This window comes from Microtus pennsylvanicus, chromosome 1 (assembly GCF_037038515.1).
Source record: "Microtus pennsylvanicus isolate mMicPen1 chromosome 1, mMicPen1.hap1, whole genome shotgun sequence".
NCBI classification, from domain to species: Eukaryota; Metazoa; Chordata; class Mammalia; order Rodentia; family Cricetidae; genus Microtus; species Microtus pennsylvanicus.
In genome coordinates, this window is record NC_134579.1 from 102,091,658 (window position 1) to 102,195,921 (window position 104,264).

A 104,264-nucleotide genomic window follows, 5' to 3' on the forward strand; every position below is an offset into this window, starting at 1 on the left:
TATCTGTGAATTGGGTTTTTTGTTTGTTTGGTTGGTTTTTGTTTTGTTTTGTTTTTATTTTAAGACTTAGACTCACTATGTAGACTTGGCTCACCTGGTACATGGTATAGAGACCAGGCTGACTTTGAACTCATGGAGATCGGCCTGCCTGCGTCTCTGGAGTGCTGAAATTAAGGGCGTCCACCACTGTGTCCAACTATAATGGATCACTTTTCTGTGCATTGGTGTTTTACCTGCATGTCTGTCTGTGTGAGGGTGTAAGATCTTGGAATTATAAACAGTTGTGAGCTGCCATGTGGGTGCTGGGAATTGAACCTGGGTTCTCTGGAAGAGCAGTCAGTGCTCTTAACCACTGAGCCATCTCTCTAGCTCCCTAGAATGGGTTGCTTTTAATCCCAACACTGGGAGTTGAGGAGCAGGGGCAAGTAGATTGTTATGAATTTGAAGCCAGCTTGGTCTGTATAACAAGATCCAGCTCAGGCATAGTTGCGTGGTGAGACACTATCTCAAAAAATAAAGCCGGGTGGTGGTGGCACACACCTTTAATCCCAGCACTTGGGAGGCAGAGCCAGATGGAGCTCTGAGTTCGAGGCCAGCCTGGTCTACAGAGCTAGTTCCAGGACAGGCTCCAAAGCCACAGATAAACCCTGTCTTGAAAAATCAAAAAAAAAAAAAAAAAGAAAGAAAAGAAAGAAAGAAAAGAAAAGAAAAGAGAGAAAGAGAGTGTTCCAGGACAGCCAGGGCTATTGAACAGAGAAACCCTGTCTCACACAAACAAACAAATCAAACACAACCAAAGTAATAATAATCAACTAATTAAGTAATAAACAAATAACACAACATCACAGAATGAGCCGGACAAGATGGTTCACATCTGAATCTCAGCACTTGGAAAATGGAGGCCGGAGGTCAAGGTCATCTTTGGGTACGTATCTAGTTCAAACCAAACTTGGGCACACGGGTCCTTACTCCAAATAATAAATAAACAAACAAGACTGGCCTTTCGCTGGTCTCTAGCTTCCCTCTTACTGTGTGAGACCTCTGCACCAGACTGCCTCTAACCCAAAGCTCCTGGGTGGGGCCTGAGTGCTGGATCAACAGAGATGGCTCAGTGGGTAAGGGTGGCCAGAGTTTGGTTCCCCAGGGCCCACGCGGGGGAAGAAGAGAGTCTTCTACAAGTTATCTTTTGACCTGCACACATGCCCTCCCACAGACACACACCAATAAATAAATAAATACATTTCTCTGCATAGGGTTTGTGTGTAGAGACTTATCCAGCAAGCACAAGGTTCTGAGCTGCGTCCTGGCTAACTCCGAGGACCCAGTTCCAGGTATGTCTGATACAACAACAGAGAAGAGACCAGCGTACTGCTCACCTGCGCTGGAGTGCTGAGCTAGAGGAGGGGACTTGACCGTTGTCATCCTGCACGTGAGATCTTGTAGCTCACACTGCACCGGGCACCATAGCAGAGACCTTGAATCCTAGCACTGGGGAAGATGAAGCAGGAGTAAGTCTGGGGCCAGCCTGGGCTACAGAGTGAGTTTGAGACTAGCCTGGACTACATAGCTAGCCCACCTCAAAGGAAGCAGGCCTGTAGAGATGGCTCAGGGGTCAGGGATAAAATTCTGGTCATCTGGCTTGGTGACCCAGGGAACCATCTCATTGGCCTAAGTTCGCCCTTTCTTTCCTTTCATTATTACAGGGTGCACATGTCTGTACCTGTCTGTGTGTGCATGCCTGTTATTACAGGGAATGTAGTGTGTGTGATGTGTATGTTTGGTGTGTGTGTGGTGTGTTATGTGTGTAGTGTGTGTGTGGTGTGTGTAGTGTGTGCGTGTGTTCATGAGTGAGGGTCAAAGGACCACCTGAGGGAATATTTTTCCTTTCCCTGTGTGGGCTTCAGGACTCGAACTTAGGCTGTTGTGAGGCTGGACAGCAAGCCCCATCACCCACTGGGCCATCTTTCTGGCCACTCCACCTACTTTTCAGACTGGGTCTCTTAATGAACTTGGCTCACTCATGATCTGCCTGTCTCGGTCTCCCCAGGTCTGGACAACCAGACACGCCATCTTTCCAATGGGTGCTGGGAACCTGACTAACTCAGGTCCTCGGGCTTATTCAGCAAGCACTTCACCCCCTGAGCCATCTCGCCAGCCCCCAAGAGCCCTTTCCTGTCCCCTCCAGCGTTGCAGAGGGTGAGGTGTTTGCAGCAGGAGGGACGCAGCTGGGTGGGGGCCTTGGTTAGCTACCGGGAGCCCAGAGGGCTTCATGGAAGAGGTGGCTCTCACTCGCTGGCTGGCCGAGCAGCCTGGTGCAGCGCCGTGATGCACGGCCGCCTGCTGACACCGCGCCGGGTGCTCGCTCCGTGGCCCCGCGGGGTCTCCGTGTGCCTACGATTCCAGCGCGTCAGCAGAAAGGCCGCGTGGCGCCAGCGTGGGGCGGCGGGACCGCGGGCTGGAGCGTGGCTGGCGGTGCGCGGGTTCGGATCCGCCCGCATTTGTGTTGGCAGCTGCCCGGGGCGCCCAGCCCGAGCAATGAAAGGGGCCTCTGTCTGTGTTCTCCTTACCCTCCTCACTTCACTCTGTTTAACAGGGTTTGGATGCTTTTTTCCTCCTCCTTCCCAACATACACGTGCGTGCGTGCGTGTGTGGAGTATGTGTTTGAAGAAGAAGGGAAAAAAAACAAAACCACTCACAGTGAAGGTTATATCCTGGCCCGGGCACAGGAAATGAAAACCCCGGGGCAGAGGAGGAGACAAACGCCTCCTTCCTGGGCAGGGTAGCTGCTGCCTCTCAGCTCTGGGGAGAAGTGAAGAGACCTTTCCCCATTACCCCACTACCACTACCCCAGGAGAAACGGGCTGCCAACCCAAGGACATGGCAAGGTGGGTGCTGCCTCGTGGCCAGAGGGGCCCTGCTAGTAGGCTAGGGGTTGAGACAAGGTGGGTCCCTGTAATCACTGACCAGCCAGCCTAGCTGATTAGTGAGTTCCAGGTTCAGTGAGGAAGATGGTCTCAAAATCTAAGGTGGAGGGACCAGTAAGGTGGCTTAGTGGGTGAAAGCGTCTGGGGCCAAGTGTGACTACCGGAGTTCGATCCTGAGACCCATGTGAAGGAAGCAGAGACCACCCAGGCCTCCTGTTCCACCTGAGGAGACCACACTGTGCAAGGACACCCTGTATAGTCTTAAAACAGTGTGGGCAATGGGCCGGGGAGCCGTGGACAAATATAAGGGTTTGTGTTCATCGCCAGGACCCAACACTCGCGAGACAGAGGCAGAAGGAACAGACTTTAAGGCTAGCCTGGGCTACACAAGACCCTGTCTTTTAAAAAAATTAAAAAGACTGGAGATGGGGGGCTGGAGAGATGGCTCAGTGGTTAAGAGCATTGCCTGCTCTTCCAAAGGTCATGAGTTCAATTCCCAGCAACCACATGGTGGCTCACAACCATCTGTAATGAGATTTAGTGCCCTCTTCTGGCCTGCAGACACACACAGACAGAATATTGTATACATAATAAATAAATGCTCAGCTGATAGGAAGCCCTGGGTTCGAGTCCCGGCACTACATGACACTGGGCTGGGTTTGTGCACACCTGTCACCTCACCACTCAGGAAGTAGAGGAAGGAGGATCAGACATTCCTGGTCATCCTTGGATACATAGTGACGTTGAGACTAGCTGGGGGCTACATGAGACTCTGGAGAAAGAGCTAGAGAGACAGACAGACTGCAGAGACAGATATCAAGACCAGAAGAAAATTAATCACATTGTGTGTGTGTGCACTGAGTCTGGAGGCCAGAGGTCAGTATCAGCGTCTTCCTCCATTCTTCTCTGCCTTGTTTTTAGTTATTTTTAAATTATATTCATTTGTATCTGGGGGGGGTCAGCTTGCACTTCTCTCCTTCCCCCACCTGGGTCCCAGGATCGAACTCCGGTTGTCACACTTGGGAGCAGACGCTTTCACCCACTAATCCAACCTGCCAGTCCCTCTAGCTTGGATTTTGAGACCGTCTTTCTCTTGGAACCTGGAACTCACTAACTAGCTAGGGCAGCTGGTCAGCGAGTTCCAGATAGAACCTACCTCACCTCACAGTGTTGAGCTCACAGAGAGAAGCTGCAGGAGCTGAAGACTCAAAGAGTTCAAGGTCGCTCTCCACTACCTAGCCAGTTTAAGGCCAGCCTGGTCTACACGAGACCCCCTTTCAAGACCGCCAGACGAACAGTGGATCCTTTGTCTTTCAAGTCAGAGGAAGATGCAGGAACCCAGTATCCCCACTCCCTCCTGGGGAAAAGCTTTCCCAGCCGGAGCCCATGCTAGCCAGGGAGAGGGGCTGCAGTGTTCTTGGCTGTGGAATTTCCATCCAGTCCTGCATGAGAAGCGGGGAATGGATCTTAGCTCAAAAACCACAGGCTCTCGCTGTACTTCCCACGTGTCCATAGACTCTCTAGAATAAATGTTTATTCATCTTTTTATATGCCTTTCGGAACCGTTCCAAAGGGGACTGCGGTGAGCAGCATCCCTCCCCCCGCCCCGTCTGTACCCCAGAAGACCAGAAAGACTCGCTCCTCTGCTGCCAAGAGGAGGGAAGTTCTGCTGACATCATGGATCCGGGCCTGGAATTCCCAAAATGGAGCCAGAAATAGCCAGAAGGGCAGCGGTGGAGGTGGGATGCAAACCTGTGATCCCGGCACTCCAGAGGCTGAGGCAGGAAGAGAGCAAACTCAAGGATAACCTGGGCTACACAGACAGTTCTAGACCAGCCCGAGTATAGAGGGAGAGGCTGGGAAAGACAGAGGGGAAGTGCGGGAGGGAGGAAGGGAGAGGGGAGGTGGCTCAGCGGGGAAAGGTTCCTGCCACCTCAGTTCCATACACTGGGCGCATGCGCAACAGTAGGAACCGTTAAGTTGGGAGCTTAGGCCCCAGCCCCTTGCATCTATCCTAGCCCCCTGACCCTGAGGGTTAGCACTCTGGACTCCAAATCCCAGCAAGCCAGGTCCTGACCCCTCCCTGGGGGTGGAGGGGGGGCTCAGGACCACTCCCACAGAGGCAGTTCAAGGCTAGCCTGGTCTACATAATTAGTTTTGGGCTTGGCAGAATTACAAAGTGAGATACTGTCTCAAAACAGGACAAAAATCGAATGGAGAGGGAGGAAGGGGGAAAGAGGGAGGAGGAGGAGGAGAAGGAGAGAGAGAGAGAGATCTAGGGAGATGGCTCAGTAAAGCACTTCCCTTGCAGGCCTGAGAACCTGAGTTCTAAACCCCAGAATTCACCTAAGAGACAGGCATGGTGGTGCACACCCAGGATCCCAGCCATGGCAGGGAGAGGTGGATCCCTGCAAGCTGCTGAGTCAGCTAGCCAGGCTGATGTGGCAAAGTTGCAGGCCAATAAGAGACTGTATCCAACAAAAGGGGAACAGACAGTATCTGAAGAGAGACACAGACAGTGGTGTCCCAACCTACACGTCATATCATGCTCTCCCATGCACATGCATGCACACACACATACCTGCACAAGCTTGTGAGCATACACACAGAGAAAGAAAGAGAAATGAAGAGAAGGATGAGGGAGAGAGGGAGGAAGGAGGGAGGAGGGAGGGAGAAAGAAAGAAAGAAAGAAAGAAAGGGGAAGGGAAGGAAAGGGAAAGGAAGGGAAGGGAAGAAGGGAAGGAAGGAAGAAGAGATTCAAGTCTTGCTACAACAGGGATTGCAGGCCCCACCCATGGGGCCCAGCCTGAGAAATCAGATTCTAACGCGGTCCCAGGGAAGTCCCTGCTGCAGACCAGGAGCACGTGGCAAATGGCCTCTTCAGTCCAGCCTGCGGTGGTGGAGGGCAATAGCAAAGTAATGGTGTTAACTCCCTAAGACAACCACGAGGTATTAAAAATCAGAATAACCCTTGGAACTGAAGCAGCTTCACTATTATTGATGTATCCTGTGGGGGTTGATATTGATTACTAACTCCACAGAATGCAGAATCGCTGAGGAGGCCCGTCTCTAGACACACCTGTAAGGGAACATTTAGATGCCACAGCCTGTGAGATCACAGTTAGGTTAGTGGGGAGACCCGCCCTAAAGGAGGGCTGCACAGTCCCCTGGTCTTGGTCCTGGGCTGTGTATAAGTGAGAAATCTAGCTGAGTATTCATTTTTTAAAATTATTTTAAATTTATTTTCTTTTATGTATATGAGTGTTTAACCTGAATGTATGTTTGTGCCTGGTATCCTCAGAGGTCAGAAAACGGTGTCAGGCCAGGTGGTGGTGGCACACGGCTTTAATCCCAACATTTGGGAGGCAGAGACAGGTGGATCTCTATGAGTTCTAGGACAGCCTGGACTACTTAGAGCGAGTTCCAGGACAGGCTCCAAAGCTACACAGAGAAACCCTGTCTCAAAAAAAAATTAAATAAAATTAAATTAAAAAATAAAAATAAAAAAGAAGAGGGTGTTGGATCCCCTGGAACTGGAGTTATGGATGGTTGTGAGCTACCGTGGGTGCTGGGAACTGAACCCTGAACTGAGATACCCCACAAGAGCAGTAAGTATGTTTAACCACTGAGATGTCTGTCCAGACACATCCCAGCCTTTTTCCCCCCTGTATGTATCTCTGTATAAGGGTGTCGGGTTCCTTGGAACTTGTGTTACAGACAGTGTGAGCTTCTGTGTCAGTGCTGGGAATTGAACCTGTGTCCTTTGAAGAGCAGCCAGTGTTCTTAACCCCTGAGTCATCTCTCCACCAGCCTTTTTGGTTTTTTTTGGTTTTTTTAATGTGTTTTATGATCAAACTCAGAAATCTTCATTCTTTTTTTTTTAATTTTAGTTTATTTTTGAGATAGGGTCTTTCTGTGTAGCCCTGACTGTCCTGGAATTCACTGTGTAGACCAGGCTGGCATCGAACTCACAGAAATCCACCAGCCTCTGGCTCCCAAGTGCTGGGATTGAGCACCAGCCTTAGAGATCTTTATTCTTGAAAGGAAAACATTTAATTAGCCTGTGTATCTCCCCATCCCATACTGCGTGCACACGCATGTGTGTATGTGGGGGCGGTGTGAGAGAAAGAGAGAGAGAAACTAGAATTTTTGGCCCTCCTGGCTTCACCCCTGCAGCGCTGGGATTACAAGCATAGTCTACCATACCTGGTTTCTGTTTGTCTTAAACAATGTGTCTAACTTTTAAAAACCCTGTAAGAGGCCAGCAGCGGTGGTGCACTTAGGTTTTGAGACAGGGTCTCTCACTGAAGCTGAATCGCATCAGTCAATCATAACTGCCTGGTTTGCGACAAGTTCCTGAGATCCACCCGTCTCTGCTCCTCCCTGGGGTGCACACTGGACTTTACAGGAGAGCTGGGGATCGAACTCATGCTTACATGGTGAGTACTTGGTTGACTGATTCTCCCTGATTCCTAGAATCTCTGCTTTGTTTATTGGTTTGTGTGTTTGTTTTTGTTTTTCAAGACAGGGTTTCTCTGTGTACCTCTGGCTGTCCTAGAACTAGCTCTTGTAGGTCAGGCTGGCCTTGAACTCACAGAGATCCACCAGTCTCTGCCTCCCAAGTGTTGGAATTAAAGATGCATGTGTCACCACGCCCAGCTGAATTTCTGCTTTTAGTATATATATAAGTATATATATATATATAATTAATATACATAATATATTATATGATGTTACTTAAAAGTGTCGTATATGAATAAAAAACTAAAAAGGAAAGGAAACGTCTGGTCCTGGCTTTCAGCACCAGATGAAAGAGGAAGAGAAATGAAAAGGAAAGAACATGATCACTCTACGCAAGATGGAGGAGGAAGGTTATTGTGGATGTGTGGGAAAGCGTAGCCAGAGACAGGGACATCTGTGAGAATCCAGACTGAGCTGGGCCACGTGAGGAGACAAGAGAGGACAAGGAAGAAGGGAGGAGAGGGGATCCAGGTCAGCAGCCAAGAGGCCCAGGTACAAGGAGGACAGGTAACCAAAATGGTAGGATTATATAGGGAAGATCTGGGCTGGAAGGTCCAGGGTAGGGGGCGGGGCATGCCAGCCAGAAGGACTGAGGGATGCAGGGAAGAGCCGGCAGCCTGTGGCCACTTTGATATGTTGCATACGTACCTCAGCTCTCTGTGGTCTGGAACCTAACAGTGTGGACCGGGAACACTCTTGTCTTACCCTCACCCAGCCAGGGCATATATAGGACACAAGAAAGCATCCCAGGTTGGAGCTGGACACCAGCAGGCTGTCAACTGGATTGGAATTCATCAGACTTGGGAGAGAACGAGCTCCCTGAGATCTCCCAGGACTCGGCGTAGCCAGAACCATTGCTCAAGTCTAACTGGATGAATTAAGTACCCGAAGGCGCTGGCAGAACTTCTGCGCCAGGGGCACAGTGAGGCTGTGCCTGGCAGAGGCTGAAGCCCAGGGAAGGTGGAGGGAGGGCAGGGCACCGTGCCATCTCTGGCTTGAGCTCAACTGCATCCCGAACATCACAGCGGGGAGACACTGTGACCAGGCCGGTGGCAAAGCGGAGCCTGAACACAAGAATGAAATTGCAGCTTTTTTTTTCCCATTTTGACTCAGACCATGTGGATTTTTATCAAAAAGACCCTGACTGAGACCCCTCTACGCGAGTTGGGGGTGTGTGTGTGACAGAGCCAGGTGTGGCGGTGCAGGCGTAACCCAGCCCTAGCGGCTCAGAGTCAGTCTGGGTTACACAATGAGAGCCTGTGTTAAAAAGCAAATGAACAGAACAGTGCAAACAAAACCAAAACAACAACAACAACAACAAAGTAACAAGGAAGCTTGGGGTATGGCAGAGTCCGTGCCTGCCTGCACGGAGCCCTGGGGTTCAGGCCGAGCTGGGCACAAACTGGGCGTGGTGGCACAAGCCTGTAATCCCAGCATGTAGGAGGTGGAGGCCAGAGGACCAGAAGTTCTACGTCATCCTTGGCTATGTAGTGAGTTGGAGGGCAGCCTGGGCTACGTGAGATTCTGTCTCAAAAAAATGCATACATTAATAAACAAAGAAGAGCCTGCTGTTGGAGGCCCCAGGTCTCTCCCGGTGACTCCTCCCAGATGTGACCCAGGCCTCGCAACAAGGCCCCTCTCCTGACCCCCAAGAGAGGACTGGAACAGCTGGGACTAGGGTAGGGTGTGATCATGCCCCAAATAGGTCACTTTTCCAGTGGGTCATTCTTTTCCATAGTAGCTGACCCACAGACAGCTGGAAAACTGGCTGCCTCAAGCGGGAGGGACCTCAGGACGGGGTGGGGGGGTGGGGGGGTGGAGAGGTGGCCTTGACCCTGTCCTGCACATCGGTTGGTGGGGTAGCGGGAGGTTTGGTTATGAGGCAGGGACAGTGCCTCAAAGATCCGCAGGGAGAAGACTACAAATATAACTTGGGAAGATGGATTAAGTACTCAGACACACACACACACACACACACACACACACACACACGCAGTCCCCAACCCTATCCCTACCTGTGTATCAATCACTTCTGCCCAACACTTGAGTTCCCTCATTCAGGTCTCAGGTGCACAGGGAAGTCAGGCACTGTGGGTGTGGCCTCTAATCCCAGCATTCCAGAGACTGAGGTAGGATGATGGAGAAACTAAAGCCAGCCTGGGTTAGAGAGAGAGACCTTATCTTAGAAGCCGGGGAGTGCTTGCCCAGCATGCCTGAAAGCCTGGGGTTCGTCCCCCTCACCTCATAAACGGGTGTGATGACACACACATGAAACACGCGTGACCCCCATGCTCAGAGAGTAGAAGCAGGAGGATCGGAAGTTCAGTGTGACCCCTCGTGAGTTTGAGAACAGCCTGGGCTCTTTAAGACAGTCTTATTTTTATTTTACTTACTTATTTTAGTTTTTTGTTTTGTTTTTCTTTTTTTAATTGCTTTTATTGAGCTATAATTTATATATTTATCTCCACTCCCCTCTCTTCCTCCCCCACTTGTTTTGTTTTTCGAGACAGGGTTTCTCTGTGTAGCCCTGAAAGTCGCTCTGTAGTAGACCAGGCTGGCCTCAAACTCACAAAGGTCCACCTGTCTCTGCCTCCTGAGTGCTGGGATTAAAGGAGCATGCCGCCCCCACCTGGCTCAAGATCCAATTTTAATTTTTTTTAATTTATTTATTATGTACACAGTCTTCTTTTTGCATGCCTGCATGCCAGAAGAGAGCACCAGATCTCATTACAGATGGTTGTGAGCCACCATGTGGGTGCTGGGAATTGAACTCAGGACCCCTGGAAGAGCAGCCCCTGTTCTCAACTTCTGAGCCATCTCTCCAGTTCCAAGACCCAGTTTTTTTTTTATTATGTATACAATATTCTGTCTGTGTATATGTCTGCAGGCCAGAAGAGGGCACCAGTCCTCATTACAGATGGTTGTGAGCCACCATGTGATTGCTGGGAATTGAACTCAGGACCTTTGGAAGAGCAGGCAATGCTCTTAACCTCTGAGCCCATCTCTCCAGCCCCCAAGACCCAGTTTTAAAAACAAACAAAAAGTAGCCTAGCATGGCATGAAGTCCTTAGGTCGAATCCCAGCCCCACCATCCATTTCCCCAGATTAAACCAAACGCTGTCCTGGCCACACCCCCAGAGAGTCCATGTTGTAAGGGTCCTGAGGACCTAGAGGTGTCCATCGTAAATCGTCCCCAGATGACCCTGCAACGAAACTCAGGTTCCTCCCCAGGAACTAAGGGATTTCTCACCTGAATCTTGATTTGGATTCTGCCAAGATCCCTTTCTCTTCTGCCTCAGTTTCCCCAGTTGTCAGAAGATAAAGGCCTCACATGCACCGGGGTACATTATTTAGGGTTCTTTAGCATCTGCCAGCCCTATTGTCCCTATTGTCCCCTTGCTGTCACGCTTCCTTCAAGGGACAGAATAGGACAATGGCCGTTTGGAAAGATTCAGCCCGGGGTAGGAGTCGCAGACCAGGCAGGCCACCTGGCTCTGACCTTCCCTCAGTCAGAAGGATTTGTGCTCCCATTTGTCCCTCTCCGAGCAGGCAGGAGCCAGCCCAAATTACCAGTCTCTTAGCCAGCTTCCACTAGCCCCACCTTCCTCAAGTGAGCCTTCCAGCCCTGTTGGGGGGCACTCCTGTGTTGGGAGATGGACGGAGTCAGCAAGCTGGTGCCAGGAGAGGAACGGAAACCTGGCCCTGACTGTCAAAGCAGGCGTGACCGGGGCTGAGTCTGGGGGGTGGCAGGCTGGCTAGGCCGACTCCATCCCAAGAGCAGGCCCGCCTAAGCAGCCTGCCACAGGCTATTTTTACTCACGCTAGGAAACAGCGTGATTTATGTGCGGCCTGGTCCCCTTCAAGGCCAGATTATAAATACACCCAGCCCCACACTCCCGTTCACTTGAAGAGAAAGCCCAGGCCCTGTCCCGTATGGCCTGGTTCCCACCTCAAATGTTCACCTCGGTCCCTCAGGCTTTAGTATAAGTGTGTTTATCAGCCAAGGCCAGGAAACCCCGTTGCTGGGGGGTGGGGGTGGGGACAGGAGTAAACTCTGCTCACAGAGGGGTTAGTGACAGGCTTTGGATTGGGATGTACAGACTAGTTAGGACAACCGAAGGGATCCAGGAGCCAGAAAGGAGGTAGGAATGGTCTACTGAGCCAGAATTGAGTCTTTTTCAAACTCCTCCCAGAAACTCTCTCAAGGGGTTGGTTTTTGGACCCCGGAATTGGTTTTACCCAGACCCTGTTCCTTCCTTTAGTCTGACCTTAGGCACCCTTCATCTGCCAGCTGTGGTGGCTCAGGCTCGTCCTATTTGTTCCTCTGATCCTAGGGGCTGGCAAGATGGCTCGGAGGGTTAGTACACTTGCCACCAAGCCTGATGACCTGAGTTCAGTCCCCAGAACCTACACGATGGACGGACAGAAACAACCCAGTGCTTAGAGTTACCCTCTGACCTCTGCACCCATCTCACGTGACTGCCTCCACAAACACAAAATAAACAGAGGTGACAGAAAGAATTTAAAAACTTAAAATTCACCTTCTCCTCTATAGTTCCTTCTGAAAATGGACATTAAGATGCCTCCTGGAGGAGGCGGCCTGGAGAAATGCCACAGCTGGTAAAGGCGCACGCCGCTGAGCCTAAAGACCGGGGTTTAATCACAAAAGCCCCATGGTAGAAGGAGAGAACTGACTCCTCCCACTTTGTCCTTTGACCTCCACACATGTGGAGATGGCCGTTCCACCCCTGCATGAGCACATAAAATAAATGAATAGAATACTATTTTTTTTTAAGCTGTATTTCTTGTGGGTTGATATGCGTGACATTTAGGGAGGTCTGGATTGAACGAGGATGTTTCCAGGGCCAGCGGTTCCTTTTGATCCTTCCTTCCAGAAGTGGAGACAGTTGCCCTCACATCTCTCCGCTTCCCTGCTTTGCCCCCAGGAAGGCAGTCCCGGCTGTTTGTCCTCAGTTTAAGGGCTGTTGTGCAACTTTACTTTAACTAGGCAAAGATGTGCTACATTTGTTTCTGCCGCAGAATGTTACTATGTAGAGGTTTGTTACATTGTTTATGCTGTATTTGTTTAGTATTTGTTTAAGGACTTAAGGATGTGTGTTTACTTATGTAAAGACATATTGCATCTGTTGCTCCTTGCCTGCCTAAGGCACCTGACTGGCCTAATAAAGAGCTGAACTGCCAATGGCTAGGCAGAGAAAGGCTAGGTGGGGCTGGCGGGCAGCGAGACTAAGTAGGAGAGAACAGAGGAAGAAGAAGAGAGGAGGGAATGAGGGACAAAAAGCTAGGCAGCAGCAGCCAGTCAGACTCAGGAAGTAGTGAAAGGAAGATATACAGAAGGAAAGAAAAGTAAAAAACCCTGAGGCAAAATGTACATAGAGAGAAACAGGTTAATTTAAGTTAAAAGAGCTAGCCAGAAGTGAGCCTGGGGTAGGCAGAGCATTTAAAACTAATAAGAAGTCTCCGTGTCGTGATTTGGGAGCTGGTTAGTGACCCAAAAGAAGAAGCCTGGTACGAAGGGCCACTGGAAAGACAGGTCATTTTATCCCTACTTGGTGTGAAGATGTGCCTATTCAAGCCCTAGTGGTCATGAATTAGTTCTTCGGGGCTGGGGAGATGATTCCGTCCATAAGATGTTTTCCTGTGCAAGTACAAGGACTGGAAAGTCTCCAGAATCCATGTTAAATGCTGGGTTGTGGGGACCGAGAAGGTGGCTTAGTAAGTAAGAGCATATCCTTTGCAGGTATGAGGACCCAAGTTCAAATCCCCTAGTACTCACATAAGAAGCTGGGCATAACCACACGTGCCCAGAGAGAGACAGATCCTGAGAGCTCATTGGCCAGCCAACCCATCCGAAACGGTGAGCTCCTGGCTCAGTGAGTGACACCCTACGACCTCCCACCCACCCCCACTCTCCCGCCCCACCCTACCCCCATCTAAGGCAATAAGACTAAGAAGGATAGGACAGAGAAGGTTGTGGACTGACCCTGATCCAGCCTCCATGTGGCACACCATGGACACCGGCACCCGCACGCTCACAGGCATCCATCACTAAATATATAATGAAAAAAAAAAAGCAGAAACTGGACATGCTGCAGAAGCCTGGGGACCAGAGTTTGGTCCCCAGGGCCCACAGAAAGGTGGAAGGGGAAAATCAACTTTACAAAGTTGTCCTCAGACCTCCACACACATGCTGCGGTACACTTGCCTACAACCCCACACACAATAACAAATTCAAAACAAACCAAAGCCTTGCAACTGGCGGATGGCACATGCCTGTCACCCCAGCGCTACAGAGGCTGCCGTGAGATTGAGAATTTGAAGCCAGCTTAGATGACACAGCAAGGCCCTGTCTTAAAGGCTAGGGTGTGGTTTGTCTAATAAGGAACCTCAATAGAGAAAATGCCCCCATCAGATGGGCCTCTAGGTAGGTCTGTGAATTTTCTTGATTGATGGTTGATGTAGGAGGGCACTGTGGGTGGCACCACCTGGGCAGGAGGTTCTGGTTGCTAAACAAAGCAGGCTGAGCTGGGTGGTAGTAGCACTCAGGAGGCAGAGGGAGGTGGATCTCTGAGTTCGAGGCCAACCTGGAAAGGAAAAAAAAAAGCAGACTGAAGGGCTGGAGAGACAGCTCAGCGGTTTAGAGCACTGGCTGCTCTTGCCAAAGACCAGAGTTTGAATCCCAGCACTCAGAGTGGCTCACAGTTTCCTGCTCTAGAGGATCTGATGCCCTCTTCTGACCTCAACAGGTATGCGCACATGATGAACAGACATTCATGCAAGACAGAAAAAAATTAGAAAAAGAAAGAAAGCAGACTCAGCAAGTCATGGGATGGACTGTAAATTGCAAGCCAAGTAAGCCCTTTCTTCCCCAAGTTGCTTCTGGGCATGGTCTTTATCCCAGAAATAGAAAGCAAACTGAGATTGGGGTGGTGGTGGCTCACACCTTTAATTCTAGCACTCAGGAGGCAAGGGCAGGCAGACCTCTATGAGTTCCAGGCCAGCCTGGTCTACAGATTCACTTCAGGACAGGCTTCAAAGCTTCAGAGAAATCCTGTCTCAAAAAACCAAACCAAAAAGAAAAAAGAAAGAAAGAAAGCTGAGACAGATCCCCAGCACCAATCAAACTTTTGAACACATAAATTCTCAAAGAAGACTTCCTCAAACCTCTGTTCTGTCATCTACACACACTGAGACCTCCCTGCCACAGGGGGGCATGAACCACTTCTGTGTACAGAGTTCAGTACTAAATAAGCACTTTGCAAACACTGGCAGAGAGAAGAAAGATTGGAGAGCATGGAGGGGTGAAGGCGAATACGAAATGTTGGTGCAGAGGAGCCTGTTTCTGAGTGTGGAGGTAGCCACAGGCGGGCTGGAGCAGATGAGTGGGTGGGAGATGGGCAATGGGAGAACGGTGGTGACCAAGAGAAAGGCTGGTAAACAGTGATCTATGGAAAGATGATAGGTGGATGATGGTCTACAGAAGATTGATGGATGGGTGATGGACTGTGGGAGGGAGGATGATGGAGGATGGACTGTGGGAGGATGGAGGATGGACTGTGGGAGGATGGAGGATGGACTGTGGGAGGATGGAGGATGGACTGTGGGAGGATGGAGGATGGACTGTGGGAGGATGGAGGATGGACTGTGGGAGGATGGAGGATGGACTGTGGGAGGATGGAGGATGGACTGTGGGAGGATGGAGGATGGACTGTGGGAGGATGGAGGATGGACTGTGGGAGGATGGAGGATGGACTGTGGGAGGATGGAGGATGGACTGTGGGAGGATGGAGGATGGGCTGTGGGAGGATGGTCTGTGGGAGGATGGAGGATGGCCTGTGGGAGGATGATGATGGTCTGTGGGAGGATGGAGGATGGACTATGGGAGGATGGTCTGTGGGAGGATGGAGGATGGACTGTGGGAGGATGGAGGATGGACTGTGGGAGGATGGACTATGGGAGGATGGTCTGTGGGAGGATGGAGGATGGCCTGTGGGAGGATGATGATGGTCTATGGGAGGATGGTGGGTGGATGAACAATGGTGGGTGTGTCATCTCTATGGGAGAAGCATATGGTGATCAGGGAACTAAAAAGTGGAGGAAAGACAAGTATGGGGGTGTTTTGTCTGCACGTGTATTCTCCATCTTCCTCTCATACTCACAGGCCATGGCAGGCCCAGCTGGGACGTGGAGTGCAGAGAGGACTGGGCAGAGCTGAGGTGAGGACCCTGAGCCTGAGTCCTGGTGGGAGCTGAGGGACCTCTCCTCATTTACTATTATTGTAGTTATTGTTGTTTTATTTGACACAGAGCCTCATGTGGTCCAGGCTTGCCTCAAACTTCCTATTAGCCAAGAATGACTTTGAATTCTCAATCCTCTGCTTCCATCCCCAAGCGGCTAGGATTATAGGTGTGTTTTACTATGTCCAGTTTATGTAGTGATGGGATTTGAACCCAGGGCTTTGTGCATACTAGGCAAGCACTCTACCAAGTGAGCTACAGGCCCAGCTCTCTCTCCCTTTTATCTTTTTTTCTCTTTCTTTTGGTCAGTCTTTCTGTATGGCTCAGGCTGACCTTGAACTATCCGCCCTTCTTTCTCAAATGCTGGGTGACAGGTACCTGCCACCATGCAGGTTCCTCCTCTCATTTTGGGCAGGACAAGAAATCAAGTCCCACTTGGGCGTTTCTTATGAAAAAGTGTAGGGTCTCCCACTCCCAAACCCACGGAGCCTGCTGAGTGCCTGCATTATGTAACCAACCACTCTAAAGGAGGAAATGCCCCCACTTGGAAGCCATGGAAACCGAAGCCAGAGGACAGCAAGCAACTGATCCACGTCAGAGCTGGGGACCAGGTGTTGAGGCTCTCCAGGAAGTGTCCCATGGGAGGAACCCATGCCCAAAGCTGGATGGCAGTCATTTCCTTCCTGAAATCAACGCCAAGCAGGCCCAGCAACCCAGGGCTTACCATGCACCCCAGATCCCCTTTCCGGAACACTCGTCAGCTGGGTTAGCCCCCTGCCCAGGCCCAGGCTTCCTCTTTAGGGGTAGCACCTGGAAGGGGGCAGGGTAGGGTGCCCAGGACAAAGCACCCAAACCTTCAAGAAGATCTTGTCTTCCCAGAGGTCAAAAACATCTCAGAGAGTAAAGGCCCAGCCGGTGGGGTGCCTGGGAAGGAAAACCCGAACACCCCTTTCTCCACCCCAGGCCTCAACTTCTCTGTATTTGTTTATTTACCTTGGAAAAGGCCCCAAGGCCTAGGCAGGAAATCGGCCAATTCCAACAGGCTGAGCTGGGGAACAAGGAGCCACATTGTGTTCCCTGACTGGGTTCCCCACCCTGGGCCAGCCACAGAAGCCCTGGGACAGGAGGCAGCATGGGGGCCCAGGCAGGAAGGAGGCGTGGCCCCGAGCTCTGAGCCAGCCCTGTGAAAGGGCTTCTGTGTGGGGTGGGACGGAGGGCTGCGGCTTATGGTGCCATTTGGGATAGACCGAGGCTGAGGAAGGGGCAAGGAAAGATGAAGGGATCAGGCTAAGGCACTCTAGGACTGACCGGTGACCCCAGGGTGGAAGGAAGAAGCCTCCAGAGGCGGCTAACTGGACGCTTATCATGCTAACCTAGGTCCAGCCTACTCTCTAGCCGGGGTCACACCCATCGCTGGTAGTTAGTCCTATCCATCCTCTTCGGCGGCCAGAGGTCAACACTGTGGTCATAACTAGCCAGGATCCTCGGAGAGGTCCATGTGGAGAGGCTGGGAGAAAACTGATCTACCCAAACTCTAGAATCTTCTTTCCTGACCAGCCAGTGTTCGTGAGCTGTTCATCCTTGCCTGCATGCATGCATTCATTCGGTATTCGGTATGCTCATCTGTTTACCTGTGTGCACATCTGTCTTTTTTTTGGTTTTTCGAGACCGGGTTTCTCTGTAGCTTTGGAGCCTGTCCTGGAACTAGCTCTGTAGACCAGGCTGGTCTCGAACTCACAGAGATCCGCCTACCTCTGTCTCCCAAGTGTTGGGATTAAAGGCGTGCACCACCACAGCCCAGCTCATCTTAATTAGTTAATTAATTAATCAATTTTTAAGACAGGGTTTCTTGGTTTCTCTGTGTAGCTCTGGCTGTCCTGGAACTTGCTCTGTAGACCAGGCTGGCCTTGAACTCATCCACCTGCCTCTGCCTCCCAAGTACTGAGATTTAAAACGTGCAACCACTGTCCGGCTCTGATAATGTCATTTTTTAAAAAATTAATATAACTTATTTATTTTATTTTATGTTCATTGGTGTTTTGCCTGCACATTTGTCTGTTCGAGGGAGTCAAGTTCCCTGGAGTTACAGGCAGCAGTGAGCTGCCACGTGGAAGCTGGGAATTGAACCCGGGTTCTCCCGGTAGCAGCCAATGAGTGCTCTTAACCACTGAGCCCTCTCTCCAGCCCTGGTAATGTCATCTTTACTTCAAAAGGTCAACAAAAAATGGAAGCTGGTGAATCAGATGATCTGGGTTTGGTTCCCAGCACCCATATGATAGTTCACAACTATCTGTAACTTCAGCTCTGGGGGATGCAATCCTCTTCCAACCTGATGGTCACCAGGCACACATGTGGTACACACACGTACACACAGGTAACATACTCATACACACTGTGGTGGTTTGAAAAAAAAATGACCCCCAAAGGAATTGGCACTATTAGGATGTGTGGCCTTGTTGGAGTAGGTGTAATATTGTTGGAGGAAGTGTGTCACTGTGGGGGTGGGCTTTGAGGTCTTATATATGCTCAAGCCACACCCAGCGTCACAGTTTGCTTCCTGTTGCCTGCACAAGAGGTAGGATGCTCAGCTCCTTCTCTAGCACCGTGTCAGCGGGCATGCTACCATGTCCCACCATGATAATGGACTGAATCTCTGAAACTGTAAGTCACCCCAATTAAATGTTTTCCTTTATAAAAGTTGCTGTGGTCAGCCGGGCTGCGGTGGCACACACCTTAATCCCAGCACTCAGGAAGACAGAAGCAGGTAGAACCCTGTGAGTTCAAGGCCAGCCTGGTCAATAGAGCAAGTTCCAGGACAGCCAGAGCACAGAGAAACTCTGTCTTAAAAAACAAAAAAACAAAAAAACCAAAGAAAAAAGAAAGAAAGAAAGAAAGAAAGAAAGAAAGAAAGAAAGAAAAGGAGTTGCCATGGTCATGGTATCTCTTCACAGCAATAGAAACCCTAGCTAAGACACACTTAAAATAAAGTAAGCCTAACTTTTTTGTTTGTTTGTTTGTATTTCGAGACAGGGTAGACCAGGCAGGTCTCGAACTCACAGAGATCCGCCTGCCTCTGCCTCCCGAGTGCTGGGATTTTTTTAAATATTTATTTATTATGTATACAGTATACAATATTCTGTCTGTGTGTATGTCTGCAGACCAGAAGAGGGCAGCAGACCTCATTACAGATGGTTATGAGCCACCATGTGGTTGCTGGGAATTGAACTCAGGACCTTTGGAAGAGCAGGCCATCTCTTAACCACTGAGCCATCTCTCCAGCCCGCGAGTGCTGGGATTAAAGGCGTGCGCCACCACCGCCCGGCTAAGCCTGACTTTTTTAAGTTATACGAAATGACCGTTTTCTATGTATGGCCATGCAGCGTCCACAACACTGGCCCCAAGGATCCCTTTCTTCCACTCCGCATCTGGATCCTCAAGCCCCAGTCTACAGGGAAATTAAGCTGTCTTGGACTCGCAGGGACTGAGGGTGGAGGAGGGGGCTCTCTGCTCCTAAGGCAGTGACCAGGGAGGACTAGTAATGAATGAGGAGCCAGGCCTGGTGGCGCCTGCCTGTGATCCCCGCACTAGGGGTCCCTCACTGGAACCGCCTGGTCTCAAGGTCAGCCTGGGCTGTAAAGTAAAGGCCAGTCTCAAAACACCAAACAAATGAATGAACTGGGCTTGGGACCGCGCTCAGTTACCTTTCTAGTTTTCCCAAAGCCCTGAGCCTGAATCCCTTTAGACAGAAACTGGGTGTGGAGATGCATGCCCATAATCCAGCCTCCAGGAGATACAGGAGATAGAGGCAGGAGGATCAACAGTTCAAGTCATCCTTGGGAGCATGGTAAGTTCCAGCCTGGGCTACATGATACCCTGTCTCAAAGGAAAAAAAAAAAGACAAGCTGGATGACCAGCAACGGGTACGAAGCCAGAGCAAGCGACCCACCTCTCAGGAAGGACCCTGACGCACTTCTAGGGGTTTCCAAAATGCTTTAAAATCGCAAGGAGGAAATATCATTTGAATTAATGCTTTTGATAAAAAATTTGTTACTTTTTTATACTTTTTTTTTTTTTTTTAGTTTTTAGTTTTTTGAGACAGGGTTTCTCTGTAGCTTTGGAGCCTGTCCTGGAACTAGCTCTGTAGACCAGGCTGGCCTCGAACTCACAGAGATCCTCCTGCCTCTGCCTCCTGAGTGCTGGGATTAAAGGCGCGCACCACTACCACCCGGCTTTGTTATACATTTGTGTGTGTGTGTGTGTTTGCTGACAAATGTGCGCTTGTGTGCTCAGACAAGTCCTGTGTGTGCTGTGGGGGCTGGGGGAGGCTGAGCGCCACCACTGCCTGGCGGTCTCCAAGTTGTAAGGATTTGTTGATGCTTTGAAATTAACATTGATTTATGGGGGAGTGGAGCATGCCACATCACACGTATGAAGTCATTGATTTATGGGGGGTGGAGCATGCCACATCACACGTATGAAGTCATTGATTTATGGGGGAGTGGAGCATGCCACATCACACGTATGAAGTCATTGATTTATGGGGGGTGGAGCATGCCACAACACATGTATGAAGTCATTGATTTATTTGGGGGTGTGGAACACGCAACAGCACATGTATGAAGTCATTGATTTATTTGGAGGTGTGGAACATGCCACAGCACATGTATAAAGTCATCGATTTATTTGGGGGTGTGGAACACGCAACAGCACATGTATGAAGTCATTGATTTATTTGGGGGTGTGGAACACGCAACAGCACATGTATGAACTCATTGATTTATTTGGGGGTGTGGAACACGCAATAGCACATGTATGAACTCATTGATTTATTTGGGGGTGTGGAACACGCAACAGCACATGTATGAAGTCATTGATTTATTTGGGGGTGTGGAACACGCAACAGCACATGTATGAAGTCATTGATTTATTTGGGGGTATGGAACATGCCACAGCACATGTATGAAGTCATTGATTTATTTGGGGGTGTGGAACACGCAATAGCACATGTATGAAGTCAGAGGACAACTTGTGAGAGTCGGTTCTCTCCTTCCAGGATGTGGGCTCCAGTGATTGGATTCAAGTTGTCGGACTTCTAAGCAAGCACCTTTATCCACTGAGCCATTTCGTCAGCCCATCTCCACCACGTTTGGAGACAGGGTTTCTCTGTGAGCCTGAGGCTCATCCTTGTGGCTTCCTGGTCTTCAGAGTCTTAGTGATGGTCTCCACCCCAAGAAGCTGGCTAGGGCTGGAGGCACGTGCAGCCATACCTGACTCTTTTGTGGGTGCTGGGGATTTGAAATTAGGTCCTCCTTGCACATCAAGTGCTCTTACCCACTGAGCCATCTCTCCAGCCTCCAGAATACTCATCTTTTACCAATAGTCTCTTTCCTATTTTTTCCTGTTTATATTTCTTTATATATGTATTATTGGCAGAAAGGAGACACACACACGCCTGAGCATGTATTTAGAGGTCAGGGGACTGCTTGCAGGGAGCTGATTCTCTTTCCACCACCACATGAGTCTCAGTGACTGAAGCCAGCTCATCAGGCTTGGTGGCAAGCCCTCCTCTCCACTGAGTTTTCTGTCATCTCTTTTCACGCCCTTACGCATGCTAGAAACCATTATACACAAGAAAGCATTCCTCCATCCCAGCGTTCGGAGACTGAGGATGCAGGATCCCAGTGAGTTCAAGGCCAGCCATAGCTAAGTGCAGAGAGACCCTATCTCAAAGAAACAAACGAATTACCATCACTAACACTCTTGCCAATGAGCTATACTCCAGCTCTTGGGTTAAATTTCGTTTTGTTTTGTTTTGTTTTTAATTATATATGTGCGGAGAGGTAGGTGCAGTCCAGGGATGGTGCCCTCAGAGTTCAGAGGCGTTGGATCCCCCTGGTGCTGGCACTGTGGATGGGTGGGAGCCGCCTGGCATGGGTGCTAGAACTGAAGGACCTCTGAACCACACCCCACGCCTTCCTGGAATCTAGACAAGTACTGAACAGGTACTACTGAGCGACATCACCAGTCCCCAAACCCTATTCTGAGACAAGGCCTGACTATGTTGCCCTAGCTGGCCTGCCACTCACTGTGTAGACCAGGCTAGCCTCCAACTCAGACATGGACCTGCTTCTGCCCCCAGGTGCTCAGGTGAAAAGCATGTGCCACCATGTCAGGCTGGTCCCTTTTATTTATTATTTTCAGACAATGATACTGAGGAAATCGGGGTTCCTTCTAGGGGTTCTTAGACTCATTAATAAAAGGATTTAAGAGCGGACTCAGATGGAAGCTTAAAGAAAAAGCCCAGGGCTGGAGGTTTGGTTCAGAGGTTAAGAGCACCCAGCACCCACATGGTAATTCATGACAGCTGTAAGTCCAGTTCCAGAGAATCAGACACCTTCTTCTGATGCCAGAAGGCATCGGGTGTGCAGACAGGACACCTACATACATACATGAAGGCAAACATTCAGACAAATAGAGCAAGACAGCAAGGCAGGTGAGCTGCAGATCTGGGCAGCTGCCTTGAGGAGGGACAGAGAGAAGAAAGGGAGAGACTGCCATGTTGTGTGGCTCTAACCAGGAAAGAGATCAGCCACATGGTGGACAAGCAGCCACATGGTGGAGGGGGGCTTTGGAGAGAAGGAAAAAGCTCAGAATGCCAGGAAAGTGCATTTAGGCTCTGGGACCAGCATCTGAAAGAACAGACAGACAAACTAAGAGGAGAAATACCCCTGTCTGAGTCATGGTAGCTCTTAGGGACTCTGTTAGGGGAAGGAATTCTAGGGAGAAGTACACTTTCTCATTAAAGGGCTAATTATTTCTCCTACCTCTTTAGGGTGACTTTGGGGGAATCTGCCTTCCTCAGAAGTGGTCCCTTGGCCAGGCGATTGCCAGTCCAGATGAATCAATTTCTTCTTCTTCTTCTTCTTCTTCTTCTTCTTCTTCTTCTTCTTCTTCTTCTTCTTCTTCTTCTTCTTCTTCTTCTTCTTCTTCTTCTTCTTCTTCTTCTCCTTCTCCTTCTCCTTCTCCTTCTCCTTCTCCTTCTCCTTCTTCTTCTGAAGAGGGGAACATTTTATTGTATGGTTAGCAGATTTGTCTTGCTCACTGACAAATGTAAAACAGAAACAATATTCTATGGTTTCTTTTTCTTTTTTCTTTTTTTTTTTTTTTGATATTCGAGACAGGGTTTCTCCGTAGCTTTTTGGTTCCTGTCCTGGAACTAGCTCTTCTAGACCAGGCTGGCCTCAAGCTCACAGAGATCTGCCTGTCTCTGCCTCCCCAGTGCTGGAATTAAAGGCATGTGCCACCACTGCCCGGCTATTCTATGGTTTCTAAAGAATTTATACAAGGCGGGCAGTGGTGGCGAACGCCTTTAATTCCAGCACTTGGGAGACAGAGGCAGGCAGATCTCTAAGAGTTCAAGGCCAGCCTGCTCTACAAGAGCTAGTTCCAGAACAGGAACCAAAGCTACAAAGAAACCCTGTCTCGGAAAAAAAAAGTAGCAAAATTACAGTTATAAAGTAGCAATGAAAATAATTTTATGGATGGGGTCACCACAATACGAGGAACTGTATTAAAGGGTCACAGCGTTAGAAAGGTTAAAAACTACTGATCTATCCTGTTTCACCTCTGCCTTCTACGCTCCCTGGGGTTCCAGGCCACACCACCCTGTCTTGATAATCCCATATTTACCACTAGGGTGTGTACAGTTGTCTTACATCTAGCTTCCTCCCAGTTCCTTTCTTTGACAATAAACCCCTGGAAACACACAGGCCCTCACACCGCCCGCTTCCTAAGCCATTACCCACAATCCCATCCTCACTAAAGCTAGTGTCCTTCCTGCCAGTCTCCTCCCACAATTGTACTGACATTGCCATGGGGACCCCACACGAATGACCACCTTTGTTTGTTCATGTACCCCTGCCCTAGAACTCCCTGTGTAGACCAGGCTGGCCTCAAACTCACAGAATCTCCCCGCCTCTACCTCCTGAGTGCTGGGATAAAGGCATGTACCACCACACCTGGCTCTTTTATTTTTCACATTTATTTTTTTATTTTTATTTTTTTTTTTTGGTTTTTCGAGACAGGGTTTCTCTGTGGTTTTGGAGCCTGTCCTGGAACTAGCTCTTGTAGACCAGGCTGGTCTCAAACTCACAGAGATCCGCCTGCCTCTGCCTCCCGAGTGCTGGGATTAAAGGCGTGCGCCACCACCGCCCGGCTTCACATTTATTTATGGGGGGGGGGATACACATGCCTCAACAGGTGAGTGGTGGTCAGAACACTTTCCAGGGTATGTTATATGGATTGAATTTGGGCCTTTAGGCTTGGTAGCAAATGTAATGGTCTGTCCTGTCCCTTTAAGAGACAAGCCCCCTTAATAAATAAATAAATTTAAAATAAAAAAAAAAGAGACAAGCCCCCACCCACTTCCCCCACACACCATTGAGGCAGGCAGCTCTTCCTTCTGCTTCCAGCCTGAGCCCTTCCTTTCTGTCTCTCTCCCAAAGAGGTAGCTGCTGCCACGATTCCTCTCCCCACCCCCCAACTTTCTTTCTGTTTCTCTCTCTGCCTCCTTCTCTGCTCTTCTCCCTTCTCCCCTTCCCCACTAAATAAATATCCAACCTCACTCTGCATGTCCTGCCTGTCCTTCTTTGTCTCTCACGCTACACATGGCCTCTGTGGTCTTGGGACCCTGCAGTTCCTTGGGGAACTGCACCATCCCTGCCTGGGACTGGCTGCCTACCTGGCCTGCTGTGGTCTTCAGGAACAGCGCTGTTATTTACTTAAACCATAACAGCAAGCCCCTTTACCCAATGAGCCATCACACACACACACACACACACACACACACACACACGGGGGCGGGGGGAGCTGGGATTACAGGGACGGTCGACACAGCCACCCCCAGTTCTCCAGCCCCATCTGCCTCCTCTCGTTGCCACCTCCACGGACCAGTACTGGGTGAATCTGGTCCCTAAATCTCCCACTTAGATCCAAACCCCAGCAGCTGCTCAAACTAGATGGGAAAGACTTCAGTTGGGGCTTGGGACAGCAAAGTCCATCCATCCCAGGGGTGAACTCCTGCGGCTGGCCACTCAAAGGGGTGAACTCCTGCGGCTGGACTCTCTGGGAAAGCCAGGAAGTCAAGCCAGGCCCTGGCAAATGTTACTAGGACAAGATGAGGCCCTGGCAAAGGCTGGGTGCCCCTCCCACCAGGCTGATTTCCCACCCTGGGCCATTTGTCACCCCAGAGGAGGGCTGGTCCTGTAGGGAGAGGCTTGCTTGTAGAATACAGGCCTAGAGCACTAGCCACTGCCTCAGGGAGTGTGGGCATCCCTAGGGCAGCCTGAGGCTTCTCTGCCTGGCTTTTTGAGGCCCCTCCGGGCTGGGAAGGGCTGTGGAAGTTGGCAGGGCCTCTTTCCTCCTCGCTAACTCAGCAGCTGAAGCTTTTTTTTTTTTCACCCGCCTGGGCCGCTGCTGAACTGGATAAATAAGCAGGAGCGTCCAACGTCAACGAAACAGGAGCTCGCTCAGGCCTCAGCTGCACAAAGGCCGCTTTGAGCAGAGGCGGGCAGGAGGCGCCCGGGCCGTCGGGGCTCCCCCCGCCCCAGCCCAGCCAGGCTGCACTTGGCCTTCGTGCTTACCCACGCCTTTTCCACTTGGCCTTCGTGCTTACCCACGCCTTTTCCAAGCAACGTCCCTGGGCTCGCTGGGGATCCCGCCTGCCCCCAGTGGAGACTGGTTCTTTCCTCCAGTGTTGGAAGGCGCTCACCCCTTTATAAAACTTTCTTTGGCTCTCTAGTGCCCCAGGGGGGATCCCCCAGTTCTGTCTGGGGACCTCCACTTTACTCCAACAATGCGTCCGCAAAACATGGTGCTTCTCCCCTTCCCCTCCACCTCCTCCCGCTTCTTCTCCCTCCTATCCCCCTTCCTTCACTTTCTCTCTTCCTTCCTTCCTTCCTTCCTTCCTTCCTTCCTTCCTTCCTTCCTCCCTCCCTCCCTCCCTCCCTCCCTCCCTCTCCTCTTTTTCTCTTCTTCCCCGCTTTTCTCTTTCTCTCTCCCATCCCCCATCCTCGTCTTTCTTCTTTTTCGTGTTTTAAGACAGGGAGTCTTGTAGCTCAGGCTGACCTCAAATTCCCTATGTAACTGAGGATGATGTAAATCCATGATCCTCCTGCCTCAGCCTCCCAAGTGCACCCACGCTGCTCATCTTAAACACCCTTCTCTTTTCTTCTCCATGGCTCTCCCTCAGGACTGAGATTCAGCGGCGCGGAGGGTGTCACGTCTATAACTTGGTGTCCTCAACTCTCCTCGCTAGACATTAGCAGGACTAAGGCAGAGAACAATACAGTGAGATGCCCACTACCCACCTCTGGCATGGATGCAATTCACGCAGCATACAACATGCGACACACATATCCACATGGAAACAAAGTACCTTATAAGGCATTATGGGAATTAAATGAGATGCAAGTTAATTCTTTATAAGTGGTGGTTACATTTAAGCTCATCACACCTCATCTCTGCTGTGTAACAGTTAAATTGATACATTGGTCAGTTCTGGCTATTATCAATTTAATTTGCACTATATTTGCATTTTAGCTGCAAGATACTCATTATTCGAACCCATCATGGTACTGACTTCATGAGTTTAATATAGTCATATGCCAGAACTCGATACATAATTCGGGTGCCCTTGGAGGCTGAAGGAGGGTGTGAGATGGCCCTGAAGCTGGACTTACAGGCGGCTGTGAGCAACGTAATGTGGCAACCCAGCTGGAGTCCTCTGAGCAGTGTGCGCTCTCAACCACTGCTACGTCTCTCTAGCCCCGAGTCACACGTATTTTAAGAATATAACTCAACTAAGTGGTGGTGGCGCACACTTTTAATCCCAGTACTCGGGAGGCAGAGGCAGGTGGATCTCTGTGAGTTCAAGGCCAGCCTGGTCTACAGAGCTAGTTCCAGGACAGCCAGGGCTACAGAAAGAAACCCTGTCGAGAGAGAGAGAGAGAGAGAGAGAGAGAGAGAGAGAGAGAGAGGAGAGAGAGAGAGGGAGAGAGAGAGAATTAAGCAGGTGACCCCTTAAGCTCCACATCCTCTGGCTTCCATCTGCGGAGGACTTCGATGACAGACTTGTGCGACTTTACCTGACTTTGCATTTGGCCTCTTATTCACTATCTAACCCAGGCTGGCTTTGAACTCGTGACAATTCTTCTATCCCAGCCTTCTGAATGCTGGGATTGCAAGGATGTGCTGCCACGCCTGGCTTTTATTTGGCTTTGAGATGGGGTCTCACTGTGTAGACCTGGCTCTTCTGGAATCCACTCTGTCACACAGGCTGGCTTCAATTTACATTGCTCTGCCTGCCTCTGCCTCCCGAGTGCTGTGATCAAAGGTGTGTGCCACCACACTCAGCAGGCCCAGTTTTTAAGAAAATGCTTCTTGGGACCAGAGAGGTGGCTCAGCAGCTAAGGGCACACACGGCTCCCGCAGAGGCCCCAGTTTGCTTCCCAGCATCCATGTGCAGCAGCTCACAACCACCTTTAGCTCCAACTCCCGAATGTCTGATGCCGTCTGCTGACCTCTGGGGGCCCAGCACTCACGTACGCCCTACAGGGGCTCGTGCACACACACAGAATGAAAATCTTCAATAAATTATTATTTTTTTAAGAAAGAGAAAGGAGCTGGGCAGTGGTGGCACACGCTTTTAATCCCAGCACTCGGGAGGCAGAGGCAGGTGGATCTCTGTGAGTTCGAGGCCAGCCTGGTCTACAAGAGCTAGTTCCAGGACAGGCTCCAAAACCACAGAGAAACCCTGTCTCGAAAAACCATTAAAAAAAAAAAAAAAAAGAAAGAAAAGAAAAAGATAGGAAGTTCCTTTTTAGGGTTGGCGAGATGGTTCACTGGGTGAATACTGCCAAGCCAATGAGCTGGGTTCTAGTCCCAGAGTCACACGGTGGAGGAAAGAACCAACGCCTGCCAGTTGTCCTCGGACCTCTACACACACATGTAACATCTACACCGCGGCAGGTAAGTGTCCCCGCCCCATAAATAAATACATGGAATAATTTTTTTAAATATTTATTTATTATTTATACAATATTCTGTCTGTGTGTATGGCCAGAAGAGGGCACCAGACCCCATTACAGATGGTTGTGAGCCACCATGTGGTTGCTGGAAATTGAACTCAGGACCTTTGGAAGAGCAGGCAATGCTCTTAAACTCTGAGCCATCTCTCCAGCCCCCTGGAATAAATTTTAAACATATTTTTAGAAGTTTTTTTAGACAGTTTCACCCTGTAGACCAGGCTAGACCCAGATTCACAGGACTCCACTTGCCTCCTCCTCCTAAATGCTGGGATTAAAGTTGTGTGCCATGTTGCTTGGTTAACACTTTTTCTTAAAGTGTGTGTGTTGGAGCCAGGCAATGGTGGCGCATGCTTTTAATCCCAGCACTCGGGAGGCAGAGGCAGGCGGATCGCTGTGAGTTCGAGACCAGCCTGGTCTACAAGAGCTAGTTCCAGGACAGGCTCCAAAGCCACAGAGAAACCCTGTCTCAAAAAAAACAAACAAACAAAAAAAAGTGTGTGTGTTGGGGGGCATGGTGGTGTTTGGTGTGTGAACGTAGCCAGACACGTAGAGGAAAGTGGACTCCCTCTGGTTTGAGGCACGACTTTCTTCTTCTTTGCTGTCTGGTACACCAGGCTAGCTGGCCATTGGGATCACAGATGCTGGCTGCCACACCTGACTTCACATGGCGGCGTCTGGAGACTTGAATTCAGGGCCTCACACTTACACGGCAAGTGTTTTAGCCGTCAAGCTGCCTCCCCCGCCCTCTTTCAGCATTTTTAACGGCCCCTCTCATTCAGACATTCTCTTGACACAATGGACGTTCATAGGCGCCAACTGCAGGCCAGGCGGCAAAGTCTTGCAGGGCATGGCACAGTGCCTTGTTCCTGAAGCTCCCAGGTTTTGTGGGGAAGACCAGGCTCTGGAGCAGCTGGCTGCACTCTGCAGTGGGGTGTGGGGTAGGACTCATCCAGACAGAGGCTCTATCAGAACGGAGGTGGGGTCTGGCCGAGGGGGTATGGGCTTAGCCTTGAAGGGAGGGTGATCCGTGGTTACAATGAGAGAAAGGCCCCTGGGAAGGTTGGCGGCGTGGAGTGGTGAGGGTGGGAATTCAGGACAGAAGGTTGTCCCTTCCCAGAGTGGGCCCCCAGCCAAGGCCCGGAGGAAGGCTGGCATCTTCCAGGGAGGTGGAGCTTTTGGGGGCTCCCAGTGGGGGGGGTGGGCATTGATGGTGACCTCCCTCCATCCCTGTCCTTCTCATCATCTCCCTTTCAGTGGACGCCTGAGGTATTGTTCCTCTTTTGTAAAGAGGGAGATCGGGTAACAAAGCCGGGTGGGTGGGCGGGCAGCCCAAGGGGCCTCTTCTCTTCTCTCCTCAAGCAGCGTCTAACACTGAGGGGTAGGCGGTTCGGCAATGTCCCATACACACACACACACACACACACACACACACACACCCCTCTGGCTTCCCAGGAGCTGACTGTTTCCATAGTGACAGGCAGACCTTACATCCCACTGGCCCCTGGAGTACCCTCCCCACTATGGCTGCCAGAGTTAGGGACCCTAACTCTTTTGCATCCTGGAGCGGGAGGCAGGGACATACAAAATAGGGCTCCCAGGCCAGGCTCTGCCTCCTAACTGGCTTTGAGGAAATGGACAACTGGAGAGAACCCTAGTCATTCAGACAGGTGTTCAGGAGGCAGGGCTAAACCTTGAGATCAGAGATAAATGAGCACTGGCCCCGGTGCTCGGCTGTTGCTGCCTGCAAAAAAAGGAAGGGAAAGATGGACGGGGGCTCATGTGGTGGATGGGGACACCGGACTCCAGAGCTGAGCTCTGTCCGGAAGAGGTGGGGACTGTCCCTAGGAGGTAAGGATAGCTGGAATGAGAGGGGAAAGGCCTTGGGGTGTTTGTGAAATTAAAAAAAAAAACCAACCAAATAAACAAACAACCAGCCTGGGGGTGGTGATGCACACTCAGATCTCTGTGAGTTCGAGGCCAGCCTTGTCTACAAAGTGAGTTCCAGGACAACCAGAGCTGCTACACAGAAAAACCCTCGAAAAACCAGAACAACAACAATAACAACAAATCTTAGAGAATGGAGAAGTAGCTGTAGTCGTGGGGAGGGGCTGGGAAGAAGACTACGAGGGGGGAGGGGCTTTGATTGGAAGGGCACCCCCAGGGATCTTGGGGATTGGAACTCAGTTCCTCACACTTGCTCAGAAACTCCTTGACTGCCTAAGCCGGCTCCCCGTCCCGTTTAGGTCTTCGGCCGTATCTCCTGTATCTCCGGGGATTCCCAGGGCTGAGTTTGCGTACAGGGCTGGCTGCAGCTTCACAAAGCCCCTTCTCTTCTGTCCTTTCAGAGGTAGAGGCGCTGGGTGCATGCCAATGATAGCATATGTTTGTCTTTGTCTCTGCTGAGCTCCGGCTCGGCTCTCAGGGAGCTGAGAGACGGTGGGCAATGGCTGCCCCATTTTCTCACTGTGGCCAGCAGCGCTGTCCCAACTCTTTCCTGAATCCCAGCTCTAAATATAGCGGGAGGGGATTGGTAAAGCTGGAACACTTGGGCATCTGACTTTCCGTGTGTGTGTGTGTGTGTGTGTGTGTGTGTGTGTGTGTGTGTGTGTGTGAAAGAGAGAGCGAGAGACAGACAGGCAGGCAGGCAGGAAAGCAAGACTGCCTGCCAGACCTGCCCTCTAGGGGGCACGTGAATCTGAGTAAGTCCTTTCACCTTCAGACTTGCACAGAGGCCACAGGCTGAGCTGGAGGACCATCACGAGGCTGAAAGCATCACTGAAATGCCTGGCTGAAGGGCAGGAAGCCTGTCACCCCAGCACTCAGGAAGTGGAAACAGGGGGTGAGAAGTTCAAGGTCAGCCTTTGATGTTTAGTGAGTTTGATGCCAGCTTGGACTATGCGAAACAGCCTCAGAAACAAACAAATGCGGAGTCTGAGAGATGGGCCGGGGTTAAGAGCACTGACTGCTCTTCCAGAGGACCTGGGTTCGATTCCCAGCATCCACATGGTGACTCACAATTCCAGTCCTCTTTGGTGGTGCACAGACTTACACACAGGGAAAACACCCGAAAACACAAATTAGAAAATGTAAAAATTAAAAACAAAGCAAAGCTGGGCAGCGATGGCACATGCCTTTAATCCCAGCACTTGGGAGGCAGAGGTAGGCGGATCTCTGTGAGTTCGAGGCCAGCTTGGTCTACAAAGCAGCTCCAGAACAACTAGGGCTACACAGAGAAAACTTGTCTCAAAACAAACAAACAAACAAAGCAAAACAACAACACCGAAACAAACAAAAGGAGGGTTCAGAGAGGTGGTTCAGCAAAAAGGTCATAATGACCTAAGTTCAGTGGGCAGGTCCCACATAGTGGAAGAAGAGAACTGATTCCCCTAAATTGTCCTCATACGCATGCAGTTTTGTGAGTGTGCATGCCTGTGCTTGCATGTCACACACGCGCACGCGCGCAAACACACACACTCATACGGGTGTGCGATTAATGTAATGAAAACCAAACCACCAAAGCTTGGTCTGGGTAAATGGCTTAGTTGGTAGAGTGCTTGTCCAGCATACAGAAGGCTCTCTGGCGGCAGCCCTTAGGAGGCAGGAGGATCAGGAGTTCAAGGTGAGCTTGAGGCAACTGGTTATAGGAGACCCTGTCTCAGAAATAACAAGATCAACAACAAAACATCCTGAGGAGGAGGCAGAGAAGGGCCTTGCCTAGGGCTTGCCTGGGGCTTGGAGACCTTCGGGTGACCCCCTTCCACCTGGGGTGAAAAGGGCGCACGCATGGTTATGTCGCTGCGGACAAAGCAGGGGAAAGGCCCAACCACCTCCAGCGTGGCAGACAGGCGCGGCACCTTTAAAGCCCGGCGGGGGCGTGCCCGGTGAGAATGCCCCGCCCCAGGGCGTGTCTTTCCACTGACCACGCCCTCTAGATTCGGAGCTGTGGCGCCCGTGGCTGAGACCGCGCCGGCTCTGGCTGGAGTTGCGGCAGCGGCGGCGGCAGCGTCTGTTCCTCCAAAGGCGCCGTGCGCTCCGGGACACACGTGGGCGGCCGGGAGATGGCGCGCGGCTCGCGACGTGGCGCGCAGATCCCGGGACGGGGGATGGAGCGGCGCGAGTGAGCCTGAGCCGGGGCGGCCGCGCCGCGGGGCGATGGCCGTGCCACCGCTGCTCCGCGGGGCGCTGCTGCTGTGGCAGCTGCTGACGACGGGCGGCGCGGCGCTGGAGATTGGCCGCTTCGATCCGGAGCGCGGCCGTGGTCCTGCCCCGTGCCAAGCGGTGGAGATCCCCATGTGCCGGGGCATCGGCTACAACTTGACCCGTATGCCCAACCTACTGGGCCACACGTCGCAGGGCGAGGCGGCTGCGCAGCTGGCCGAGTTCGCGCCTCTCGTGCAGTACGGCTGCCACAGCCACCTGCGCTTCTTCCTCTGCTCACTCTACGCCCCCATGTGCACCGACCAGGTCTCCACTCCCATCCCCGCCTGCCGGCCAATGTGCGAGCAGGCTCGCCTGCGCTGCGCCCCCATCATGGAGCAATTCAATTTCGGCTGGCCGGACTCGCTCGACTGCGCCCGGCTTCCCACGCGCAACGACCCGCACGCGCTCTGCATGGAGGCACCGGAGAACGCCACCGCAGGCCCCACAGAACCCCACAAGGGCCTGGGCATGTTACCTGTGGCACCTCGGCCCGCGAGGCCACCGGGAGATTCAGCCCCAGGTCCCGGCAGTGGTGGCACCTGTGACAACCCCGAGAAGTTCCAGTACGTGGAGAAGAGTCGCTCGTGCGCTCCGCGCTGCGGGCCAGGCGTCGAGGTGTTCTGGTCTCGGCGCGACAAGGACTTCGCGCTCGTCTGGATGGCAGTGTGGTCTGCGTTGTGTTTCTTCTCCACAGCCTTCACCGTCTTCACCTTTCTGCTGGAGCCTCATCGATTCCAGTACCCCGAGCGTCCCATTATCTTCCTTTCCATGTGCTACAACGTCTACTCTTTGGCTTTCCTGATCCGAGCGGTGGCAGGTGCACAGAGTGTGGCCTGCGACCAGGAGGCAGGGGCTCTGTATGTGATCCAGGAGGGTCTGGAAAACACAGGATGCACCCTGGTCTTCCTATTGCTCTATTACTTTGGTATGGCCAGCTCACTTTGGTGGGTGGTTTTGACTCTCACCTGGTTCCTAGCTGCAGGCAAAAAATGGGGCCATGAGGCCATTGAGGCCCATGGCAGCTACTTCCACATGGCAGCTTGGGGCTTGCCAGCTCTCAAGACCATCGTGGTCCTGACGCTGCGCAAGGTGGCTGGGGATGAACTGACGGGGCTCTGTTATGTAGCCAGCATGGACCCGGCAGCCCTCACCGGCTTTGTGTTGGTACCCCTCTCTTGCTACCTGGTACTTGGCACCAGTTTCCTCCTGACCGGTTTTGTGGCTCTCTTCCATATACGCAAAATCATGAAGACGGGTGGCACCAACACGGAGAAGCTGGAGAAGTTGATGGTCAAGATCGGAGTTTTCTCTATCCTGTACACAGTGCCGGCCACCTGCGTCATCGTCTGCTACGTTTATGAGCGCCTCAACATGGATTACTGGCACCTTCGGGCCACCGAGCAACCATGCACTGCTGCCACTGTGCCTGGAGGCCGAAGAGACTGCTCGCTGCCAGGGGGCTCGGTGCCCACTGTGGCTGTCTTCATGCTCAAAATCTTCATGTCCTTGGTGGTGGGCATCACCAGTGGAGTTTGGGTATGGAGTTCCAAGACTTTCCAGACATGGCAGAGCCTGTGTTACCGAAAAATGGCAGCTGGCCGAGTCCGAGCCAAAGCCTGCCGGGCCCCAGGGGGCTATGGCCGTGGTACTCACTGCCACTACAAAGCCCCCACGGTGGTCTTGCACATGACTAAGACAGATCCATCTCTGGAGAACCCCACACACCTCTAGGGACATGGGCTTGGCTATGGACTATGGCTGCTCCTTCCTCACCCTCCCCTCCCCCCTTGGGAGACAGCTGAGTAACAGCTGCCCAGCTGTCAAGGTCAGGCGAGGGAGACACTGGGGGCTAAGGACTAGGGTGGAGACCCAGTAAGGCTCATAGGCTCGTTCTCTCACAGGGAGCATGCCTAGTTGAGGCCCCAGAGGGTCCTATAAGAAGGGGCAGACGAGAACAGGGTCCAGTGCGGGGCTTATTTAATGATGTAATTTATTGTGGCGTTTCTCTGGAAGCTGTGGCTGGAATAAACCCTCATGTGGCAGCGCCTTGTCCTATCTGTGCTGGAAAGAGGGAAGACCAGGCAGAAGGGAGAGAAACTTCATAAACAGAGCTGGGGGTGAGAGGCTGTGAGGCTCATGCCATGACCCGTTTTCTGGCTTCCTGTGAAGGAGAGGGAGCCATGGGCATCTGTGCATTATAGGAGAGTGTGTGTGTGTGTGTGTGTGTGTGTGTGTGTGTGTGTGTGTGTGTGTGTTAGGTGTTCTCACGTCTCAAGACTGAGACCCATGCCTTTGAAGTGGAACAAGGACACCTCCTTCATGAATACCTCAGGAATCCCTGGGTGTGACATGGCTCCTCTAGCCCTAGCAGGGTGGTCCAGCCTGTTTGGGGAAACAGGTAAGCTGCTTTTTCACATTTTGCTTTAGAAAACAAAGGAGGTCAGGGCTGTCAAGGTAGCCTGGTGGGTAAAGGTGCTTGCCGCCAAGGCTAAGGACATGAGTTCAATTGCTGGGACTCACGTGGTGGAAGGGAACCAACTCACACAAATTCTCCGTGGCACAACCCCCTTCTAATACACAAAGAAATGTGATGTCTTTAAAAAGCAAGTCCTTCCAAGTCATCCTCTACTGAGTCTGTGAAGACTGCTGGGAGCAGGGAAGCAACTCCATGGTAGGGTGCTTGCCTAGCATGCCTGAAGCCCTGGGTCCCACCGCCAACATGCCTTAAAAGAGGCATGGCTAAGCATGTTTATAATCCAAATACTTGGGAGGTAAAGGCAGGAAGATCAAGAATTCAAGGGCATCCCCCTAGCTATGTAAGATTCTATTTGGAGGAAAAAATAAAATTTAAAGGGAAGGAGCAGGCCAGATGGCTCAGCAGGTAATATTGCTTGCCACCAAGCCTAATTTGAGTTCAATAACTTGAACCCCATTGGTAGGAGAGAACCAGCTACCATGAACCTGAGCCCCCCCCCCTCCATGAGTAGATGTAAAAATAGTTTTCAAAGTATTATTGTTTGGCAAGTAAGAAGCCTTGTCTCAAAGAAAAAAAAAACGCCTTAACAATATCATCAACAACAAAATCCTTCAATAACAGCAACAACAACAAAAATCAATCTTTGGTATTTGGAGCCCTAAGCTATATCTTCCTGTTTTTGGATAGGGGAAGATGGGGCTTGAATATGCAAGCCATCTTGGTAGTAGTCTTGGAGGTAGGGAGCTATTGAGTCAGTGAGAACTCTGTCTCTAGCTCCAGAACACGTAGGAAGATTTGGGGTGCTGACAGCAGCTGTGAGGATGTGCACAGCTGTGCTGGGCCAGTCGGCAGGTCAGGAAAGCACCATGGATACCTGTCTGCTAGACCTGCCCCATCCCTGTACCCTGAGGTATGTATGGTCATCCTGGAGGTCCAGATCAGCTCCATCTGGCTTAAGTCTTTATCATCTCAATGAACTACACCCTGCTTTTGCTGTGAGTGCTCAGTTTGACCTCAGGTTCTTATGCTCCCACAGCACATGCCCACTGTACCATCTTCCCCCATCCCTAGGCAAAGATCTTGATGTCTTCTACACATAGGCAGCCCCTCAAAAAGTTGTGTGTGTTTGAGACAGGGTCTCTTTACATAGCTCTGGCTGTCCTGGAATTTGTAGTTTAGGCTGGCCTCAAATTCAGAGATTTGCCTGCCTCTGCCCATGTGTGCTGGGACTAAGGGCACATTACTTTACCTGGCTAAGGAAGGTTTTAGAAATTGTTTATTAAATATCATATCGTACTTCATGTCTTTATCTTGTTAGCTGAAGTGGGAATAGGGAATATAAAACACCTCAGTTACATGCAGTTACCCGAGAATAGCATGCGTGTGCAACTGGACCATGATAGGAACTTGTTGCACACACTTTAGCTTAGCTTTGCTGGGGGCAAACCCAGGGCTTGAAGCATGCTAGACAGGAGTCACACCTTCAGGCTTTCCTAGGAAATTCTTTATACTGTTTATTGTATATAGAATGTCTCTTCTCTCCATGTCTTTGACCACAAAGCCAGTGGCCTTGCCTTGTATCTCCTGCAAAGGTTCTTGCCTAAGAGCTTTTATAGCCTCTATTGGGAGTGGGAAGGGAGTGGCTTCTCAGGACTTGTTCATGGACCTGTAGGATTTTGGCAGTCGGATACCTGAAAGGGGAAAGGCAGGGGTTGCACTGAGGGAAGCATTTAATGGCAACCAGTGCACCCCTCTACCCTTGCTCGTCTGTGGGTAAGGGAGAGGTTAGGACTTGGCTATCTGTGCAAGAAACAAGACTGGCTTCCAGAGAAACCAGGAGGGAAGATGGGAAGCAGGGATGGGCAGTGAAGGACATGCTGAATTGGTCAGAACTCGGGAGGGGAGTATGCTGGGAGGCCCACGCTCTAGAGGCAGAGCACTGCCTGGAGCTTTCCCTGTTCTATGGTTAAGGCTGTGTTTGGAGCAGGCCGCAGCCTCTCATGGGAGTGGGTGTGAGTGAGGTGTATGCTCCAGGCAAGTGCTATGCCACTGTCACTTTCTGAAACAAGGTCTAAATTTCCTGGGCCAGCTTGAACTTCTGATCTCTGCTCAGCCTCTCTACAGGCATGGCTTTTAGTAGCCACTTAGGTCCCACTAACAGGGCCAGGGCCATTGCTGGAGGATGGCATGGCTCTACATACACATGTGCCTGGAATACCCACCCGAGGAACAAGACTTTGCAGATGTGGACATTAAATACAGTTCTTTCCCAGAGTGGGTGAGCTGGAACTGGTAAGCAGGCGGCGGTATCTGAGGGGGCCATTTTCTCCTTTGTGCTCAGTGCAGGCCAGGCTGGTGGAAGTAACAGTACCAGAACCTGTAAGCAGGACTGATGCGTTCTGACTGCCTCCGTGGGGTGAGAGGCCCAGCAAAACCTTTCAATTTCATAGGCAGGCTACTGCCCAGCAAGGAACTACTCACATCCACTGACTTTAAAATACGAAGCACAAAAACAAGGAGTTGCAGGACAGAACTGCAGGGGCCAAGTGCATGCAAATTCAGCACACTGTTCATGCTCTAAAATAACCTGGCTTTCAGGGCTGCACTGCCCACCACTGCCCGAAGACAGAAAGGAATCACCCAAGCTGTCTCTTCTTTATAAACACAAGTACATAATGTTTATTTGAAATCCAATTTATTACAAGTCTACCTTTAGCCGCAGCCCTTCCTCCTTTAAAACAATTTAAAAAGCCACCATGCAGATGTCACTGCAGTGGAAATACCAGCTTTCTGCTAAAACACCAGTTAGAAGCAGGGAGGTTGAGGTGCCAGGGATCACGGCAACAGTGTTAGTGCTTACCCCAACCTAGCCCACAGAAGAGGGGAGGGAAACCTTCCTCAGCCACTGGACTGGGTTATACACAGAAGTCACAGCCAGGCCTTCCCTCAGCCCAAGTGGTGAACCTCTTGGCCTGGTGGGCTTCCTTATCTTCCTTTAAATAAGGAGAGCTGAGTGGCTCACATTTTCCAAATTCAAAATAGATAGAAAAGAAAAGTTAAACCCTGTCTTGTACTTTTATCAAAATCTGTCATAAAAGGGAAAGCAGACTACAAACTTTTGCCTAAATACAACACGAGGCTAGACTGGCAACGAAGGGCAGAGCTGGCCCTCCCCACCTTCTCCTGCTGCTGACACCGGCTACAGTCCACTCGGAAGGACTAGGTCTGCAGGGTGGGTCCTGGAGGAGTGGGTACCCACAGGAAAGGAGAGCGCCACCAGGGCAGAGAGAGGGCTCAACCCCAGATCCCGCTGCCCTCTCTGAGGAGGGGAGTAAAGCGAACACATATCATAGAAACTGTACTGTACATGTGCCAAAGCAAGATGACAAGTATTTTACAAGATGTTCTTTATACAATATCACTGCAGAAACAAGCAACTTTAGTAACTACAAAAGTCAATTTAAAAAATTAAAACATTTTAACTTCTTCCTGCTTTTTTTGGCTCCCTAGGGGCTTGTCTGGTTTGTGGGTGGGCTGGGCCCCAACACCCCTCTGTCCAGACCCATCAAAGCCAAGATCATAGCATGATTAGAAGCAGGACTCCAGTCTCTACGGGAAGTGCCTTAGTTTGCTTTGTTTTTTATGAGGCGGTGAGGGGTGAGGGTGGGGAAGGGCTGCACAATGGAGAGGGTGCTCAGGAGCAGCTCCAAAAAGTGTCCCTCTACTCTGCCATGATCAACTCAAAGCCCACACTGTCCCAAGATGCTGGTGAACACAGAATTCTGTATGGCACTAGCTGATACTGTCACCTGAGAGGGAGGAGGAAGAGATAGTGCGGACATAAAGAAATAGGACTGTATATAAATATAAATTCAAAAAGATCCACACCTCAACCAGCATGGCCAGATGATGCTCCTTCCTACTGTGGGATACAGTACCCTCTCTGGAGACCTGGGCTTGGCACTGTTGTAAAGGCAGGAGGGGGAAGAGGAGGACGAGGGCAGAGCTCACAGGAGAAGCCATACCCAGGCTTTTCCCAGCTCTCAGAACTCGGGGAGGTCCACTTCTGCTGCTAGTTTTTCTGGGCAGGGTTCACGGGGCCAGTACCATACTCCCTAAGAGCTTGGCTTTGCTTGAAAAGGGCCCCATGGGGAGTTGCAGAAAAAGCCCAAGCTTGGCATGACAGGCATTTCTGGATGCTACAGTCACTTCCCCTTTAAGCCCTCCCAGCTTCTTTCTTGCCTCTCCCACACCCTTTGGTGTTCTCCTCCTATTCCCCCTCTACGGCTGCCTTGCTAGGGCCCTCTTTACTTCTTCTGTCTTCGTCCCCTGGACTGTCCAACAGACTCTGAATCACTGTCCCCTTCATCGTCAGCGAGCCTATCAGGAAACTTCCTGCGTTTCCTGCGGACATAGGGGTGGCCAGGGAGGTGTTTATGCAGCAGAGCCAACAGACACTGCTCTGTCTTCCCCATACAGCTTAGCACGTGGCTGCCACGGCAGTTGTAGAGCTCAGCATTGGTAAACACTTGCTTCATGTCGGTGAGGAACTCTTGCACAGATCGGTAGTTCCCACACGAGCATTTGTTCTGCATGGTCTGGAAGTCCATGGGGTGATCGATCACATCATAGTAGTCCTCAGCCTCGTCTCTGGTCACAGGCTCCCTGTAGGCAAATGACAAACACGCATAGGCTGAAGGGCCACTAAAAACAAAACCAGCCCCAGGATGCTGGCAGCCACGGATCAGCCAACCCAGGGAACAAGATGTGTTCACTGTCTTTTCTTTTTTGTTCTCTGTCCCGTCCCCGTCCTGTCCACCCCCCCTCCCCCGACAGGGTTTCTCTGTAGTTTTGGAGTCTGTCCTGGAACTCGCTCTGTAGATCTAGCCTGGCCTTGAACTCACAGAGATCTGCCTGTCCCTGCCTCCCCAGTGCCGGAATAAAAGTGTGTACCACCATCACCTGGCATGTGTTCACCTTCTAAGGGCTGTCACTCCCCATTCCCTTGCCAAGACATGTCTCAAAAGGAAGGGGCTAGAGCAGCCTGAGTGTGGGCACTCACCGGAAGGGCCAGCTAAAGCGGTACTTCACCAGTTTGTGGAGGATTTCCTCACATTTTTGTAGCTCCAGATTCTGCCTCCTCGAACTACGCTTGTTCTGAAGTACCTAGTACCAGAGGAAGCAGAGTGCCATTCATTCTAAGAGTAGATGAGTAGACAGGACAGAGGAAGAAAAACAAAACAACCCTATCTGCTAAAACAAAAAGGGAAACAGTTTCATCACTTCTTGGGCCTCAAAATTGGGTGATATTCAAGAGGGGTAGTACTCTCAAGTCAGGGATAATGATCAAAGCGGCAGAGGGCAGGCAACAGGTGCTCAGGACAGATAGAGGGTAGCTGGAGAGGGCTACTGCAACTGGACACTAAACCTGTGAGAGATGGATCCAGGGTTATGGGCATAAACAAGCAATTGCAGAAAGCCAGGCAGCAGCTGACCCCAGCAGCTAGCTTTGTGGGCAGGGTATGCTTAGAAAAAAAAGCAGGAGGTATAGCTCCCTTCACCAACATTTCCAGGCTATGAGAGGCTAAAGAGATAAGGGGTGTGGCACCCTTCCAGGCAGTCACAACCAGTTGGGACTCCCAGTAGTAGGAACCTCACACAAGGCACTGGCAACTTTAAGGATTATTCCTCTCCCTAATGGCTTGCTTTAGGTCCTCAAGTCCAAACTGATCTATAACGACAAGCCAGTTCCCGAGGGCTTTCCTCTATTCTTCAAGCTCAAGTGAGTTAGTTCTAAAACTAAACTACAACCATGATATCAGCTGATAACAGAGGGGTGGAGGTGATGTCCTAACAACTGTGGCTGCAGTCTAGCAGTTAGTGGCTCTGGCATTGCTGGCATTCCCACAAGGAGGCCCACCCCTCTGGGCCCACCAGAGACACATGGATACTATTTTAAAGTCCCTAACGAGCTGCAGGCTGCTGCTAACTAGAGGAGACCGTCTGAAGGCTAGGCAGGATGCCGGGCATAGCTGCTCCTGGAGAGCCTGCTGCCTAGTCTGCCCAGAGGCCTATCCATCTGCTGTCTCAACCCCTAACCCAGGGGGAGGGGAAAGGAAGGGAGTTTCCCTTCCACCTGTTGCCTTGTGAATTCCTCATGGTGGACTAGAACATACAGAACACAAAGATTAGAGGCAGGCTAAGTAATTCTTACCAGTTCTTCAACTTCTGTGTCATCCCCAGGTGGGGCCTTTGGCCGTGATCTCTTGGCAGAACGTGACTTCTTACCCGGTGGTCGACCTGGCCTTGCTGCAGGGATAACGCTCTGCTTGCCACGGATGGTCTTTCGGGGTCTCACTGAAATGAAAGATGGGCTCAGAGCAGGACAGAGAGTGGCATGGGTGTGCATGCTAGGGGAGGAAGACAAGACCTGAATGATTAAACAGAAGGCCAGGTCCCAGCACTTCTAGCTTGTCTCCACCTGGCTTAGTTATTCAGTATGTTTTCACATAAGTCAATTGACAAGTAACTCAGCAGGAAAACATGTTTGCTAACATGGCAGTATGGCTCTCCTGCAGCCCAGACTTAGACTTAGCCCCAGAGAATGCATGTACTTGCGTGTAAAAGGGAATTTGCCATTGCTTTGTAATTTCCAACTACCCTACGCCCATTACCCAGTGTTTGCAGCAAAAAGCTTACACTAGGGGCCACAGCATTCTGCAAATCCAAGTCAAGATTTGCTTTCGAATGTTTCTGAAAACCAAGATGGTAGTTGAGACCATTCCCTAAGAGTCCTGCCTGGCATCCTATAAAGAATAAACTTGAAGAGACTTAGACTACTCGTGTCTCTGGTTGATGACAGGTGCTCAGGGGCAGGCGAACCAACATTCCTTGGGATGCCCTTGGGAGCATTCTCTGCGAGGATTAGCTTAAGGCATCTCCTCCACTAAAACATTTTCCACGACCTTCTCTTGCTAATACCTGGGGTGGGGGAGATGACATTTGGGTAGAGAATGTGTTTAGCAAGGCAGCCATGTGGAGACCAATGAATGATGCTTCCCATTCTATTTCTGGACCATGCTTCAGTGGCTATTTTAAGGCTTCAAGCTCCAGACAAGGTTCATGAGGAAGGGGAAGAAGCTGCCACTCAGGTGCTAGGGCTTGAAACTCCACCAGGGAACCAACACTAGTGACCTGAAAGGTCGAGGACAAGGACTCTAAATTATCAAATATTTTCTAGATTCTTTTGGGAGGCAATAGCCCCAGAAAAAACAACTGCCTCCATGGAGTACAGGTGGGACATAATCATAGCATAAAAATAACATACTCAACAAACTGCTGCATTTAGCTTTCTTCAGACAATGTGCATCCATACCCTATGTCATTATGAGGAGTCTCTTCATAACATAGGATGGATGGTCCTGGCATACCTGAAATCATACCTAGTGAACCAACAGTCCACTGTGGTGGCACTTGTCTGTAATTCCACAATGGGGAGGTATTTTCCAGGACAGCTTTAGAAATGTCTTTAATCAGAGTAATTAGAAGACAGATGCTGAGTCAAGCCTGGCCTACACAGTGAGTTCCTGTCTCAAGAAAGAGCCCAAGATGGGGGCTGGAGAGATGGCTCAGTGGTTAAGAGCACTGGCTGCTCTTCCAGAGGTCCTGAGTTCAATTCCCAGCAACCACATGGTGGCTCACAACCATCTGTAATGAGATCTGGTGCCCTCTTCTGGTCTGCAGCATATATGTAGGGAAAACACTGTATACATAATAAATAAATCTTTTTAAAAAAAGAGAAAGAAAGAGCCCAAGATGGGAAAGATCATTCAGTAGTTATCTAGGCTGTAAGGGAAGAAGGACTTGGATGGACATGGAGGCCAGAACAGCCATGAGAAACGAGCACAGAGGACGAACTGATGCTGTAAACATCACCAATGTGGTCTCTTTTGCTGATGACTATCCCAAAGAGCAGACTGGGCCTTCCCAACATCCCTATGACTGAACCACAAGAAAACTAACCTTCTCTTTCCAAAGTAGCAAAACACGAGTCTTGCACACTTCATGGAGCATCTATCAGCATATGTGATGAGAGAAGCAAAGGATCTCTGAAACCAGCCCTGCACCCCTGGCCAAAGACCTCCCCGGCAACTATCAGTGCAGGATGGGGCCAGACCAGCAACCACGGCACAAACATGCTCCCTAAGTTCTACTTAATCTTAGAGCAAGTACTCTGCTGTTGGCTCATGTTCTGGAGACCAACCCACCCTCTCCCTGACAGTTTAGAAGATTTTATTTTTAATTATATGTATGTTGTATATACATATGTGCACATGAGTGAAGGTGCCCAGAGTCCAGGTAAGGGTCCGAGACAGCCTAGAATTGAAGTTACAGGCAGTTGTGACCTGCCCAACATGGATACTGGTCATCTGGAAGAGCAGTATACTTTTAGCTGCTGAGCTACCTCTCCATTATCTGCATACCCGTCTCCCTGACATCTTGAAAACCAATACAGACACACGGCAGCTCAGTCACCCACAGCCCCAAGAGAAGAGGAAGACAGGCAATGCTGAATTTCTCTTGACAGTCAGGCTTCTCTGGTCAATCTGAAAGACCAAGAGCAACTATACCACACCAGACACTTACACCGCAAGCCAGCCACTTCATAATCCTCTTCCTCCTCCTCTTCCTCCTCGTCCTCTTCCTCTTCTTCCTCTTCACCACTCTCATCACCATCACTGTCCTCAGAGGTAGACTCTTCAGTGTAATTCCTGTGAGAAGGAAAGGCCAAACAGAGACACAGTTCTGTTTTATACCTGGGTGGATTAAGAGAACCTGAAACCCCACAGGATCCCTGCCTGCAATATGCCCGTTCATGACCAGATGGAGCTGACAGTGACGAGAGACCCCCTGAGTAAGGCCAGGAGTTTCTAATATGCTTCAGCAGTAAACTTCTGTCTGCTCAGCCTAAAAGGATTTAGGGCACACTAACAGGAAGTGAGGATCAAGAACAAAATACAACTCTACTTCTCTCCACAAACAGTAAAAAAACACCACTGACTCACAATATCACACCTGATAAGGTGTGGTTGGGATCAAACACAGCTCTGCCCTTTCACAACCTCAAATGTCAATGTAGAAAGCAATAGCAGCAAATGGGTATATGTTAGGTGCCTTTGAAGTTGCTGGTCTGGCTGTATTGACAAAAGCCCAGAACAAAGCAGCACCTCTACTTGTAGGGGACCACACTGTTTTGAGACAGAAAGCAGGGCTGCTTATAAGGACTTCTGAAAGAAGCAATGCAATTTCAGCTTAGCCTCAAGCAGGTTATCCAGTGGACAGTGCTAGACAGAGAGGATGCTAGATGCTGGGAAGCACAAGGGACAGCAATAATAATATAGTCTGTAACAAGCACACAAAGAGGAAAACAGAAGCTCAAAAATCTAATGTGTCAAGAGCCTCAAAAATAAGGATGAGGAGTTAAACTTAATTTTAGAACAGTTCTGTCTTCTATATGCGGTTTGAATCTCTACCAGTGAAAGGCCATAGATGGAAGTGGAGGACAGGGCTAAAAGCCACCTTAGAAGCCCAAGTGAGAGGATGGACACATGGGAAGAAAACAGCAGGGAACCACAGAGAATGAGGAGCAGAAGACTGATTCAATGACAGCTGACACTTGGTTGATAATATTTGGCTAATTAAAAAAGGAAGGGAAGTTCATGTCCAAAAAGATCCCAAAGAAAGGAAACTAAGTGTGGAAACGATTTGGCTGTAGACAATCAGCAATGACCAACTATAAAACAGTTCATCCAAGAAGAGAAACATCTGGTCTTGATAGTAAACGCCTTTATTTCCAGCAAATAGAAGATAGAGGCCGACAGATATCCAAGTTCAAGGACATCCAGCACTATACAGAGAAACTCTGTCTTGAAAAACCAAAGCAAAGCGGGGGCAGTGGGGGGTGGGGGTGGGGCAGTGGGGGGGTGGGGTGCAGCGCCTAAAAAGCAGAACCATCAACATTAACCACCCGCACGGTACGCTGCGACTATCACAACTCCAGTGTCAGGGGAGCCAATGTACTCTTCTGACCTTCACAGATAACAGACACACATATTATTTATATAGATACATGCAGGCAAAATACTCATATATAAAAAAAGAAAAATTAAAACACCACATGCAAGCCGGGCGGTGGCGCACGCCTTTAATCCCAGCACTTGGGAGGCAAAAGCAGGCGGATCTTGTGAGTTCGAGACCTGCCTGGTCTACAAGAGCTAGTTCCAGGACAGGCTCCAAAACCACAGAGAAACCCTGTCCCGAAAAAAAACAAAAAACAAAAACAAAAAACAAAAAAAAAAACCCAACCAAACAAAAAAAAACACCACATGCACATTCACTCAATCACACACACAGCACCCCAAACCAAAGTGAGACAACAACATCTAGCAGCTCCTACTGCTGTACCACAACTGATCAAGTTTTGCATCCAACTGAGCTTAAAGTTCCTTAGAAACACTCAGTTTGAGTAACTGAAGCTACTTTACCTATCAACTTATCTGATGGTCTCATATAGTATGGAATGATCTTGAACTCCTAATTCTCCTGCCTCCACCTTCCTAGTATTTGGGATTATAGGCATGTACCACCATGCCTGACTTATGTAGTAGTAGTAGTAGGGATCCAATCCAGGGCCTGTACAAGCTAAGGGAGCATTCTACCAAGTGAGCTATCTCTCCAGCTCGCCACTATTTTGTTTTGTTTTGGTTTTTTTTTTGTTTTTCGAGACAGGGTTTTTCTGTGGTTTTGGAGCCTGTCCTGGAAATAGCTCTTGTAGACCAGGCTGGTCTCAAACTCACCGAGATCCGCCTGCCTCTGCCTCCCGAGTGCTGGGATTAAATGTGTGCACCACCACCGCCCGGCTCTATTTTTTTTAAATATTTATTTATTTATTATGTATACAACATTCTGTCTGTGTGTATGTCTGCAGGCCAGAAGAGGGCACCGGACCTCATTCCAGATGGTTGTGAGCCACCATGTGGTTGCCGGGAATTGAACTCAGGACCTTTGGAAGAGCAGGCAATGCTCTTAACCACTGAGCCATCTCTCCAGCCCATCCACTATTTTTGAAAGAAAAAAAAATTCTCACCTGCCACGGGAATTTCGCCTAGCGGTAGGAGGCTGGCAAGCTGGACACTGCCACTCACCATCTGGTACTTCATAGAGGGCCGGCCTCAGACAAAACAGGTGGAAGGCTTTATTACATTCATCACACAGGATCAGCTTGTCATCTTCACCTGCAAAAACAGAGACCACACAACACCGTTGGCAGAACAACAAACACTGCAGCCGTGCTTCTCTCTTTTCTTAGTAAAGATTTATTTTTATTTATGTTCATGTATGTCTGCCACATGTGTTCAAGAGCTTGTAAAACCAGGAGAGAGCACTGGCTAGGTTCCCTGGAACTGGATTTCCAGTCAACTGCCTAATCTGAGTCCCCCAGAAAAGCAGCAAGCATTTGTGGGGGGTCAGCCATCTCTCCTGCTCCTTTTTCTTTCTTCCAAGATAAGGTTTTATTGTATAGCCCACGATGGCCTGGAAGTGGACATTCTCCTGACTGCCTCCCAAGCGAAGGGATTACGGTTATATAACCATCTAATTCAGCTGCCTCTTTGTTATGTGCACGTGTGTGGAGGCTAGAGGCTGATATTAGTCATATCATTTAATAGCTTTCCACGTTATATACTGAGGCAGGGCTTCTTATGTGAACGCAGGACTGGACACTCGTTCTGTGAAACCTCTAACCTCTTGTCTCCACCAGCCAAGAGCAAGGACAGGCGGGCCATCATGCGCAACCAACATTTATGTGACTGCACCAAAGGACGATGGCCTCATGCTTATGTGCAAGCATTTGGTCAACTCACCTAAGTTTCCAGCCTGCTTTTTCTTCTTTTTTTCTTTAAGGTATTTGTTTTTTGAAAAACTACCAAGAACCAGGGCAGGACAATTAATATTTACTAAGAGATGGCTGGGCTCTCAGGAGACAGAAGCAGATTGATCCTTTTGAGTTCCAAGCTAGCCAGAGTTACATAATGAGATTTTTATCCCAAAGTAAATAAATAAATAAAATAAAACAAACAATTGTTAAATTTTGTGTGTTATTTTAACTAAAAGGCAGCAAAAATCAAGCAATGGTAGGAGACTGCTGTTCTTCTTGGATCCCAAAACTATCCCACACGTTTGAGTGATCTGGTTTCTTCACATCTGAAAGTATACTGTATGAACTTTATATGGTTAACTCCCTTTCCCAACTTTTATCCTATGTCAGCTGTACAACAACTGAGTCTATGGAGTGTTTCACTCTTTGGAAACTGAGCCCTAAGTTAGTTTATAAGGTAGCATTAGCCAAGAAAAAGTAAATCATGTGGACAACCTCAGCATAAAACATTTTCAAATGCTCTGCATTCAGGGCTAAAGCAGGCAATGTGCAAAGCAAAGACTGCCCCCTGCTGGAGGCACCTACCTCACCTCGCAGGTGACTAATGCTCTTAAGATGTCTAAAGGACTATAGATTTTAGATCAATTAATTTGCTCCTGTAGAAACTCTCAAGACTGACACAGCAGCTGCTCTAGTCATACACTGCAGATGTGAACACATGCTGACTCACCAGTGAGACTGCAAAGAGAAAATCTGCCCTACAACACTTACAATGTGTGCATACAAGGAGAGGGGGAAAATAGTGCACCAAAAATTACTTCAGAGGAAAGATTTTGAGCATGGAAAGCCTGATCCCAAACACTCAGATGGGCAACTCTCCTCAATGTATACCTTTTTTCCGACAAACTTTGCACCTAGCGTTTTCTGCAGACATATCCCACTTGATACATGCATCAAGCATCCCAAGTAGAACGTGCATTCTGGAAAAGGTCTGTGCTTCACGGATTGCTGTCTTCCATTTTTCCAGTGCAGAGGCAACCTAAGAAGCAAGTAAAACAGCCTAGAATTATGACCATGACCTCAAAGCAACGAAAGGGCTAGGAATGGGTGAAGACATAATGGAGTTCTGAAGACACCTGTCCTCCTAGATTTTCATTAAAACCATTCATTTATATTATAGCCCCAAACTCAAGGCTTCAAAGGATAAAAAACAAATTTGGCAAAGATCACACCGAGATTAAGTATGGAGTGGAGGCAAGAAGAAACATGTCTCTTCCAGAGAAATCGCTCAAGAATCCTGCATAATCTAGAAATAGTAATAAAAACCAGCATAAGCATCAATGTATAGCCTATAAAACTTTGAGATGGCTCAGCAGGCACCTTACTTTGCTAGAAGTTAAATGCTTACAGTGAGCCTCTGGTTAGGAAGTGGACAGTATCCAGGAAGGACCTTACATGTCAAACCACATCACCAGCCTCTTTGTTCAACACTAGAAAGACAGTTATCCTGACTTGGAAGGGATGCAAGGCTGTACAAGAGTCTTTCACAAAACACCATTCAAAATGGAAAACTTTGCTGCTTTGACAGGACACACCACCAACACAGGACTGTTACATGAAGTATCTATGAGATACCTGCATCAGAAAGACAACCAAATTCATGAGCAAATTCACACTTTTCTGAAGACAGAATTTCTCTGTGTATAGACTTGGCTCTCCTCAAAAGTCATAGAGATACACCTGCCTCTGCCTCCCAAGTGCTAGGATTAAATGTGTATACCACTACAGCCCAGCTGTGAGTTCACATTTAAATATTACATAGTACCTCATAAATTTTGCACAATTATTAGCTATTAATGAACTTTTAGAGTGTTTAAATGATGGCAAGGTGGTTAAGAGTACTTGGTGTTCTTGCAGAGGACCTGAGTTTAGTTCCCAATACCTACATGGTGGTTCACAACAACCTATACCTCCAGTTCAGGTGTTCCAACATCCTCTTCTTACTTCTGTGGACACCAAAAACACATGTGGTACACATACATACATATATGCAGGCAAGCCACTCATATGCATAAAATTAAAAAATCTAAAAAAAATAAATGCCGTGCTTTTTAAGACAGAGAATGCTAGCTGCTCTGATTTGATTACTATCCACACTGTGTACACATACTAAGTTATCATATTACATACTATAAATTTATACCACTAAAATAATAAAGAAAAGTCAAGCCAGGTCTGGTATCTTGCAGGAGGTATGGTCCTTGTGCTCACAGATAAGCACTAGAGAACCTGGAATGTTAAACACACAAGGGTTCTGCTTCTAAGGAAGGGATGTATAACCTGTTACCCTCCCAGAAGGCTGGAAGCAGAAATGTAGTCTAGCCTGGTGATGTTGCAATATCGGTGTGGCTGAAGACCACACCAGATCCATCACTATACCCTTATCCTAAGTTTGTTTTTTTCTCAATCTATAGATCCCAGCTTTATGTAATCATCACCAGTCTCTATAGAGTACTCTGTGCTTTACTGAACACATGTGATCGAGTTCATTATACCTGTAAAGTTCTGACCAAATTGTGCTGTGCTTACATACACCTAAAATAAACTACTCAGTGTCAGACTCCAAAGTCTAAACCAACACTGGTTACTTAGTTGTGTTTAATTGAACTGCCTTCTTGTCTCATTACTCTGCTGGCTGTAGTGGTTGCAGAGACTCCCACAGTGGATTAGATCTGTAACTTCAGCTCTTGGGAGGCGAAGGCAAGAAGATCACTAAGAGTCCAAGGTCAGCCTGAGCTAGAGTGAAACCATGTCTCATAAAAAATAAATAAATAAATAAATAAAACAGAAAATAAAAATTAAAAGACAATAGGGTTGTCAGAACAAACAAACAAAGCCAAAGAAAGCAGGGCATAGTGGCATACATCTGTTATCCCAACACTCAAGAGGCTGAAACAGAAGAATTAAAGCGTTTGAGGCCAGCCTCGGGTATATGACAAGACCTAGTCTCAAAAGAGACAGAGGCAGAAGAAGAAAATGCCAAATAAAACCAAGGATTTTCCTAAAGTATACATTACCTTTCTCAACTTAAGCAAACGACATAGGCATAAGATAAGGACTAGAAAGTGGGCCCAGCCGGGTGGTGGTGGCGCACGCCTTTAATCCCAGCACTCCGGAGGCAGAGGCAGGCGGATCTCTGTGAGTTCGAGACCAGCCTGGTCTACAAGAGCTAGTTCCAGGACAGGCTCCAAAACCACAGAGAAACCCTGTCTCGAAAAACCAAAAAAAAAAAAAAACCAAAAGAAAGTGGGCCCAGAGCACTTCCTGCTCTAAAGGATTCCAGTTCAGTACAGCACTCACATCAGGTAACTGACATCTACCTATAACTCTAGTTCCAGGGTAGCTGATGCCTTCTGGCTGCTGAGAGCACTGCATGCCATTGGCGCATATAAACACAAGCAGGCATACACACATAAATGTAATTTTTTAAAACTTAAAACCTACCCGAGAAACAATCTTACAGAACTAAAGAAACTGGAGCCCAGATGAGAGACTACCATAAACTCATGTACCAGCCCGATACTAGCCAAGGAATCCCTGGCCCTTGCTAAGTGGAAACTTTCAAAGGACAGTGGAAAATTTTGAGCTGTGGCAAAACTGACCTTTGGTGGGAGCTGCAGGACACTGCTAATAGAGAACACAACAGAAGCACTCAGCAGCAGCCTGATTTTTCAAGAAGCTCTCCATTTCTACACTGTCTGGACCCATAAAGGGCTTACATTTTATTTCAGCTCAGGGTTTAGTACACAAAGGGACCTTAATGGGACTTAATTACCTGTTGGTCCTCAGAGGGAAAACAAAACAACCACAGGAAAAATAAATAGCAAGGAAAGATGAGGTTTTTTCCAAGAGTCTTTCCAACAAAGCTGGGTTAAAGGGCAACATGGCTCACAGGTTAAAGGCGACTGAAACCAAGCCTGACACCAGGAATTCTATCCTCAAAACCTACATGATGAAAGAACAGACTCCTTCAAGTTGTCCTCTGACCTCCATACACTAGCAGTGGCACACAAACACACCTTGAGTTAAAAACAAAACCCATGTAGCATTTAACAAAACCGTACCTCATAAATAAGTGCGATGAACTTTAAAGACTGTTTAGAGAGGAAATACTGACTACTCTGATTTGATCACTGTATACACTGCACACAGACTGATTTATCACACTGTACTCCAAATTTATACAACTAAAATAATAAAGAAATTTGATCCAGGTCTGGCGGCTCGGGTCTGTAACCTCAGCACTCGGGAGTCTGAGGCAGGAGCTATCTTAGAGATCGCCTAGGTTATCTGGTTGCTAAAGGTCATTAAAAGGATTGTTCCAGTAAAAACTGACATAAGCAAGAAGTACCACTATGAAGTAAACCAGTCCCTTACCCCAAATGATCCTCTCTGAATCATGTACCTCTTGTGGCCTAAGAAAAGTAAGGAGAAACACAACTGTGTACAAACTCCACAGGTGTTTAAGAAGTAGTAGACTTACTCTTGAATATTTTTGCTTGAAATCACATATGCACACAAGAGGACTTGTTGGATCCTTGGGAACTGGAGTTATAGACTACTGAAGCTAGCTACCATGTGGGTGCTGGAAACAGAACCCAGGTCCATGGAAGAACAATGCTCTCAATTGCCTTGCCAGCTCTGTAGCCCCTGAGAGTAGACTTATTCTTAAACTATCTGGCTGTTGTGATGCTTCCTTGTAATTCCACCACTTGGGAGCTGAGGATACATAAGATCCTAGCTTAAATAAAAATAAATTAGATTAATTAAAAAAAAAAGGAAAGCAAAGAGACCAGGCATGGCAGCAAACACCTTTAATCCTAGCACAGAAAGAGGCAGATGGATCTTTGTGAGTTTAAAGCCAGCCTGGCTAACAAAGTGAGTATCAGGACAGCCAGGGCTACTACACAGAGAAACCCTGTCTCGAACAAAGCAAAACAGAGTTCCAGGTCAGCACAGTGAGACTACTGTCTAAAACAAAAAATCAGAATTGTTCCTGACAGAAAGACAAATTTCACTTCATTCTAAACTTGAGGCCCAGCTCCCATGCCTATTGCTGGGGAGCTCTGATTACCCTGGCACCCCTCACAAGTCATCCTAGGGACCATTCCTTTCCATCAGCACAGAGGGCCCAGACTCATGATGGCTTGGATTCTTTTTTTTTTTTTTCCTTTTGAGGGAGAGTCTCTACCTAGATCTGGCCTTGAACTCAGAGACCTGCCTTCTTCCACCTCCTGAGAGATGGGATTAAAGGGCTGCTATACCACACCAGGTATCTTGAGCTCTGAGAAGGTATGAAAGAGATCTGTTTAGTAGAAACCTTATGGGAACTCCCATATTTCCTGAGTTAGTGATGAAATGATATAAGCACAATACCTCTCTGGTGAAGCTGAGCAAGAACAAGGAACCACAGCAACCAGCTGGCTACACTGTCACTGCAGGAAAGAACTGGGGTTTCACAGTTTACTGTGAAAGGACAAGCAGGTTCAGTGTACTTCCTACCTTACTCTATTTTCATCGTGCAGTCATCTATTAGTGATTTAACTCAAACAGCTATAACCGCCTCCCTACTTGTCATTCCTACAGTAAGTAAGGCCCCTAAAGCAAGGACCCACAACTCAGATCCAGTAACTGAGTACCTTTGCTTCCTCAGCCATTTTTTTCTCTTCATCCACTTCCTCAGACTTTGTAGAATCTTCACTTTGAAGTTTCCTTTTCTTCTGTTTGGGAGCCATAAATCCTTGCAGGAATTTCTTTATGACACTAGCCTGAAGGGCAATGACGCATTCACCAAAATCTTTCAGCTTCTCTAAGGAAATGACCTACAGGAAAGGATTTAAAAATGAGTCTGAGAGGAGGACAAGACAAAAAAAGAAGTCCGTCTATTCTCTAGATGAACAGAAAAAAAAAAAAGAAAGAAGTCTGTCTATAAATTCCCTAACATGAATTATCTGCAAGCCTTAGCTAAAGGACTATGTATCTACCAGTACCCGACTACCTCCACTTCCCAGTGAACGGATCCAGAACAACCAAATCCCACCTCCTCTAAGGAACCCTTCCACTCAGTAATTATTACCACTACATGCAGAACAAACTAGAGGGCCGAGGCATGTGTGAGGCTGTGGGTTTAAACATCGGTACCACAAAATTAAAATCAGAAATAAAACACAGGCAAGGAAAGCAAAGACAGTTTGAGAAGGCTCAAGCTTTCCTTACTTTCTGGCGGAGATCAGGTATTGAGCTTCACTCTTCCATCTCCATTAAATCTTTGTCTATTTGATGGATGAAGAGGCAAGCACTAAATCACTATCATAATTATATTCTTTTTGAAGCTGCAGAGATGGCAAAGCAGTTAACAGTACATACTGTTCTTGCAGAGGACAAGATCCCAGCACCCATGCCAGGAGGTTCACAATCACCAGTTACTCTAGCTCTAGTGGGATACAGTACCTTTACTTCAGGGACAAGAACACATATGCACATATCCAATACATAACGAAGATAAACTTTTTATCTGGAAGTGGTGGTACAAGTCTTTAATCCTAGCACTTGGGAGGCAGAGGAGGCCTATTTCTTAATTTGGAGGACAGGCTGGTCAAAATGTCAAGTTCTTGACCAGCCAGCCAAGGCTACACAGTAACACACTGTCTGAAAAGAAAAGGAGCAAATAAATAAATATTTTAAAAAGTTTTTTTGTTGCAGGGTCTCACTAGGTAATCCTAGCTGGCTTGAACTCACTATTTAGCCAGGCTGGCCTCCAAAAGACCTGCTTGCCTCTGCCTAGCAAGTGCTGGGATTAAAGGCATGTTTGGCTTACATTTTTATAAAGATTTATTTTATTTTTAATTATACATATGTGTCTGCTTGGAGTATGCACAAGAGTGCAATTGCCAACGAGGTCAAAGGTGTCTGATTCTCTAGAGCTGGAGGTACAGGAAGCTGGACATGGGTGCTGGAAAGTGAACATGAGGCTCTACAAGGGCAGTATGTGCTCTTTATCACTGAGCTACCCCATTGGCTCGTAAAATTGTGTGTGTATGTGAATTTCTTTGATACAGGGTTTCTTTCTGTAGCTTTTGGAGCCTGTCCTCGAACTCGCTATGTAGACCAGGCTGGCCTTGAATTCAGAGATCTGCCCACCTCTGCCACCACGGCCTGGACATAAAATTGTATTCTTAAACACTGTGTACTACTATCTTGTCGGTTACACAAGGCATACCAATATAATCAGACATAGTGGTGTATACTTTTACTACTCAGAAAGCAGAGTTAAATTACTGTGTTTGAGGCCAGCCTGATCTTACACAGTGAGTTCTAGTCAGGGCCACATAGTAAACCCTGCCTGATGAAAACAAAAAAAGTTACATAAACTTTTGGTCCCACATATATATAAAACAAATCCAAACAGGTAAGACACCAGCTCAGGAAATGACTCCAAAATGAGCTTCTAAAGCAGCAGCTTTCATGAGTACTTTCTTGCCCTCTTACCCGGGCTTCAAACTCTGATGTTCCCTCCATGTAGCCAAGTCCTCCTTTCTGCAGCCTTGTTGCCACTTCAATAAGATCACTCCGCAGGAAGTTCAAGAGCTCCTGGTTGCCGTCACAAGATTTTAAACCCAAATTTGGCTTCCGAGCCAGATAAATGGAGTGAGTAATTTCTTGGTACCTACAAGAGTTGGAATAAGGAAAAAGGAGAAGTACAGAAACTTTCAGAGGTACTTCTGCATTCCCCAGCAGCTATATAACTGGCACTCAGTTTCTGTGTTATCATATATTGGATATTAATGTTTCACACAAACAGAATCATACAATATGCAGCTTTTTGTGTCTGGCTTCTTTTGCTTAGTACAATGTTTCAGTGCACAGTATAATATTCTGATACCCAGGTGGCAGTACAAACTAGTGCTTCACTCTTAGCTATTTTTTTTTATGTTTATGGGTCTTTTGTCTGTATATGTTCTGCACAACCATCTCTTGTGTTCTACACAACCATCTCTCCAGCTTTCAACCCTTCTCCTGCGTGATATGCTGCTTGGACATGTCACATTTTGTCTTTCTGCAGATAGACATCAGTTATGGTACTTCTAACCTTTGGTCTATCATGAATATTGACAGATCAGTTTTAAACGCTAATTCAGACAGGAAAACATTTTCCCAATACTGTGTAAATAAAATGGCTCACGGCTTGGTGAAAGGCACACACTAGTCAAAGAGCAATTATGCTACCCTGGATCATGTATGACTTAAATGTGTATTTTTCCAAATAAACATGATGCTAAAAAAGATTACAAGTTATGTCAACAGCAGAGTTATAGACTTTATTTTTATGACTTTACTTTAATAGATTATCAGCAAAAAGCCAGCTATAGTTGTACCCCACTCTAGGCAAAAGCTCCTTGAGAACTACACCATCATATACAAGGTAGAGGCAGGAGGGTTAAAAGTTGTCATCTTGACTATAGTGAGTTCAAGGCCAATCTGGATATAAGACCCTCTTTCAAACAAGCATGCAAGTTGAGGCTGGAGAGATGGCTTAGCTGTTAAGAATACTGGTTGCTCTTCTAGAGAACCCCAGTTTTGATTGCCAAACATCTACACAGTAGCTCACAACCATCTTAAACTCCAGTCCCAGGAGATCCCCACCCTCTTCTGGCCTTCCAGGACACTGCACACACATGGTACAGACATACATGCAGACAAAACACTTATATTCACAATATCAATAAATTAAAAAACAAACAAAACACAACAAAGAAAGCATGCAAATAAGCTCAAACCAAAAAACATCTGGTTGGGTATCATGACGCGCACTTTTAGTCCCGGTACTAGAGAGGCAGAGGTAGGCAGATCTCTCTGAGTTGGAAGTCAGTCTGGTCTACATAGGGAACTTATTTCAAAACTACATTGCTCAGATACTGACGTTTACACTTAGAAGATGTGAGCAACAAGAAGAAACCCTTACCTTTTCTCCAGTCTCTCTTTGAGCTGACTTTCTCTTATTCCCTGAGGATGAAGGCAATTTAGCAGTTCATCCAGTTCCTTCTGACTATCACATAAGAACCTGTAGAAGCAAAACAAAAATTACAAGTTGGAAAAACAATTAAAATCAAACAGTATATGTAGTCTCAGGATAACAGTGAGTGTGAAATGCAGAATTTTAGACTGTTTTCAATCTAAGCCTACCATTTACTATTCCCATGAGGCCTAATATTACCTTTATTTTCAGTTATGGGAGGAGCCAAGAACTCCTGATACAATACAGACATCTGTTCCTTTTTTTCTGAGCTAAGGTTTCCCTGTATAGCCATAGCTGTCCTGGAATTTGCTCTGTAGACCAGGCTAGCCTCAAACTCCCTGCCTCTACCTCTTATGTGCTGGGATTAAAAGTGTGTGCCACCACTACCAGAGACAGACTTTATAAAGGCAGTAGAAAACATGCCCCATACAACTTCAAAAAGTAAACTTTATACCTCAGACTAAAAATGCTAAAGATATTGATATTTTATGCAATCAAGCATATTTTATGCAATCAAAAGTAGCAAAGACCTTCTCAAAATCTAGTTCTTTGCCTAAAGCAGAACTGTACAGAGACCAACAGTATTTAAAAATTATTTTCAATTGAGTAAAATTTACTTAATGACTGTATGTGTCTTAAAATTTTATTTATTTATATGCATAAAATGTTCTGCTGGCATGTACATGCCATAAGAGGGCACCAGATCTCATTACAGATGGTTGTGAGTCACCATGTGGTTGCTGGGAATTGAACTCAGAACCTCTGAAAGAGTAGTCAGTGCTCTTAACCTGAGTCATCTCTCCAGCCCCAACTTAATTTTACTTTATACATGGTTTTTAAAGTATAATCAATCACCAAATCAAAATACTTCATATTTATGAACCAAAACAGGATGCTACATAAGATGTGCTGTACAACAGACTTGGTGCATGCCTGTAATCCTAGCATTTGGGATTCCTGCTACAGCAGGTAGAGTGAGCTCAATGCTAACCTGGGTTACAGAGTTGAGTTCCAGACTGGCCTGAGCTATAATAGTGTAAGACTCTGTGTCTCAAGAATAAGGGGTGAGTCAGGCGGTGGTGGCACATGCTTTTAATTCCAGCACGTGGGAGGTAGAGGCAGGCAGATCTCTGTGAGTTCTAGGCTAGCCTGGTCTACAGGTCCCAAAGCTACCGAGAAACTCTGTCTCAAAACTGTGCCCCCCCCCCAAAGAATCAGCAGTGAATCCAGCTCAAAATACACAAAATTATATTATAAAGGGGTATGTTAGCTAATCTAGGTTGTTAATTGGACACAACAGGGAAAAGGGACCCTCAGTTGAGGAATTGCTTCCATCAGATAGGCATGTGGACATGTCTGTGTGGCATTTTCTTGATTGCTAATTGATATATATAGGAGGAATATATATCCCACTGTGAACAGTACCATCGCATGCAGGTGGAAAGAAAGGCAGCTCAAAGTGAAGCTGGGAGCAACCAGTAAACACTATCCTTCTGTGACTCCTGCCACAAGCTCCTGCCCTGGCTTCCCTGGAGGATGGACTGTAACCTATAAGGTAAAATAAGCCTCCCCCCCCCCCCCAAAACTGTTTTTGGAAAAGAGAAAATGAAATCCTAAACTTTGAGAAAAATAGCTGGTTACCAAAAGATCACATCTGGTTTTAAAACAGTGAGGTTTTTTGATTTTTTTCTTTTGAGATAGGGTCTCAATGTAGCCCAGGCTGGCCTTAAATTCTTGATCCTCCTGCTAAGATCTCCTGAGTGCTGAGATTATAGGAATGTACCACCATACACAGTTTATGAGCTGCTGGAGGATGCAACTCAAGCTAGGCAAGCAGTCTCCTGAGCCACACCCTTGCCCAACAGTAAGCTTTGATGTGCAAAAACTAAGCAACACAAAATATTCTTTTTTTTTTTTTTTTTTTTTTTTTTTTGGTTTTTTCGAGACAGGTTTTCTTTGGAGCCTGTCCTGGAACTAGCTCTGTAGACCAGGCTGGTATCGAACTCACAGAGATCCGCCTGCCTCTGCCTCCCGAGTGCTGGGATTAAAGGCGTGCGCCACCGTCGCCCGGCAACACAAAATATTCTTAATGTCACTGTTTTGAGTACTTTCTTCATCAACACTGGAAAGGAATAGGATGAGCAAGCCAACGGGTGTTCCTGTTACCATAGGTTCTGTCCTTGCTTGGGCACCGTGGTCTCCACAGCAGCTTCTAGTGCTGATGCATGGTGTGCATTCATACTGGCATTTTTGCCTAGACTTGCTTTCTTATCTAAGGAAAACACAAACGTTAAGTTTAATACATTAAAAACCCAACTCCATTTTAAAAAACCTAAGCAAACTCCACGCCCAGCCCAAAATATATAGATGCGACATATTAATCACTGAACATGTTTATATTTACTAAATAGTTAAATTTTAGTTAATAAAATTTAAGAACTACCTAAAACACTCCTATTCTCAAATTCATGAGTATTCATAATGTTATACAAGACCATTACATAATACACAACGCTGTATTATGAGGAAAAATGAAATTCTAAACCTTGATAAAATATCCGCTTGTTAAAACCAAACAAACAAAGTCCCCCAAAACAAAATGCTTTAAAATAGTAGATATTAATATCATATATGTAGTATGCAGGGTCCCCAGCTCGTTTTGTAGTAATACTTCTACTAGAAACTATTTTCAAGGCTTTTCTAAGGCTGGCATTGTAGACAGCCGTGCCTCTGCCAGAGTAGACAGTAGTGCCTGGCACTCTACACTACAAAGAGCAACCACGGGGCTAAACTACACATCTGGTAGGGTAGGTGGATTACATGCAATCTCAATACATAGTATATTAAGTTTTTAATGAAATTTTAAGATACAACTCTGTTATAAAAAGAGCAGCTATACTTCTTCTCTACAGGTAAATAGCTGCACAGTTTAAACCTTAAACAAACTGAATTGTTCAAAGCAGTGGGGGCACACGGCTTTATCCCAGTACTCAGAGGTAGAAGAAGGTGCAGCTCTGTGTGTTTGAGGCCAGCCTGGTCTACAGAGTAAGTTCCAAGACAGCCTAAGTTACATACAGACAAAAAAAAAGAAAAAAGAAAAAAGCTAAGATGAAAATGACTAACTTCATATCAAAGCAAATAAAGAAATTGTTCTTTTTGCAGGACGTGGTGGCTCATCCTTTAATTCCAGTACTTGGAAAGCAGAAACAGGGAGATCTCTGTGAGCTCAAGGCCAGCAACTTCTAGGCTACATATTGAGACTCAGTCTCCCCCCCCCCCAAAAAAGGTTATTAATTAAGATAAGCCCTACATAGAGGTGCCTGCCACCAGGCCTGCAGACCTGAGCACAATTACAGCCCCATACCTGAAGGGTCTGACTTCACAGCCAACTGTTTTCTAGCTTAACTTCTTCACCAGTCCCTCACATATTTGTAAAGTACACCAAAAGCAGAATTTTCTGCAGGTGATATAATCTATAATTAAAGTAATTTACAAACCAACAGTGCTGGTGCACACCTTTAATCCCAGCGCCCAGGAGGCAGAAGCAGGTGGATCTCCTAGAGTTCAAGGTCAGTCTGATCTACAGAGTGAGTTCCAGAACAACCAGGGCTACACAAAGAAACAATGTCTTAAAAAAATGAAAATAAATATAAAAATTTAACATGAAAAAGCCTTAAAGGTATATATGAAGAAATTAGTGGTTTTCTTTTTTGTTTTTCTTCAAGACAGGGTTTCTCCATGTAGCTTTGGAGCCTGTCCTGGAACTCACTCTGTAGACCAGACTGGCCTCAAACTCTCAGATCCACCTGCCTCTACCTCCTGAGTGCTGGGATTAAAGGCATGCACTACCATCACCCAGCCTGGTTTTCTTAAGTCTGTGAATACTAAGTTTGCATTAGGAGTGTTTCTAAAATCAAGCACTACTTTAGAATAAAAGTAACTTCTTGGAGAAATACAATATTTGAGAAGCAAACTTCATTAGGTTATTATAACCCAATGGCTCTTAACAGGGAGGGGAGGTACCAGCCAGAGGATTTGTGCAGGCATTGAAGATATTTGGACATGGCTACTGACATCTAGTGGGCAGAGGTGGAAATGCTGTCAAACTTCCTATTAAGGTCCAAAGAATCTTTTAACTACAAAAAAAAAAGCATCTTCTGAGTTTTCCCTTTTGAACATATTCAACACATATACACATTGAAGAAAGAATATAAGTTATGCAAATTATACTTATCATTTATTTTATCAATTAATATACTTCACAGCCAGCATTCAGATGAAAAATATTATCAGTGACTCTTCAAATGCTTCTAAATCACCTATATATTTATTTATTGGAGAGTGGGTTGCTCACAAGTGCCTGGGCCTCAGAGGATACCAGGCCTGTGCACATGTGGTGCACAGACACATATAGGCCAAACAGTCACAGACATTAAAAAAAAAAAAATCAAGTAAAATCCATGCCCATCCGTCAATTTTCTAAAAATGCGTTTTTATTTCAAAAAGGGAATAAAAATCAGGCAAGATGTTACATGCCTGTAATCCCAGAAACTTGAGAGATAGAGGCAGGAGAACTAAGAGTTCAAGGTTGTCCTAGGCTACAAGGAGAGTCCAAAATCAGGGCTTAGGGGCTAAGAGCACTGGCTGCCTTTCCATAGGACCAGGGTTTCAATTCCAGAACCGACAAGGAAGCTCACATATCTGTAATTCTAGTTCCAGAGAATCTGATGCCCTCTTCTGACTTCCACCAGCATCAAATGAACATTGCACCACTTTGCACACATACATAAACAAAACACACATAGTTACAAGCAACATACATCTGTTTTGTTCTTTAGTTTTTCAAGAGAGGGTTTCTCTGTGTAGTCCTGGCTGTCTTGCAACTTGTGTAGACAAAGATGGCCTCAACTCACAGACTCTGCCTCTGCCTCCGGAGTGCTGGGATTAAAGGCATGGGCCATCACTGCCTGGTACATTTGGAAAATCTTAAAAAAAACTTCAAAACCATCCTAGTTATTGAGGTCCCAAGCAGGGGGTGGTCTCCTGCTTGGTGGTTGTCCTGTTCAACTTCTGAGTTCAAGCTATGCCTCTGTTTCAGCCTACCAAGGAACGGTAACTATAGATTCATGTTTTTGTACCTCAGTCTCGGTAAACCTTCTGCACCCACCCACAGGTTTTAGACAGGTTCTCACCATGCAGCCCATGTTGTCTCAAATTCACAACCTTCCTAAGTGCTGAGATTACCTTCACAATGAGCAGCCACTTAATTAAAATTAAATATTGTCTATTTTCTCCTTACTAGGATTATAGTGAAGTGACATCCAGGACCTTGTCTTTTTTTTTTTTTTTTTTTGCTGTCAACCCCCCAGCACACCTAAATTTGCTTTGCACAAAACACGTTTCATAATTAATTTTATTTTATTTTTTTATTTTTTGGTTTTTCGAGACAGGGTTTCTCTGTAGCTTTGGTGCCCGCCCCGGAACTAGCTCTTGTAGACCAGGCTGGCCTCGAACTCCCAGAGATCCGCCTGCCTCTGCCTCCTGAGTGCTGGAATTAGAGGCATGCGCCACCACCCCCCGGCTTCATAATTAATTTTAAAAAGCAGAGAACGAGGGCATATACCTGATTCCTTAGTCTCCTACCTCAATTCCAGGTTTGACATCTCTACAGATACTTCTAAGGTACAAAATATAAAAACAATTTCTGTAAAATCTATACCCATGTGCATCACCTCTTCTCTCATTTTGCGAGGAACTACTAGGCTCTCTACACGCTCATCTTTACCAAGCTGAGCCAGAAGCTAGGGTGGTAATAAAGAAAACATGTGCCTGGGATAGGTGACAGAGTAAAAAAGGCAGGCCTCGGGCTCTATTCTACATGAGTTAGTTAAAACCACAGACAGTCCCTACTTAAAATATCAGGAAGCCTGAGTGAAGGTCACACCTGCAATCCTGGCACTCAAGAAGCTGAGGTCAGAGGCTTGATAGTTCTAGGACAGCCTGAACTATAGAGCAAGACACTGTTTCAAACAGAAACGTTTCATCTTTATAAAAGAGGAAGGTCAAAATACATTCAACAGAAACAGCATTTGAAATTTAAATCTTTTCCCATGACAGCAACATGCCGTGCTCTTTCTTGAGCTATGGTGTGGCCACAACTCCCAGGAAGACAAACGAAAACTAGAACTCCACAGTGCTTTGTGCTGCTCCATACTTCAGACTTACTCAATGGATTCTAGACATAAACACCTCCCACCCGTGAAAGGATGACAATATACTTACTGCGGGGACAGTAATCCTCATCAGGTGAATTGTTGTGGTCTTTTCGGTGATGCTTAAACCGGTAGTCGATGCTGTTATGCACCCAGCCCTTTTCAATGAATAATCCTGGGACTTCATTTGAGAAGAGCCAGTATCTACAAAGTACAACCAGGACTTAGTAACATCCATGACAAGGGAGACAGTGGGCAGAGAGAAGGCTGGGTCACTTTACTCCTGGAGTGACTGCCTAACAAGGTGGAGGAGCACGAAATACAGCTGACAGCACCGTCCTCACAATCTGACACAGAGAGTTATAAAGAAAAAAAACATAACAAAGATGCCTTGGCATTTGGAACTCATCTAATGCCTGTGTCATTCCTGTAACGTCTATTCTGTATTTTTAGGTTCCACACAATGCATGAATTTAAAATACTTTAAAATGACTTTATGGCCGGGCGGTGGTGGCGCATGCCTTTAATCCCAGCACTCAGGAGGCAGAGGCAGGTGGATCTCTGAGTTCAAGGCCAGCCTGGTCTACAAGAGCTACTTCCAAGATAGACTCCAAAGCTATAGAGAAACCCTGTCTCTAAAACAAACAAACAAAACAACAACAAAATGACTTTATTTGTGTCAGGGTTTTGCCTTCATGTACATATGTGGGACTGGTAACCCGCTGGGATCAGAGAGCTTGATGGCAATGTGGACTGCTGCATGCCTGGAACTGCGTGTGGCTCAGGGGCACCAAATGGCTGAGGCAGGAGCGGCTCCGGCTCCGCCATGCTGAACTGTGCTGATCTCAGGCAGGAGCTATCATAATTATCATAATAACAGCGTAGTTAAGGTTTAGACTGGGCAGAAAACAGGCAGTACCGTTATTACCCCTACACGGCACATCTTAAGTTTTTAAGAAGTGCTCCTGGATAGTAAAGAATTACAGATTCACAACTGGACAGATTCAGACATAAAAGACCTCTAAATGGGTCACAGTATTAGATAGACATACGTAGGCTTGGGAGAAAGAAGAAAAAGAGTATTAAAAAATCATGAAGTAAAGTTAATGCTTAAAAAAAGGGTAAAGTCTTTAAAGAGAGTACAGATAGTCATAGATTAAAAGAAGGAAAATAAGCCACGTAAAAATGGAAAATTCGGAGAAAGCCTAGATTCTGTATATTATTGTGTTTTCTTTAAATTTTTTGACTATGAAGGAGCTAAATACAGAGACATTTCATTGTGTGGTCTGCTAAGCTAAACCAGCATATATGTTCTAAAGGTATCTTGACTTTAAAATTTGGGTCTAAGGATATGATGCTTTGGAAAAAAGGTTTTTCTTTTGTTTTCACAGAAGATGAGAATTGCTTCTAGACCAATATGGTATAATAGACCGCGCCCTCCTGAAAGGTTGCTGTGAACACCCTCAAAAAATTATTTTGCGCAACTGCTGACTGAGAGGAACATAGCAAACAGGATATACCATGAAAGACCTAATTAACAGCGCCCCATACAGCACGAAGCAGTTTGGAGAGAAATAACTACATCCATATTCCCAAATATTGGTTATAAATGTTCTTTTACATTTAAAGGGGGATATGAATAACTCGCACTGATATGAATCATGATTTACTGATACAAATTTAAGGTCAGTTTTGTTATATGCATATTTCTGATCTTGATTAAGGTATTGTGATTGTGTAGTTCATTTAAAAAATGTAATGTATAGTTAGTAAGTAAGTTAATGGATAATCATCTATAATAGTCAAGTTTGTAGTCATGTTAGTTAGATTTTCTACATGTGTATAGATATATTTCAGATAGGTATTCTTCATATATTTCAAAGACTACAGAATATGGCTTTTAAAATGTTTTAATAACTTAGGGCTTTTCATGACAATGAGACACGTCTGCTCCTGGCAGCACCAATCTACTTCAAGAGGAAGATGGGCATCGAAGAAGCTCCTTATGGAGTTGGTTAGCCATCTGGGCAAGAAACTGCTCTTGCCTGGACTGCTTAACTGGACACAAAGAACCCACAGAGAGAGGACAGCTGAACTTGCCTAAAGGTGAGATGTTCCTTTAGGGTTCCTGATTCATGAAAGAGTCTGCAAGACATTCTGCAGGATATAGAAGAAAGTGACTGAACTGTCTTTGAAATTTCCTGCTTTATGGAAATGTCTGCTAGATACTATGGGCCTGTAGACTGAAGATAGATGTCCCAATGGTACAAAAGATCTTTGGGTGACTGTCCAGGCAGCGAGATGTCTCTGTCATTTCTAGAGTTTTGGAAGTTGCTTACAATACTTCCTGTTTACTTAGGTAATATATCCTTATGGAGTCTTTGATGGGAGTTGAAGAATAGTTATAGTTTTCCTTTATTATGATAAAAGATAAAATAGATATAAATATTGTAACTGTAATTCTTGCTTGGTAACTGTTTTATTATATATACTTTTACTATGTTAAAGTGAAAGCCTTTTTTGTTTAAACAGAAAAAGGGGAAATGGTATAGGAGGTTCTTCTTTCTATGTGTGGCTTTCATTGGTTAAATAAAGAAAACTGCTTTGGCCTTTTGATTGGGTAGCCCTTAGGTGGGCGGAGTGGACAGAACAGAATGCTGGGAAGAAGGGAAGTGAGGCAGACACCATGATTCTCCTGCTCAAGATGGACACTGGTTAGACTCATGCCAGTAAGCCACAGTCCAGTGGCGACACACATTAATAGAAATGGGTTAATTAAGATGTGAGAGTTAGCCAGTAAGAAGCTAGAGCTAATTAAAACTGCCAGGCAGTGTTTAAATGAATACAGTTTCTCTGTAATTATTTTGGGTATAAACTAGCCGGGTGGAGGGATACAGCCTGCCTGCTCCTCATACTATAAGAGAGGGTGTCAAATCCCCTGGAACTAGAGTTTCAAATGGTCCTGAGACACCATGTGGGGGCTGAGATCCAAATCCATTAAGTGCTTTAATCACTGAACCATTTCTGCAGCCCCAAAATATCAAACCATTTTAAAAGAAGTATTAGGATTACAGTACATTTGTCTGTATTTAAATTAGCTATCTATGCTACCTTCAAGGGCCAGAGCAGATTTTTTTTTTTTTAATTCCATAGCACTGGGAATAGAACCCAAGGCTTATGCAAGAGCTCTGCCATAAGCTACCAATGAGCCTGGAAGATTGTCTTACCTAACTTTGTAAAACTAGCATCTGGCACCAGTAATAGGAAATAAAGGAACAATAAACAATCATACCCAAAAACAGAAGTGGAAAACTGAGCAGAACAGTTCATTTCTAGCACCTTAGCTCGCTAACTAGTAACAACTATGACCACCCACAAGACACAGAAATAGGTCAAGTAACTTACCTGTTATGGTTGCGGTCTGTACCAATAGGCGTCCTGCGAAGTACAAGCTTCGCCTTGGCAATCCCTTCCTGGAAAGCCTTCTCAGCAGCCGCCTTGTGTTTCCGAATTCGTTCCTCTTCAGCTTCCCGTTCCAATCTCACTGGTAAAGATTAGAAACCAAGAAATGCCTGTATGAAGTATATCTTTACTAGACCTTCCTTTCTTCTTTTGCCATCTAAAGTTGAACTCTCATCTATGATCCTCCTATAATCCTTACATCTTCACAAGGTTACACCCCTCATTGCCATAGGATCCTTAAACAGATGGGGATGAATTAAGAAGAAAATATTTCAGTCAAGCTGAATGTGGTGGCATATGCCTTTATACCCAGAGGAGGTAAGTGAACTCTGTGAGCAAGGCTATCCTGGTCTATAGAGGGAGTTCCTAAACCAACCCACATCCCCGAACACTGCCAAAAGAAATATTTTGACCAAAAAGAACCTGACAGCAATCTGTCTTTAATATGTATGTATGTTGCTTTAGCTGGCCTGAAACTTGCTATATAGACCAGGTTGGCCTTTACACTCAGAAGTCTATCTGCCTCTGCCTCCTAGGATTAAAGGTGTGTGCCATCATAGCTGTTGCCTTAACATGACTGATAGAAGAAAAAATAAAATCAAGAAAGTAAAGACAGAGAAAGGGATGCAGTAGTTATTGTAGAACTAGGTGTGTAGTACAGTGCTAGTGTTTGCCAAGCAGTCAAATCCAAACAACACACACACAATATTGTACCAACTAACAATTGGCTAATCAGAAAGCTCATGCCTTTTCCGTTTTTCAGACAAGATCTCACTACATACCCCTGGTTGGTCTGAACTCTTGGAGATATTATTCTTTTTTTTTTTAAATATTTATTTATTATGTGTACAATATTCTGTCTGCGTGTATGTCTGCAGGCCAGAAGAAGGCACCAGACTTCATTACAGATGGTTGTGAGCCACCATGTGGTTGCCGGGAATTGAACTCAGGACCTTTGGAAGAGCAGGCAATGCTCTTAACCACTGAGCCATCTCTCCAGCTCCCGAGATCTTATTCTTGAGAGCGGAAATTAAACATGTATGCAACTGTGCCTACTTCTCCCACCCCCTTATTTGGTTTCTCCAGACAGGGATTCTCTATGTAGCTCTAGCTATCCTGGAACTCAATATGTAGATCAAGTTGGTCTCAAATTTAGAGATCTGCTTGACTCTGCCCCCAACCCACCGAGTTCAAAGGCATGCTACACTACCACCACACTACTTTTATTTTCTTTAATCCCAGCACTTGGAGGAAGAGGCAGTCAAGAGTTCAAGGCCGGTCTGATCTACGGAGCTAGGTCCAGGACAGCTAGGGTTACACAGGGAAATCCTACCAAATAAATAAATAAATTTATCCTGTGTTGTGTGAAGGTCAAAGAACAACCTGTGGGAGTTAGTTCTCTCCTTCTGCCATGTCGGTCCCAGAATTTTGCAAGCTCATGCTGCTAATCATGGCAGCAACTGGCACTGAGTTCTTTCACAGGCCCATATTTAAATGAAATGTAGAGAATACATAAATCTAGAGATCAGTAGTTGTTAGGGGCTAAGAACAAGGTATGACTTTCAAGGTTCCTTCTGGGATTGTCTTTTATGCCCTGGCTTCTTTTAAGTAATGTACTGTGTTACATGCTACAACACAGATGAACCTTTCAAAAAAAATGCTCTTGTGCACATATGCAACGCCAGGGCAGAGGGATTTCCTTGAGTACCGCAAAATATTATTTATGTATGGTTATTATTACACGGTTTATTGCCATCTCTAGAACCGCCCCCAATTACTTATTTATTTGATAACTATTGTGAGTGTTTTGGCTGCATGTATGTCTATGTACCACTTGCATGACTGTGGAGGGGGTGTTGGATCCTCTGGAATTAGTTGTGAGCCTCCATGTGGGTGCTGGAAATTGAACGAAGGTTCTCTGGAAAAATAGCCAGTGCTCTTAACTGCTGAGCTATTTTTCCAGTGTGCACAAGCACATGCGCACACACACACGAGCGCAATTATATGCAACTGTACAAAGACACTCAGCTAAGAACAGAGGCTCATGCCTATAATCCTAACGTTCTGGATGTTGAGACAGGAGGATGGATGTAAGGCCAACTTAAGCCAGAGAATAAGTTTCAGGAAAGCCTAAGGTAATAAGAGTTTGTCTCAAAATTATGAGAAAACAAGAATATCTTATGGAGTGCTAGGTTAATGTACACAGAATAAGTTAATAGTTGTGACAGATACCCTACAGAATAAGTTAACAGTTGTGACAGATACCCTACCATTATTCTAGTACTTTCTGTTCTCCTACCCACAAAAGGGCTTTTCTAAACCTCTCAGTACAAATTTTACCTTTTGTTTCTCTCTCCTGGATTTCCCGCTTCCTCTTAGCTTGCATGCTAAGCAGCCTTCTGCTTTTGACAGCACTGATCATGTCATCTGCTTCCATTTCGACTTGATGCTCAACCTTCACAATTTCTTTTTTCCTGTCCATTTTGCCTAGCCCATTCTCTTCTTTGCCATTTTCTTTATTTCTGGCTTCCATCTCTTTCCTTCTTTGTTTCTCTGCTCTCTTCTTATCATTCTCCTCCTTCAGCACAGCGAGACGCTCCTTCCACAACTCTGCAGACATCTGCTGTCTTGTCTCCATGTGGTCTTGGACAGAGTATGTCATGAGGATCCGGTGGCAGAGAGCTGTCAATATCCGTAGCTTCTCTTCTGATGTCAGCTCAAAGAATTCTGAGGTCTCGAGCTTCTCGAGGAACTCATCTTGCACCTCACTGTCCTCAAATGGTGAGGAATCTTTATTGTCATCTGTTTCTGAGCCCTCACTGTCCTCCTGGACATCACACCTGCGCAAGCAGAGCCGAACCAGCTCTGAGACAGAATGCAAAGTGAGGGGGATTTCTGACAGCTTCATCCCCAGTTCTCCATAGTCTTCAGCAATCTCATCCTGAAGTAAGGTCTGCAGCAGAATGACCAGCACTCTGTTCAAGTACAAAAAACCACCTTTATCTGCACTCAAGGCTTCCATTAGGGACACAGCAGTGATGGGGTATTGAGCATCAGGTAAGAGCAACCCAGAGTAACAGCTCAGGAACTCCACCACCAGGGCTACATCCCCAAAAAGGGTGTTGGGCAGCCCTTCAGGAGTATCTACCAGCCTAAATGTTGGGAGGTTTCTGCCGCCTAACTCCTGGTCCTCATACCGTTTCTGCTTTTCTAACTTCTCCAGCATTTCTTTCTCTCTCCGTTCCTTGGCTTTTTCCCGCAACCTCTCTTTTAGCTCCTGCCGTTTCTTTTTCAAATATTCCTTTCGTTGCTCTTCAGACATAGAAGCCCACCTCTTTTTATGTTCCAGGAGCTCGTAGCGTTTCTGCACAAGAGTCCGTAACTCTTCTGGAAGACGGGCTCTATCTTCATTGGAGAGGATGCGTGCTGTTTTGGAGATAACGCAGGACAGGGCACTCTTCTTGTCCTCTTTGTCTTTATTTTCTTTGTAATAGGCAATCAGATGCAGGGCAGCAGGAGGCAGGTGTTTATGAGGTTTACCCGAAGACCTTGGTACACCCCCAGAACTCCGGGGGGCTCGAGTCATCTTCTGGGTCCCTTTGGCCATATCCAACAAAGTCATCTGTTTCATTTTGGTCTTGGGAGTCTTCACACACTTGCTGGGTGATTTGGAACTGCCTGTGGATTTCTGTCCATTCAAGATGCCTTTGCTTCTGCCCCTGGCCTTCAAAGGTTTGTCGCTGTGCTTCCCTGGCTTCTTGGTGGATGGGCCTTTCTTAGGAATGTGAAAGCTGTGTAGTTTGTTGGGGGACATAATTTTCATCACCTCTTCCAAATGCTCTTCTGGAGACTTGGAATTCTTTGAGTTCTTCACTTTCAGTGGTTGGCCATTTAACGACTTCTCCAAGTGCACATGGCACCATAGCTTAGGGTTTAGTGGGGAACTTAGAGAAGAATTGTCTCTTTTAGGTTTCTTTGAGGGTTTCCTGTCTGGAGATCCATTATTCCTCCTCTTGGTAGAGGGATTGAGAGTCATGTACTAAAATTTAAGAACAGGAGCAAAATTACTGTTAAAAATCTAAGTGCAGCAAGCAACATCTAAGCACTGTAGTGGTGCTCTTCCCCACCATACACGGAAGAAGCTCCACATCCAGGGCTACACCACAGTGACACCATGTCTCAAAACAAAACTATACTCTGCTGATGTCATGGAGTCATATCTATAATCCCAAATGTAGGCAGTGGAAGCAAGAGAATCAGAAGTTTGAGGTCTGTCTGTTACATACCAAGTATGAGGCCAGCCTAACTCACATCAGATTCTGTCTCAATGTTCCCTATCACTCAAAATGTACACTGGGAAGCTGCACAGTTCAGTGATAGGATGCTTTCCTAGTTTATATGAGGAATTGGGATCCACCTTCAGCCTTGCAACAAAAGCCCATCATCCTTTGACATCAGATGCTTTACACAACTAGCTCTTTGTTTACATATGCATTAGTGGTTCTCAAAGATTTTAATAAAATCTATGAATACTTTCTCCAGCTGTAACAATACACAAAAACTATGCATACAATCTCCAAAGTCTATCCATGAACCTCAGATCAGAAAATAAATGACCCAGAAAACAGCAGCATCTCAAGACTTTAAGAAGTACTACTCTGGGAGAGGAGAGGCACTGGGCAGAGAAGAGGAAAGGAAAGTGCAGTCAGATGTAATATATTAGAGAACTAAAAAACAAAACAGTACTCTCAACCTAGGGACATGATTCAATGGTAGAGCCCCTACCTAGAATCCCCCAGTGAGGGGCTGGGGTGTGGCTCAGTGGTAGAGCACCTGCCTAGAATCCCCCAGTGAGGGGCTGGGGTGTGGCTCAGTGGTAGAGCACCTGCCTAGAATCCCCCTGTGAGGGGCTGGGGTGTGGCTCAGTGGTAGAGCACCTGCCTAGAATCCCCCAGTGAGGGGTGGGGGTGTGGCTCAGTGTGGCTCACTTGCTTACCACGTAAGAGCCTGTATTCCATCCCTGAAAATGGGATGTTGGAGGGCGTAGTCCTGTTCTTGAAACAGTTATATCTTCATCCTTTGATTTTATGTTTCAGCTTCAATAGTTTGTGCTTTAAGTAGAATATACTACCTAAATCATTTGTCTCAACCCAGAGGCATATGTTACTGTGAAAACGTAAGAATGCCAAACAATAGATAACACTGTTCAGATAAAGAACTCTCCTGACCTTGTTTCCTGGTTTTATAAACTCTTTCTTGCCTTTTCCCATGAGAAAACTCACTTCTATGACTACATCTACAAGCTCTATAACTTCTCATTTCTTTTATATACAGTTCTTTAAAAATCTGATTACATTTCATATTCATCCTGTGTTTTGGGGGGTGACATGTACATGCCAAGTTGGGTGTGTAGAGGTCAGATGAAAATGCAGAGCTGGTTCTTTCTTCCCACCACGTGGGTCACAGGAATTGGATTAAGATGGTTGGCCTTGGCCACAAGTATCTTTACCTACTGAGCTCTATTGCCAGTCCTGTTAATCATGTTCGAATGTCCCTGATTCATTCTCTCTGGCACCCTAGTCTATAATCTTGCAATATCACAAGACCATAAATCCACTCATTTTATCACATTTTCAACATCCTAACCTGTTGGTTTAAAGAGATGTGGTGTCAGTGCCAGGCATGGTGGCTCACACCTATGATCCTAGCACTCAGGATAGAGGCATAAGGATTCACAAGTTTCAGGACAGCTAGGGCTACACAGTGAGACCCTGTCTGAAAAAAAACAAATAACTCCACAAATAAATAAAAAGGATAAGATCTTATTATAGTGCCCAGGATGGCCTCAGGTCTCTGGACTCAAGCCATGATCCTAAGCAAGCCTGAGCAGTAGATGGGACTCAGAGAATGGACCACCATGGCTGGCTTCCACTCTTCACCTCAATTTAATTTTAGGCAGTCATTACAATCCAGCTCACATAAACCTACAATTTCCTTCATATTCTGTATTTACTTGAAAAACTCCACTTTGCTCTGCCCCTGGCTGTTCATGTTCATCGTAAACATGGTTAGAACAAAAACAAATCCATCGCCGGCACACCAAGAGACCCGAGCTGGCCCCACACTCACAGTACATGCCCTTCAAGTACACCCTTCCCACTACTACACTCGCCTCTTCTGACTCCTCAGGAGTGCATGCCTCATTTCCCTCACACAGAATTACGTAAGAGGAGTCTGGCATGGTTGCTTACACCTATAATCCAAGCACTCCAGAGGCCAAGGTTGAAAGACTGTCATGTATGAGTCTGAGGTCAGCTAGGACTACAGTATGAGACACTACATCAGAAATGAAACAAAAAGGTGGGACAGGTAGAGGAACTACACCACACACCTGGAATTCTAACAGTTGGGAAATTGGGATTTCCTCATATTCAGTCAGACTATGCTATAGTGTCAGTTTCAAACACAAACCAAATAGACTTAAGAGTTTAGAACCTGGCCCATTCAGCCTGGTCTACAAGAGCTAGTTCCAGGACAAGCTCCAAAACCACAGAGAAACCCTGTCTCGAAAAACCAAAAAAAAAAAAAAGAAAAGAAAAGAAAAAATAACCTGGCCCACTGGTCACACCAGGAGTTTCTATTTAAATATGTATTGGAAATTTGTAACCGATCATAATATTCTAAAAAATGTAATTTTAAGTAAGGTGTGAAATGTACAAGCCTGCAATTTCAGCACAGACAGGGGCAGGAGGGTTAGGAGTTCAAGGTCAGCCTGGGCTATATGAAATCATGTTTGAAAACAAAAAACCCAAAACAAGTCAAAATAATGGAGTTGACTGTTAAGATACAAACAGCAGCTCCTTTTAGCTAACAGGAAAACGACAAATGAGAACTTTCACTCTAGGAAGCAGCTCCGCATGAGCACAACCTAAGAGACTTCCCATTCATTTTTGTTTTTACTTGTTTGTCAAGACAGGGATTCTCTTGTGTAACAGCTCTGGCTGTCCTGGAACTCGCTCTGTAAACCAGGCTGTCCTGGAATTCACAAAGATCCATTCGCCTGCCTCTACCTCCCGAGTGCTGGGATTAAAGGCATGTGCCATCACTCCCCGGCGAGACTTCCCATTCTTGAATGGCCAGGGCTAACTGGAGAAAATTGAGAGAGTAGATTGCACACAGGCTTGGGAACAGATGCAGACTACAAACCATGAGCTTGAGAGGCCCTAAGATGGGCACAGGGGAATTAGCTAAGGTAATAGGAACCTAAGAACCAAGAGGTAAAAATATGATGCTCTTGATAGCGGTAAGGGAGCTATCAAGGGTTAAACTGATTACTAAGATGTCCAACAATATCAACTGAGATTTAGCCAGGCGTAGTGGAGCATGGCTGTTATCCTGGCATTCAGGAGGGAAGGAGGAGGGACAGTTCAAAGAGGATAACCTGGACTACACAAAACTCTGTCTCTAAGAAAGAAAAATTAAACATTAAGGACGGGATCAAAGAAGAAACCGACAGAACCACAACAAAACAAAAAGCAAAACAGTCTGAATTGAGAGGCTAGGCCACTCAAACTCTTCTGGCTATTGACTAACCTCCCCCCCAACTTTAAAGCCCAAGCTGACCTTTCAGAATTACAGGGCCCACTAACACATGCCTATCAATCCTCAGGAGGCTGAGGCAGGACCGGCTACATAATGAGATGCTATCTAAAAATGGAATTAAAAAAACCAGCACTATTAACTATGTATTAGTCTTTTAGCTGGCTGCTTTAGTGCCCAACTAAAACTGAATATTGTGCTTTCCAATAGCCTCAAGACAGAGGTTTTATCATCTTAAAGAACTTGAATTCTAATCATGACTCCTGGGATACCTTCCCCCAATATAGTTTCCTGGTTGTAGTTTCCCAAAACTAAATAAACAACTGCACAACAGGATAAACATAACAACACTCCAGCTGACGCTCAGGAATATTCTTAAAGTCTTATAAAGAAAAAGAGACCGGGGGGCTGGAGAGATGGCTCAGCGGTTAAGAGCACTGACTGCTCTTCCAGAGGACCCGGGTTCGATTCCCAGCACCCACATGGCAGCTCACAACTGTCTGAAAATGCAGTTCCATGAGATCTGACACCTTCACACCAACGAACATAATAAAGTTAAATAAAAAAAAAAGAAAAAAAAACAAAAAGAAAAAGAGACCGGCCAGGCAGTGGTGGTGCACTCTTTAAATCCCAGCATTTGGGAGGCAGAAGCAGAAGCAAGCAAATCTCTGAGTTTGAGGCCAGTCTCGTATACTAAGCAAGTTATAGGACAGCCAGGACTATTGCACAAAGAAACCCTGTCTCAAAAACCAAAAAAAAAAAAAAAAAAAAAAAAGAGACCAATCAAGCTACAGAGATTTTCTTTATAGGTACTTTTAATAGCTATCATTAGAACTAGAATGTCCAATTTAATGACTCTACTTTTATTTTTAAATAATTCAAATTTAAAGCAAGCTTCTTTCACTTCTTTTTAGATATGCACTGTTAAGAAGAAGAAATAATTCAGACAGCTAGTTTAGTGAGACAAGTTCCAGCCACTATTTTCATCAAGTCGTACCACATTAAAAAAGAAAAAATTCTTTTCTAAAAAATGAAGAAATGAACTCACCCAACCCCCTCCCAACAGGCCGGCTCCCGGCATGAGCAGTCCTTCAGTAGCTGGATCATCTCAGCATGAGGCATGCTGGCAGTCACAGCCAAATGGGAGCCGGCATGGCTGGACTCAGGGGGATCTGAAAAAGTATAAAACCACTTATGTGCTAAGGGTCTCCCTATCTTCCACTCAGCACAATTCAATACGACTAATGGGGGAAGGGGTGTGGAAAAACCAGAATAAAAACAGCAAAATTTTTTGGTGAAGGCGCTTTCTCATGGCTAAATAATTATGACAGCAACATGAGAGGCCAAAAGAAAAACAGAATATATAGTATTTTACTTTGTTCCCACCAAAGAACAGTACCACTAGGACAGTATGTCAAAGAAAACATTCCGTGATCTATAATAACAGAAATAATCTGCGGCAATTCAATCTGAAACTGAATTTAATAAATAAAATAAAAGCAGTATATCTAAGCAGTCAGACCAATTAGAAAACATTGTCAATCTCTCTCTCTCTCCTTTTTTTCTGAGACAGGGTTTCTCTGTAGCTTTGGAGCCTGTCCTGGAACTAGCTGGTCTGGAACTCAGAGATCTGCCTACCTCTGCCTCCTGAGTTCTGAGATTAAAGGCGTGAGCCACCACCACTCAGCTTAGAAAACATTGTCAATGAGTACCTGGCATCTCAGTAGTGTGCATGTTTATGTGATTATATATACGAGTGCAGGTGATTTGTAGATGTGAAGTCTCAGCTAGTTCTGAGCTGCCTGACGTGGTATGTTAAAGTTGGGTCCTCTAAAATGAGAAACAAATGCCCTCTTAACTACTCAGCCATGAACACCCGACTCACATACCTAATTCTTATTTCAGTAGCTTGGGCTGTAGGCCCCTATTTCTGTATGGTGTAGCAGCCAGGCATAAAAGCCTGGTCTGAGATGATCAAGTAGCTCTGCAGACAAGCTGTCTCTGTATAACAATAGCAAGGATATACTGCTCCTTTCTTCTTTTGTTAGAAATGTAGATCTCCTGAGGAGAGGTGTTGGCTGAAACTGGTCAGGATGTTTGGTGCTTATTTCTTGGTAATTTGGAGGAAGTCTTATAGAGATGCTAATTCATGGCCTATGTGACAGCTAACATACAGACAGATGCAGACGTGACTAAAGGCCATTCACCAGGGTTACCTAGCATACAGCCTAAGGTGTTTTCCTGCTCAATTTCTGGGATGATATATAAACTGTTTGGAGAATAAACGGGAGAGATCTTGCCCTTCCTTGACAACCGTATAAGTTGTGTCTGATTATTCCTCATGACTGCGTACCAGTCCAGTTAGGGAAGATAATTATCTGTGTTGGACCCACACGGGCTTCAACATTGGGCTTTTTATATCTGTTTGTTTTGAGGCAGGGTCTCTCTATGTAGACATGCATGTCTTGGAACTTACTCTGTAGATAGACTATACAGTTGAACTCACAGAGATTCACTTACTTCTTGAGTGCTAGGATTAAAGTCAGGTGTTACCACAAGAACACAGCTCCAGTCTCTCTCTCTCTCTCTCTCTTTTTTTAAACTCACTGAAAATGGGATGGAACCAGATCCTCTCACAATAGACAAGTATTCTACCACCGAGAGACAACTCCAACCTTTCCTACTCTTCTCATTCACTCAATACAAAGTAGGAATCTGAGGGTAATATTCATATAGAACTTACCTCATTCTCTATATAGTTTTAGTAAGTTACCTGGGAAGGTTTTTTAGATTTTGTTTTAATGTAGTGCTTGATACTGGGCCCATAACTTCACACACAGAAGTAAGAGGAATGGAGACCAAAATAAATAAATAAATAAATAAATAAATAGGTAGATAGATAGATAGATAAATAAGGGGGGGGGGGACTAGGCCAAAGTCTTGGCTCATCACCCACTTTTATTTGGTTCTAGCAATGGTTGTCCTTGAACGCGGAGATCTGTCTGCTGTCTGCCTCTGCATCCCAAGTGCTAGGATTAAAGGCGTATATCATTACACTTGGCTCAGTTTTCCTTTATAAAATATTAACATCTTGGTTAGTATTTTGTTAACTAAGCTAGAATTATCTGGAAAGAGGAACCTCAATTGAGAAAATGCTTCCAACAGCTGCACACAGGCAAGACTATAAAGCATTTTCTTGATTGATGATTGATGCGAGGATGCCCAACTTCCTGTGGGTGGTGCCACCCCATGGCTGGGCAGATGGCTGTGAGTTATATAAGAAAGCAGGCCAAGGGAGCCACAGGGAACAAGCCAATAAGTATCATTCCCTCCATGGTCTCTGCTTCAGCTCCTGAATGAATTATCAACTGTTAAAGAGTCCAAAATCTGAGTCGGGCATTGGTGGCTCACACCTTTAATCCAGTACTCAGGAGGCAGAAGCAGGCAGATCTCTGTGAGTTCAAGGCCAGCCTGGTCAACAAAGAGAGTTCCTGGACAGGCTCCAAAGCTACACAAAGAAACCATGTCTCAAACAAACAAACAAACAAAAGAGGTCAAATTCTATCTGGACAGTGTGCCACAAGATTTTAATTCCAACATTCAGGAAGCAGAGGTAGGTGAATCTCTTGAGAGTTCAAGGCCAGCCTGATCTACCAAACTAGTTAAAGAATAGTTAAAGAAACTTTGTGTTGAAGAGTTCAAAATCTGCCATAAATCTAATTCTACTGTGAGTTACTAGAAAAAAGAAGCTTATCTAACAATGCTCTACTTAAGTGTCCAACATTAACAGGGACCTTACCTTGTAAGGGTCAAGTAAAAAGTCACTGAATTTGCTAGGCAGGGAATATTTCTTCACCAATTCATCTTCTACCACCCAAGGTGCATTTTCACCAGTACCAGCACGTAAGGCATTATGCCGAATAAAGTACCGAAGAATCTCCTTATTTGGTGGCCTCTCTGTTCGAATCAAGCTGTCTGCTGGCACATTGCTGATGATCTAGGTAAAAAGGTAACAAAGAACTCAGCACTGGGACCAGAAGCAGGTAGGCAATAAAAACAAATACAGCCTTTCATGGGAATGCAGGGGTGGGGAGGGTGGGGGGTAAGCGCACCTATAAATTAGAAACGGCAAAATTTTGAGATAGAATTTCAACTTAAACATTCCAATAAAAATGTCAATTAAAATGAGTACACTTTCAAACTCCACACCATCAACTTCTCTAGCTATAGCTTCATCCTAGGAAAAAAATGGAAAGTCTTTTAGTAGGAAAAGAGGATGAGGATTACCTAAAGATCCGTCCTTCAAGGGTTCATGCTGGTACATACAGATAACCTCAGTACTGAGAGGCTGAGGGAGGAAGACAGTGAGCTTGGAGGGCTAGCCTAGGAAACATATAGCCAGATCTTCCCTCAAAATTACTTAAGAAAACTGGGTGGTGGTGGAAGTAACACACACCTTTAATCCCAGCACTCCGGAGGCGGAGGCAGAGGCAGGTGGATATCTGAATTTGCACCGTCCGATGTACAGAGTGAGTTCCAGGACAGCCAGGGATACACAGAGAAACCCTGTCTCAAAAACCAAACAACAAACAAACAAGCCACAAAACAAAAACAAAAACACACACACAGAAAAGAAAAGAAAAAAAAAAAGAGCAGTTGTTTGGGCCTCACCAAACCGAAAACTCGAGTCAGAGGCAATACCAGCAGGAGAGCTGAGGAGTCTCCATGTTTCATAAGCTGCTCCGGTGACTATTTTATATGCTACCATTTCACTTTACAGTTTAAGAAAATTTAATGAAACCACAGATGCTTATTTTAAGTAAATGAAAGGGACAAGATACACAAAATACATTTATTATATTATTTTTCTACCTTTGAAAGCCACTTGAGTCCTAACTACTGATAACCAAATTCATATTCACCAATGATCATCTCCAAGTGAGGGATGATAGGTCATTTATTTTTTGTTCACACTTTGCCTTCCCATAACCAGAGCTTATTATGACTTGTGAACAATTTGTACCATCAGTAGGAAAATAAATGGAAGTAGATGAGATTCACCAGCATGTTTTAACTAGCTAACCACTAAATGAGAGGTAAGAAATCTACCTATCCAGTTATATGTTCAGATCACCAACTATAAAATAGTAAGAGTTGTCAAAATTCTAAGCAATGGGGAGAGCAACAGAACAATACAAAAAAGTCCCCCCCCCGCCTGCAAAACAAAAACAAAAAACATGATTGCTAAACTCCTGTAATCCCAGCACTCAGGATACAGAGGCAAGATGATGGTTACAAATTTGAGACCAACTTGGATTACACAGCCAGGTTTAAGGCAGCCACATTATACAGCAAGACCCTGTCTCAATGCAAAAAACAAAAGAACTGGCTGGCAGTTCTTGCCATAGAAGATCTTTCCCAGGGTTAAACCACACAGGGCCGGGCTGATTTTTTGTATAAAAAGATTATCTATGAAAACAAACACAATTATTTTCAACATCCTAGTCCTCTTTCCAATTAAACTTAAAATTTATTCATGTATATGTAGAAACACCAGAAAGAATATACCAGTATTTCTTAAATCTAAGATATAATCAATGAAAAGATATATTCTATTTACAACTTAAAACTTTGGTTTTTTGACACAAGGTCTCATGTAGCCCAGGCTGCCCTCAAACTCACTGTGCGACAAAGAATGACCTTCAACTCCTGGCCTTCTGCTTCCATCTCACAATTACCAGGATAAAAGCTAAAGAAATAAATTCTTGTTTGTAAATACATCTTGACTCTCAACATATTAAAGAATATAAAAAAGCAAGACTGGAAATAGCTCAGTGATAGTACTTGTCTAACTCCAGGAAGAGCTGGGATTGAACCTTAGTCCCACAAGAAAAATTAAAAATGTAAAAGTCAAACACATATTATATCTCAAGAAAAAAAGACTGGGGATGTAACTCAGTAAAGAATATTTGCCTACCATAGCAAGGCCCTGAGTTCAATACCCAGGACCTGAGTAAGACAGAGCTTTTTTTTTTTTTAAAAAAAAAAAAGTAAAAAGTTGTATAAATTATGTTAAGGATACTGCCTATAACAACTTATTAGCTTGAAGTCTTACAGGATCCCTTATAAAAGCACTAACTACAGAAGTTGTCTTGTAACTTCATTTACGTTATAATTAACTCTTACTTTGAAATCAGCAAAAGAAAATCTCTTAGACACGACATGACTAAGAGCAACAGTTCGTTTTCAAATTGAGATGCTCAAATGCAAAGTTATTCTTCAATCCACTATTTCCTATGAAGAAAAGGCATACTACCTTCTAAAGAAAAAAGTCAAAAAAAAAAACACTCCAAATTTTTGTAATGAAGACATTTCTTTCATTTTTCCTTAGCACATTTTCTCCAAGAAAACCACCCATATAATATTTTCTTAAGATCTATTAATGTAAGAGGTTTAACCAACCTTATCTTCATTTTGTAGCTTCACATCGTATTTGTGAGGCAGAAATTTTGGAGGAGCCCATTTCCTTTCTCCTTTTTTTAACGAAGTAGGAAGTTTTCGTGGAGACCTACGTGCTCTGTCATCTAGTCAAATCAACAGAAAAGTAGCAAATAATAAATTATTTTAATTTAACTTATTCACTCACAATTAATAACTTTACTCAATTCCTCACTTACACCAGTTACTGGGTGATGTGACCCAAAGATGGATGTAATACCTGTAAATTAAGGAGCTAATCTATGCAGGTCAGTTAGGTAAATAACTACAATGCCACAATACAGTCTGACAAACACAAATACTGTGAGAGTACAGAAAAGAAACACTCAGGAAGGTAAGCATTAAACACCTAAAAAGAGCATGACTTATGGGCTAAAATGATGGCTTGGACCAGATTCCCAGCACCCACATGGTGGTTCATAACTGTCTGTAACTCCAGAGAGAATCCAATGCCTTTTTCTGGCCTCCGTGGGCACCAGGCATCCATGATGGAGATATATATGTAGGCAAAATACCTATACATATGAAATAAATAAGTAAATAAAACAAGGTTAAATATATCAGGATAACTGCCACTGTTAAATCTAACAAAAAAAAATATTAAACAACTGGGGCTGGAGAGATGGCTCAGAGGTTGCTCTTTCAGGACAGAGATATGGTTCCCGCACTCACATGATGACTCACAAGCATATGTGATTCCAGTTCCAGGAGACTCTAATGCCTTCTGGTGGCCTTTGTGGACACTGCATGCACGAGGTGCACAGATATACATACATGCAGGTGAAATAACCATTAACAGAATATAAAGTAAAACAAAAAACAAAACAAAAAAAAACCCAACAACCAAACTGGCTATTTTTCCAGAGAACCTGGGTTTGATTCCCAGCACCCAAAAGGCAGCTCACAACCATCTGTAACTCCAAAACTCCAATTCCACAGAATCTGAAAATGTCTGGCCTTCAAGGACATCAGGCATGCAAGTGGTGCACAGACATACATGCAGGCAAAACACTCACGCACATAAATTTTTTTTAAATTCAGAAAGTAAAACAAGTCTTTAAAAAAAAAATCTCTGTACCTGGCAAATAAGAGGTCATCTGCAACCTGATTAGAAACTGTATCATAAGTCATTAAAAGGTAGAAATTAATACAGGCTTGGTGGCAAACATTTCATACCCCTGTAGCCCCAGAACTCAAGAGTAAGGCAAGTATGGATCACAGAGCAAATTACAGTCCTAGGCTGTCAAAGGAGCTGGTGAAGGAAAGGTGCCGCGTAGAGCGGCACAAGCCTGCTTCTCCAGGTAGAGGCAGACAGGTCAGGAGTTGTCCCAAAGCAAAGAAGTAGAAAAATGTAAAAAGACAGAAGTTAAATCATAACAGTACAAAGGAATCAGCCACTGGTCAGCAGGAAGAGAAGACAATAAATATTCTTAAGAATCTTGGGATAAACAGGACCTAAGTGTATCATTGGACATGGTGGTGCACACCTATATATAATCCCAACTACTGGGAGGTACAAACAGGAAGATCAGAAATTCAAGGCTAGTCTTGGTCACAAGAGACCCAGTGTTAAAAAACACAAAGAATAAAACATCAAGCCAAAATATGAACACATTTTGTTAACACATTATGTTCCTGCCCATATATTAACCCTTTCCTCCCACCTCACGAAAACAATTTTCAACCTCAGGTAATCAGAATTCCCTCATTTTGAGGGCTGATGAGATGGCTCAACAGCTAAGAGCACTTGATGTTCTCCTCTAGGACCCAGGTTCGGCTCCCAGAACCCACACTGGATGACTCACTATCACCTGCAACTCTGATTGAGAGGGTCTTTCTCTTGGCCTCTGTGCACCTACTCACATATAGTTTATACACTTATACAGACTCTCTCTCTCTCTCTCTCTCTCTCTCTCTCTCTCTCTCTCTCTCTCTCTCTCTCTCTCACACACACACACACACACACACACACTACAAAAAGAATAAGCTTATAATAAAACTTCAGAAGAGAAACTGGAAATGGTAGGCATATGTGTTGACAACAGAACAGAAAAAAATAGATGAAATGACAACACTGAAAGGCCAGTTACAGCTAGTCTCAGAAGTTTCCTTTGGACTACTATAAGGCCTTCTAAAATAATCAGTATGGATCCAAAACATCTGTAAACAATAGAATGGATGGCAGACAAAGTGGCAACTAAACTAGTGAAGTGAAATTATTTGATCAACAGATACAGATCATATATAACAAACACTGTGCCATCCTAACTACTGCAGTTAATTTCCTTATCTTAACAGTCAAAATTAAATAAATGATAAGTGTTTAGGATGTGGTAGCACTGTCAGAGCACATTTTCTAATGAGCAATGGTTTTAATTACTCTAACTGTTAATTATTTTAGTCTCCAGGTCTGAACAAATTTTTGGATATTGCAGTGTTTCAGAATTCAAGTGGTTTCTACCTAAGATAGTCAAATACAAAGAGACAAACAGAAAAATAGAGTATCTGAAAGACATCACACTAGCTTGCACTGTAAAGAACAGAAGGGATTAGAATGTGCTTTGTCTACCTAGATCACTGCCTTCTCTCTATACACATGCACATGTTCTTAGCTTTAAGAGGAAAGAGGGAAAGGCATGATGGCACACATCTTTTATCCCAGCACTAGGGAGTCAGAGGCAGGCTTATCTCTGTGTGTGTGTGTGTTCCATACCAGCCTGGTCTACCTAGTAAGTTCCAAGTCAGCCAAGGCTATATTGTAAGACCTTGTCTCCAGAAAACAAACAAAAAACAACAATAACTAAAGCGAAGGAAAGAGTCCTGGGTGTATGTTGGTGCACACTTGTCATCCTAGAATTTAGGAGACAGAGACAAGAGAACCTCTCCAAATTTGAGGCCAACCTAGACTACAGACTCTGACTCAAAAGAAAAAAAGAAGAGTAAAAAAAAATGCAATTTTCTTTGCCATCTTGGTTAGGAATAGTCTTAATTATTTAGGGAGCTTTAAGTCCTAAGTCACATGGATATTTCAGTGGCTTTTTGAATCACAACGAATACAATCATGCATATATAAAAACAAATTATGCATATGGTTGCTAAAGAATGTTAGATCAACTCAGGAGCAAGGCCAGCATCATACATACTAATACTCTCTCTCCTGCCTTCATCCTCTTTGACTACTGTCTCTTTCTTCTGGTGGTCCTGAGCCATTTGACTGGAATTCTCTTTGTCACTTGATGGAGAATCACAAGACCCATCAGATTTCTTCTCAGCAGCCTCTTCATCAACTTTCTCCAAAGGATGAATCTTCACAATCTTTACCTTCAGCATTTTCTCCTTTCCAACCTATACAAATGATAGAGAAAATTAAGAGATACTTAATAAATAAATAGACTTAGAAATCTAAAGAAATAGAAAACATGACCTAGTAGTATACATGTCTAATATGGCGATTTGAGTAAGAATGGCCCCCATAGGCTCATATATTTGAATGTTTAGTCACCAGAGAATGGCACTATCTGAAAGGATTAGGGCCTTCTGAGTAGAAATGTGTCAATGGGGGTGGGCTTTGAGGTTTCAAAACTCGAAGATAGTCCCGGTATGCCTGTTTGTCTGTCTCTCTGCCTGTGTATCAGAACGCAACTCTCAGCTACTGTTCCATGCTATATGTGCTTCCATGCTCCCTGCCATAAAGACAATAAACTAAGCCTCTGAAACTGTAAGCAAGCCCTCTCAGTTAAATGCTTTCTTTTTATAAGAGTTACTTTAGGTTAGGTGGTGTGCATACACCTTTAATTCTAGCACTCAGGAGGCAGAGGGAGGCAGATCTCTGTGAGTTCAAGGAAGCCTGATCTACAGAGTTCCAGGACAGCCAGAGCTCCACAGTAAAACCCTGACTCAAAAAACCAAAAAGATCCTTTAATCACGGTATCTCTTCACAGCAATAAACAGTGACTTAGGATGCCTAGCAAACAAAATTCACGAACACTCTCGAGTATCTAGGTATAGTAACTTCGTTTCTCAGATTTCCATTTTTATTTCTTAACAAATAAAATGAACCTGACACAGTATCATGTCTGTAACTCCAGCACTTGTAAGGGTAGGGAAGAATTGCTTTGAGTTCAAAGCCAATCTGCAATACACAGTGAACTCCAGGCCAGCATGGACTTCAAAGACAGTTTCAAAAATCAACTAAACCAATGGTTCTTCACCTTCCAAATGCTGTAGACACCTCATGTTGTGATGACCCCCAGTCATAAAATTATTTCATTGCTACTTTATAATAATTTTGCTACCACTATGAATCGTAATGTAAATATCTGATATGTATGATATCTGGCTGTGACCGACAGGTTGAGAACCACTTAACTAAACAAACAAACAAAATGATCTGGTACAAAACTACCAAGTCATAATCTATAATCCCCAGAAGGCTGAGGCAAGAAGATCAGGACCTCTCCAGCATCTCCTATATAGTGAGTTCAAGGTCAGTCTGGGCTACACAGCAAGACCCCGTTTCAACAACAAAAGAAAATTTTAAAATAGGGGGCTGATAAGATGACTCAGCAATTAAGAACACTTGCTCTTAGCAGAGGTCAGGGGTTTGATTCCTATCACCCATATGGTGGCTCACAACTATCTGTAACCCCAGTTCTAGGGGAATCCAACAGGTACACATTTGGTATACATATATTCATGTAGGCAAAACATTCATACACATAAAGTAAAATAAATGACAATATTTTATTGCATAATTCATGTACTTATGTACTAAGAGAAATTGTGCTAACCTAAAATGTATGCCAAGTACAGTTCAAGAACTTGTATGTTTTTGGTTTATTTTCTGAGAGGGTCTCACTGTAGATCTGCACAACCTGGACCTTATCATGTAGAGCAGACTTGTCTAATCCTTGTGGTAACTCTCCTGTCCTTTTTCTCTCAAGTACTAGGATTACAAGTGTGCATAACCATACCCAGATGAGAGCTTTCATTTTTCAAAAATAAACTGCACAGGGAGCTGGAGAGATGGTTCAGTGGTTAAGAGCTCTTCTAAAGGTCCTGAGTTCAATTCCCAGCAACCACATGGTGGCTCACAACCATCTGTAATGGGGTCTGGTGCCCTCTTCTGGCATGCAGGCATACACACAGAAGGAATATTGTATACATAATAGATATTTAAAATAAATAAATAAATAAACTGCACAAATCAATATCCAATCGTTACAGAACCTATCTGCTAAAGGACTCTTTTTTTCCACTTACTCACCCTTCAGTGCCTGTTACAAATCAGTTGTTTGGGTCTATTTTTGGATGTTAGTCTACTGCATTAATTGTCTTACCACAGGAACTAAATTAGCTGGGAATAGTGGCACATGACTACAATCCCAGAACTCTAGAGGAAGTTGCAGGAGGGCTGACACAAGAAAAGGTAAGCTGAGTTCTATGGATTTCTATAACAGCCTGGGCAAAATAAAAATCCTACCTCAAAAATACATGAAAACAAGGGAGAGGGAGGGAGGGAGGGAGGGAGGGAGGGAGGGAGGGAGGGAGGGAGGGAGGGAGGGAGGGAAGAGAAAGAGAGAGAGAGAGGGAGAGGGAGAGGGAGAGAGGGAGAGGGAGAGGAAGAGAGGGAGAGGGAGAGAGGGAGAGAGGGAGAGAGCGCGAGCACATGCTCAGTTAGTAAAGAATGCAAGGGACCTGGGAGTGGTTCAAAGTACCCACATTGAATTGTTCACAACCTTTGACTCCAGCCCAAGGAAAATCAGATACCTCTGACATCCATGGACACCTATATTCACATACGCATATCCACACAGGTAATTAACCAAAACACATTCTCTCCCTCACAGAGACTGACAACCATTGCATTTTTTTCTTGTTTTGACTTCTGTATATGGAATCAAGACTGTATTCTTCTGTGATTTCTTTCTGCCATTGAGTATTCTAGGCCCTAAAAAAGTATTTATTTAACTGCTGAGGATCCTAAGGTTATTTTCTCTTTGGACTATTATGAATAATACTAAAAAAAATTTTTTTTAAAGTGTATTAGTGTCTTGCCAATTTAAGTAACAGGTTCCTTGAATCTGGAGTTAGACAGTTGTGAGCTGCCATGTAAACTGGGAGTTGAACCTGGATCCTCTGGAAGAAGAGTCAGTGCTCCTTACTGCTGAGCCATCTCTCCACCCCCTAAGAGTGTTCGTTCTTATACAAGTGTCCTGGGGAAGTATTATGAGGATAAATGTTCAAAAGTGAAAGCTCAGTCAAAGTATATGCATATTCAATTGAATTGGCAATTCCAAATCTTTCACCAAAAGCGCTGCAGTGTTCACAATAGTGGTGATGAATGAAGGCTGGCAATATGGCTCAGAAGTAAAGCACCTGCTTAGCATGTGCAAGATTCTGAGTGCCAGACACAATACAGCAACAAGGGAGAAAAAAGCATGAGCAAAAAGCAATGCAAGAACAGTTTCATTTTCTTAGCAAACTTCGGCAATGGTTCAGATTTACTAATCTCATATGTATAAAATAATCTTGACTATGGCTTTGATTTGATTTCTAAAGTACAAATGAGTTTAAGCATCCTTTGCATCAAGTATTTTTTGTTCCATCTTTGTTTTGTTTTATTCTCTTATTTTGAGTGTTTTATTTTCAGTGCTGGGGATGGAGTCTATGTCCTTGCTCATGTAAGGCAAATATTCCACAGACCCTCGATGACAGATATATAGCCAGCAGCTATAACCTCCCCCCATCTTTTTCCATCTTGCAGATATATCCAATGCTTTTTTTTTTTTTTTTTGGCTTTTCGAGACAGGGTTTCTCTGTGGTTTTGGAGCCTGTCCTGGAACTAGCTCTTGTAGACCAGGCTGGTCTCGAACTCACAGAGATCCACCTGCCTCTGCCTCCCAAGTGCTGGGATTAAAGGCGTGCGCCACCACCGCCCGGCATAATGCTTTTCTTTTTGTTACTTTAGTTGTTTTTTTGTTTTTCTTTCTTTTGCTGCTTTTATGTCATCTCTTTCTTTTCAACCTGGCAAGGGCTGTTTTGGGTTTCCATGTCAACTAGATTTTGATGTCAGCCACAAAAAGCAGAGGTAAACAGACATGGGAGAAGTGAGGTGGGTTTATCTCTGGTATATTCCCCTGGACAAATTCTAAGCAAGTTAGCTAGATCAGATCACTAAATTATGCTTAACAACTATAACTACTCTTTCTTAGTTTCTGTTTGTTTGTTTTGAGGCAGGGTTTCCCTGTGTAGCTTAACTGTACTGGAACTCACTCTGTAGACCACGCTGGCCTTGAACTCAAGGGATCTGCTTACCTCTGATCCTCAGTACTGGGATTAAAAGCATGTGTCACCACCACCCAATTCATTTCTACTTTTTAGACCCACTGCCTTCCTTTGTTTCTGTGAGGTTTGTTTAGAAATCTACTTACTGCTTTTAGCAACCAGGACTTCTTGTGAAGTGTTGTTTGTGCTAGATCAAACTGCTGTCCTATTTCAAAAGTCCCTTTACTAAACCCAATTCAATTACACCATTCAAGTCTACCATCTGTTTTTTGTCAAAATGTGAATGGTATCAGGAATGTGATTAAGACTCACTAGTAAGTCAGGTTTATATAGCATGCAATCATAGCACTTGGTAGAGGCAGGCAGATCTCTGAGTTGAAAGCTGTCTGGTCTACACAGTCAATTCCAGAACTGGTAGGGCTATGTAGAGAAACCCCATCTCAAAAACAACAACTACAAAGAGACTGAGACAAGAGAATCGCTTAAACTTTCCGGCTTGCCTAGCATATAGAGTGAAACTGTCTCAAAACCAAACCAACCAATAAACAAAACTAGTGATAATCTCAGACATTAAAAATAAAAATATAGCCAGGTGGCATTGGTACATGCCAGCACTCAGAAGGCAGAGGCAGGCAGATCTTTGAGTTTGAGGCCAGCCTGATCTACAGAGCAAGTTCCAGGACAGGCTCCAAAGCTACCCTGTTTATAAAAAACAAAAACAAATGTAATAAATAAAATATACTGAACAAGATTAAATTCATTAAATACATTAATGAAATTAAGTACAAGCAGAGTGAGCTATCAGACAGACATATATGAACCGAATGTTGACCTCATCACCTACTGGCTACTACAGCACATTATGCCACTGAGCTGACAGCCTGACACTTAAAAAAAAAAAAAACGACAACTGCTGGGTGGTGATGGCGCACACCTTTAACCCCAGCACTCGAGAAGCAGAGACAGATGGATTTCTGTGAGTTCGAGGCCAACCTGGTCTACAGACTGAGTTCCAGGACAGGCCCCAAAGCTACAGAGAAACCCTGTCTTGAAAAACAAGAAAAAAGCCCACCAATCACATTCTTAGTTTGCGAAGACAGGAAGCTATTTACGGCAACATTTAGGCAATAGCATGTAAAGTAAGGTGTTGCTTTATTTATTTTTGTTTCTGGAAATTTTCCTTTTCCTACTTAGAAAAGCATTTCCTGGATATTTCTCCCTTCGGAGCCACTTCCACTCACTGAATTTCTTTCTCACCTTTTCTTAATAAATCTACATTCATGCTGACAAGATGGTTCAATGATGAGGGCACATGCCAACAAACCTGACAACCTGAGTATTACAAGTATTACCAACTCCAACAGGCTAGTCTCTGACCTCCACACATGTACTGTAGCACAGGAGTACCTATACATGTATAAACACCAATATATAAATAAATAAATATAATGAAAAATTATGTTAAAATAATCTGTCACACTGCTTAAAAGAAAGGAAAGAAAAGACAATAAGAAAGCATATGTGCACACACTTCATCTATAATACCAATACTGGGGAGGCTGTGTGTGAAGATGCCCACAACTCAGAGAGCAGCCTGGGCTGCATAGTAACATTCTAAGTCAAAACAATAACAAAAACTTAGTAAAATAAAGTTCTTTTAGAGTTTGAGGCCAGCCTAGTCTACAAAGCGAGTTCCAGACAGCCAGAGATGTCAGATAGATAGATAGATAGATAGATAGATAGATAGATAGATAGATAGATAGATAACATTCTTTTAAAAAGTTTTCCAGCTGGGTGGTAATGGCACATACTTTTAATCCCAGTACTCAGGAGGAGAGGCAGACAGATCTCTGTGAGTTTGAGGCCAGCCTGGTCTACAAAGTGAGTTCCAGGATAGTCAAGAACTTTTACACAGAGAAACCCTGTCTCAAAAAAAAAAAGAAAAGAAAAGAAAAAGAAAAAGAAATTAAAAAAAATAAGAATGCAGGTACTTACCTCAAAGTCACACTCCTCTCCCACGGCATATTTGGTCATGATCTCCAGCCAGGCGGAGTCCACTAACTTCTCTAAGGATGCTGTGTTGTGGTGAACCATTTCCAGAACAAGTTTCTCGTACCAGCTAGGGAACTCCTCCTTCAAACTACAGAAATGTCAGGGTTAGTAAGAAAACACAAAAACTTTACCCAGCAATTCAATTCAAACGTTTTTTTTTTTTTAAAAAGAGACATTTTAGGGGGCTGGAGAGATGGCTCAGCGGTTAAGAACACTGACTGTTCTTCCAGAGGTCCTGAGTTCAATTCCCAGCAACCACATGGTGGCTCACAACCATCTGTAATGAGGTCTGGTGCCCTCTTCTGGGGTGCAGGTATGCACACAGGCAGAACACTGTATACATAATAAATAAATAAATAAAATCTTAAAAAAAAGGGACATTTTAGAGCATTTTAGGGTAACAGCAAAACAAATACTTCTTTTTAAGAAAAATTTTTATTACTCAAGAATTTCATATGTGTTTCACATCCTCCCCGCAAAACAAGCACTTCTTCAGCAAATACATACAAAGCCTTGGAAAATAATGAAGATTAAAAGCCACACCACAGGGCTGGAGAGAGGGCTCAGCAGGGAAGAACATTTAAAGGACCAAAGTTCTGTCTACAGCACACAAGTAACAACTGAAAACTGTCTGTAACTCCAGTTTTAGGAAATCTGATGCTTCTTCTGACCTCCTTATGGGCCAAGTAAGCATGTGGTACACATACATGCATGCAGGCAAAAATACTCATATGCATAAGATAAAAAAATCTAAAAAAATTAAAAAACAAAGGAAAACCTGGGCAGTAGGCACTGAACTCAGAGACCTGTCTGCCTCTGCCTCCTGGAGTGTTGGAATTAAAGGCATTCACCATCACACTGGGTCCCATCATTTTGCTTTTGTAGTGTGTTTCTTTTCAAGTGAAAATTTCATTCCTTGATTATGTATGTTTCAAATGCGTTCATTCATTTCTCATAATATCCCATAAGATATCTAGCATTTTTACTTTACAGATAAAAGCTTCATGAAAGAAGCCAGCCATAATGATGCACTCCTTTAATCCCAGCACTTGGGAGGTAGAGGCAGGTGAATCTCTGTGAGTTCAATACCAGCCTGGTCTACAAAAGCAAGTTCCAAGACATCTAGGACTGTTACAAAGAGAAATCCTGTCTTGAAACCACCCCCCTGCTAAAAAAAAAAAAAAAAAAAAAAAAAAAAAGCTTTAGGAAAGACTGCACAGTCAATTCCTGACTTTAATCCAAAGTCAAACAATGAGCTACCACTTTCACTTATTTATCTAGCAGACAGTAACTGTAAGTGCCACACCAAGGCCAGGATGGCAGTGAACACTACAAAGTGGTCTTCAGACCCTGATAACAGCCTATTCCTTTTGAAAGGCAACTGGAGGGATGAAGAGATGGCTCAGTGGTTAAGAACTCTCTTGCTCTTCCAAAGGACCCAGGATCAATTCCCAGCACCATTACAGTTCATAAATATCTGAAACTAAATAAACTGAAAGCTAGAGGATTCTAGCTTCTAAGGGTACTACACTCATATAGTATACAGACATACATGCAAGCTAAACACCTATACCCAGAAAATAAGGTTAACCTTGAAGAAAGAAAAAAAGCAACTGGATAACACTGACCGAAACTGCTATATATGCAAAGATATTCACAGTTGGATTCTTTTAAGAGAAAATAAAAACCAAACTAATCGAGTGTTAGACATGCAATTTCAACCATATCATTTTATACTTATTTGAAGCAATGGGGAGGAGTGGATCAACTATGTGAACAATCACAGAAATGCCAGTGTTAAGTATGTTTTATTGAAGTACTAGAGACTGAACCCAAAGAGCTAGCTGCACCTTCAGCCTCGTGTTAGGTTTTATATTACCTTGTTTGACTCTGCTATCCATAGCTACCCATACACCTCCAATTACTGGACCTCAAGTCTCTTAACGCACTTTACAAGACAGGAATCTATCTGTACAGTGCTCTCATCACAAGCTTTAAGGCAGTCAATTACCTTGTAGTCTGCCCATGAGCCTCCAGCCTCCATCCCCAGCTTAACCATCCTCCCAAGATGTCTTCAGACTTCTTTAACTCCATGAGGATTTTCCTGAACCCTATAAAGTCAATCTCTTTCCATTAATTCTCTCCAGTCAATCAAGTTTTAAAACTTCATTTTCTGAGGAAAGAGAGGCTGAATGGTAGTGTTCAGATTCTTTTAATCTAGATCATATTTTTGTTTTGTTTTTTTTTTTTTTGAGGCAGGGTTTCTCTGTAGCTTTGGAGCCTGTCCTGGAACTAGCTCTTGTAGACCAGGCTGGCCTCGAACTCACAGAGATCTGCTTGCCTCTGCCTCCCGAATGCTGGGATTAAAGGCATGCACCACCGCCACGCAGCTTAGATCATGTATCTTTTAAAATAAATTGGATACTACTTTTTCTTAACAACACTAGAGATCAAACTAGGGACCATGAGCATGCTGGGCACATACACACACACACACACACCATTGAATCATTCCCCAGAATATTCCCATAACCAGAAAAAGATTTTTACTTTGACTAAAAACCTGTCTTCATAAAAAATTATTTTTGGATTTTCTTTATTTTTGGATTTTCTTTTACAAGCTATGTTTTGCATACATGTGTATATATATATATATATGTACAACATGCATAGCAGATGCCCAAGGAGGTCAGAGGAGGGAATCAGATCCCTGGAACTGGAGTTATGGATGGTTGTGAGCCATCATGTGGGTGCTGGGAACTGAACCCAGGTGCACTAAGCATCTCGTCAGCACCCTTCTCTCTTTTTCGATATCCCATCACTTCTTACATTCTTAGTTACCAAATCACATAAAACATTTCCCAAGTGTATTTTGCAGAATTTCTGGCCAATACAGGTTTGTTTAGTCTGGTATTTTGATGCCTTGATATTACTTCTAGATCATAACAGCCCTTTTCTTAGAATTATATTTCCAAAGTACTTAAAAGGTAAAAAAGCCCAAAGGTCTAGCACACACTTATATATCAACAAAATGCTAATAAGTAAGAGCACCCAAAAACTAATACAATGTATTTCATTCACGCCCCAAACATTTAAATACAAACACTGCCTTAGGGGTTAGTATTATCCCTACCCTTCTTTCTTTCTTTTTTTTTTCTTTTTTTTTTTTTTTGGTTTTTTCGAGACAGGGTTTCTCTGTTGTTTTTGAGCCTGTCCTGGAACTAGCTCTTATAGACCAGGCTGGTCTTGAACTCACAGAGATCCACCCGCCTCTGCCTCTGCCTCCCGAGTGCTGGGATTAAAGGCCTGCGCCACCACCGCCCGGCTCCCACCCTTCTTTCTTGACACAGTGAAGATGGTGCCAAAGGGCAAGGCTTCTGCTACTCACAGTTCAGCAACTTCCTGTTCCTCCTCCCAGGCCTCCTTGTGTGTTAGCTGACTGCTTCCAGTGCTCTTACATGTCCAAATGCGCTCACTGTATCTTTCCAAGCGGGCTTCATACTCTCTGTCAGCAGTGGCTCAGGAAAACAATAGTCAAGCAACAAAAAACCAATATACACACAAATCCTTTCTACAATATAGAAAGATAAAATAAAAATGAAATCTGCTTAAGTCATAAATCCAAAGTATGACCATAATTGAAAAATAATAACAGCAGGCCACATTTTATAACAAAATAATAATGCTGGGGCTGGGGCCACTTTAGTTGGTTCAGTGACTGAAGACCCTGCTCCCAAGTCTGATGACCTGAGTTTGACCTCCAGAATCCATATGATAGAAGAATTGACTGCTACAAGCTGTCCTCTCACTGCCATATGTGAACTATACACAATAAATTGCTGTACAAAGAAATTTTAATATTTTGATACAAATGAAATTTCATAAATTCACCAATGTTTCATTTCACAATTTTTACAGTACTAAAAACTCAAAAGAAAATTATAAAAAGCCAGTCATGGTTGCACATGACAAAAAGCAAATTAAAATACAAGTCATGAAGCTGGAAAGATAGTTCAGCTGTTAAGAACACTGACTGAGGCCGGGTAATGGTGGCGCACGCCTTTAATTCCAGCACTCAGGAGGAAAAGGCAGGTAGATCACTGTGAGTTTGAGGCCAGCCTGGTCTACAGAGCGAGTGCCAGGACAGGCTCCAAAGTTACAGAGAAACCCTGTTGAGAGGAGGGGGTGAGAACTCTGCTGCTATTCCAGAGGACCCAGGCTCAATTCCCAACACCCACATGGTAGCTCACAACTGTCTGTAACTCCAGTTCCAGGGGATCCTACACCCTCATACAGACATACATGCAGGCAAAACACAATGCACATAAAATAGAAATAAATAAACCATTTAAAAAATAGAAGTAAAATAAAATACAAGTCATGAGGACTAAAGACTTTTTCAGACAACGGTCTTTTTACTTGTAACTAGCTGGTTGACAGTGAGTTCCAGCTGCAATGGTGGGAAAAGCTGACATAGTAGACATATATATGGCCTATTATATGCTCTTTTCCTATCTCACTCAGAAAGTGATTGAAGTCACAAATCTAAAGTGAATCTGTATGCCTCTCCCTTCCAGGGCTAAAGGCATGCACCACCACACCCAACAGGAATGGATTTAAGGTAAAATGAATCTGCACAACTCAGATAGTCACAAAGTTTATGCCACAAGGGCTTAGAGGTTAAGAACACTGACTGCTCTTCCAGAGGACCCGAGTTCAATTCCCAAAACCCACGTGGCAGCTCATAACAATCTGTAATTCCAGTAGGAAACCTGACATCCATGGCAAAACACCAATGCACACAGGGTGGTAGTGGCACATGCCTTTCAATCCAGCACTTCGGCAGCAGAGGCAGGCAGATCTCTGTGTGTTCAAGGTTAGCCTGGTCTACAGAGCTAGCTCCAGAACAGGCTCTGAAACTAGAGAAACCCTTTCTCGAAAAACCAAAAAACTAAACTAAAACAAAAAACCATCAATGCACATAAAATAAAAAAATTATAAAAAAAATTATTCCATGGGGCCTGGAGAGGTCATTAGTTAAATACACTTGATGCTCTTGCAAAGAACTCAGATTAGGTTCCCAGCACCCACATAGTGACTCAAAACCATCCATAACACCAATTCCAAGGGATTTAGTACCTCCTCAGACACCAGGCAGAAATGTGGTGTGCGCGCGCACACACGCACACACGTGCAAGTGAAACTCTTTATTTTATAAAATAAATCTAAAAACAGACTTTAAAAAAGAAATCAGTCTACTGCCGTGCGGTGGTGGCGCACACCTTAACCAACACTAGGGAAGCAGAGGCAGGTGGATTTCTATGAGTTTGAGGCCAACCTGGTCTACAAGAGCTAGTTCCAGGACAGGTTACAAAGCTACAGAGAAACCCTGTCTTGAAAAACTAAACTAAAATAAAATAAAAATAAAAATCAGTCTACAGTAAGATATGTAAGATGACCACATCCCACATGCAGTTTGGAGTAAATGCAGACTGGTGATTCATTTGCCACTCACTAGTCCTTCTTCTACCTAATCATGGCTCTGATATACTATTTATTCCAGTCTTCATGTTGGCTCTGGTAACACTAACTTCACCTAACCATTAACTAGTTGTTCAGTCTTCCTGAGTGGAATGGGAGAAGAGAACAGAATAGTGTGACTTTCCCACACTCCCAACTGGAACTATCAGCCACCCATACTCAAATTCAATTAGCAAACAACTAGTTTAGTTCTGTGCACCAATAATAACAGATGCTATAGAAGAAAATAAACTGAGGGCTGGAGAGATGGCTCAGTGGTTAAGAGTACTGACTGCTCTTCCAGAGGACCTGGGTTCAATTCCCAGCACCCACATGGCAGCTAACAACTGTCTGTAACTGTAAGATCTGACACCTTCACAGACTGATACACACAAAATTAAAAGTTAAGAAAATAAACTGAGCTGCAACTAGAGTTAGCTGCCAATCCCAGTATATTCCAAGCAACATGCTTTATCCTCACTCAAAGTATTTAAAGGTGTCACTCGCCTGTAATCCCAGCACCTAGGAGGAAGGGATAGGGAGATCAGGAGTTCCAGGTCATCTCCACAAAGAGTTTGAGACAAACTTGGGCCACATAAAACCCTGTCTCAAAAAGAATAAAAACAAGGGCTGGAGAGATGGCTCAGAGGTTAAGAGCATTAGCTTCTCTTCCAGAGGACCTGAGTTCATTTCCTAGCACCCACATGGTAATTCACAACCATCTGTAATGAGATCTAATACGCCTCTTCTGGCCTGCAGACACACATCTGTATACATAATAAATAAATAAATAAATCTTAACAAAACAAAAAACAAAAACAAAACTAAAAGGGGAAGAGAGAATAACTTAAAAGATTGTTGAATCAATAGGCTCTAAATTCTATTTCTGATTTTAGGTTACCAAAAGTCACTCACTTCCAAGTAACCACTCACAGAAAATGTCAATTGAGGTTTTTGTTTCAGCAACTGCTGTACATGTAATTGAGACAAAATGCCAAAGCAATTCTCAAAAGGTTAAGCAATCTATAACTGATAAAGCATTTTCAAATCCTAGACTATGTCATTATGCATTTACTTTTCAGGACCCCAAGAACTATTCTTACCACAATATGTTGCTTTATTCTCTTTAGCCAAGTAATGTTTAAAAAGTATCTGGCTGTTTAAATAAGAATGCTTAGTCATTAGGAAGTGGCACTACTTCAGAAGGATTAGAAAGTGTGACCTTGTTGGAGAAAATGTCATTGGGGGTGGGCTTTGGGGTTTCAAAACCCCAAGTTAGTTCCAGTGCCTGGCTCTTCCTTCTGCCTGTGGATCTAGATGTGGAACTCTCAGTGACTCTGACCATGTCTCTATGTTCCTACCACCCTCCCCACCATGACAATAAAGGACTAAACCTCTAAAACTATAAGCAAGCCCCAATTAAATGTTTTCTGATGTAAGAGTTGCTGTAGTCATGGTGTCTCTTCACAGCAACAGAACACTGACAGAATACTTCAGCCCAACAACATATGAAGGTTTAACTAGCATAGCTAAAGGGACTGGATAGATGGCTCTGTGGTTAAGGGCACTTGCTGCTTTTGCAGATCTAGGTTCAGCTCCCAGAATCTAAATTCACAACCATATGTAGAGTTCCAGAGACCAGACACTCTCTTCTGACCACCAGACACAATATATGCAGGCAGTACATAGATAATATACACAAGCAGGAAAAACACCCATACACATAAATTTAAAAACAAACAAATAAGAAACCCATGTAACTAAAGATGGACATGGTGGTACACTCTTACAATTCCAGCATTCTAAAGGCTGGAGCCTGTCACAAACACATGCAAGTACAGTCCTAATACTAATAAAGCAAACTCTCAGATTTGCCTTTTAATTCTATCTTTTCTCTCTTTGGATCATACTGTCAATCAATTAACAACTCGAATCTGGCATAATCTATTATAGTGAACTAACTGGGCATTGTCATATACTTTTAATCTCAATACTTGGAAGGTAGAGGCAGAAGACTGCCCCAAGTTCAAAGCCAGCCCGTGCTACACACAAACTTTGAAATCAGCATGGGCTATAATTAAACAGAAAAATAAACCCACCAAAACTACAACTTTGGGAACTGAAGAAATGGCTTGTGATTAAGAGGACAGGCTGTTCTTCTAGAGGACCTGGGTTTTATTCCCAAGACCTACATGGTGGCTCACAACCATCCATAACTCCAGTTTCCAGAGATCTATATCCCTCTTCTGGCCTCTGAGGGTACCAGGCATACACATGGTATACAGATATGCATGCAGGCAAAATACTCATAAAACAATTACTTTTAATATTTTTTAAAGATTTATTTACTTATTATGTATACAACATTCCTTCCATGTATGCTCGCATGCCAGAAGAGGGTACCAGAACTCATTATAGATGGTTGTGAGCCACCATGTGGTTGCTGGGAATTGAACTCAGGACCTTTGGAAGAGCAGTCAGTGCTCTTAACCTCTGAGCCATCTCTCCAGCCCCCTTATTTTTAATTTTTAAAGATTTATTCATAGCCAGGTGTGGTGGTGCATGTGTTTAATCCCAGCACTGGGGAGGCAGAGGCAGGCTGATCTCTATGAGCTCAAGGCCAGCCTGGTCTACAAAGTGAACTTCAGGATTGCCAGTGCTGTTACACAGAGAAACCCTATCTCAAAGAACCAAACCAAAACGAAAAAAGAAATTGTTCAAAACTATAAGCTAATTACATTTACAGTTACCCAACTCTTCAAGCATACTCTACTCAGACTGTTCTAGAGTCATATATACTGTACAAATACCATAAAACTCCTAAAACAGTTGTTTCTAAAATTCAGCAACTATGACAACTGATGCACACAACAAAAATATGAATCTATATTAGGTTGTTGGTAGCTCCAGTTCACGAGTAAAACCCAGTTTTACTTAATAGGCCATCCTATGGCCAAATGCCATCAAAAACTGTTAGCTGGGTATAATGATGGACACCTGCAGTCCCCCCAGTCAGGAGGCTAGGGCTAGAGGGACTGCCTAAAGTTCCAGGCCAGCCAGAGCTAAATAAGACATACACAGCTGTCTCAAAACCAAGTTAAGAGCCAGTCTGTATTTCATTAAGCCAGACTATAACTCAAAAAGCAAAACAAGGATGGATGGTTGCGCATGATGGTGCATGCTTTTAGTCCTAGCACTCAGGAGGCAGAGGCACACGGATCTCTGAGTTTGAGGCCAGCCTGGTCCACATTAAAAATCCCAGGACAGCTATGGCTGCATAGTAAGACCCTATCTCAAAATCAACAAACAGGGCTGGAGAAATGACTCAACGAGTAAGAGCACTGACTCCTTTCCAGAGGACCCGAGTTCAATTCCTAGCACCCACATGGCAGCTCGCAACTGCCAGTAACTACAGTCCCAGGGGATCCCATCCTTTCTTCAGATCTCCATGGGTACCATGCACACACTTAGTGTAATTCATTCATGCAGGTAAACACTCAGACATAAAACAAATTCCAGTTTTCTTTTTTTTTAATTAAAAAAAAATGTGTGTGTGGGTGTGAGAATGTGTAAATGAAAGCATGCTATGCATTGTATGTACTGTAGTACCTACACACGCCAGAAGGGGGCATTATATTCCCTCAAAGTGGGATTTACCACCAGGATTGTGAATCCCCAATCTGGGGTTCTCCAGTAATAAGAGCTCTTAACACTAGGCCATCTCTCCAGCCCCTTTTGTTTTTGAGATGGGATCTCCTTCTACTTTAGGCTGGCCTAAAACTCCTTTTTTTCCTGCCTCAATTTCAGAATACTGTAAATTCAAGGAGTACAAAGTACCTTCAAGAACTCACTGACTCACTGCTTAAAGTTAAAGTAGAAAAAGTTGCTATAACAATTCATGCAATCAAAATAAAGAGAAAATTAATCTTGTTAAAAACATAACCATAAATATAAATTGAGGACTGGTAATACTTCAAATACAGCTGTTGCTCAACCATACATCTGCTCTCCTCTATGGAACCACTAATAGCCTCATAAAGAAACATGCCAACCAGCCAGCCACACAGTCCAGAGCACTCTAAACCACCCTCAACATGCTCCCACTACTGGAAATTTCCAGGAGAACAATTTCCTCTAATATAATCCTTTTTAAAGAATTCCTGTTAAAAAGTTCTAAATACTGGTATAGGAAATCCTAAAAGAAAGAATGTTTATTAAATACATACTATTTTAAATAATTCAGGTTTCAGTTTTCGTTAAGATAACGTCTGAAGGACTACGGAAATAGTACTATGATGGTTGATGGTGCCTGCCTAGCATGCTTCACAATGTAAGCCATGGCATACACATGACCACACAACACCCTCTCTTCCCCAAACAATAAATAATAAACAAAGCCTTTGTTAATAGTTTTAAATTAACTGGCTATGGTCATTTTTCAAACAGCTCAGTATACCTGTTAAGAGTTGGAATTTATCTTTTATGAAGTATTTATTATACTGTACTAGAACAAAATCCACCTCTAATAATATTAGTGTTACCATCAACAGTTCACAAACAATCAATAGCTGGGTGTGGTACAATACAATTTTAAGGAAGCCAAGGCAGGCAAATCTCTGAGTTTAAGGACAGCCAGGACTATATATGAGTTCCAGGCCAACCAGTACTAGTAAGAACCCTGACTCAATAAAACAAATAAAGAGAAGAATGAATGACATATAGAGAGACTATGTTAGATTCCCAGAAGTAAACTTTTACTCTAGTGAAAGCATGGAAACTGCTTAAAAAAAAAAAACAAACAAGTATATAATTAGCAGAAATAATGTAATTAGTAGAGCTAAATACACCTTATATCATCTAACTACAACTTATATCAAAATGACAGTGTAGACTAATATTTCAATAAATGGGGGGGAGTTGCGGGAGAGATGGCTCAGCAGTTAAGAGCATTTGCTAATACATGGTGACAATCATCTATAAACACAACATGAGGTGCATATACATCCATGTAGACAAAACACTCATGCACATAAAATACATAAATCTTTAAAAAATTAATTCCATTAAAATAAAAGAAGGTGAAGTATGATGACACAAGACTATGATCCTAACACCCAGAAATCCCTCACATGGGAGGTTGAGGATTAAAGCACTCAAGGGCAACATGGGTTGTATCACAGACACTGCAGCTCAGTAGTACAGCAGCACATGCAAGGCCCCGGTTCCACAATTCCCTGTTCTTCCCTTGGTTTATTTACAGTGATATGGCTGAAAGCACTGGTTTGTGATCTCAACTCTCATCATTATAACCAGGGTGTATGATCTTTAACACACCAACTTCAATTCTCTTGGGCCCACTAGGCAAGCAGACAGGATCTAGACCCCTTAAGACTCATTTCAGCTCAGAGATGCTATAGGCACATGATCAAAATTACCTACCTAAGCCGGGCGGTGGTGGCGCACGCCTTTAATCCCAGCACTCGGGAGGCAGAGGCAGGCGGATCTCTGTGAGTTCGAGACCAGCCTGGTCTACAGAGCTAGTTCCAGGACAGGCTCCAAAGCCACAGAGAAACCCTGTCTCGAAAAAACCAAAAAAAAAAAAAAAAAAAAAAAATTACCTACCTATATGAATGCCAGGCATGGTAGCGCACGCCTTTAATCCCAACACTTAGGAGGTGGAGACAGGCAGATCTTTGTGAGTTTCAGGTCAGTATGGTCTACAAAATAACTTCCAGGCTTGAAAGGTCTACAAAGTGAGACCCTGTCAAAAAAGAAAAAGAAAAAGAAAAAACAAAACAAAACAAAACAAAAAAACCAAAAAAAAAAAAAAAAACAACACGGGTTAGAGTCAACAGTGAAGTTAAGTGCAGAGTACCACCTGGGTTCAATTCCCAGCATCTACATGGTAGCTCTTTAACTCCAGTTCCAGGGGATCCAAAGTTGTCATCTGGCCTCCAGAGGAACTAGGAATACAAGCGGTATATAGATGCAGACACAGGCAAAACACCATATAGATAAAACTAAAAGGGGGGAGGGGGAGAATTACTTTTCCAAGACTCATTGTAGGTGAACACTGGAATTCAGAACTGATGCTAACAAAATTGAACCTGCCCTAGCTGGTGCTGGAGTAAAGGCCTGTTAAGTCCAGCTACTGGGAAGGCTGAAGCAGGAAAACCAAAAGTCCAAGGCCTGCCTAAGCCGCATGGTGAATTCAGAGCCAACCTCAGCAATTCTGGTAATGCCCTTACTCAAAATAAAGAAAGAGGGCTAAAGATATAGTTTACTAATAGTACAAGGCCCTAGGTTTAAGCCCCCAATGATGAGGGGAAGGGAAGTGAAATTATCCTAATTATTCAAAACACTATATTAAAGCCAAGATCAAGCTGAGCAGGTAGACATCTGCAATCCCAACACTTTGGAGGTTGAGGCAGGGGGACTAGGCAGTAAAGGCCAGCTTCCAAAACATAAGTTAGAAGTCATCCTGGGATACAATTTTTTAAAAAAATGTCTGAAGCAAAGGCCAAGAGTAAATTGCCCTTTCTGATCTATAGGTACAGCAGGAATTACAACAAAATCTAGTCTTTTCAAAGGAAAAGGGATGATAAAAGTATTTTTTATGCAAGTTTGATATGGAAACCTATCTTTTTTCAAACTAAGTGGACAGGCAGTGGTAGCCCATACCTTTAATCCCAGCACTCGGGAGGTAGAGGCAGGTGGCTATGAGTTCGAAGTCAGCCTGGTCTACAAATAGAGTTCCAGGACAGTCAGGGCTAGAAACCCTGTCTCAAAAAACAAAACAAACACACAAAAAGCCCAAATAAGCCCTAAAAGATTCATCCAACATTTCCCCCACTGTGCAAAAAACTGATACAACTTTTAACCAAGTGGCTATGGTTGGTCCAGAAATCCTAAAGCAATGATCAGAAATGCAGAGGCTATTTTAAAACACCAGTTTCACAGTCCTAAAACAGAAAACGTTAAGGATGTCTCAAAAGTTTACCTGTTTCTAACTGTATTGAATGGTGGCACAGGCTTGGAAGGTTGACTAAGTTCAAGCAGGATTGGTGGAGGCTATGCAAAGACAGCCTGAACAACACAGTAAGATTTTGTCTCAAAAAATAAACAAATAAGCAAATATATAATAAAATAAAATAAAAAGGAAAGAAAGCAAGCCATCTGGGGAGAAGAAGGAGGATCAGGAATTCAAATCCAGCCATGACTGCACAGAGTTCAAGACCAGCCTGATCAACACAAAGCACTCTCTCAAAAAAGAAAGAAAAATGAAGCTTCTAAATTTCAAACCTGTTTGTTCCCTGGGGAGGAAAAGGCCACCAGGACCATCAAGGTACCTTTCTGCCCCCTCCCACCTACAGTGGGGGAGAAGTTAATGCCGGGTTTTGTGGTTTACGGTTCTGTCAGTTCATCCCTGGCCTAAAGTCCACTCCGGAGGAGAAAAACAAAACCCACAACTCACATCAGTGTCCCCGCACAGCCCACACAAGACGCAGCGGAGGCTTGCACAAGCCGGATCACGCGACCGCGCTGTTACAATTTCAAAAACTTAACTTGACGGTTTCATTTATACGAAGGGAGAGAAAGAAAATCCGCATCGGAAACCCGGCGTCCCTCCCCTAGTCACTTAGGGCCCGAAGCCAAGTTGGGGAGGAGGGAATTGGTGCTGCGATCGTCACCGAGGCCCCGGGGACAAAGTAAGGGGGAAAGGATGGAGGCGCGCGGTTCAAGGAAGAACGGCTGGAGACGGCCGGATGGATTCCGCCGGGGAGATCCCAGCCCGGTCAGGCAGGGCCCGGACACCGCGGCCCGCGGATGGCCCGGTGCGGTGACAGCTGCCCCGGGAGCGGCGCGCGGCCCATCCGCATCTCGCCATCTCCATCCCTCGCCCTGCGCAGCCGCGGCCGGGCGTCCACAGCGCGCACGGAAAAAGGATACTCCCGGGTGCGGAAGGCCTCCTGAGTGTGCGGGATGGTGAAGAGCGGCTCCTCTCCCGGCAGCGGCTTCACCAGCGGGAAGGGCTTGCGGCCCAACAGCGGCGCCATCGCGGCAGCGGCGGGCACGGAGCGCCGGAGGCTCGGCCGCTCCGCCGCGCAGAGCTAGGCCCCGGCGGCTCCGAGCGAACGAGCGAGCGAAGCGCCTGGCTCCCGGGGCGGTGGGGGAGGGGAGGGGTGAGAGGGCGGCGCGAACTCCGGCTTCCCTCAGAGCTGGCGGGACCGCGCCACGGCCATGGAAGCGAGGGGAAAGCCGCGAGGGGAAGAAACCGAGATATCCTCCTCGCTCCTTCCGGCGCCTTTCGCCTCCCGCCGATCTCCGCCGCCGCCGCCGCTAGTCACGACTCCTCTCCAGCGGGCACCGGAGGAAATTATTGAAAAATGGCGGGAGATTCCCTTCCTCCCCCCCGCTGCCGGGCCAGCGCACAGACTAACTTGCTCCTCCGTGGCGCCCTGGGACGGATGCTTCGATAGGCGGAGGGCTGAGCGGCGTTCGTAGTCTATTGGCTCAGAGCGGCTGCCGCTCCGCGCTCCAGTCCCGCCCCCTGAGCCCCAGCCACGTAGTTTGGTTGCAGCGCACTAGAGGGCAGTCTGTAAAGGTGAAAGGTCACGTTATGTAAGAGCCGGGGGCTGGCGTGCGGGCCTCCGGTGGCGGACTTAAGAAGTAATGGGACGGGGAGGAAGCGGAGAGGACGGAAGGTGGAGGACTCAACGAGGGCAGAGCAGACAGCCCTGTCATATAGACACAGACATTGCACCATCTGTCACCCACGGCGACACCGACATCCGGGCACCCACTGTCCGTGTGGTGCGCCGGAGGGGGGAGGGGGAGCGCGCGGCCAGGGGCTTTGTCTTTCCACTCGCGCTCCGCCCCCTTCTTAAAGGGGCCGCGCTCGGCCACGCCCGGGGAGCCGCGGGTGGAGTTGTGCTGGGCGGGAAGTAAGCCTGCCCAAACAGAGGTTTCCTATTAGGGCGCCTGGGACCCCAGCCGGTGTGGCTGCGAAACGGAGATTGACAGTCGGCATGTCTCTAAAAGACTTACAGGAAAGGATAATGTAGAAGTTTCTTTAAAAATCTGTGGAAGAAGGGCTGCAAGGCTGGCTCAGGGGTTGAGAACGTGTACTCGGCTTTGGGAGGACCCAGTTTCAATTCCCAGCTCCCACATCAGGTAGCGCGGAACTGTAACTGCAGCTCCAGGGGTTCCCACTTCTCTTGCCCAAGTGCGCATTACACCCCCACCATGCACGCACACATACACAATTTAAAAATAAATCTTTTAAAAATAGTAAGTGGAGAGGGCTGGAGAGATGGCTCAGAGGTTAAGAGCACTGGCTGCTCTTCCAGAGGTCCTGAGTTCAATTCCCAGCAACCACATGGTGGCTCACAACCATCAGTGCTGAAATCTGGCGCCCTCCTCTGGCGTGCGGGCATACATGGAGGCAGAATGTTGGATACATGATAAAAATAAATAAAAAAAAAAGTAAGTGGAAGGATGATGTAAAAGTTTCTTGTGTGTGTGTGTGTGTGTGTATACATACATACATGAGGGTTATACAAGTCAGACTTCTAAAGCTGGAGAATCCTGAGTGAGTTCGTGGCTAGCATGGGCTACAGACTTTGCAGGTCAGTCTGAGCTGAATAGCAAGACCCCATCACAATAAGCAAATAAGTAAAACTATATTAAAGGACGTGTGTGTGTGTGTGTGTGTGTGTGTGTGTGTGTGTGTGTGTGTGTGTGTATTGGGGCTGAGGAGGTGGCTCAGCAATTAAGAGCTTCCTGTTCTGATTCACAGCTTTGGCCTTAAGGGCTCATAACTGCCTGTAACTCCAGAGAGACAGACACATGCAACCCTGTATACATACCCCCCATGTGCATAATTTCAAAGAAAAATTAAAGAGGTCTAAACAGATGCTGACAGGATGGTGGCGGCACATACCACAAAGGTTAAAAACAAACAAAAACCAGGCTGCTCTTGCAGAAGATCTGAGTGGAGTCCCAGCATCCACATGGGATGGCTCCCAACTGCTTGTGACTCCAGTTCAAAGGGAGTCCAACCTCGTCTTCTGGACTCTGAAGGCACATGCACACAACACTAACCCCTGCACAAGTTAAAAAAGAAGAACATTGTGAGACTCTAAAATCAATAATAGC

General features: G+C 45.3%; 2 protein-coding genes and 1 long non-coding RNA gene across 3 annotated transcripts in view; 1 reads left to right on the forward strand and 2 right to left on the reverse strand.

Annotated features, from left to right (window-relative positions):
- The window catches only part of LOC142840672 (uncharacterized), an 18,574-nt gene extending 7,601 nt beyond the window's left edge, over nt 1-10,973 (reverse strand). Inside the window, exons 1-2 of the long non-coding RNA XR_012908948.1 lie at nt 10,696-10,973; nt 1,377-1,488 (exon numbers count right to left, since the gene is read on the reverse strand). This is a non-coding gene — a long non-coding RNA (uncharacterized LOC142840672). The remainder of the gene's footprint in view (nt 1-1,376; nt 1,489-10,695) is intronic.
- Nucleotides 10,974-31,733: 20,760 nt separating this feature from the next.
- Nucleotides 31,734-34,031, forward strand: Fzd9 (frizzled class receptor 9). Its single transcript, XM_075976935.1, has one exon. The coding sequence runs from the start codon at nt 31,942-31,944 to the stop codon at nt 33,718-33,720; it is 1,779 nt and encodes a 592-aa protein (XP_075833050.1). The 5' UTR covers nt 31,734-31,941; the 3' UTR covers nt 33,721-34,031.
- A 3,086-nt stretch (nt 34,032-37,117) lies between these two features.
- On the reverse strand, nt 37,118-102,304 carry Baz1b (bromodomain adjacent to zinc finger domain 1B). Its single transcript, XM_075976987.1, has 19 exons — nt 102,057-102,304; nt 91,975-92,091; nt 88,530-88,674; nt 82,391-82,592; nt 79,212-79,333; nt 76,549-76,746; nt 67,491-69,189; nt 65,094-65,232; nt 61,759-61,892; nt 57,643-57,748; nt 55,423-55,521; nt 53,949-54,126; nt 52,100-52,282; nt 47,292-47,439; nt 45,612-45,759; nt 43,112-43,236; nt 40,680-40,822; nt 39,528-39,631; nt 37,118-39,130 (listed from the first exon to the last, which is right to left on the reverse strand). The coding sequence occupies exons 1-19, from the start codon at nt 102,161-102,163 to the stop codon at nt 38,773-38,775; spliced, it is 4,455 nt and encodes a 1,484-aa protein (XP_075833102.1). The 5' UTR covers nt 102,164-102,304; the 3' UTR covers nt 37,118-38,772.
- Between the last annotated feature and the right edge of the window lie 1,960 nt (nt 102,305-104,264).

What these genes read in the sequence shown, in the direction of transcription:
- Fzd9 (XM_075976935.1), top strand. Translation starts at nt 31,942, where the DNA reads ATGGCCGTGCCACCGCTGCTCCGCGGGGCGCTGCTGCTGTGGCAGCTG.
- Baz1b (XM_075976987.1), bottom strand. Translation starts at nt 102,163, where the DNA reads ATGGCGCCGCTGTTGGGCCGCAAGCCCTTCCCGCTGGTGAAGCCGCTG. An exon ending in GAGAGGAGTGTGACTTTGAG is followed by an intron (nt 82,593 to 88,529) that starts GTAAGTACCTGC and finishes TCATTTGTATAG; the next exon opens with GTTGGAAAGGAGAAAATGCT. An exon ending in CGCTTTAGCTGGCCCTTCCG is followed by an intron (nt 39,131 to 39,527) that starts GTGAGTGCCCAC and finishes ATTTGCCTACAG; the next exon opens with GGAGCCTGTGACCAGAGACG.